Source organism: Indicator indicator, chromosome 3 (assembly GCF_027791375.1).
Source record: "Indicator indicator isolate 239-I01 chromosome 3, UM_Iind_1.1, whole genome shotgun sequence".
Classification (NCBI taxonomy): Eukaryota; Metazoa; Chordata; class Aves; order Piciformes; family Indicatoridae; genus Indicator; species Indicator indicator.
The window spans coordinates 37,562,624-37,706,802 of record NC_072012.1 but is presented as its reverse complement, the minus strand read 5'-3'; the positions used below and the strand labels follow the sequence as shown (position 1 = coordinate 37,706,802).

The following is a 144,179-nucleotide window of genomic DNA, read 5'->3' as shown; positions in this document are numbered from 1 at the left end:
AGTATACATACAAAGTCTGAATTACATGAAGCTGCAGTAACTTTGGATACAACACACTGAAGTGGAGTCAATCACTCTGACAAAAAAAAACCCCAAAGTCTTTGTATCTTTTGAATGCTTCAAATAAGATCGCATAGAAATGAGACAAACAGGTTTTATGGTTCAGACACATTTAAGACTGGGTCAGCTGGTCCATAGAGAACCCACAGAACATACTACAATAAAAGAATGTAAGCGGAAATGGGAACAGCTGTGCTTTATTACAAACCTGGAGCTGTTTTAGCTACAAAACTTTCTTTATGCCTTTAAGCTTTTGTAGGACTCTGCCACTCTGATTAGCAGATTCAAAATTCCCATTTCAATAATGGAAGACTTGGCTTAGTCAGACTTTTTTTCTTTCTGTATCACACCTATACAGATAAGTGCAAATTAAGCTTTCTTCTCAAGCGTAATACTTTTCCTCAAGCCCCACAATCACATTTTACAAACACATAGCCTAGTAGTAAATGAATTGGCAAATTGCTGCTCATAAAAACGCAACCAAGTATTTTTCATTCAAAACCCTTTAGTCATCTCAAATATTCATAGCCAATAAAACACAAATCACCATCACAATAAAGACAAAAGGCAATTTAATATTTTTAAAACAATTACCCACTCTACTATCCCAGAGGGAGAGCTTACACTGGTTTTACTCCTGATTCATATTCAGTATGACTTCTCCAAGAAGAAACTGGGAGAAATACTTCAGTTCAAGAAAATCCCTCAAGTAATGACTCATTTTTTATGCATATTGGCAGAAGAACAAAAAGCATCCATTACCAAGCATACTTTCTTTTTCTTGTTAATCTCAATAATACAATGTAAGTATATCCCATAATAACGTTTACATTTTAACATAACATTTTTTAATGTTGCATTTTTACACTGTTTTACATTTCAATAGTGCAAATGGTAACGTCTAAACTAATTTCTTAAAAATCATCCTGCTTATTTGCTTCTTTTTCATTATTTTTGAGACATTTATTAAAGAGAACTTTCTTCTTCAGTCTGTTATCTTCAGACAAATAGTGCATTGACAGAAAAAAAGAAAAAATACAACAAACAAACAAAAACACTTATAAACAAAACCCACAAAACCCATGCATATATATATGCCTGCCTATATATAAATATACATCAACATAATGGTGGCTGAATGAAGGCCAGATCAGCATATCAGATGAGACAGTTATGCATTTTTTCCATTATGCAATCTAAAAATACTACTAATCAGGTTTTGTCAATGATTTCCAGGTTCTTATTTTGTGAATATCCACTACTTAAAACAAAATTAATTATCTAAATTGATAACACTATACTTATATAAACAAACCATTTATAAAAACATGAGTATTTTAAAATAAATTGGTTGTGATAGAAGTTATCTACCATAGACTGTAATTTTTCAGTTTATGCATAAGCAAATGTTGCAAAAATCTACTTTTCAACAAGACAGATTAACACCAAGAAATAAAAAAGGTAATGAACTATGACGATGAGGCAAAGAACTTATTCAGCATTCTCTCAATGATTCTAACATAAGCCTTTTTTCACACAGACTTAAAAATCCCAACAAAGAAACCAAAACTACAACAAAAGCCAAAACTCAGTATGCATTTGACAAGACTTAATGCAAAACAGAAATGGAAGATGTTTAAACAAAATATAACTGACCTATCGCTCTCGTTTAGAAAAGCAGTCAGTACTAGCACTATTACATTAGTTATTCCTTAGTGCGTTTGTTTGGGGTTTTTTGCAGTAGCTGGCACAGTTCTTAAGTGTTACATAAAGAGTCAAGCAAGACATGAAAGCAATCAAAAAGAAATTTATACATATTTTTCTAAGCTAGGATAATGCTGAACTTTAACATTTAGCACCCTTTAGTTGAAAACAACATACTACAGTCCAGCTGTAGACTAATTTTGCCATTGTCATTGGCCTGATGATGCCTTTTCCAGGAATATCACTGCTACACCTAGTGAAAGTGACAGAACTGAATACTTTTTCAAAACATCAGCATGCTAGAATACTTTGAAAAATTACAGGGCCAGGAAAAGCAGGAGGAAAAAGCATAAGAAAAAAAATCAAAAGTAAAGAGAGTTCAGGAAGTGACAAGGGAGAAAAAGGAATATTTCAGAATGCCTGACTTTCCAAGAGATATTTCATCAGCCATCAACTCTAAGGTATCCCTTAGAGTTCCTTTATAATGAAAATCTAAGTGGAAACTGTTCGATATTCCAAAGTTCATTTTTATAAAAGAACTAAACTGTAGACAGCTGATTTAAGGGGAGCTGGGTTTCTGGCAATAGTACAAAAGAGTAATAGCCTTATTCTTTACAGGAAGAAATACTGAAAATTAAAAATGTGTATTTCTAGCTGCTCTTTTTCATTTATCTTAATCATTGTCATTTTCTTTTCTCTTTGCTCAAAAACGTTCATAGGTAAAAAATGCAGTATTTTATTTTAAAAGAGTACTACTAGCAGTGAGTCTTCTAAATTCTGTAAATGGCAAGCCTTATCAAAAGGTAAGTTATTCTACCAGACATTTTTAAAAGCTCACTAATAATACTGGCAAAGGAATATATAGGTTTGCTCCTCAAAATACTGAGACATTTAATTTCTTTTCAACTTTATTTTAGGTTTATCAGTGAGTATTTGACAAAACAACTGTCTATATCAAAGCAAAGTCAGCTTTATTGCAAGAGAAGCACCCTAGTTAGCAATTATCTAGAAGGAAGTCTTCATTAAGAAATATTTAGGGTGTAAGGCTGTATCTCTTTTCTCACACAGGAAACTAAAGAAATTATTTTGAAATTAGCTTGAATATGAAAAGCCTGAAGAACAGCCAAAATAAAAAACAAAATTCGACTTGAAAGGGGAATTTATGACAATAATAAAATCAAGATAGCTTTCCAAAAAACTTATGTATTCAATACAGTATCATGTATTAGTTGAATTATAAGCAGGCATTCAAAAATTTATCAGTTGAGTTTACAGAACTTTAAAATTACATAGCCTTCTTTCCAAGTTGTAGTAAATCTTTCTTTCATTACAGCTGATGCGTTAGAAACAGACACTCTCTCTGATTGTTCCATCCCCCTGGTTGAGGCAGAATACTAAGTTCTTGCCCTCATTCAGCAAGTACTGATCATTTCCAAAAAGATTAGCACATTAACTAGGTACATTATAACATCATTAACAGCCACTTATCAATATCTGGTCTTTGTTTTAAATAATTACATTCAAATTGTGTGAGATTTCCTTTCAAAAATAAAAGTTGTGTAATATAAACCAGCTGTATTAATAAAATGGATTCTTTCGTCCAATGAAACTTATGCAGTATCATTATTCATATACTACAACTCATTACAATAAATCACATTCTGTGACTCTGTGATCTTGTGCATGTTAAGACTGTCCTGAAGGGTCAAACCCCAAAACACGCCCTAGCCCTGACAATGGATTAAGTGAAGGTGCTTAACTGGACAGTTCCTGGCATCCAGATAAACATGTCCCACATGTAATTAACTTTGCAATACAGCTGCAAACTGTGTGCCCCTGGCCATGTTTGGCTATGCCCCATCCCACAGGTCCAGTTATCAGGGTTCTGTGTTACCAAAGGGCCTTAATTGTCTTGGGATAGTATTTAAACCAGCCAAGAAGTCAGGCAACTTGCCTTGTTCTCTCCCAGCAAGCAACAAGAGCCAAATGCTGCCAGAGTAGCAGCTGAAGAACCTGCTCTAGCAGACCAACAACTTCATCCAGGCCTCATCTGGATCAAGGCAGAAAGGGGAAAAGCTCCAAGAGAAATGAATCCCAGAAGAGGCCACAGCCCAGCAAAGGAGCACACAACAGAGAGGCTCCCTAGCCCTCTCTGAGCCAAGGACTGTTCGAATTATAGCCACAGCATCTGGGAAGATTACCCGGCTAATCTGCCACAGGATCCCAATGGTGGGAAAACAGCAGATCACAGAATTGGAAACACAGAACCTGTATTTCCAATTTGAATTACTGTATTGGAAATGTTAGATCTGTGCTTGAATCATTTGACACTCTATATGTGGAATGCAATACCCACAACGGAATAGAACCTGTAAATATACTTTGTGAATAACTTACAGCAGTGTTTGGAGATACCACTGCCCAAGATATTAAATTATAAAATATACAAAAATATACATTTTATTACACTGACCATGCTCCTGAATCCTGTTATCTCTGTATCTATTACCTCTAATATAACATCAAGCCTAATTACTGCACACAGCAAATCCAGCAGTGCATTTATATGCCATTACCAATTTAAAAATAAAGAATGGTATTCTATTTGTAACATTAAATTTTGGACGTTAACCATTTGCCTACTGGTTAACTCCCTCCCTTCCCCATCACAAAGTACTTCTCAGAAGATATATTGATGTTTCCCCCTCATAGAGACTGACTGTCATAGGATAACGCATGTTTTAAATGATGTCAGAAGGTTTCTAACCCAAACTCCTGATCAAAGCAGGATCAGCTAAGACATCAGATCAGACTGCTGGGGGATTTATCCAAATCTTGGAAACTTCAAAGGAGGGCAAATGCACAGCCTCTCCAAGTAATCTGTTCCAATGCTTGACGTAATATATCAACATCTTTCTTTGAATTTTGCAAATACAGTAAATTTAGCAGTTGTTAAGATGAAGCACATTACTCAGATTAATGAAGAAACTAACACAGCAATACATTCAAGTACATGCCTAACAACTTTGAGCACTGGCTAGACCAGCAATCAATAGCAAATTAGTCACATTTGTGTTCAAATAGTTTGCCAAACAAGAAAAAAGTGAACTATGATAACGTAGAAATTTTCAAAAAAAAATATAAAAAGAACACCCATCTCATGACTAAATCATGGCCTCTATGCTACAAGCTAACTCCTTTGCACGGGAACAACACATAATCTGACCACTGCATGTCAATTACAAAAGTATTACACAAAGGCAAGCAAAGAACCTGTCAAACGTGTATTTATGTCTTCAACACTGCACTGCTCATAGGAACTCCTAAGAAAATTCAACAGATATGAAAATGTCTCTATATATTGTTTTACATTAATTATAATACTCAGTCTGCGGTACAAACAATAACATACCCATGCCCCTCATTTCAGACATGAGAGCTGCTAAATTATTGCAAATAATATTCTTATCTCATCAAATGGACGACCTTATGTAAGCAAAATCTGTGGTGCAGTGGTAACGTCACCAGTTAGTTTTATTCAGATCTCGATTCAGTGTGACACTTAAATCTTCTTTTTGAAAATATTTCTCTGAAGTAGCTGTAAAATAAATCTTTAAGTGAAAAAAACAACCAACAACAATTATAGACAAACCAAAATCATTAGTTACTTCTGGGGCCCAGAAAGGGCCAGAACTTAGCAAGGTTAAGCAAAAATTACAGTATATGATCCAGTCAGAACAGCTGATTTCTTCTCGTAATTAAGACTAAGTTGTTCAGCATTTCTAATGTTTACTACTTCTTATAACTTTGGCAAAATATGTGTCCTGTCCATCTTTGCTTTCTGCCTAGGCATGTACAGAAACATGTGCTTCCATAACTCACTGAAATATTCATTCAAGAGTTCAATTTTTAAAAGGAACAATGGAGGAAATACAGATCATCACTTTTTTCTTTTTTCTTTCAGTAAGCGTCTTTTACTTCAACAAATGTTAATGACTATGTTTTGAAGCCATCAGCATAGGGAAGCTTTGAGTTAATTCTATGATATTTCCTGTATTTCAAAAAATGTACCAAAACATACAAGAAAGCACTGTGTTGTTTCACTGCAGAACAAAAGTCACCTTATGGTCTATGAAGAGGAATAAAAATTGAGACCAATGTTTAGTAAAAGCACAGAAAAAGTCACTGGAAACTGAGAAGAGAAGGACACTAGATTGGACTGCTGCAGAAGAAGCTCTGGGGAATAAAGAAAATTGAAAGAATACTAAAAGGGAAAAGACAAGAGAGACAGGAATGACTGCAAAAAACTGAAGACAAATTTTGAATTGTCAGGACAAGAAATGGCTGAAAAATGAAGACTGAGACTGGGTACAGTAGGATAACGAGACTGTCATTAGGACACATGTAAAAAGGACAAAGTGAAAAGGATTGTGCTTGCAGAAGACTGGCAAAAGAGCCCTAATTCACCATGATACATCTTCTCTAAAGCCTCGAACAGTAAGGACTTGAGTCTTTCACCACTTTCAAAATATGCCATCCTGCTTTACCACTGGGACAGCATTCCCATAATGCAATTCATAACACCAAAAGTTCAGCAGCTTTTTCAAAGGATTCAATCCGTGGACAATTGTGAGTCCAATGTAGTAACACAAGAAGAAATTTACTCTGAAAGACGAAAACTGCATTTTTTGCCTTTGTTTTTGATTTTTTAGGGTTTTCAGGCAGTTTATGGGATATTCTTGCACATTTTCCACAGAACAGCATGAAAGAATATTATAAAGGGTACTTGGTCAACCACTCAAAAGTTAGAAAATGAAGAACACTATTGTCTGTGCAACCATAATTCACTTCCTTTGAGTGTGTACATTTTTATACAGTATTTAAATAAACATTTACTTCTTCAAAGTTACCTTGCCTCATTCAGAACAAAAGATGAACATGCACCAAAGATGATACAGGACTCCTGTCTTACCTACTGAAGAACATGTATGGTGAATGAGGCAGGACTTGACTAAAGTAAAAGGAACAGGTGCTCTACACAAAGGCTTCACAGACTGAAATCCTGCCTTTTGCAGTTTCCTCCATTTCTCTTACTGTCATACACTCCATTTCACCCAATATTTCCATAGTTTGTAATTAATTGTGAATTCCTCATTTTTAATACACTTTGCAGATACATTCACAGAAGTGCTGTATCAGAAAGACATGCTCACAAACACATTTATAAGTTCTTTGTTCCATAACCTACAATGTGGGATTACACCTACATATGGTGTTTAAGATACTTAAGATTTTATGAAATCAATTAAGTTTTTGCCTTATCATGCAGCTGTGTTGAGGTTGCACTACTTTTTGGCATCTATCAGATGTAGAACTAGAAATCTCTTGTTCATTTAGAACAGCACTGTACATAACACAAACATGGACAAGGACATAAGTATTTTCTATTTTGTCAAGTTTAGGGATAGGAATATTTTTATGGAATGCAAACTATCACTAAACACAAATGCAAAACTAAGGAACTGATGCTGATAACAACATTCAGAGGTAAGTAAACAAACAAAAGATCCATATCAGCAACAGGCTCCTGCAACATTAAGGAAAGCTGTTGTTACAGAGATTTTGGTTTATTTTTATTGTTTTTACAGCATGTGACAAAGATCATCCTTTTACAGGGATCTGTACAGTATCTGCACTGCAAGAAAGACATTTAATAGTTGCAAATAGCAGAAGAGAAAATTTGAGAATTTTTATAACTCGAGTTCTATTCAGCTCAGTGTTCATTATGTTCACTGCTTTATAAGTAATTTTACTCATACATAGATATAAACTAAGTAAAGTGTTATCTGCAGAGCTGGCTGCATTTTTATGCAATTCTGCCTAAGTTGTACTCACCAGTAATTACATAACGGCTTATTTTTAAAGCCTTAAAGACCCTTTTTAATATTTTGTTATGGGCTTTAATTTAATAACCACTGAAAACATTCTTAACTCACAGGTCAAAGTTTACTTTCATTACTAAATGGAGCATAGTTGATTAACTGCATAGATAATCTCTGGTAGGTTTTACAAGCAGAATTAAATAGTGCTTCATAGAGCAGATGGAATTTCTAAAGAGCTCCTCAGTCTACAGCTCAGCCCCTCCAGGTGACTTAAAGCAGAGCTCAGCAATGGCAATGTCCGCAAGTGGTGTTTCCGTTCTCACCAGCAGGTGTTAGTACAGTCAATCTGAATTACGGCCATTTACGGAGAAAGTGACAGAAAAAGCAGCATCATTAGCATTTCACAAGGAAAAACCATGTGAAACACTATTATTTTTACCGCAAGAAGGTGCAATAAAAAAAAAAAAATAAAATCCCTTTTTCATGACCACTATTAAATACACCCAAAACGCAAACAAGCAAATGAGACGGAGCAAGGCTGCCTGTGGATGTGAGGACTGCTCTGGTAGACAGTCGGCGCAGCAGCACCGGTGCTGAAACGATACGCTGTGAGAACACAGCACGGATGCGTTTTGCCACACGCTGCCAAAATCCCTACGCGAGCCGGCAAAGCGCTAGAGACGACACCGGGAACTGGGTTTTCCCTGCGGCACCCTCCCCGAGCCTCTCCGGCGAGCTGCGCGGCACCCACACCACACACGGCAGCTCGCCTCTCCCCGCGCCAAACCCGCGAAGGAATAGCACTGGCGACAAGATTACGCAGAGAAGGCGTCCCACTTTCAGCAGCCCGGGGGTCCGAATAATCCCATCCCCATCTGCAATGCCCTGGGAGGGGGCGTCTCCGCCTGCCCACCCTTGCTTCCCGCGCTGCGTTACGGCTGCCGCCCCCAGCCGCCTCACGGGAGCGGGCCCCGCCGCCCAGGCCCGGGCTCCGGTACCTTCCGCAGACCCTGGGAGAGTTCGAGGCTCTCCCGCCGCACGGGCACGAGGCAAACGGCCGCGGCCGGCTGCTACCTCACATACACTCCAGCTCCTCCAGCCCCTCTGGCCACACCAGGAAAGTTGACACCCCGCCGCAGCAGAGCACCCACCCGTGCAACCGCACCCGTCGCAGCGCCCCACCCCGGGACCACCCGCTGCTGGGGCTGCCCTTTCTCTGCACAGGAGGGAGCGCTGCGGCGACGGCTCTTACTCGCGCCTCTACAGCGGGACACCGGTGCGCAAAGCAGGCGGTGGACACACCGCCGCACCCGTTCTAGAGCGAGCCGTGCCCTACCTGTACTGTGCAGTCGCGCAGCCGGGCTGTCACCCCGCGCCGTCCCGTCTCAGCTGCGCACACCTGGGACGCAATGGTTTGGCTAGGCTCGGCACGGCCCGCCGCCCGCGCGCCCGCCTGACAGCCGCCCACGCGCCCCCCCGCCGCCGCAATCGGGGCTGCCGGGGCCGAGCGGGGCGCGGGGAGCGGCGGCGGCTGATTGGACAAGGGTGATGTCACTCGTGCGCGCGCGCGAGCGAGCGCGGTGTTGAGGGGAGAACGAGGAGCTGAGGGGAAGAGGTGAGGGGCGAGCAAGGTGGGGAGCGTAGGGAGCGGCGAGGGAGGAAGAATGGGGAAGGGTGGGAGGATGGGGGGTGGAAATAGGTGAAGGCGGAGTGCTGCGGAGAGAGCGAGGAGAGCTTTGGGGAGTGGGGAAGGGAGGAGTGGAGTGTGGTGAAAGCAGAGTGAGGAGGCCTGTGGAGAGGAGGTGAGGCGGACGAAGGGCGTAGCAGCCCGCAGCCCCGGCTGCGATGGGTGCATGGCCTCGGAGGGTGGCGGAGCGGGGTGAGAGGGAGCGAGAAAGTCGCCCCGTCGGAGTAGGAGGGGCGAGGGTGAGCAGTGCCGGGAACGCGGAGTGTTGCCATCGTCCCTCTGTCCATCCCTATCCCGCTTGCTGTGACACAGGACTGCAGGTGAAGCAGCGTTCCGCGCTGTCCAGTGGGCATGTGCAGCACCCACTGTCTCACACACACATTCGCACCCACCCACAAGCATAGGCGTGCACTGTGCTCACGCCCGAAGGAAGGGTGAAGCCCACACGAAGCTGGTGCCACAGTCGGGCCGTATGCCTCATCTGCTCCCACATGACCTGAGGGCAGAAAAAGAGGCAATAGACGAGATAAGGAGCTGGAGGATGCAACTGGGCAAGAGGTGTGATGCTTGGAATTCTTGAGTATGTGCTAAACAAAATCAGGATCAAATTTTGTCTTAACATACTCCTCCCAAATCAGGAGAATAATTTTGGGATGGCAGGATTTTTCATAAGCCTCAATTTATTACCTGGAGTTTGCATTTTCTATGCCAGATCACATTTCTTAAATTATTAGTCGTTACCACAAAGGTGGGATAGTTATTTTTAAAGCATCAGCCTCTCCCATCAGCCCAAGTCTTGGGGTATTTTCCACTTTGTATTTACAAAGTTGATTTGCTGCAGAAGTCAACACTCCCAGAGGGAAAAAAAGACAAAAGGGCTGTATGATTGTTCAGGCAGGAAGGTGCACTCTCCTCACATAAAGGTGTGGGGCTTTCTGCATACTCTTTATCTGCTTGGAAGAGAGCAGAGAGTGGAGAAATGATCCACTGAGGAGTCAAAAGCTTTCGAATTTCTGATAGCTGCCTCAGGAAGAACTTGTGATGAACATGAAACCTGCAAAATTGTGAAACATTGCTTCTCACTGTATGTGAAACACACCCTTAGGGAGGAGCAGGGCCTACAACCATGGCACTTCATATTTACAGAGAGTGACAGATAACACACAGTCACTAGCTGGCAGAGCATAAGTTACACCTGACTAGGTTATGCTACGTACAAGGCAGTAAGGACCAGAGCAGAAAACTTCAGCTAGGTTAAAGCCCTCAGCCTCATGGCCTGTGCCCTCTCGTTGCTTTATAATGAAACCTTTCTGTTCAGACTAACACCAAAGTGCATGTGTTTCATCTTAGGAGAAACTAGGTCTTTGACATAGATATCTGGAGTACTTTTTCACAGTAACTTGAGGTTAGGAGAGGCAGGAAGAAATGTCAGGACTCCTTTGCTTGTGGCCATGCTGCTGGGTGGTTCTTGCACATCTGAAAGATTTTTACCTGCAGGATAAATACAGGATACCACTGACTTTCTGGCTTGGCAGTCTGCAGATTGCAGCAAATACCCTTATGTCAATTACAGTGAGATCATTCTTCTTCAGCCATATGGGCCAGAAGCTTGTTGTTCAAGGGTAAAAAAGATAGTTCATAAAAAAAACCAAACCAAAAAAAAAAAAACCAAAAAAAACTAACCTAGCAGATTCTCATTTAATCATTCCAGAGTTGGAGATTTAGGCTTGGGTCTAATTCCTGTGTCTTAATCCAATACTGAGCGTTGTGTGTGTACACAAACATGCGGAAGAGAAGAGCTGTCACTGTGGGTGTGCTTTCAAAGCAACAGGGAGAGAAGTTGCATGCCAGAGAGAAAACTGGGTGCAGAAGGGTGCAGAAAAAAAAAAGAAATAATGAGTGGATAGCAGAGGTTAGATTATACATACTGGCAAACAGCATATAGTAACAGAACAGAAGGCATTTAAAATATTAGTGAGGTCTGACAATCTGGCACAGATCTCATCTGAGCTGCAGGTTTTAGACAGCTATGTTCTTAGAATGAGGACCATAAAACCATTCCAGCTCCTGAGTGGTGTTTGATTTCAAAATTGCCTTAGGGTGCATTTTGCAGCTAGAAGCACTAAATCACAAAGGTCAGTTTTAGGATGATTTGCTGAAGCAAGTGGTAGGGTGCTTGGCATGTTCCCTCAAATGTACAGTACAGGCAGCTACATAGTGCCACAGCATATTTAATGTTCAGGATACTCTTTGAAGGATGGTAGTCTTTAATGTTCAGTAATTTCAGTTTCCAGTTTCATTGCCAGAAGTTAAGATGGCTGTCATACACATTTTGAGGCAGGGAAATTTTTTTCTTTAAATAAACCAGTGGGTGTCTCTGCACTGCACAGAACATCCATGTCTCTCCCTTTGGTTAATTCAAACATCTTTCACTGGATTCAGGGAGTTAGCAAAGCAAAACAGAGCAGAAAACGTGCAAAAAGCAGGAACAAAGTGCATTGAGCACCCATCGCATTTGTAATCATCAGTTGTTATACTGTAAAATTTGCACTCTCTATGTAGCTTATGCACCTACTTACATCCCTGAGTACTTGATTCCTGTGAGGATTTTGCTCCCTGTAAAGAAGCACAAATAATTTAGGATCCAGCCATAAGGATGGAAGAGGCATAGCTGCAGCCTGCAGCACTTGTGGAGGAACAGCAACCACTGAGCTCGCTTTGTATTTCCTACAACAAACACTAGTTGCATCCTCATGGGAAGAAGTGGGGGTAGGGGAATATGGCTCAGGGGCAACAGCTTTCTGTTATTATAATAAAATGGAGACACAGGCCAGCATGAGCTTTATATACCCCTACCCAGGCTCAGCAATCTTTTAGAGGATTAATAAGATTAGAAGCCCCTATTGTTTTGCTAATGGCTGTTTATTTGAAAAATGGTTTTTCTTGTAAGCATACAGAAACGACCATATGTTACTCCATGCTCCAAGTACTGCCTTGGAATAAAGCAAACAATAGAAATCACATTGCAACAGCAAATTTTACCAAAAAAGAAACAATTTCCCCTCCAGCTCTGCTGCTGTGGAAGCTTACCTGGTTGAGGGTGATGCATTAAAATAACTTAAGAGTACTCTTTCTTTGAAAAATCCTCCTGCAACTGTGCTGCTGTAAGAAGGCTAGCAGTGCTAACAATCTGTCTAAAAATCTATGATTATTTGAATTCTGCATGTGTATTTGCAGAGAGAATTTTAACTCTGGCTACATCCAAGCCTATCACCCATGAAGCTGATGCATGCAAAATCCTCTTCGTTACTCCCTAATGATGCAAATCATTTCCCATGATCTTGACATATTTTTAAATGAAAGTAAGAGTTTGAGAGTCATACACCATCAAGTTAAATGGTGCTTTTTTTGAATTCCAAACTCTCCACAGTTAACAAAACACATTGGAAAGGTAATTTTAATTACACTTAAAATAGAGCTTATGGCAAGACAAAGTAGAAATTAGTTTCTGTGTATTACAAGTCTATTTGCAATAGCTTGTAGTTTGATCATTGAGGCTATTATTTCCTATGCCTAATCTCTTACATAATTCCAGTGTTTTGGGAAAATTATTCAGAAGTTTTTGAAACTGCAAAAGTACAAATTTAGGTGGTTTTAATGAGCTCAGATGGATTTTTCCCTACCAAAAAAGATACTCATCTCTGACACATAACTGTAACAGGAGAGAAATCAAGAATATGCTTACAGTCTGTTGATCACTGACTGGTCCTGTGAGCATTGGATACCAGTCCTCAATTTGTAATTTTGTACATTAGATTACCCTAAATTACACTGGGATTCAATGATCTGCAGTCGCATCAGATCATGGATTGGGTGAACATAAAATTAGCTGTTCCTCTCAGGAAGCAGATGTCAAATGTCCTGTGAATCCCAAAATTAAAATGTTTAACTTTCCTATGAAGCTGTTTTCTCTATAAGCTGTTACCAGGATATCAGGTTTATACTACAAGACAGATGACGTGTCACTTCAAAGGAAGCAGAAGTTGCCCAGATTTCTCCAATTTCTGACCAGCCCAGTCCATATTCCATGGATGCATATAACCAAATCCATATAGTTACTTAAACTCATGATGTCACAGCCTTCTCATAATCAAATGAAGGAAAAACCCTAAATGCATAACATCTGTAAAAAGCAAGTTGTGTAGTCCTATATTGTCTCTCATACATCATAGTAGCTGTTGATTTCCGCAGTTACTCATTTTTTCCAGGTGAGAGATGATCATGTCATGAACACAAAATTCTTCAGTTGACTGACAGTTCCATTCATTGGGAAGATGTTTCAGTTTTCCTTAAGTATATATGAAAATCTGCATATATGCTATGCATCAAGAATACTAACACTTAACCACAGTTACAAGTCTTTCAGAATTATTGTTACCTTAGTTTTATTGCCCTGCTCAGGTATTATGTGAAACTTTACGTGAGCTCACTGAGGGTTTTGTGTGAATTCCTGTCTTATTCAGCATAAAAGGTGAATCTATCTGCTACAGCATCTCTGCTGTGTTTCTTTATATTCTTACTGATCCATCATCTTAGGTGTAATTTACAGCTAAGTGATATTAAATAAAAGCTCATGGTCTGTTTTCATTGTGCCAGTGAGCACAGTTCCTAAGGGTTCTCTAAGATTTCTGGCTTCGAAAACTTTTGTCAAAAAACACAAGTAGGAAAAGATAGTAGTCTTTTCAGTATATGCAGCTGAAATACAAAATGACATGGAAGTTCCTAAATAAACTGCAGTTATCTCAGCAACTAGATGTTCATCTTGAAATAGCCTGGTTTTGGGTTTTGTTTATTTGGTGGTTGTTTTTTTCCAGGAATACTAAATATTTTCCCTATTCTTTACAGGGAAATGTGAAGATAGAGTAAGATTCCCCAAAATCAGGCCTGAGGCTGACACTTCAAACTGATTGAATGGAGAATAAAGAACGTCTGCTGTCTTAGGGAAGGAAAAAAAAAAAGACTGAAGTGGCTTGCACAGTAACACATAATCTTTGAGAGGTATGGAGCTTAGTTCTATCTTGCTAACTTTCTGCTGTTTGAAATCATACAGCATAAGTGTTTCACAAGAAAATGCACAGATTTCAAAGAAAATCACTCCATTGAAACTTCAGTAATAATGCACACAATCTTTAGTTTGGCCTTTGGATTTTGCTGTATTGAAGGGAGCTGTATATAATGCATATGTGTATGTCACTTTTTGTTTGCATTTTAAAATAAAATGTTCATCATATATGAAAAGAAAGCATTAATTTACTTCAAAGGGAGAATTACTGTGCAATATGGTTCAGCATTTCTGTAGAAGCTATAATACGCTCCAGCTTTCTGGAGATTATTGAACTATTCTTTGATGATATTTTCAGAAGCTCTTTGAGAAGGAGCATTTCTGATTGAAGAGTCTCAGTCACAGCAGGTATTTAGGTACTAGGTACTTAGTATTAGCTATTGGACACTCTCCACTAAGGCGTGACAGATGTTTTGGGCTTTTTTTTTATTTTTACTCTTACTTGCCTGCTAGTCATCACATATTACATATTAGCAGTGTGGGATTTAACCTTCATCATTTCCTAAATCTTACCTGAAATCAGCCTGACAAGGTACAGAAACCCCTGATTGCAGAAGGAAATGGGAGGAAGAGATTAATGCTAAAAATTGTATGGCTATTGTTATCAGTGCTGTTAGTTGCCATCAAGGTCAGTAAGGGGTGGTTTCCTTGTTGACTGTTACTGTCTTCATCTGCGGAATATTGACAGATCTGCACAGAGGCAGGAGTTCTGCAGTGCTTGCAGAGCTGCTGTGAGAAGCTCTCACCATTCAAACTTCTTAAAGAAAACAAACACACTTACTAGCTCAGTGGCAAAAGTGAAGCCAAGCTTACTGTTTCCCAGCACAACTGTAACAGATTTGCCTGATAATCATTAGTACAAGAGATAAGGTATATCAGAAATAGGCACTGGTGGTAAGGAGTTCGGAATATCATCAAAATACATCCCCAAAGACTACCATTGTCATTACTTAGTTTTATTTGATGTTTCATAAGCAGAACAATCTAGCTTAAGCATCACATTCTGTGATGTTCTGTCTTAGATGGCCTAATCCCAGCTTTATCAGGTTCATCAATTGTACTACATGTTGTACAGATTCTTTCCTTCTGTCCTGGTAAGACTGTACGTTGTGTGAATGTATCAAGCTTTTATATGAGCAACGTATATTCTCCAAACCATGCTCATATCCTATAGATACAATGTAAGTGACAAGGGTAATTGTCATGTACTTACTAATGTTTATGTTAAGACTAACACTCTGAAACCTTCATCTCTGAAATGTTTGTTCACCTTGCCTTGACTGCGTGTGCATATAGGTAGATACAGATATAGATATAAATAGATATAGATACTTACATGTATGCATGCCCCTATGTACGAATGACTGTAGAACAGTTCTCATCAGGAAGAAAATCATGAAAATGACTATGTCCTAATTTTCATCCAGTCTTTTCTTTTAGAGCTCAGAAATGTTTTTAATCTCAGAAATATACTGCTAAACTTAATTTAAAGAATTCTCATGGGACTGATACAAATTGATTGCTCAGCAGTCAAGATCTTCTAATAAAAGGCTAATCTTTAAACTACAAAGACCAGGAACTTCAACTTCAAAAGATTATCCATTTTTCACTCATGCTTTTCAAGCAAGGTATTTTCCTTCTAAAAAGATACAAAAGTAAAGAAATAATGAAAGGAAGATGTAACAAAATGGATATTTTAAAATGTTTATCTGTTTTAAAGTTACATTTTTAATGCATTTTACAATTAATTTCACCAAATTTATTTTAATGAATGTTAGCTTTGGTTAGAGAAGATTACCAATGAGAAAGATACTGAAAAAATGCCCAACCGTTAAAACTTTGATTATGTGAAAGTTTAGTTTGCATTCACAAGGTTCTTTGGAAAACTAGTCATAACTATTGTAGTTTATTTTGCATAATGTATTCCAAATTTTCAAGTTCCAAATATTCTGATTTTAGGAAACGTGCTAATATTATCCCATTTCTAGCAGTAGAGGATGAAACTGTGAGGATTTTCACCAGGAAACCTGACACAACTGTCAGCAGCCATCAGTGCACCCTTGCATCAAAGGTGGCTAACAGCATCCAGGGCTCTGTTGGGAAAAGTATTGCCAGCAGGTTCAGAGAGGTGATCCATCCCTTCTCGTCAGCAGTGGTGAGATACAGCTGGAGTGCTGGGTCCAGTGAGGGGCTCTCTGGGACAAGAGAGATGTGGACACACCTAAGTAAGACTAGTGAAGGACCAAAAAGTTGACTTAGGGACCAAACCATCTGCCCTAAGAGAAGGCTTCTTCTCTCTGGCTCTGAGGACTAATATGTTTTATACTGGAGAAGAGAAATCTTAACATCTTATAAATCGATAAGATTATCTCATGGGGGCTGAGTAAGGAAGACAGAGCAAGGCTCATCTCCATTGCACACAGGAATAAGATGAGAAGCAATGAGCATATATTAAAATACAAGTAATTCATAGAATGGTTTGGGTTGGAAGGGACATCCGAAGGTCATCTAATCCAACCCTCATGAAGTCAGCAGGGACATCCTCAACTAGTCTTGCCAAGCCTGACCTTGAATATCTCCAGGGATGGGGACTCAACTACTTTCCTGAGCAAAACACCCTCATGGTGAAGAGCTTGTCCTTCACATCTGGTCAAAATCTACTCTTCTCTAATTTAAAACTACTGGCGCTCATCTTGTCACTACAGGCCTTTGTAAACAGTCCCTCTGCAGCCTTCTTGTAGGCCACTTCAGGTACTGGAAGGCTGCTATTAGGTCTCCCCAGAGCCTTCTCAAGGCTGAACAACCCCAGCTCTGTCACCCTGTCATCGTTGGAGAGGTGTTCTATCGCCCCTGATCATTTTCGTGGCCCTTCTCTGGACCCGTTCCATCAGGACTGTGTGCTTTCTGTATTGAGGGCTCCAGAGCTGGATGCAGTACTCCAGTTGAGGTCTTACCAGGGCAGAGTAACATTTAAACATTAGAAAACCATTTTTACTGTGAGGGTGGGCAACAGAGGCTGTGGAGGCTCCATTGTTGGAGATACTTTAAAAAAAAATGCCAAAACATGTCCCTCAGCAACCCTCCTTAGCTGACCCTGCTCGAGGAGGGAGTTTGGACCAGAAATCCTTTCCAGCCTCATGTACTGTGATCAGGACATGCTGTATGTGTTTTTATGTAGAAAATATAATTTCTAAAATATAATTAATACAGTTTTGCACTGTAATTATTCAGGACATGAATCTTTTCCATATAGTTTCAAGACATAGTTCATATAGTACATTTAATATAGATACACTTAAGTTTTTCTTAACACAGTGACATTTTAAAATAAATATAATATGTATACACATATTTGTATATATAATACAATAAAACATCAAAGACATTACTTTCCAGAAGGAACAAAGATTTGATATAAGTTAAATATGTCCATAAGCATTTCATAGAATACGGGGTTGAAAGGGATCCCAATGTGGCCCAACCTTTCTTGTCAAAAGCACAGTCTAGACAATCTATTCGCAGAACTGAGGAATTTGATTTCTTGTTAGGCATTATAATGCATTCATTACAGGTACTGTAGTATTTCTACACATTGCATTACTTTATCCTCTGGAGTACACCTTTTTCTGAGTGGAATATGTCATGACAAACAAGACTAAGCTACAAAAACTGTATTTCACTTCAAAAGCAAGCAGAAAAACAACACATGTATGCATGCAACCACACACAGTGTTTCAAATGACATTACTCATGTTCTTGATCTTCCTCTTTTTCCAGAGTACATGATGCTTGAAGATTTTCATTGTTCACCAAATTTATATTAGGAAGTGTTTTGTGGTTTGCTGCATATGGTAGTGCAATTGGATGCTGTATGGACCATTTCAAATTAGACATAAACTGTCTAGTTTTCTGCTATTCAGGAGGGGAGCTGATCCATGTGCTGTATTACAGTCTCATATTCCTTTTAGAAGTCTTTACTTTCTGCTAACATCATATTTACTAAATGTAAAAACTATGAGTCTCATCTTCTGAGTAAAAAGCTGTTAACATGGGTTCATGATCTCAAGTTAGGAAGCATGGATTGTAGGCACATCAGGTTTTCAGTGTGGTGGTTTCTTACCTTCAATCTTTTGGATTCTGAGTAAAAGTCAATATTATAATTTTAGACCTGCAGAATTTCTTTCCTCAAAGTAAATCCTTCCAGGGTTTGTAGGAATGACAGTGTCAGCCTTGTTTATATACCTTTCAACTCTTTTATTATTTGTGATACTTAGACTCTAGGTTTCTGTCACACTGTCCGTGTCACCATTGGAAGAGCTCTGAACCTGTTGGCTAGATTTGAAGTACTGGAAGAGTTAAATTCCTACACATTGAGTCAAGGCAGGGGAGTGTAGAAATACTTTGTAACTGGCTTTGTTTAAGGAAAAACTGTGTTCTATTACAAATCATAAAACCTGCGTGAGACAGGGCATGCCAGTAGAAGTCTCAAATTCAGCATGAACTGCTCTAAGACATTAAACTTACCCACAAGAGAGGAAGAAGAAAAAATTTCTATCTCCAGCACTGTAGGAGTGGTGCAGTACTAATTCAAAACTGGCCTTTTCATAGAGTAAGTCACAGGGAAACAGCCTAGTTTTAGATGGTCCAGTCTACTTTGTAGATATGAATTAGTGTCTGATATGTGCGCCACCACTACCTCATTTTGTGCTTAAACTTTGGTGCTTGCAAGCTTTTCGTCTTAGTTAACAGTTAACTGTGACAGATGAAAGCCTGTAAACACAACGGGAATAAAAATTCCAAGAGAAATGCAGTATTATGTACATAACATTTCATTTAATGCCAACAAGGCTATAAAAATAAGCTCCAGAAATTACAGCATCAGTGAGGTTAGCATTTGTTTCTTGGTGGTTTGGTGCTTTTTGTTTTTAGCAGATGCTATACCTCAAGGGGAAAAAAAACAAACACAACCAACCAAAATTACAATTTACGATTAATGCCTGTGTAGTTCCTAATGTTTTATTGACTAATCACAACAAGCTGCATCATTACACTGCTGTACTCTCAATTCCTTTCTTAAAAGGGTAGTTTAGAAAGAGGAATTTAAGTTCAGCCTGATATCCATCTGTTCTTTTCATCCAGTGACACTCTAACGGAAAATACAGACACTGAACAGCAACTAAAGCTTGAAGGTCTCTGTCCTGAATGAATGATACAATTTCTTGTCCTTCATATCTCTCCCATTAAATCTTATTTTTTGTGCAACTTCAGCTTGAGACTCTTAATCCTGCTGGAATTTAAGACTAAATGTTATTGGGATGCAGATGGCATTTGAGAAAATACACACTTCCTAGAAGAAACATAAAAGCCAGGGAACTTAGATTATTAGAAGCTATGAGTTTTGAAGATATGGGTCTTAGATATCTGAAATAGCAATTAGATGGCACTCAAGTCCTTTTGTTATACCTACTTGTTACTTTTCTATAGATGTGTCAAGACCAAGTTGTATCAGATCAGTCTAATCTCCTTGAACAGCAACCTAACCAATCTTGTGAACAGATAAAAGGTGATAGTTGTCAAATACTAGAAACTTTTTAAGGTTTCTCATAAAAGACTCTGAGCAAACTGGGGAAGATGGTTTAGATAAAAGTGCTATTGCCTGACTACAAAATCAGTTGGAAAAGCATATTCAGGGTAACTGGAACTCAGAGTCAAAATGGAGATGTGTACTGACAGATGTTTGTCAAGGGCCTGTCCTGGCATTGTATTATTTAATATTTGCATTGTTGAGAGGAGTAACAGAAGAGTCTACACCACTTAATAATTTCAAAGATGGTCTAGATGGAAGAGAGCTAGCTTGCCAGAAGACAAGTTTGAGTTCAAAGAAGAATCTTGAGAAGTGGAGATGCAACCTGAAAAAAGTAGTGCACTGTAAGAAAGGATCTAGGGGTTATTTGAGATAATTCCCAGCCATGGGCAAAAAGTGTCATATTGCTGCAGGAAAATCTAGCATCAGACTTGGACTTATAAACAGCAACATGAAGCTGCAGAACATGTGAGACAGCTTTTCCACCTCGCTCAGGTCTGGTGGTACAATGTCCAGTTTTGTATGCAACAGCAAGTGGATCTGGAGCAGCTGACAGAACTGAGACATCCTAAGAAGACTCACTGTGCTGTATAGAAAAATCAGAACAAGATTGTTTAGCCTAGAGAACAGGGAACTAGGTGATGCCATGACAGCAGTCTGTTAAGTAAAAGGTGGAGGAGAAGGAAGACCACCTGTTACTCAAGCCCATAATAAAGAGGACATAAACAGCTGTAAACTACAAGAAGGCAGCATTAGCTTTGGTACTTGTCTGCAACTTGGGAGCTTTCTAAAAGCAAGAATAATTGCACTAAAGATGATTTCGCTCAGAAATTTGGCTGTACTAGGGGATCTCTTTGAAGCTCTTCAACGCTGTGATTGTCTTATTGGTGTCTAAATCTCAACTAGACCATTTTGCTGTAGCAAAAACCTCAAAGCAGTAGCAAAACTGAGTCCTGGATATCTCTAGTACCTTTATGAGGTTACCCAGACCATAGCAATACTGTATTCTGAAGCTGTAGAAATTTCTTTTGCCTGCATTAACTGAATGCTAATGGAAACATCTGATGTTTTTTAAAAGAAGATATAATGCAGACAGTGGTCTTGATTCTATGATTCTATGATTCTATGATTTATTGCCCTGCCTAGGGCCTGCTTGGCCATAGGTTAACCTGACAATTACAGAGAATTGCTGAAAATGCCAAAGCATTGCCCAGATTAATCTCACCTTCCCATGTTTGCAGTATAAATGTCTACAACTGCACCACTTATGTTAATCTCCATTCTAGGGGACCAGAGAAAACTAGGCAATCTTAGGATGCAATTCATTTGACTTATTTTAGATGGCTATATTAAGGTGAGATGAACAGAAGTGCCTATTTTTCTCCATTGACTAAATACAACCTAGATGAACAGCTCAGATGGGGAATTCAGCATGGCAAATACCCACATTTTCTAAGATAAATTCCATCTGGTGTGTCAGTTTCAGAGTCCCAACTGCATCCACATAACCATATCAGATACACAGCAGTGCTGACTAGCAGCTGCTTGAAAGAGAAGGTAGTAGAGAGGACCTCACTCCATCTCTCAGTTAACTACAACTGTTAACAGCAGATAAAACTAGGAGGTAGATATTATAAATAAAGTTGAAACAATTGACTCTAAGAAAGAAGTACAATCATGCAAATTATGTTAAAACCAGAGAATTACTATGTAAAATATCTTTCAGCTTGAGAGTTAATTGATTAAAGCTGCTGTGTGCACGACTGTAGTGCCTCAGTGTTTATTTTTAATTGAAACTACCACTTATATTGAAATGCATAGTATTTCTTCCCTTAGGCCCTCGTGTCAAAATGCTAGGATCAGGTTCATGCTATGTCTGGAGTTACATATTCATTATAAGATTATCTTTTCAATCATTAAAAAAAAATTAAAAGGGAGGAGCACTTCACTTCCAACGTTAAGATTTTCCTGGAAAACAGCTGCCTTTCCTATTTCAGTATTTTCAGTAAAACACTATTTTACAATTGAAAAAAGAGCAGAGTACTGTTTAGCCTCAAGTTTTGAGTATTTAACCCTGCCTTTCTCTACAAGATCAGGTTTCTTTTCCTCTGGACTCAGCAAATGTGTCAAATCGAATTTTTACCCTTGAGGGGTGAGGCATCCTGACAGATTCCATAATTTCTGGCTCTTCCACCTCACCCCTCTTCAGCATTTGCCCCCACTGTATTTTGCTGCTTGTGACAGTCAGATCCCATACTAATGGCCACAGCTTATGTGCCCAGATAGGATGAGCATTCAATTGCCAAGTTCCATTTCATTATTGCTTTGCCCAGTGCTGAAGTCACTTTCAGGCAGTCACTTGCAGGAAAAAAAAAAACAGAAGAAAACTTAGCTCTGTGGCTACCAGAGACTAGATTTTCTCAAGTGCATAGAGAATTAATTGTTCAATTGCTTGAAGATCCAGAATACAGCAGTCAAACAAGATAGCCAAAGGTCATCCTCTAGACATTTACCCCACAGAACCTTGAAAATCTACACAGCATCTGGCTGTGTGTCTTTAAGCTTTAAAAAAAAAAAAAGATCCATCAAGCTTTGCAGGAAATACTTTGCATATAAAACAGAATTAATTGCTCTGATGGAATAACTAAGGATCACAAGATTTCCCGAGAATTCGATGAATATTACTCAGATAAATTGGAGCCCTGAAAAATCAGGCTGAAGAACCTTTTTCTGAACAACAGGGGTTATGCAGCACTCCCTAGAGTTTCATTACAAACATGTTTTTAGATAGCTCCTTGAGACTCATCTCAACATGACTGTGCGGGGAAAGTTATTAGTATTCATCTACTCCTTTTGTAACAGCTACAAAGCTTTTCTATTTTTGACCATGACATTTGAATCCTAAACAAGTGTCCATGGATCTTCTTCCCATTTGAAACCCCATAATCTTGCTCAAGAGGGAAAATAACACTACTAAACCTTGCAAAAAAATAGAAAACATTTTGATGCACTGTGGTGTGTAAACATGGCATGCAACACTGCTGCATTGTAACTCAACCATTACGTCTGTATTCAGTAAAAAAAAAAAAACGACTTAAATAGTAATGCAGCAAATGTGGCTAAAATGCATCACAAATAAAACCCTATTTCCCTAAAGTAAACTTCTAAGCACTGACATTCAGAGACTCCTAGAGAAATTTATTCATTTCTAAATCACTATCCCATCACTGTCATGCACAAAGATTGAAAAAACCCTGACAAAGGATCTGCCATTGGCTGAGTTCAACAAAACTACCTACATCATGAAGTTTGATGGCTCAAGCTGTTAATCTCCTGCTTAGCATTTTAAATACCATAGGAAAAGTGATTTATTAATTTTTCATGTGCATATTTATTTTTCAATGACCTCCAGATAACTGGTATGTTCCAGACTGTAGTCACTAAAATTGCATTATAAATAAACAATATAGACACAAAAAGCCAAATACACAAATGGGTAAATAAGCAGATTCTAAAATGCCACAAGGTTGTTGTTTTGGGTTAACACTGAAAAGAAGGATGATGATTTGAATTGTCTTCTAAAAAAAGAAGCAGATGCTCCAAGCTAGAGAACCCAAATACTGGTGAGATCTTTCATCGCATAGTAGATATACAAACTAAATAAAAGATCAGAGAACATACTGAGTGCAAAAAGCACTGCTTATCCACCCGGTGTCTGACACAGGTTAGAGCCACATGCAAATTTTGTGTGTGGGTAAGCAAGAACCCAGGAGCAGATGCTGAAGATCACTTCTGGCTGAGGCCAGGCTGCTCCTGGTCTGGGCTTTGGCAGGAGTACAGGTGGTAGAAAACCTTAACACCATGGAACTGGCCTGAAAGCAGCCACAGATCAGGGCCACAGCTGATAAGCAAGATCTCTTGTTATTTTCTCATCCAGTTTTTGTTTCCAAGCAGAATTTGAAAAATCAGCCGTTGAGGAAAGTCCAAACTGTATTTTAAACGCATGAGGATAGGTTTCCAGCATCAGCAGTGGTGCCATCATGCTGTTAAATGATACTTTCCAACAGATCAGTACTGTCTGCAAAATGCTGCAGCTACACACCATAAAGGCTCCTTCCATGAACAAACCTGACACCACTAAAGCACGAAGAAGGAATAGCCAGGAATGACTGCATGGCAGATGAGAATTTTAATGCCACATAAAAAGAAAACACAAAGTCAAGACCTCGGTAAAGCTACCACTAGTTAAAAAAAAAATATTGTAAGAAGTCCAACAAGCTAGCAATCTGGCAGCACTCTTGTTTGAGCTCTATACCAATTTTCAACTCATAGCTGCTAAACCCCAACTGTGCACCCCTTACGTGGCAACCCACATGCCATTTCTGCAGCTTTGCAGAGGCCACACTCAGTAAGCTGACCTTTAAGTGAGATACTGGGGAAGAAATGTGATTCTTCCTGCTTCACCAAGAGGAAGGTAAAACTACTGGAAATTTTTCAAGGCTTCAGTAGAAATTACTAGTTAGCAGTCTGCTGGAGGGAACAGACACTCTGATTGCACCACAGGTTAAACTTTGCTAAAGCTGATGAGCTCTCTACTGCTCTGATAGTAGAACTCTGAGAAGTAAATCTAATCTCTGCACTGTTACTGCTCTTTAGGCAGAGGAACCTTCTACAGATGTTGCTAATGGAGTGACTTTATTATCAGTGCCACCTTATACAGTGCATTAGGAAATCTTGATCATCTGGTATGTAGGTTTGTTAAACTAGCTTTTTTGCAGGCATGTGACTTCATATTTTCCATGCCCAAGTACACAGAACATAATCTTTTTTTTTAACAGGTTAAAGGTTTGATGAGTCAGGATGCAATAAGTATAATTCTCAAAGTACTTTCAGGTGTAAAAAAATAGAGGTACCTGATCTCTGGTACAGACACCAGCTGGCCTGGCATTGACCATGGCATCATTATATTATCTTTCTCCTTAGAACAGGCAGACCTCATTGCCCCCTGGGAAAGATTCCTGCTTGTGCTAATTTCCAAATGGTGCCAGTGAACTGTTTGTTGGAGTGCTTGCTGCCCTCAACTGTGCTAGCACTTAAGAGTGCAGGTAGGTGAGGGGCAGTGCCCTGGGGATGTTTAATTCACTCATACAGCTTTGACCTCAGAGCTGCTGGTCTTGTATGCTGCCTTCACACACAAACTTGCTTCTTGCTTTCCCTGTTCCTAAATAAGTTTGAGTTGCATGAGCAGCATGCAGAGCACCAATTTTGGCAAGGGATTACTGGACCAGACAGGGCAAAGTATGACATTAGAGAACTACCATTTACAACTGCTGGAAAGATGGGAGTGCCTGGGCCAGGGAAACAGCATCAGGTAGACAAAACTGGTTGAGGCCCTGCGGGCAGCATTCCTGTTAAATAGTGACAACCCATCCCCAGACCAACTCTGTGATGCGGTAGCATAAGCTTGCTACAACATTTTCTTGGAGAAAATAACGTGGTCATATTGTCAAAGATTATAATCCATGCATAAAAGATAAATTAGCCTCAAGCAGAAAAGTTTGATTTTACGACCTTGCAGCTTTTTCAGTGTTTCTTTCCAACATCAGGAATGAGCTTTAAAACCAGATTATCTGGTTTATTTGTCATTCCAGATGGAATTGTTTATCCTTTCTCTGTACAGGGATGCCACAAGCACGCTGGGTACTGCCACTAAGCCAAAACACTCTAAGAAATGCTGTTTAAAAATTAAAAAATTAGCTAATGATATTTGCAGTTAAATAATTTAAGCACTTTTGCATGTTTCAGTTAAAATTCCCAGAGACCATCCTTCAAGCAGAACTCTGGGAGGATGGCACATGTACTGCTGTATTGCTTTGTACCTGCAATTATTACTAATTTGTAGCTATGGAATGAGCTGCTGAACAACATACTGCTTTCATACTGGAAAAATGAGTTTAGAACAAAGGCAGGCTATAGTTAATTACAAACATACCCAATGCTCACACCTGAGAGATCTTCAGTAGGCATCAAAAAAGATATTCTACATTTGGTACCAGGCATAATGGAGGAAATCGTCAGATAAAATTAAGGACTCATGGATTCTAAGGCATGCTTAAAGTTGTAATGAATTGTTTTCAGATATATCACTTGAAGCATTGTGTGGGCTTATGTATCAGCATCCGTGCTCATTCAAACCTGAGAAAGTCACTGTTAGTTTTATTCACAAAGGAGATCATCTTCCAAAATTCTTTCATGCCCTTTTTTTGTAGGGAAGCTGTGCCAAGTCAGTTCAAATTTTCACAAAATTTTATATATGAAAATACAAGTGATGACCTCTAATGTGCTCAGAAAATACAAGTGAGATTTGGACCTCTTAAATATTAAATCAGATGTACTCTGAACTACTTAATACAGTCTAGCCTTTGCTTTGCAGTAGTAGCATATGAGATATTCACAGATAATAGGTCAGACAAGAAGAATTAAAAAGAGATAACCTTTTAATACAGAGCTTATGTTAAATTTTATTTATTCATCAGATCCCTTATTGCAGTGATGAGATTTGGAGACCCTATGTACTCATTCTGTCACGACAGGATAAAAGCCTCTGATTGTTTAGCATCAGTTGTAAGTGTATATTAAATACATGCTGACACAAGATTAAAAACGGGGTCAAAATCATCCTGATTACATTTTTTTTTCACATCTGGCATTCAGTAATTACTTCAGTGTCTTAAAATGAAAGTGACCAATTCCATAAGAAATGGATTATCCATGAAATGTATCACAAGGCAAATACAAACACTTCCCTCATAGTAAAATACATTTCCTTATCTCCCAAGAACACACTATAGATTCTCCATGACTCCACGTATTTGTTGATGTGTTTTTTAAAGAGTCAGATGCAGTGATGAAATCACAGCGCCACTGTGAGGCCACAGATATAGAGCACTAGCAGACATGACCATCCTCTCCTGACCTTTAGATTCTTGGAACCTTTTTGAACCCTTAGTCAGCATGCAATTGAAATACCAGGCTAATGTAAGGTGGGCTGGTAGTCACACAGCGTGATGCTTGGGTTCAACACTTAAGAACTAAGCTTGGGAGGTGTTTGATTGGAAAAAAGGGGGGGAAAAAATGGTCACAACTAAAATCACTAAAGAACTGTGACCATGTGCTTAAGGGAGCAATTAGACAAGCTGTCTGGTTTTGCATGACTGTTTACTTGTGAAAAATTCTCTAAATAAATATCAGAGAACAGCAATACAATTGATAACCAGTCAAACAAGTTATAGCTAATTTTTAAAAAATACCATTTTTCCCCCCAAAATGCATGTCCATTTACATTTAGCCTGTATATGGAACTAAATTCTACCAGTTAGTCTATAACCAGCGACCCCTCCTCTGCAGAGGAGGGGAATCAGGAAAAGGGAAGAAGACCCACAGGTCAAAATGAAAATCAACTTAATGAGACAGCCAAATTAATACCATTCTCAAGACAAGATATACTCAGCCCAGCAAAATTACAGCAGTCACAATACCCAGGAAGGCAGTCCTCAGGAGGAGGAGAGGGAAGACAGAGTAATGCTGAACTCAAACAGCAGGCTGTAGCAAAAGACTCTCCTCTCCTTGGCAGCCTTTAGACTGTGGTGCTGATTGCATGGAGTACACCTGTGAGCCAGCTCAAGTCATCTGTCCTGGCTGAGTCAAAACTACTAATGGCCTGCAGCCCAGTGGCTGGCCTCTGATTCTGTCCCAGCAAAACCAGAACACTGTCCAGCTCTCCATGCCCTCTTTGATGTGGCCTGGGTCATGTACAACTGTTTGTGTGCATTATTAAGCAATTCAGTGCCTCTTAAAATCTGGGCCCTAAACTCTATTTCCATGTGTGTATTCTTTTTACCAAAATTAGCCTGGGCAGTCTCTGCAGGTGCAGAGTGATGGGAAATCAGATGGTTAATACTGCACTTTCTTGCTTTTTCAAGGATGGGGAGAAACTGGATCTCTGCTTTCAGGTTGCCTACAAGGACAAGCTGAGTGTGCATGATGGCATCTTGGAGACAGTCCAAACTCCAAGCTCTGCTGAGTCCAGATGAGCTAAACATAGAAAGGATGATGAGGTCACAGTGAATTCACATCTTTTAGGACATGGAACAGATATTCTCAGCAACAGGGCCTGTCTCTCACCATCTTCACCATTGCACAACACTACAATATTTTAAAGTCCAAAAAGAGAGTAATCTTAGGCTCTAGTTTTCTTTGTTTCCAGACAGGGAGACAAAACCAAATAAATATCTGGAAATCAAGTGGTTCTAAACATTGTCTTTGGTTATTTTCGAAGTTGTGTAGGAAGGTCAGTAGCCATCAAGTATTTCTTAATAGCTCTGCAGGTCAGTAAAAGGAAGACAAAACTGGCACAAAAACAGGTCAAGAAAGGTGATTGCACACAGAACTGTATCCCTTGTAATTAGGGGATCTGATGAGTGTTTTTCCATATTTTCCTATGAGAGAAGTCTTCTATTAGAGTAATATTTTGTCCTGCTCAGCACATTCACTTTATCTAGGGAGCTGGCAGGGGGAGAGGGCAGAAGCTCTTCAGGCTGTGGAAGTTGAATTTAATAGGATTCACAGGAGAGATTTAAGGAGCTAATCATACTTATTGCTACTCAAGTCCAATTTTTATCCCCTAAAGCTACTGCATTTTTAAGCATGTATTTTTGGGAGCACTCTTCAGCAAATACCTCCTCTCCGATCACATTGAATTGTGTAGGATCTATGACATAAATGAGATTCTTTACCATGTGTCTGACCCCTAAATACCAGTTAGATGTGTAACTAGGTATTCTCTTATCTCACCAGACTGACTGAGTCTTAGCTCTCCACTTAATAAACCCAGAAGAGCATATACATTCAGCATAGGGCTTGGGATATGGTGGCTATCATGCTATCATGCTTAGATGCCAGGATTCAGAATCAGAACTAACACTATTGAGTGCCCAAAAAGTCCTATCCAAAAATGGGGAAAGCTCAGGTGCTTACAACAGGATTCAAAGCAATTAGCACTTTCACCCTCTGACAGCTAAAGGAAATAGTATGTATTTGATATTCCATACATATATGTCTATATACATAGGTGTTTCTATCAGAGAAGAAAGGATAGGGAAATGTAAACCAAGTCAATGATTCATTTGCATTATGTTTATTCCTGTCTGGGTTGCCCCTATGATGAGTGTCCGTATTTCAGAAGAACATGTTTAGGCACCACTTGGGTACCCTTATGTCCCATAGACTCTTCATTGTCTTTGGCACAATGCTTGTCAAGAGGGCTGCCAAGTGCTTTTAATGGGCACTAAACAGGTATGAAAGTGAAATAACTGAGGGGTTTGAGTGTTTTATCAGCTTGCTTTAGATGAGAGAGAGAGGCTGTTCTGCTTTCCTTGAGCTCCCCAAATTCCTCTCTTCGTTAAAGAAATACTCATCTCACACAAATCTCCTATCTCCGAAACACATCCTTCTTAAAACATGAGGGCATTGTCTTAGCTTACCAAATGCAAGGACACCTGGTTTGATTACTGTTCTTTCTGAGAAACAGTGAGTGTCTCACTTCACAGCAGTGTCTTGTGCCTATATGGCAGAAGAGGTTCATTCATCAGTGGCTGGGCTCACAGCCCTGTACTGGGAGATGGCCAAGACTTGCTGCTTGGGGAAGGCAGGCTCACTGAGATTTTCTCATCATTTGATATTTACTGTGGTGCACTAGAAAAAGACTATGCCAGAAATTAAGCAAGTCTAGAAGGGTTGAGCTGCAATCACAGCTTTCATCAACTCCAGCAAAGCTGAAGGCAGCCCACACAGATGTTATATTCCTTCCCTCTGCTCTGCTTCTGTCTCCAGGGGTCCCAGAGGCAAAGCTCCCTAGTGGCCACTGAGCATAGAAGCCACTGAAAACACTTGAAAGACAATGAAGTCCTTCTCCTGACCTCAAGTTCCAGACTTAGGCAGCTGCATAGAAAACTAAATAGCACAGGTTTGACTACTTCATTTTTCAGAATTAGCACACAATGCATGCAACAGGCACCCTAAAACAAGTAGTACATTCTTCAACCTTCCTATGGGTATTTACAAATTTTCAGCTTGGCAACACTGTCAATTTCTCCATTCGCTGGCTGGAAGCAGTTTGAGTCTTATAGGATAAGTACTGGGTCAAGGCTGTCAAAATTGATAAGGATTATGAAGACACATGAAAAAGACCTGGAAGGTTTTGAGATGCAATACAAGAATTTGAGTGATTTTGGAAAGGCAAACATTAAAGAGATATTTGGAAGAAGAGAAGTGTTAATGAAGACAAAGAACATCTATGTGAGTTTTCCACCTATCCAACATCCTCTGTATAACAACTGTGGCTGTGTTGAGTCAGGCAGCAAGAGCCAAAAATCTCATTAGATGAATAAAGATTGTGAATCTTTACTGCAGAGAGTGCCTGGATCTTCTTTGGAAGTACTTTATTCGTCTAATTAGTCCCAACACTGAAAAGTGCACAAGCATACTTCAATTACTATCTATTTTCTGCCTCAGTAGAGAGGTCACCCCTTCACCTCAAGAGAAGTTCACTGCCAGTGTAGATCACTCACTCTATCTGAAAATAACAGATATCTTGTTTCTGGGGAATCTTTCATCCTGAAACCCTTATCCTTACACTGGAAGAGAAAGATGTTTAAACTGAGATTGCCAAGGTTGTCTATGGACTTGGATGATAAAGTTATGCCTATTCCTATAGAACTGAGGAACTGAGATATTTCATAGCAATTTAGAATTAGATTCTTTTAAAAGAGTTTGATGTTTTTTCTTTGAAGTGCCATGAAAGATATCACATACAATAACAACAGAAAAAATAATTACACTGGTAGACTAATGAAGGCTAATTCATCACATTTTTATAACACTAACATGCTAGACTGGAATATCTCATGGTTTGCCAGATAAATGCTGAAACCCAAATCACACAGTCACTGGAGCTAGTTTTGCACTCCCACAAAAGCTGCACTCATTTACTTGCAAACTTGTGGCTATGAGCCAGTGTAAATGGGCAGCTTAAAATTATTAAACAAGGAACTGCTTCTTCAGTTGTGAGAATCTCTCTGGCTACAAACCTTCAGTTGCTCCTGGTGCCATTCAGTCAAAAGCCTGATCCAATTCCTAGCTTTGTGTGGGAACTTGCTCAGACTTGCTTAATTTCTCACTTCGCCAAGGCTGAGCTTTTAAACCTCCACGACTTCTACAGTATTTGTAAACTGATGATGGTAGAGAACTGCGTTCCTCAAATATAGTTTTACATTCTGATGAGAAAAATAATTAGCATAAGCATATTGCTATAATTGCAGTAAAAATCTTTGCTTTCTCATGGTGCTAAAACACCCTGGAATCACAAACTGAATTAATTTTATATAATTGCTTTGGATTATGTAGTTCAGCTGTTAAAAATCTTTACCCTGGCTGGCCCCTAGCAGTCTTCCCCCTACATCTGACCAACCAGTCCTGAACATAGACACATGTGAAAGGCTGCCTCATGCTCCAGGGGATGATGGAAGTATGGGAAGCTATCAATAGCCAGCTCAGGCTAATGAAAGCTCATCTCTGCAGGGGCTGAGCACACTGATGATTGGCTGTTAATTATATGGGGCAAGTTCAATTGTATTTCCCTGTAACAAGATGATGTCTGTTTGAACATGATATCTACTCAGTTTATATACCCATTTAATTACATTGCAGCCTTCATACCTGCAAAATGTAGAAACTCTTTAGTGAAAACGTGAGAAATGTATTGATAATCTCATTTTATAATGTTTTTTGATAGTCCTATCATACAGACCCATAAAGAATTTTCATAAATGAAGGTAATACAGATACCAAGGTATAGGTATCCTCCATTCCAAAAGAGCAGTTCTCAGCCTGTGCCATGTTGCTCCTCTTTTCACCCTTACCTTTATATTTCTAACAAATGAGCCATCTGTGGCCCTTGTGTAGAGTCCCTCTGCCTAGCTCTTTCCTTGCTTCCACTGAGATTGATTCAGCCTCCCTTTGGAAATGTCTCTGCACAGAGCTTTTACAGCATTTTTGGAGGAAGAAAAAATGTGCTGTCCAACTCAGTTCTCTCTTCTGCTTTCAGCAAAGCAGCCAACATAGTATCACTTAGTAACCCATCCTATGTGAATTCTTGTCGGACCTCTCTTTAAGATCTTCTTCTCCATTGTGACTCATCCACCCTTCTCATACACTTCACCTCTGTTTTCCTCCTGTGCCTAACTCAATTTGCCTAGCTAGCTGTAGTCAGCTTCCAGCCTGACACCTTCCTGATCTGATCCTTTGCTTGTTGCTTCTCTTTGTTTAGACTTGTGTCTCACTCAGTCTCTCTCCCTTGTCTGGGACAGTTCCAGCTGTAGACCTTCCAGCATCTATGTCATACTTCTATCTCCTTTTCTTGGCACAACTTAAAACTTTTTTCTATTTTCCATATCTTTTCCATTATTTGACTGTCACATTTAATTTTCCTTCATGTTTTTGTCTTTGTCCACATACTAGTAATTCTTCTCTCAATCTTCTGTCAAATCTCTCTGTCCATTTGTGTCTGTCTCTTGGGAAAGGAAAGCTATCTTTGTTATAGTAACTGGAATTTTTGAGGTGTTTTCCTCATATATTTTACACACTTGGTAATGCAGAGCCCATGAAACTGGAAAGGGACTGTTTTGGACCAGTAAGGACATTAAGGGATCCTTTGCCACTGCAGAGTCCAGATTTATTTAGTTTCCAAAGCAAAGGAAAATAGTGTCATTCATGAAGTGAAGGATGACTCCATGCTTTGAAGTTACACTCATGGGAAGTACCTGTGCCCATGAGACATGGGCTGAACCCCGCTAATCCATAAACAGTGATAAATGGTTCAGCAGAAGGTCCATCTTCCTAGACATTATTTTATATATTGCTGTGAAAACAGCCATGTTATCATAGCACCAAGCTCTGACCCTTAGGGTTATGTAGGATCTGCTCAGAACTAGGCGCTGAACAACTTTTTTTTTTTCCCCCCCTGTTCTTCTCAGACTTTTATACAGCTTCCAAATCTGAATCACAGTAGCTGTATTCAGTGCCTGGAAGAACAGTTCCTATTCATTATCATCCCTCGGTCTCTCCAGTACTCCTTAGGTTGCCAAATTGCCATCAGTGCTTTTATTCTTAGTTTGCGTTTATCTTTGTGTCCCACTGGCTCAGTTTCTTTTTGTGTTCATATTTTGTTGTTGTTTTAGGAACGATAATTTAAAAATGTGTCATGCATTTGTTTGACAGAATACCTTTTTCAGTGGCACAGGCTAGGGTGCTTGCTTACTCATGTTCTATGGTCATTGATCAATGTTACAAAATCCTTGTGACTAATAGCTGTAGTCCCAGTGTGGGAGAGGGCTATGGGACCACACCTCTTAGAGACACCAATACACAACAGAACTCATCTCTGAAGGAACCAAAGGATCAGAATTCAGCTTTTTGTTCTGCAGTTCTGTGGGCAAAACTGTATGTTATTTGTTGTCCAATTTGGGATGGGACCTACAGGTTCACACTTTGTAACTAAGCTACTAGGTGGTGGAATATCACTATCAATAGAATCTTTAAAATGTTTGTATTATACTCAGGTGTGTTTGTAGCCATTTTATATTCTTTGATGTACTTTCAGCCTATTTTTCAGGTATGTAAGATTTATGCCCTTTCTCTAAGAGTGAAACTTATTTCACTGGAGTAATCGTGGTTTCCAGTCTTTTATCAATGACATCAACTCACTGGTCTAATGCTCCATTATCCCAGGAACATCACATTGTTGTGGTATTACCTTTCCCTGGAGGAGGCTGAATTGCTTTTATTGCTTCCTGCTTGAACAACCACTAATCACTTTTCTGGAGTTCTTCCAACAGGATGACTGCACCTCTGACATGACTGATTCCAACCGCCCTTGCCAGGATTTAACTGAAATACCTGTCTCACTTTCTTCAAGGACAAAGATTTGATTTCCTATAGAATCTGTGATTTAAAAAGCAAGTGTCAGGTTTTGTACTGTTTCCCATTTATCCTCCTGTTTTGACAAAGTTGCCCACATTCTGAGTTTCCTGATGCCAAATTGCTAATTATTGATACCTAGAGCCAGGCTTCATGAGGGTTTACAACTTGTAAATCCATTGATTTCTGTTCCTATTCAGAAACTAAACTACCCAGAATTTGTTTAAATTCTTGTTTTCCTGCATTAATTTTCTGGAGTGTGACTACTTACTTTGCTAACCTAAGCTGCTAAATCATCTACTTACTTTTAAATCTAATGTTATGTGGAGAATAAGTTTTGTTAAACCAACTTTGTTGATAAACAAAGAAGTTAGGTCTTCTACAGCGGTCCTGGGACAACTATACACTATACCAAACCTTCATCAAGTGAATACTGTGACTGTTAAGTTCCAAATACACTGAAGGGACACTTCCACTTCTTAACTAACAAACTAAAGTCCCCTAAGATTAATAAAATTGCAACAATGGACTAATATTCAAAAAACTTTCAAATTTACCATTGAATATGATGCCTACAACAGGGCAAGGACTTCCTAGGGTTGGGCAAGGAGAAGAGGTTTCAGAATGGTGGCAGAAGAAAATAAGAGCCTTTCCCATGGCATCCCCAAAAGCATCCTCTTCCAAAAGCATCCCCTTCTCCACCACCCTGCCACAGCCCCACAGATGTATCCTGCAGGTGGTGACTTTACCGTGATGTCAGCTTGCTCAGGGGTCTATAACAGTATTACTATGGCAACATCCTTTCAGTTCTTGGGGCAGTGTAGAAAAGAGTAAAGCTGGTTCCTTTTGTTGACAGGGGCAGATCAGAATCAACATCTCAAACAACTAAGTGGGTAGTTGCAAGTCACACAGGTCCTACTATCTCTCCGTTTCTTCTCCTGGCCTGTAATACGTCATTCTACTTTTGGCAGAAGGATTTAAGAGATGGGTCTGAGTCTAATGGTTGTCTGCCACTCAAGAGAATTTTCAAAAATAAGGGGAATGGTTCATCAGTTTGTCTTGTGAGAGGATAAAGATGAATTTAAAGACAATATCCAAGCTGTTTTTTTAAAGCTATTTAAATTAGATGGGATGTACCTGATGTAATTTTTGGTGCCACTTAACATGTTAAGATCTCCAAAAGCCTCCTTGTGCTGTTGAAACATAAATAACCACCACCAGAACTGATTCCTTCTGGTGATGGATCTGATCTCATGGAATAAAATCACAGAGGTAAAAGAGTAGGAAAAAGAGACAGAATTAATTATCTTGAGACCTCTTTTCCAAGTTATCTTTAGTTTTTAGTTTTAACAAAGTGTTTAGATTTGGCTATTTCAAACCAGTTTAGTCTGACTCAGCTCAGTGGGAGCAGATCAATATGAACTAGATGCAGATAAACTCCATTCTCTTTCACTACTGGAAGGGTACAGACACCACAATAGAAAAATGAACCCACTGAAAAAAAATAATAACTAGTGAAGTATATGGGAAGAACAGAGAATTTTTGATCTTATTTCAGTTTATATAATTGCTACATGAATTTCAATTTACTGTTAAGATTACGAATCGCAGGAAGTTAATAATTTTGAAGCTGACAGCATACATGTCTGTAGTCTACCACCTGTACTTTGATTATCCAAAACATAAGCACAATTTTCTCAGTTTCTTTGGTGGTCAGAGTTGTTTTCAGAGTGGTGTGGGTCCTCAAGGGACTGTGTTTTTAACTTGCACCCATGTCTGGATTCAGTGACAAAACTGTGCACTGATGCTAGGTCCATTAACAATACCCACAGTTTTAAATGGAGAGTGTGACTGACTTGATTATCCATTATCCGTGTTTAGTCAGAACAAGATTTTTGAATACTGTTTAGAATAAAGTATTTAAATCAACCCAATTCTCCCCGGATGTCTTATTAACTGCTATTGAATAAAAGAGTAGCAATTAATTTGCTCTATTTTTTTCCCCTTCCAACAAAAACATCTTAAGGCATCACACAAGTGTACATGAGGCAGTGGGTAGGAAGTCTCCTTTTAGGTTTGGGCAATCAGCCATTCATCTCTGCTTTTTGTTTCCTCAAGATTTATCCTTCTCTTGTGATGTTTTAGTGACAATAAAGTTTTTCAGATGGATTTATTCTTGCTTATTCATTGAAACTCAATGTGAAGATCATACAGATTGATTTCTTTCAAAGCTTTAGAGGCAAATACATATGTGGTATAAAAGTCTTGTCTCAGCCACACTTTTTAACCTCTGCCCTTTTTGTCCAATCTCTTTCCTAACTACTCACTCACTGTTCTTGTTCATAGAATCAAAGAATTGTTTCAGTTGGAAAAGACCTTTAAGATCGTCAAGTCCAACCAGTATCTAACTCCACCACATCTGGTTCTAAACCATATCCCTTAGTACCACATCTCTCTGTGTTTTAAACACCTCCAGCGATGGGGATCCTATTCTACCATTTGATAACACTTTCAGTGAAGAAATTTCTTCTGATACCCAATCTAAATCTTCCCTGGTGCAACTTGAGGCCATTTCCTCTCGTCCTGTCGCTTGTTACTAGGGACAAGAGACCAACACCCATCTTGTTACAATCTCCTTTCAGGTAACTGCAGAGAACAATATGGTCTCCCCTCAGTCTCCTCTTTTCCAAACTAATCAGTCCCAGTTCTCTCAGCCACTCCTCATAAGACCTGTTCTCCAGACTCTTCTCCAGCTTTGCTGCCCCTCTCTGGACATGCTCCAGCACCTCAATGTCTTTCTTGTCACGAGGGCCTCAAAACTGAACACAGTACTCAAGTCGTGGCCTCACCAGTGCCGAGTACAGGAGGAGCATAATCACTTTCCTTGTCCTCTTTGTCACCCTGTTCCCAACACAGACCAGGATGCTGCTGGCCTTCTTGGCCACCTGGGCACACTGCTAGCTCATACTCAGCTGGCTGCCAATCAACACCCTTGTGTGCCCTCTTGTTTGGCACTTACTCCTGAATTCTGCTTAGATGTCAGTGCTTGAATAACTGTGTACATGAAACACACCTTCCATCTGCTACACCTATACCATGTATGTCAACCACTGTATATATGTCCCATACATTTGTGTCCTCTGATCTGTGCACTTTTCCCATTCATTGCTGCTGTTAGTCATTGTCTTTGCAATTAAAATATTTTGTTTACCTGGAATATTCATTCTCAGCATCATTGCACAGATGTTCGTGATTGTTTTGAAAAACACATTTTAAATGTACACATTTAATAGTGTCCATTTCTTGTGTCTCAGTCAAGTAAAGGAATTTAATTGCATATTACCTTGAATAGATCATGCCATGCAAGAGGGAGCAGTCTCTGGAAAGCTAATCTGAAGTAAAATTCATTTGTGAGCACAAAGAGAGCAAAAGATGAGCACAATGCAACACACCAGTCCCATGAGATCAATTAATGTGGCTAGGACCTTCTCATGTCCTGTCTTTAGCTAGGGAGAGTCTCCAATACCTCAGAGAACAGTGGAATATTCACCACTTTTAATTTTGTCTCACACTGGGCTCAACTGTGGGAACCCCGCCTTGCTTTCCAGTGGGCGTAATCACCACCTTGCTTGCAGAAAGAAACATTCAGAAATGGGTTTTCTACACCAACTGTTTTCTCAACTTGACCAGAAAATATGATTGGGTCAGCTTGGGCTATTTTACTTAAAGTAATTATTGTTTCAGGGGTTCTTCCTCTTCCCCTCTCCCTGTTCAGGGTAGCAACAGCTCTCATGGACTGTCAACGAATGGGATCACAGCAGTGCAGCTGTATGCATACCCTTAAACAAGAGAGTATAGGATGAGTTGGTGGTCTTGGGGAGCACAGACCTGTTTGTGACCTCTGTACATAGACCCCACTCTGCAGATGATGAGCTGCACCCACTGAGGCCTCACCTCACCCTTTTCCCTCCCCAGGTGTAAAGCTACTGCAGTGGAATGGGAGCCTGCTCTCCCTGTGGCATGGCAGAGGTGTGTCCTGGCTGTTTGGCATACAGCATGTGCTGAGATGGTGCTGAAGGGAGCCAGAGCAGACACAGTTCTGTCCTCACTGCCTGTTGGGAGCAGGTACCTCCAAAGCTTTACAGAACCCTGCAAAATAGAGCCCAGTAATGAGCTAACTGTGATGCTGTAGGACTGGTCAGGTCTCCAGTGGTGAGCCTGGCCTGAGGAGGCCTCTAAGTAACAGCAGAGGCAAATCTGCTGAGACCAGAATCAACAATGCTCCAAACTCATGTTTAGACTCAGCTTCAAATGCGAAGTTACACCGAGCCTTTGACAGGAGCCATGGAAAGGTTTCATTACTTGCTTGATCTTTCTGAGAAACTGTAACTGAAAATACCTGGGTATATGCACATTTCAGCAGAACTGTGGACATTCTGGATGTTAGCTGAGCACCCCTGCTGAAAAGGTAGAGGTGCAATAGGTAATTACAATATCACATTACTATCACTTGGTCACATACAGCAAGGCTACGTGCTGTTTATTTTAATCAGTTTATATTTCAATTTTATTTGTGGTTTTGTTCCAGAACACAATTCCTCAAATGTGATTTGAGCTATCACTTCAAGGTCAGGCATGTGTGCAGCTTATTAGGATCTCAGAAGGTGAAAAAATCAGTAGTGTACAGATTAATGAAGTTGATTAATGAATCTTCCTGCAGGTATGATGCATGGACTTGCAGCAAGACTGAAGCAGCATGCCTGGGGCTGTTCAGTCTGGACAATAAACTTTCAATGTACTTTATTTATTAAGCCAAACTGTATGAAAATCATCTCAGTTTTCAAAGAGTTGAACCAATGCATTTTCAGTTTGTTGCCTGTTGCTATTAGGAGTGATGAAACACAGAGAGAGATTTACAGATCGCTCCTGACCTGCACCGTGTGCTTCACAGCAGGTGGCTGTGGCCAGCCTGCAGTATCTCGGGGATAAGACTTGTGTGATATGAAATAAGTTTTCTCAGGATTTAGCTCTATGAGCATTGTATGCAGCAAGAACAAAATTATCACACATGCTTTTTTTGTGTTTCATGGAACATAATGGTCTACTCATTTCTGAAGGGTGTTTTGCAGACAAAGATGCACTGTAATGTTAACTTCACAAAATCACACAGAAGGGACCTCCAAAAATCATCTAGTCCAAGCTGCTGCCAGAGCAGGATCCTTAAGAAATTTGTGCTGATATCTAAATTCCTGCTGCCTTACATATGTCTCAACTGTCCCTGTCAGAACTGAAAAAGTGTAAAGTCAACAGACCAGTTCCCAGTGTTCTGTTGACCAGCACAATGTATCCAGGCTGTAAAGTCATCTGTTTATCTCAAGGTCAGTAATGAGTACCAATGGATGGTGGCATTCAGGGGTTCATTTTCAGTGCTTTGTCTCATTGTCTGTCCTACCAACAGCTACCATATCAAGCATTTATTACACATAACAATGTGAATGAATTAAAAAACCCACAGCATCTAATAATTTTACTTTTACATAACTCAGAGCTTTTCTGAAGGGTCAACTACTATGGCAATGCAGAAGAGATCCTGAAGATAACACATGGCTCTACCCACCAGATCATGTCATTCCTAGGCAGCCATAGGGCCATGGCTGTCCCTGTCACCCTCTTTTGACTTTAGCACAGTTCACTTGTGATTGACCGTTCCAGAGAGAATAACTCAGTAGCAGTTATTTGGCTTTAGGTAAATCCTGCTTTGGCCATCATCTTTTAATCTGAATGAAAGTAACTGCACCCTCGCTGTAGCGAAAGCACCAGCATTGTGCCACCCTACAAGGACCTGGGGACTGGGTTCCTCTGTTTTCCTGGGTTTTTTTCTGATCAGGCAGTCTCTTCCATGCTGGCAAAGGAAACCTATCAACTAATTAATTGGATAACAAATGTAGCACCACTCCTGAGAGTGCGAAAGTGGCTGAATATTTACCTTGGTAAATTCACCCCTCCCTGATGCACATTGCTGTCCTTTGTAGAGAAAGGGCATGATCCTGCCCACTCAGGTGAGTGTCTTCATGTGTCTTTTCACCCAATTTCGAGCTACCCTGAGTAAAAGGCATGTGGAGCCTTGGTTTACTCTCTGCTTCTTCACTCATTTGTAGAAATAACTCCAGCTGAATCAGTTCTTTTTAAAAACAGGCACTTACTTAAAATGTGTAATGAAACATTTGTTAAGGGAAAATTAAATTAAGTGGCCACAGCAACACAGTTTATAGGAACTGTTTCCAGTGCATGCCTGTAGGGTGCAAGAGGTTCACCTAACACTTTGAAGGGGTGGAAAACCATATATCCTCTAAGCATTAATCTTCCTTTAGTGACTTTCTCTACTGTAACTCTTTTTCTCTGGAGTGGTGGTGCGATTTGGCTCTAGGTGGAAGCCTCAGAGGCTCCTTATGGTTATGCACAAGGAAGCAGAAACAACTCTTAATGTGAAGCTAAAACATAAATTAATGACAAAATGTGTAGCAAGGCTGTCATTTCTGTTCCTATGGGCTTCCCTTTACATTATTTTCAACAGAAACAACACCTTCCCCACCCCCCAATTTACTTTTCATTTGTCTCAAACCAGAGCAGTTCATGTTTCATTCACTAGCTTTTACTTTGTCAGCCAAAGTAGTTGAACTTTTCAGATTCAGTATCTCTGTGGTTTTATATCAATTCAAGTCTCACATGGAAAGCTTATTTGAAATGAAAGTCTAAGTTACAGGGAAAGACTATTGCTAAATGCAGGACTAAGCTGCACTGATTCTCACATCTCATTTTTAACAGACTAGTTTTATGGTATATAGCAATTTTTTTCTGAATATCTTACTGAAAATGTCACCATCCAGTGATGAAAGGATGTAAATCACTCTTGAAACCTATTTTACTAAATGCATTTAAAAAAAAAAAAAAAAGATGAAGCCTGTCAGGCAACAAAAAGCAGAACCAAACGTTCAGAAAAACCTTGAGATGGCTGACAGAAATTCATGTTCTTTCTTCTGTTATCTTTTACATGATTAAAACCAGAAAATGTTACCTGCAGTGAAGAACAATATTGCAATGAGTGTCTCCAAGCTTTTGTATGTAGTTAGAATGTATAGTCTGAGAGGGAGCCTCCTAGAAACATGGACTTTGCAGTGATCCTGTAACATTATTACTATCTAGTGAACCACTGATGAGAAATAGTCTCACCAAAACTAGCTATATAATTGTTTTTTTCCCTTCCCTTCTTTCTTTTTTCTTTTCTTTTCTTCTTTTTTCTTTCCTTTTATTTCTTTTCCTTTCTTTTTTTCCTCTCTTTTCTTTTTTCTTTTCTTTTTTCTTTTCTCTTTTCTTTTCTCTTTTCTTTTCTCTTTTCTTTTCTCTTTTCTTTTCTTTTATTTTCTTTTCTTTTCTTTTCTTTTCACTAGTTGCAATCTGAAATAGATGATTTAGCAGAGAAAGATTGTGGATCTGCTGTGCAGCTGTCTCCAGCATGTGAACTGGCTGTGGCTGCAACGTCCCTGCTGGAGGCTGCTGTCATTTACAGAGGAACCTTAACACTCTATTAGACAGTTATTCACTGAAAAAATATTCATTATGCAAACCTCTGTCCAAAGACCTGCCTAAAATGCCACAAGCAGAAATCTCAGCTGGTGTAAACAAAGATTCAATGGCTTTGCCAAGGTGGTGGCTGCCTGTCTGAATCATCTGTCCTGGGTTCCAGTTCTCAGCATCTGTGCTCTCGCCACCAGCAAAAAGAAGAAAATTTGCCCGTTTTTCTCTGTTGTTAATCATTAACCTGTGGCTGCTTTCTCATCTTTAACCTCAAACAGCTTGCACCCATGTGTATTGTGTGGTGCTGATGTGTGACAGTTTATCTATAGCAGTGTTTTGAAAACTTTCGTTATTGCCTTAATGCTTTAGGCTCTCTTATTTTATTCTACTGCTTCAGCCCATGCAACAAGTCTCCTGCTACAAACCCGTGCACACCCTGTAAATATCTTTCTCTTCCACCCCTTGTTGCTGCTGGAGAGATGATGTGATGTCAGTCCCGAAGGGCAGAGCCTCTGTCTTCCTCACATGAATGTGCTCTGACATGCTGAGATGGTTCCTGCGGGCAGTGCCCCTCTGAAGATGATGCTGTCTGACAATGTGAACAATTCAGTGTTTCTTCATCTCATTGCAGACCAGCAGGGCTTCTGGTGGTGTGATACCGAAAATGTGTTTTGTGTTGCCTGTCCCGATCAAAAGGGTTAATAGTGGTCACCATCCTAGACACACTTTAAAATGAGTCACTTACAGAGTGTCAGAGCAAAGGGGAAGGCACAGCAGGCACAGTGCTGAGCTTTGCTCCCACTGCTACTACCCCCACCCTGCCTGAGAGCAATCTGCTGTGTGACAGCTATTCCCATCTTCATACGTCAAGACTATAAGCCTTTCTTCTTTGACACAGAGATTAAGGGCAGTCCTCACAAATTGAAAACCAGATCAAGTACAGTACTTCAGCAAGATGAACCACTGGCCTACAAATTACTGGTGCAGGCTGGACTTCTGGGCTTCTCATGGAAACCGTGGGCAGCACGTTGCCCTTCTGTACCCATCCTGAGCCTTTATGTGAATCACAAAATCTGAGATTATTGGCTGCAAACCAAATGAATCCACTCTTCTTTTTAGCTTTTTTTTTTTTTTTTTTTTTTTTTTTTTTTTTTTTTTTCTTTTCAATATAGCTGCCAAGTATGGGAACCTACAAATACTAATTTGGGGCTAATAACCCAGCAAAGCATTTGGGCTTCTGGGTTCCAATTCTGTCTCCAAAGAGGACCATTTCCTTGCACCGTTATCATAGAATGGTCTTGGTTGGAAGGGATCTCCAAAAGTCATCTAGTTGAACTAGAGGGAGCCCTGCAGTCAGCAGGGACATCACAGTATCACAGTGTATCAGAGTTTGGAAGGGACCTCAAGAGATCACCATGTCCAACCCCCCTGCCAAAGCAGGATCACCTAGGATAGTCCACACAGGAATGCATCCAGGTAGGTTTTGAAAGTCTCTAGAGAAGGAGACTCCACAACACCCCTGGGCAGCCTGTTCCAGTGCTCCATCACCCTCACCGTAAAGAAATCTCTCCTCATGTTGAGGTGAAATCTTCTATGTTCTAATTTGAACTCATTGTTCCTTGTCCTATCACTGTGAACCACCAAAAAGAGCCAACATCCTCAACTAGATCAGGTTGCCCAGAGACCTGTTAAGCCTCACCCTGAATATCTCCAGGGATGGGGCCCCAACCACTTCGCCGGGCAACCTATTCCACCACCCTCACAGTAAAGAACCTGTTCCTAACATCCAATCTAAACCTGCTCTTCTCTAGTTTGAAGCCATTGCCGCTCATCCTATCACCACAGGCCTTTGTAAACAGTCTCTCTCTGTTCTTGTAGGCCCCCTTCAGGTACTGGGGGCCTACAAGGCCCCTTTAGGACAGGGCTAGCTGCTGATTTTCAGACCTTGCATCCCTGTCCCATAGTTCTTAACTATATACTCTTCAGGCAGCAATTCTGCCCAAAATGTCTCTGTAATTTATGATCACAATAATAGGTCAGTTAGGAAAAGGACATTAATGTTATTGCTTACACACACAGCATGACTGCTTTTGCAAAACAAGCAAATCCTCATGAACTTGTGCCTTATGAATCATGATTTTATAATATCTTCATATACATTTGTGTTCACATGGGACATGAACTCTGATGCATTGCTTTGGGTAGCACTATTCCCTAGGTTTTTGTTAACCAACAACTGTGACTTCCCTCTAGTGGTCAGTTGTTATTTTTAAACGCTAATGATTGAAGATTGATTTTTGTGAATGTAAGGAGCCCAGTTTGTTTTAGAAAAATACGTACAAGCTTCCCTGCTGATAAAGCTTATTGTCATTGCTAATTTTAATAGAACAGAAGGGCTGTTTTCTTACTGAAGCAAAAATTTAGAACCAAGCATCTGTTGGGAATGTGTAAAAAAAAAAATCTCAGCTAAATAAAAGTTCCTGCTAGCTAATTAGCTCATTAATTCTTCAAGTTACATAATTACACCTAAAGCCTGTGGCTTCTGGGCCATGACAAAATTAAAGCTATAATACTCACTTATGGGCAGTGTAAGCTGTTTTGCAGTGCTTCCTCAGGTGGTGTTTGTGTCTAGAGACCATCAGAAGGCCTAACAAGAGACACTTTTCCTCTCCTTACTGGAAATGAAACTATTCCAGTCCAGGCCAGCTCTTTTCCGTTCATCTGTCCACTTGGTCAGAAACTGTTTCGATTAGCAGCCTCTTTTCTTTACTCTCTTCATTTTTTTTTCCCCTGAAGGAGCTCTTTAAAAACATTGATTTTGGTAGTTCAGGTTTGGAGTTCCCATCACACAGGTTTTTCATTTACCAAAGACTCCGAATGGCTCCTTTGTATCTTCCTTATCTCAACAGTTTGGAAAATGCCTGTTTTCCTCAAATTACTGGAACCACATTAGTCAAATTCCCAAGCAAAGTGAAAAGGGTCTCTTCATCTGGCCTTACTTTGTGCTTCCAGAAAGCAGTTGCTTCCCAGGAGATAGCTTTAGCTTGCTTCAAAAAGCAAGGAAATTAAAGCAACTGCTTTGTGTTTGTCCCTCCTTCTGAGTATTTCCTCTATCCCAAACTTTCTGCCAGTTTTCAATTAAGCTTGACAGAAGTTTCTAAGATTAGCAAGTCCTTACAAGTCTCTTGAAACTACAGCTGAATACATAGAAAATCCTTTCGAAGGACAATGACAAACTATTAATATATTATGTGCCACACCTAGCAGGTTGTGCTACTCCTGTGAAAAGGAGAAAAGCAGGGAAAGGCTACTGTACCTCCAGGGGAGAGGCATTAGGAGCTTTTCTCCTTTTCCCCTTCAGACCTTACTGTCTTACTGTCTGTTTCTTCAACCTTTACAAGAAACCTCAAATTTACCTTTGTTCTTTCATTTTCTCTGTCCCAACAGTTTAATTTTCACCTCTTCTTATTACCATGCAGGACAAGATAACTTTTCATGGCAGCGTGCCCTCAAGGCCTCTCTTGCTATGGCATATACATTGCAGACCATCCACTTCGAATATATCTTGAAGACAACCATTTAGGACACTTAATTTGTCCCTTTTGTCCCATGAAGTCTGGAAGCCCTCCACCTCTTTGCAAACACAAGACAGAGCAATGCATGGAGTGGGCTGCTAGCTTCTGCCAGATAAGATGCTGGGTTTCAAGACTGAGCCATCCCTCTTCTGAGGCCTTGGAATTGGAAAATAGGGCAGCACTCTCTGGAAGATACATATCAAGCACAGCTAGTTATCAGAGGTAAATGTAGTTCATTCCTTAATGCAGCAATTTTTAAGAAGTTAGGCACTAAAATTAAGACTAAGCTTTTTCCATTTAAAGGGAACATGGCAGGCTGGGGAACAGGTATTTTTTCTTCCTCTTACAATCCAGTTACAATCCAGTGTCTGAGAACCCTTTCTGGGAAGAAGTTTCTTCTAATATCCAATCTAAAGCTCCCCTAGTGCAACTTGAGGCCATTTCCTCTTGTCCAGTCTCGTTACTAGGGAGAAGAGACCAACAAAGCCAGTGCTACCAAATTCACAGCAGGTCAACCTTCTCCAACCACAAATGAAAGATCCATCTCTCTGACATCAAACATGACCTGATTTTTTTTTTTTTTAATCAGCTCATCTACATATGAACACAGCAGGAAACTTTGTATATATTTTTATTTCATGACTTTGAAATCACAAGGATCATCATTTTCCTCCCTGCTTACAGTCATGATGGATCACACCTATTGTCTGTCAAAGTCCTGTTGACATGTATTTATCTAGACAGTTTCATCTGAAGTTTCCTCTTCATATGTACAAAGAGCAGCAAGAGATCAGACATTAAAACATTATGGCCAGTTGGATTTATTTGCACCCCTGATGGCATCATCTAGGGGAACATTCCTACAAGTAGCACATTCAGTTATTTCCATCTTCCCATGATATCAGTTGCCGCTTCTGCCAGCTCCCTGAAATATTCTTTCCTGAGATAGTAGGAGAGGGAAGAATGAGAGAGGGAGAGGGAACAGAAACACAAGGACAATTAATTTTCAGAAATTACTGAAATCTCATCCTCATCCTGCTTTCCTCCCTCATTCTACTTTCAGAGGAGACACTTCCATCCTGTAGAGTTTTTTCTTTATATATTATTTCTATAGGTTCAGCCTTTCAAATGGACCAGACAGCATAATGAAGAGAATTTAGTTCCCAAATCTTTTGTCTCTGCTATGTGGAGCTACAAGGAAACTATTATCCTAGAAACCAAGTGAGAATAGAAGATTACAAGAAAAATTACTGTTGGGGTATCCTCTTTAATTCCCTCGATTTATACAACCACTTCAGTGAGAATAAAACCAAAAGCAAATGTGTATCACTGAAAGGAAAATACGTGTTAGCGCACTGCGGGGAACATGCACGCAGAACGTACAGCTGTCTCCAGAAATGCTTATCAAATGAAATCCTTTGTCCCAGCAAAGCCCAGGGAACTTGGACTCCTTTTGAGGAATTATTTAAAAATGAAAACAAAACAGTTGTACTTCACACCTCCCAGTCAATGCACACTGCTGGAAAAATAAAGAGACCTGTGCAGAAAAATAGGCGGCCCAGTATCTGAGGGTGCCAGAACTGAGGCTGTGATGCAGACGACAGCAGCTGCAATAGCCAGAGGTTTTCAATTACATGTAGGAGGGTTGGCAGAATGGTGTCTGATTCAGTGATAAAATCTCTCTTTCAAGCATCATGGCCAAACATCAGCTTTCTGACGTATCTCCTGAAGCATCTGTGACTCTTGGAATCCATGGCTCTCCTGCAGTCTTGTCTGCAGAGCAGCTGCCCTTTTGCCCAGCTTGTTTCCATTCATACACAGAATAGATAAGATACGAAAAGAGCATTGCAATGGATTTTTTGTATTGTAAAAGATGTGATTTAAAATTTCCTAACCTCATCTACTGTTTAACAACAGACATCTGGAATTGTGTATGTCAGACAATTCTTCTAAGGTACAAAATGCTGATCTGAAGTCCTCTCTGAGGGCTCTTAATTTTGAATAAACATTGCTTATTTTCTCTTACTCACTCTTGCAGGTATAGAACATGACTGGCTTGATTTTTTTCTTTGCAGAAATAGGACTAAATAAAGCATCCATGGAATGTAAATAGCAGGAGATTTCAATGGGAAATGGTCAGACTAATTCACCTGTAACGCTTTCCATAAGTATCTGGACTGCAGTACATAAAGCCCCATAACATCATAGGAAGGACTTCTGCCAGAGTTGTTCCATCTTTTTTTTTTGTGCCACTTGGAATTCTTAATGACACAGTGAATCAGATGTGATTTCTACTAGTGTAAACAGAACAAACAGTGAAATTTTAAAACCACATTTATTTTCAATAGAAAATCTGTTGCACTATTACAGAAGTGAGCCTGTATGTTTACCCCCACATGCACAGATAATTCAGCATCTACAATTAAATAAGAGCAAAATTATATTTCTCTTTGACCAAAACCATTGGCAAGTTTTAAATGTTCTCTTTGTGCTTTGTAATCAGTGTTTGTATAACTCATTTCTTTTTTTTAATTCCCATTAAGAAAACTGATCAGTGGAAAGCTCAAAGGTGCAAAAGAAGCTTCTCACAGGTAGCATAAATCGTGATTTCCTCCCGTTGTGCCTTACCTACGTATATACATGAAAGCTGTGTGGTGTGCTGTGGTCTAATGTGTGATGCACTGGCAAAAGCTCTGGATGGTTCAATTAGGAATCTGCAGTAAATAAGCAGAACAGGTCACTATTTTGTTTTCACAGCAAAAAATAATAATTATAATAATAAAACTTCAGTAGATGCTTTAAAATACCATGCACACCGTTGGCCATTGTACTTCTCACACAGTACAACATGAGCTTCCTTGTTTCATTTATCTGTAACACCTAGAAGCATATAGCATCTACCCTTTAAATGTATTTACAAATTCAACACAATATCTACATATAAAAAGCTTACTTAAAATTAAACTTGATGCAAGTTATGAAAAACCAATTTATTGGCAAATGAAACTGAGCATTTCTTCAACCATAGGTTGTTATAAAAATTTATATTTGGAGGTAAACACTTGATTGATATAGTATGCAAGAAAGTAATTTTGTCACCGATAAGGGTAATCCTTTACACTAAGCCATATAAGTGAGCACTCGTCAGATTGATTTCTAGGGTTCCAAGGGGTAACCCCCACACTGCTCCAGGCTGTTGATAATGACAAACCTGCCACACTAATCAGGCCAGGACATGGAGGGAAATGCACTCTCGCTGGTGCAGTCGGCTGGTTTGGCTTTTTAATAGTTTATTTTACAAGAGTTTATACCTTGTTGGGTTAGTAAGTAATTTAATTTTGGTTGGGTTTGGGGTTTTTTGTTCGTTTTGTTAATCTTCTAAGGCCATGTAAATATGTTGTGCTGTAACTGTCTAGAAAGCATTTTTTTTAGGGGAGAAAAAACAAGCAGACTCTTCCTTGTGTCATTTATAATATTTTAAAGCCTCCCAATTTTAGCACAACAGTTTCATAACACTTTGTAGGTTTTTTTTTCACATTTTTACTTTATTTGGCAATAATAGTAGTCCACTAATCACAGTTTACTGCACCAAGTGAATTGAGTAGTACAGAGCATTATGGAATGCATATTGTATAAAGGCACTGAATGTATTTTGCCCTGTGTTTTCTGGAACATTTTTCTCTCATTTTTAAAGTTTTTTTTCTTTCAGTGACTGTACAAATGCCAAAATGCATCACAATGCGTTATCTTTTATGCCCTAAAATCAATTCAATGTGTTTTGATGTAAAAATAGAACACTGTGCTGCTGTAATACTTGATAGATTAAAAAGGCTATAAAGTAATAGGAGCAAAGAGCAGATAATAGGGTCTTCATTAAGCATCAGCAAATGCAAGTGTCATATCGTTTAGCAATTATATACTGTACATACTGTTCCTAACTGTCTTGCAAAAAGACATATGATAGCTAGACATTAAGTCACCAATTTCACAACAATGTCCACAAAGACATTGAAGTTCTATATAATACTACTATAACACTCTGACAATGAAAACGGAATTCAGATCCAGGGATTCAGCTGAAGACTGCATAACAAATTGTCAAACCATGTTTTTTATAAGTGTACATGAAATGATCTGTGAATTGTGTAGCTTTTTTATCCCCCCATGCATTATACTGTATTTTCAACAGGAAATAAAATTACAAATTGATGTTACTGTTTGTGTCAGTTCCTTAAAAGAACCAAAAAACAACAAAAAACCCACAAGTCTGGAAGAAAACTTGAATTTTGTATTTTGATCCATACTAACATACCACTTACTGAGTCATTAGGCTGTAGGACTGTACTGACCTGCATATTCTCATAGCATTAACATCTCGTGGTGAGGAGCTCCATTACCTGCATGTTCTTAGTATCAGAAGGAGGACGTACAAGTGCTTTAAACAAACTGAAGATACAAGGGGACCAAGTTCTGTGGTTACACAAATGAATTCATGGCATTTACAGGAGAAGGAGCTTCAGAGCTTTCATTTCCTTCTGCAGGTTCTTTCTCTTTTTTACCACTATATTGTCCAATAAAGGAGCCATCCTCATTGAACTGACCATTTACACCTTCTCCATAGTCAACTAAACTATCATCACTGTCTTCTTTTTTCACAGTTCTGTCTGAAGGTGTCCGGCTTCCTTTTTTTAGAGGTTTATGGTCCTCTGCATCACTGGAGACACAAACAAACAACAAAAGGAATTAATTAATGTGTCATGTATTAAGAGAAAAATCAGCCATGCATGCAGAGTTGATAAAAAGCATGTGTGCAGCCCTATACTCCTTTAGTAAAACCACATCACATTGTAAAGATTGGTCAATATGATGCAGCTGACATGAATACATGATGTAGGGATGGTTTAAACTGAGAATGCCTCAGTGGAGGGAGGGGGGTTTGTGATTTCCTTTTTTTTCTTTCCCCATCGTGCATGACTTTTCAATGATAAGACTTGAGTCGTTGGCTTGGAAGCAATTTAGATGCAACTGCAAGCATTAAAAAGTGGGTTGTATAGTTACAAAAAAATAGATTTCTTTTGTTCTCCAAAGTAACAAGCTTATGATGTGCTGTGAAGTTAGTCTGTTAAACTTCTTAATTTCTTTGACTCCTTGAACATGAATGAAGAATGAATTTGGTTAAATGAAATATACTGATTTTCTTTACTAGTATAAAGAAAATAAAAGTGCTGCATTTCAAATAATTTGTTACATAATGCAGGCCAGACTTAAGACTTTTGACCTTACCTTTCAAGAGACCTACATATTCCATTAAAAGGGTGCAGAAGAAACAAATGAAAATAGCCTAAGAAGAAAAGCAAAGTCCATATCCTGATAGTGATCAGTATTTTATCAATAATAATTTGAGCTTAATATTGCTAAGACATTTACTATACACAGGTAAAGCAACAATTTAGCTTACAGTAGATACAGATGAACAGTTAAGAACATGCTTAGTTTTATTGCTTATCAAGGAGGCTGATAAGTATCAATTTACCAACCTCCTTATCCTAATCCATAAGCGCTGTCCATGGTGTGACAATGATGATGGTGACTTGGAGGATAACAGGAAAAGGAAAGGAAAAGGGAGAAGAGATCCCTCTGACAAAATACTGTGGTCTTTCCCTTGTCAGTGGAAAAGCTACAGTACTATCAACATCCTCAAATAAATCTGCAGCTGTCTAAGTCTGTGTTTCATGAAACAGATGTAGTTAGGCTCTTTTCTGCACTTCAGTTTAAAGATAAAGATTTTAGCAGCTCTAAAGCACTTCCCATTAAAAAACACTATCAACAGATGCATTTTTTGGTGCAATTATTTGTGGCACTGTGTTACAGGCTCAAAAGTTATTAGCTCTTTTTCTTCAATCCCCACATCTATTTACCTTGTCTTAAACAGAGCGTGATTTCATTTGCATATAGGGTAAAAAAGAGTGATATTTGGTTGTGTGTGTGTGGTTTTGTTTGGTTTGGGTTTTTGTGGTTTTTTTCTTTTATTTTTTTTTATTTAAAGACTCCCAGCTTATGAAAAAAAAATACGTAGAATATCAAGGAAATAAAAATACAATATCCACGATATTAGGCTGAATATATATTCAGTACATTATTTTAACTGTAATTCCTAACCCCAAATACCTTAGCTTTTCCAATATTTTCTTTTTTTTTCCTAATGAGTATTTCTGAAAAGCAGAGAAACCATAAATATATATATAACATATAAAGTGATACAGATTATATTATAAACTTAAATACTCTGTTGAGAAACATTTCCCTATGAATAGAAAACCATCACACCAATTTTCCACCAAGTTGTGTCTCCTCATTTAATTACCCTTTTTGGTAGACTCCCAAGTGGTCACATGCTAAAATCACAGAGTGCCAGATTGGAAGGGGTCCCAAGGATCACCCGGTTCAACCTTTCTAGGTGATAGCGTAGCTTAAATGAGATGGCCCAGCACCCTGTCGAGCTGTCTTAAAACGGCCCAACGTAGGGGAATCCACTGCTTCTCTTGGGAGATTATTCCAATGTCTCACTGTTCTCATGGTGAAACATTTTCTTCTGGATTCCAGAATCTCCCCAGCAGTAACTTGTACCCATTGCCCCTTGTCTTTTCCTTGTAAAAAGGGAGTCTCTGTTGTCCTGGTAGCCAGGAGTGGTATGTGGTAACTAGGTCTCCTCTATGACTTCTCAAGGCTGAACAAACCCAGTTCTCTCAGCCTTCCTTTCTCAGCACACCTCCTTACACTTCTAACATGCTTAAAGAAAAAGCATACCAGGGATTTTACCCTTCCACGCATACACAAGAAGCAAGTGTAGGAATGTGTCTTATTAACATGTAAGAAAACACATTTCAAATGCACAAAGGCAAAAAGTCTAACCCCAACTCTGTCACTTGACTTTGTTTTTAGTCATTGCTCTATACATGGCGTGAGGATAAAGTTGCATTGTTGATCTTCTGTGCTCACTGATATTGCAAAGATAGAGGCTAGTAACATTTAAAAGAGTGCTACTCCAAAACGTCAAGCATCCAGTAGCAAAGTGCAAATGTTTGTCCCACTGCAGAGACAAGCAGATTACAGAGACAGTACTGAAGAGAGCTCGTCCTGGAAGGACCCTATAGTTAAAAAGCTGAAGACAGAACTACTCTGAGTATTTAAAAATCATAGGTGGTGCAGTTTCTCAGTTACCTTCACCAGAAGGCATTAGAGTAATTTTAATAGATTATACTAATCAAATGGAGACCAGACCCTCATTCTGAAGTAGTACCAAGGTCCTGCTCCCAAAGAACAATGACCTGCAGTGTTCAGTGCTTTCTGGGTAAGAGCATTCAGTACAGAACACTGCACATACGCTTCGCTGTTTAATTTTAGACAAGCACTTTCATAACTGCTTAAAATGCAGTATGTAGGAATGAACATAAATTAAAATAGCACTTATGTCACACTCCAACTGGTCAAGAAAATCTGCAAATATCCTAAAGTGTGATCTTGTCCAGTGCAATTTTCTAGGCTGGAAATACACTAAAGAAATAATACCCCATCACTGTATTAAAAAAATCCACCTTTTTGTGTTTAATCCAATATAAAGCTTGATTTTTTTATTTAAACAAGTAAGTCTGGGTATGGCAACTTCTGCTCTTAGGGTTTTTGTGTTTGCAGTTTTGAAACAAAATTTATTTATAAGCCAGATGAAAAAGAAATACTCACAGGGCTGCATTGTCTGTGATTTTTCTACATTTTGGTGAGGATGCAGATTCTACTGTCTGTATAATTAAAAACAAACAGAACTGCAGGTTTACCAGGACTGTACCTGCACAGAGGTGGGCACTAGGCTAAGAACACGGTTACAGCAAATGTGAAAATAAAATCTGGATCTCAGGATTCCCTCCCTTTTTGCACTGTTCAAGTCCAGAAAGAAGTTCTTCCAAGACTCTGGCAGTGGAAAAAGATGTGGGATTAGCCAGGGTGCTTTCCATACCTTGTTCAGGAAAAGGAACATGCCATGGTACCACTTTATCAAACTGGATTATGACTCTTGTATTAAATGAAGACAACTTTTGGGGTGGAAGGGAAAGAAGCTGAGGCATAAAAAGCAAAACAAGAAGTAGGAGAGGGAGAAGAAGAGTGAAGGCATCAATGTTTTGGATAGCACTTTTGTAACCCTGGGGTGACAAACAAGAGAAGGGCCCCTCGTGCACTGGGGAAACAGATGTATTTTCTGTTTGCCACCAAGAAGCAAACTGCAAAAGCTGCTGAACTGAATATGGATGCCCAAAGATCTATAGAACACTTTAGACTGTAGAATATATATACAGAGAATATACCCCAAAACATGCTAAAGCCATACGTTTGGATACTGTGTCTGCAAGACTTGCTAATCCTGCTTACAAGCGTTCATAAAACTCTTCCAATATGCAGCTGAGTCAGAGCATAGTTTCTTTTTTGGTTTTGTTTGGCTACTGACTTTTATACTTACCTAGTGCAGTATCATGAAATAAAAAATAAAGTGCAAATTTGATCGATTAAATAGACAACTTTTTGAAAAGTTCATGTATGCAGTGGGTACAATTAGTAGAGAGAAAACAAGTACTGAGAAGGAACAAAACAAGAGGTGAGAATGAGTATGAATTCTGTATTTAGATCAGTCAGCTATGACAGTTAAGTGTTAATATACTTTCACCATTTGTTGCCTTATGGATAAATACCATACCAGCAACTTTTTAAGGATGGAAGTTTCTCACTGAAGACTGATAGGTACCAGTCATTTTGGTAAGTACTGATATGTACCACACATATTTCTTGCCCTTTTAGTAAGAACAGTATTTAATATTAAAGCATGGTTTAAAGTATTTTTCATGAGTGCCTGCTAGTGTACGAATACGCGTTTGTTCTTCTTTGCTTAATGAAACACACATCAAACTTGCAGATTAAGAGATGTGAGAAGTATGGAGATGATGATAACGTGTAAGTGCAAAGGAAAAACTTTTTTTTAAAAGCACTTCCATTTCACAAGCTATTCAGTTATTGAAAGAAATATGTACCTTGAAATCTCCTTTCTTCTTTCAACTTTTCAATTTTTCTTCCTTAGATATGGGTACATGCAGCAACCAGTCAGAATGGGGGAGACAGTTTTACGATGCCTCTGCAGTCCAGCAGGCAACTAGTTCCCACTAAACTTTGCCACATTCATGGACATGCAAAAAGACTCAATATATGGTTAGCAATATACTACTTTTCCTTGTAACACAACTGTCAGATGAAAGGCAACATAAAACAAACAAAATGGGAAAAGCATGCTGGGCTATTGGACTCAGAAAGAGGATGCAGATGATGAAAACTGTTGGCAGTAAATTCCTTTTTCTGTGCCCTCAGGGTGACAGCCCAGAAGTGTTTAAGGATAAGCAATCACATAAAGCCACAGAAGTACCTTGCACTGTGGCATTCCTCCATGCTGCAGGAGAACACCTGTCCCACTTATGCCGCTAAACTGATGGGACTGTGCTGACGAAAAATGCTTTCCCTATATACTTATGCACCTGCATCAATCCAGATTTCAAAATATTTTACTATTTCTAATCCAGCTAAGACATGGGCACATCTATATTAGTTTTCAGAGTAGTCTTAGCTTTAACATCCTTGTAATACTCAATCTACAATCCTAGCAGAAGGTGGAAAACCTGGGAGATAAAGCTCTGCCTTTAAATGGCAGTGGTTTGAAAGAACTGCTTTTATTCAAGGAACCTGACTCAATCCTTGTGAAAATCTTAAAAAAAAAAATCTCCTCGAGAGAAATTCAACCAACTTTCCACTTTTGCTATTTCTGTTGAAAAATTATAAAAAGGGAAATCAAAGCTTTGATTTAAAAAGTGTTGACACAGATGTTCAAGAATTCAAATAAGAACCATCACTGAAAGCACGTGTGCATAAATGAGGACACAGTAATACCACTGCCAAATCCAACAGGACTATTCAGAGACAAGAATTTTTCAGGCAGTCCAGTGACGTTGTCTCTTGCACTAGAAGGAACCAAGCTTGGAACTATGGTGCTGAGGCATAGAACATTGCTAGGTTCCCCTGGAAACAACCCTAAGCTACAGTAAAACTTGAAAAACTACAAAAGAAAAAAAAAAACAACCAAACTATTATGTTATAAATTATATTCTTACTGTTAATCAATCCAGCACAAGAAGGAAGATTAATACCTAGCAATCTCAGCACTCTCCAGCAATTTCCAGAAAGTCTCTCATAGCATATGTAAGAATTTCTCGTCAAAAAGCTGAAGAGGCAAAATAATTCATCAAAATGTGCAAACATCCTGCAGTACCAGACTAGCAGCTCTAGTTGCCTGCCCTGTGGGATCTTCTTACAAACACTTTGCAGACTGCAATGGGATGCTAGACTTTCATTCTTTCTGTGAAGATAACTAAGAAATGCATGCTTGCAGTCTCTCCCTATCCATGAATCCACAGCTCTACAGATGCCATAATTTCTTTATTTCTTGGGTTAGGGCTCATGATGGAAATTTAGGCTGATTTATAAACCTACACTGACCTGGAGTTCTAGATAGTCTCTGATTTTATTTTAAATAAACATACATTTGTGGTACTTCCTGTATTTCCTGCAGTTTCTTGGTACACGCATTCCACACTGCCCACAATTTACTACCTTGGTCTTCTACTACTAAGGAAAACATTGAGGTTGTGGTGCAGTTTGCTACAGCAGCACTGTTTTCCTGCACGATGTGGAAGTGCAGGCATTCCTGCCACAGGAACACAGTGTACCAGGTCATTCTGTGGCTCCTGAAACACCTGTACTTACTAAAGCATTACTGCCTTTGTTAGACTGACACGGCAGGAAAATCCAGTGTTGACTGGTTCCGCACCATGTATGCTCCTGGATGAAGCTGAAAAGCACAGAACTTCAAACCAGTTCAAGCCATCCCAAGAGTACTGGGAAGCCTAGAAATTGAATGCAACAAAAATCTCCCCTAAAACTGAGAGCTATGACTTCTCTAGAATATCTTAATTAGTCATTAAGATTTAAGGAATTCAATTATTTAAATCTTATTTTGAAACAACTCATTTTCTAAGCCAGGGGCTTAGTTGTCCAGAAATATTGAAGACTATTTAGTATAAATTCCCAAGTCTTTCACTCTTGGCAGTTCCTGAGAAAGGAGAAAGCAAGCTTGTGTTCTTAGAAAGTTCCTCTTGATGGTCTGGTGTCTCTCTGAAAGTGAGATGTCCTTTCGTACTTGGCATGAAAGGACTGTGAGACCTTATACTTTCCCTTCCCTCCTTTAAACTTTGGAGGAGAACGAAATGAGCTGAGGCACTTGTGGGGATAAGAAAATGAAGAGCTTCCAGCAGAGCGCATTTTTTTTAGCCGACGTAAGGAGTGTTTGTGTTCTGAGAAATCCTTCATGATCTGGACCAAGGGTTCACCAAACAGCTTGCCACCCGTGTATGGCAAAGACAGCAGTTTACGTTTTAAATCTAGTGGTGAGGTCCAAGGACGTAGCCATACAGCTCTCCAGGCTACAGTGAGGCATGCTATGCTTTTAACAGCGAGTCTAAGAGAATCCTCAGCTGCATCATGGATAAAATTAGCTGCAATTTTACATAGCCTGCGCTTCCTCTGCATGGCAGCAGATGGGACCCATTTCTTTTTGAATCTGGCTTGTTCCTCCTTCAACCATATTAGTAACGCTCTAGAAGCGTAACTGCAGTAGATAGATACTCCAAGCTGGGCTGCAACTAGCTTGAAACATCTTTTAATTGCTTCCTCAACCTTTCTATCGGTAGGATCTTTAAGGAGAGCATCCATATTAGCAGACACTGATAGAACAGAATCTCCAGTAACCAATGCTCTGTCTACCTGAGGCAAGGTTCCCCACAAAGCAGCTTTATCCACTGGAAAAGGATAAAGCTTACGCAGGACTGCTGGAGCTTCATGCTTTGCCTCCGGATTATCCCAAATCCTGCACACAAGATCTTCCACTGCTGAATCAACAGGAAGTGCGTTATCTACCATGCCTTCTTCGGAGGGGAGAAGCAATTCGTCTGAAGCACGTTCCAGTTTGGAAGATTTCAGCATTAACACTCTCTTTATGTGCTTGAACAGATAATTCTGATTCTCAATGTCAAATTTACGCAGAGGATCTGGTCCTTCTTGGTCTTCTGTAGGGCACTCAGATGACACCTCCCAATCTTCAGGGGATGACTTAACATCCAAGACCCTATAAGCCTTAGATTTCTCCTTCCTAGAGGCTGTTTGATCTTTTAAACTGTTCGTATGGTCAGACTCAAAAGTTGGGGAACTGCTCACAGTTGCTTCCAGAGGAACCACTGGTACTTCTGTAATTGGTACCCTGGGACACTTTATTGAATGGGACCTAGCCTGTGCCACAGAGGTTATACTTTGCCTGGCTGCTGTCAAAGCATCCTTTAGGACAGTAGCTAGCTCAGGCAAAATTACAGATTTCATTAATGAATTCTTTTCGGATTCAGAGAAGTGAGTAGTAGTAGAAGGTCTTACCTTCCGGTGGTAGGAGTTCTGAGTGTCTTCTGAATCTGAGCTGTAGTCTGGGGTCTGGACGAACCAGTGCTGTAGAGAGGAATGCTGCCTTGCCAGTGAGCCATGAATTGAGTTGGAGGTGAGGGGTTGCTGGAAAGGGGATGGCTGTCCTGCCTGAGAATCTGAGCCCTCCTCCAACCCCATTAGCTGTTGCTCAGAAGCGTGATGTCTACAGCCATGCCTGTACTTCCATGCGTCTGACCTCTTTTCCTCTTGGCAGAGGGAAGCAGAGACAGAACTAACCCTTGCAAGCTCTGGTGACTGCCTAGCTCTCCTCCTGCTGTAGGAGGTCTCTGATCTGGTGCTGGAGTATTGATCCCCTGACCTTCTGAAGAAGTTCGATCTGTCAGATCTCAAAGACTTTGCTTTGGTAAAGACAGGGTCTGCTTCAGGAGAATTGGCACAGCTACCTTTTGTTTTCTTTTCCTTGTCCAGTTTCTTTCCTGTCCAAGCAGACATGGACCTGAAGTGATGAAAAAAGTTCAAAATACGCAAATTCCTACATTTTTCCATTGTTATTTTTTTTTTCCCCAATGGAAACCCTACACCCTTTTTCCTTAAAGAAGCACTGCATCATAACAGGGCCATGTGGGACAGACAAACTGGGAACTGAGTGACTGCAGTGATGCTGGGCTGCAGAGGGTGCCAAGATATCTTCTGTAATCTGACTGGTTGCTGCTGCTGCCCTGTCTCTAAGGAAAAAAGAGGAAAGCCCAATAGAGACTAATTACACAGAAATACATTTTAGAAAGGAGTTTTTGCATGGTGAATAGGATGAGTTCTTTCCTGTGAACAAGTATGAAAGTGTGGCATGCATCTGGCTGTATTTGCCTGACATTGAGGTGGATAAATGCATAATGAAAAGATTTAATCAAGTACTATAGGTTAATTCAAGCCACTTAAATATAGAGACAAATTCAAATCTTGCTACAGGTCACACATGAAAAGCAGACTTGAATAGTCTTATTCTAAGCATGAGAAAACATCTATTGAGGCTATGTAATTTGTACTATTCTGTACAAAAGTCAATTTCTACTACTGGAAGTTCCAAGTGCCAAAAAAAGAGGAACAAAAAGGAGAATGCAAACTGGACCACATGTGAGAACTTCTATAAGATGTTTTTACCTCTGTTTCAAACATTGCTTCACACTCCCCTTTCTATAAGCTGAATGTAATTACTCCATACACACTTACTGCTCCATAAAATACTGTTCTGAACTAATTAACCTGAGAACAGAGTACCACATTTCTCTAAAATCAAGGAAGAATAAACAGAAACTGCTCTTTGGCATTCAGAACTGTAAAGCTCTTCCAGTCAGATCAAGATGCACATTTCCTCTGTATGAAGAAGCTATGGCAACACAGTAGATCCCTATAGAAAAAAATGGGGTTTCTATGCACATCTATAAATGCTATAGACACAGGAATGCCCTCACAGGAAGGACACTGTATCTAGTATTTAATTCTCTAAAAGATGGGTTTGTAAATCAAGATTCCTCGCTTTGAGACAATTGTGTTTGAACCCAGATTTGACCTCGAATAAGTGAATGGCATATTTTACACTTGGATGTTTAATTATTTTTCTCTAACGGTGTAGTTGCAAAGCTGTCTGTAGTTCTATACAACACTGCATACAGATTCTTTGGCAACATGGCAAAAAAGTTAGCTTTGAATTATTGTGATACCATATACAGTGCACGTGTGATATAAACCACATGAAACCACATCAGTTGCTCACCTGTATTCACCAAATGTTCCATCATCTTCCTTCATGGGTTGTATTTCTGGATCAGCATGTGCATCCTCCTTTTCTTTCACTAAAATATTTGAAATAGGAATTTTTACCATGAAACTGCAAGATGAGAAACCTTAAGTTCTCAAACTTATTATATTTGGCAGGAATGTGGTTTGAATCAAATAATTTTCTGAACTGGGATCTCAGGCTGTTTGGTTTGTGAAGGAAAAGATTTGTTAATTAGTTATAGAGAGAGACCTATAGGTTAAGACTGTTGAGAGAATAAACTAATATACAGACTTGCAGAACTAGGTTTACGAGCCTTCTCTTTGCCTTTTAATTTCTGTTTTTATGGCTACTACTAAAATCTTTCCCTTGCTTAGCAGATAATTATATAATCCAACATACAACCTCTTACCTTTTCTGTGGTAATTGCCACACTTAATTTGTGAATCATTAGTGTATATACTGTTATTTAAGATGATATGGATCACTCCTAACAGTATTTTCTATGTTTGTAATTACAATAATGCACCTTGAAATGTATCTGGCTGCTGCATTTCATACTGAAATGACTTACTACTTTTTCCAAACAGTAGGCAATCTCAAGATTTTACATGAAACTTAGCAATTGTACTTTTTGTTGTAGCTGGGAGAGGAAAAAGAAAAATCAAATTACCCTTTGATGCCCACTTAAAGTTCATTCATATCCACTCACACCTCAACAGCTGCTGTGAGATCCTATCAGGCAATACTATGCAAACTGATTGTCACTATCCTTTTCAAGAGTCCTTTAGTCTATGAATCTACTACCTAAACAGAAATGTAGGACTGGGAAAAGAGATATATAGATGTAAGACACATACATGCACATGTTTGTGACTTTTATAATATGCACTCCCAGAAGAATGAGTTTTGATAGAAGACATATGTTGTATTATATAAATTTTTAATTTCAATATGATAAAATATACTTGGCCATTCCTATCCCAAATGAAAACAAACAAACAAACAAACAAACCCAAAAAACTCTAAAAATAAAAACTCTTACAAAGAAAAAGCTTAAAGGAAAACCAGCCTAACTAAAGGATGGTCACTTCAAATTTAGCTGCAAAAGCAGAGGCTGAAGATGATGCACATTCTAAGAAGGGTAATGTATTTGAGACAAAATAACATATGAAGGGGTTTGTCCTATGACATTCATTCCCAGTACTTTAAGTAACGTGGTGGCTAAGATCTGATATGTTTCTAGACTTTCTAACCACATAAATTCAATCTCAGCTCATTTTAGCAGGTTAAACTCATCTGCATTACACTTCAGTGTAAAGTACTGGTTGTAAGTTAAGGGAAATCAAGAATAAATTGGTATAACCATACAGAAAAGTACTCTAGAGGCTAGAGATTCCCAGGGGGACGGACACTTTGTCCCAGGATATTGTAATCTGTTATTCTATTCCATTTTCCTGTATATCTCTATTTAAGACAACATACAGACAATTTTGTCTCTCTTCTCTCCGGTCATGGATGCACACACTCTTATGGTTTGTGGGGGAGAGGTTTCTCTCTTGGCCTTGGCTGGCAGCGAATTTCCAGCTATGCAGCTGGGCCTGTTGAAGCCTGCGATAGGCCTGGGTCTAGTCGGGGGGCAGGAGGGCAGTCTTGGGCCTGCTGAGGCTGAGTTGGGTGGAAGTTTTTAGAAGGCTCTGGAAGGTTTTTCCTGGTAGGCCCAGGTGTAGAACTGAGCCTAATTTGTGAATGTCTTCCATTTACCTGAATACCTTTTGTATATATTTGTAAATAGAATTTCTATTTAAAATTCCAATCCAGTGTGGAGCATTTCCGTTTTACTCCTTGGGAACAAGTAAAATATAATTTCTGCCCTTTTGTCCTGGGCAGCTCATGGCTCAAAACTAGGGTAGAAGAACAAGTATCTCAAAGTTCAAACAGGCAGATTGGTCCTGACAAGGATACCAAATGATAAGACTGATTTACCGTACACACAAAGCAGTAAGCCCAAGATCTGTCTTAATTAATTTTTTTACTTTCATTGTTATACATCATACCTGGATATTTGCCACCTTTATTCCTCCTTATGAAGCAAACAATCAGTAAAATCAAGATGAGAAGAGCAACAGCACACATAAGACCAATGAACCATCCTTGAGTAGCGATGTCTACCTGCCGACTTGCCATTGCTGGAGAAAAAGAAAGAAGAAAAATGAGATGTTTTGCTGCATTTAAATGCTGCTCTAGTTCAGAAAAATAGTAGCTGGTATACAATGTTCATTAATTAAGGAATAGCATTCACTGTGACAATCAGTATTAAGCAGAACAGTGGTGCTGTGTTTTATTTACATTTTCATTGTTCAAAAGGTTTCCAAGTACAAGTGCACAGAACTTACTTGGGAGCTCATTTGAGCTTAGCAACTACTTTGTGAAATCTGTGCACATACTACATTGCTTTCCACAAACCTCAGAACTGTTCTCAAACATTTTACATTAATTAAACTACTGAAATGAAATTGCAAATTATGATTCAAACAAAGATGTTGACTGCATTCTCAAAATGAATTAAAAGCCAATACTCATTAGCTAATGCACTTCCATCACTCTGAAATAGGGAAACAGATGGGTCATTCAAAGCCCTAACGTTCAGTTTCAACGAAAAAATCAACAATGAAGCATCCTTTAAAGCCTTATGAAGCATCATGTTTTCTTCCTCCCCTCAAACCTGAAACTCATCCTACAATGTCTCATGATTGCCGTGATTTAACATTACTGAGGACTTAACCCATGCAGCTAGGAAGCCTTTCCTTGGCACCGTTTCTCTCCAAATTCTTACTCTAGTTGGAAGATAAGAAGCAAATGACACAGGAAACACTGCAGTCACTAATAAGGACAGGAATTATCTGTGCAGCCTGGGGGCTAGATCCCTCCTACTGGTGTCCAACAGAGTAAGAGGATTTTTCTGGTGAAGCTATTTTCTGCTCCCCAGTTGGAAACACGCTACAGGCAACTGGCCTTAGGATTTGCTGTTGGGAGAAAGTAGGACGGGTGAGATGAGTTCAGGATGTGTGCTACAGACAGGAGACATGAAGTGGAGGAAGATGGACATCCATCCAAATCTATCTGGTTCATTCTTCACCTTTTTCTCCAGCCCCCAAACCAAAAAGTCTGAAACTCCATGAAGAGTTGCCCAAAATGTCTCTTGTGCTAAGCAAAGTACCTGCTTCAGACAGAGACATTGACTCTTGGTGACCTGCTAGTGCAGGAATCAATGCCCTATGCTGCACTGGTATGCTCCAAAGGTTAAACCTGCATGCTATGGAGATGTTCTATAGCAATGCTTGTCAAACAAAAATACATGGCAAAAGCCTCACATATGAAATACTGCAGTTTAATTAAGGACATATTCCAAGACTCCAGTATTTTCCACTTTGCCCACTTTTTTTCAGCATAGATCTGATCTATGTTGAAGACAGTGTGACACAACATTTTTCTGTAAGAAATATGCTCTGTATATAATTTAATGATGGACACTGAACCTTTTCATTATTAAGAAGCAGAAAAGAGCATCTTTAAACTTCCTTCTTCCTTAACTACTCAAGAACATGAGCCAACGTGACTGGGTACATACAGGACTCCTTATGTACTGGCTCAGTATTTTTTCGTGCAGAAAGATGCTTTTGGGAAGGTTTTCATTCAGCTTGTTTTGATTTATACCATAATCTTGATCCTCGCTCTACTGTTGCTTTAGGCTTTGGGTGTGTATTTGCATAAGATTTGACAAATCTGGTTCTGTACCACTAGTGGTCTCTGGCATAAATAACCTCTGTTTAGCCCATACATGTTTGCTTGGCACTGTTATTCAGCACTGTCATTATGAAGCTTTCCAGCAACACACTAAACTGTGAACAGAAATTGAACAAAACAAAGCAAAAAAAAAAAATTAGAAAGTGTCTCCTTTCTAATTGATCTAGTTGTTACTTTGTTGACTTAGAATTATTACATATTTTTCAGGCATATATTCATATTTAACCTACTTGCTTAAATCATAACATTCTGAAGTTGGTGAAGCTATTAATCAACCGCTATACACTGACTAAAATGCTTGGAATGTGCAGAAATGGCTTACAAATACAGAACAAATAGTATCAGCTGATCAAGAGCATGCTGTGATGGGCATGACACATTCAGCATAACATCAAAGAACTAACAATAAATTCCTTTCTCTGAGTTAAATGAACAAGAGTTAGTGATTTGCTTATGAAGACATATGACTTAAAATGTATGTAAGGAACTTGAACAACCTTACTGACTCGCAGGATATAGTTGTGGTATCAAAATCCATGTAAAACCAGTATATGACAGCAAAAGAAACATTTACAAGCAGGAATCTCTTAACTGTGGCATAAATACATTACATGAGACAACAAATTGAATCTGCACTTATGATTATGCAAACAGTTTAGCTCAGATTCTTTGTAGTAAAACTGAACATACAGAGACTGTTAACTTTAAAAAGAAATACCTGGCCCTACTAAACTACCTATTATGTAAATACAGCCGCCTAATTATATTAATTACAAATAAATCAAATAGGTCATCTTCAGTGCACAGTACACAGAGGGAGTGTGAGCAGTGACTATGTTGCCCCTAATGTAAATATCAAACAAGTAGAGTGGATGGAAAGAATTAAAACATTCATCATCTCCATAATAAATGTGCTGGTATTATTCAAGAGTTTATAAAGTAATTCAACATTGCTCTATAAAAAGAACATGCAAAGACACTAGCTACAACATCTCGTAGAAGCAGTTCAATGTTTCAGCACTTGGTCCACCACAATGCTGACTGTGATACAGAACTGGTATGGTGTGCCTCACCTGGACCTGTCTCAAACACATCCTCTGAACTCCTAAAACCAGACAGGCCCTCAGCACCAACCCGGACTTTATATGCTGTTCCTGGTGTTAAACCCTTTAACACAAAGAAGCTTCGAGAACCATTTACAATTTCTTTTTTCCAATCTTCTTTGCCTACAAAAATTTTAGGAAAACAACATATTGGAATTTTAATTTTCTCTGTATTACTGAAAGTTTATAGACAGAATGCTATAAACAGTTAGTTGACTAAACGATTGGCTAAAAAAAATGACTATTCTTTCAAAAAAATCATAAAATAATAGAAAATTGTGACTTCAAATAATATATTGCATGCAATATCTTGAAGACGACGTGTATGAAGTATGAAATGTTTTTAACATTTGTTAAACATTTGTTCCATTGTAGTAAAGAAATACTATTTTAATTTCTTTTTAAAAGCCTTATTGAACTTGCAATTATAAAATACATTAACACATTTTAATTTGTTTATTCAATTACATTTCTGTAGTTTAAGTTAACAGTTAATTTAGTTGAGGGGTTCTACTTTGAAATCTTAATCTCCCTCTCATATTTTTTTTTCTAGTCCAGTCCCAGCCACAGTTTTGATTGATATCCAGAAAAATACATTTATATTCCAATTTTCAGATTGGTCATCTTTAGTCATAACTTTAGAAGGATTCAGTATTTGAGGGGAAGTGCCTTGGTTTTATTAGCTATGTTTTAATTATTACTGGTATTATCAAAGATTAAAACATGGATTTATGCCAATAAAAGTATGGAAGTTGGTTGACTTAATTTAATAAATAATATTGGTTTGATTTGCTTTCTTATTCACACTCCCCCGCCCCCCCGAATTGTGAATAATTTAGGAGAACTGTTCTCTCCTATTTTAATGCAAATAATCATATTTTTAAACATATAATCACTGCATAATAAACAATTTTTAAAAACTCACATTCAGAAGAATACAAAGGAACAAAGGCATCAAATACCTGCTACAACACTGATGTTTATTAAAAAGAAAATTATTTGATCTTACTGATCAAATTTAAAAAAAATAATTCTTCTAGACATTTAAGACCTATCATTAATACTGTGTCAATTTAGGACCACATTTACTAAAAAGAAAAATTTAAAAAAAATATATATCTGAATGCTTTAGTAAAATTTAACAAAATGACTTCTTACTGCCTGCTACACCATATTCAACATAAAAGTTCGCATGATCTGGTCCCTCATACTCCCAACTGATATTGGCATAGGTCTCAGCGGCAGCTGTGGTAACATTTCTGATCCTTGGATAAAGTGGTTGCACTGAATACGCAATAGAAAAACAAAGCAGAATACAAAGTTGTGACTTCATACATTAATAAATAAATAACAAAATAAATATAAAATTTAAGAAATTACTATGTTAGTTTAGACCATATACAGGGAAAATATAGCATATTTGTCATTGTTTCCATTACTGGAAATTGGTGACTACTGCAGTGTGTTTGGTAATTGAATCCTAGGCGACTACTACATTAAGAAATTACAAAGTGAAAGCTATGTGCTCTACTGAGCATGCCCTGTATCAGGCCAAATACATTTAAAAAAATCTAATTGCCAACATTCTGGAAAACATTGTTTTCTTTCATCTAGAAGTAAACTGCAAACAGCTGGAAAGTGAGAACATTGTCAGGGTAATGGGAAATTTTAGGAGAGAATGGAGTTACAAAGGTGGCACACACCTCCCTGTAAGCCACGTGTCACTGAATGGACTGCAAATGCTTCAACTGCAAACCCTTAATGGGATTTTGTCTCTATTGCAATGATAATGGTAAAAAACAGAAGACAATACCCTTATAGAATGTTGGACGGACAGTGTGCATGACTGGGGAGGTTGCAAAAAGGATTTCAGAATATCCTTCACCACCAGAGATAGTAGGAAAGAAAAAATAAAGAGTAAAACCACTTTGCATCAAAGAGTAACATTAAAATCACACAGTAAAACCTTACCTGTTAAATAAATAACGCATGCACGCTCTAAGTTCATGCAGGATTCAATTAGTTTTACTAAACATGTGATAAACATGTATTTGAAAGCAAACTGAAGCAAGTGTGTAGTAGCACCTTTACTTTCAAAGAACATTTCTGAAATCAGCTTCATTAGCATTATGGCTTTGTGGCACCTTTAGACATTGGAACACCAAACGCCAGATACTGGAAAACCAGTATGAAAATGCTCTGGTGTGAAGGACACAAATCACTGGAAAGCAAGAAGCTGCTCATTTTAGGTACTGTGTCTTACTGCTGATATACTCATCAGACTTCAATGCCCGCATCTATCAAAAGAAGTGCTTCTCCTATCAGCATCCTGTAATCAGCCACTTCTTTTCTCATACCTTAATTCTTTGTTCTCCAATAATATTACAAATGGACATATATTTCAGTATTTTTGTTTGCAAAATTATTTTGTTTCCAAAATACTAATGAAAAATAGTTTTCAATAGTTCTAGTAGTGTAATAGTGCAGATACAAAGAGGATGCTCCTCAAAAGCATGAAATTTTTAATGGAAATGCCTCACTTGGTTTGTCACTGACTTTTTTATCCTGATAAAAACATATTTTGTTATAAACAGCATCAAAAATACTTCCCACAGGACATGAAGCATCAGAGGTAAAGACCTAGTCTCGGTACAGACAAAATTCCAGTGGTTTCATCTACACCAGAAAATAAAATGGGTAAAAGTGTATTCTCACGTCAAGAGGTGCTGCACAGATTTTATGTCTCCCTAAAACAGGGTGGCTTTGCTCATAAGGCTAATTGGAAAAAGTTCCAAATTAGACTCAAAGAGAAAATGGCTTACTTTGGCATAGCAAAATAAATAAATCTGCATGTGAGCCCCTAGCACAGACTAATTAATACTAGTACTATGTATAGAAAAAACATAGTGTGATGGTTTTAAATCTATGCCTTTAATTTCTTTTCACAGAGTTTGAGCAGAAAAGTGAAAGAATGTAAATAAATCATAATTGGGTGTAAGAAAGCAAAACAATGATTATTCTAAACACTTCCATTGGCGAGAGAGAAATGTTTAAGAGTCAGTACTCAAAACAAAGTCTCAGTCTCTCTGTCAGTCTGATGTTTCTCTGTTGGGCAGTCTGCGTTTCTCTTCTGCACTTAGCTTCACAGATAACATACTAGCATACTGACCTTGAAAAGCTAAGTTTAACAACCTCTCTGCTTCTTGTCTTTCTTCCTTCTGCAAGGGGGGGTCTGGGGAAGGCAGGGAATGGGGAGGTAGGGGGGCACAGCTTTCCTGGCCTTGGCCAGGAGTGTTTTGTGCTGTTTCTGTTAATTGTCCATATTTGTATATACTGTAAATACTGTATAGTTGTACGTATTCATTGCATTCCATTGTAGACTGTAGTTCTTGCTTGCAAAATACAGCCTCATTTGCTTTCAAACTGAGTTAGCCTGGTTATTGTCAGTGTGGGAGGGATTTTTCTTAACCCATCACACATAGTTTCTGAGTATTTTTTTAAAAATTCTTAAATTATGCAAATTCCACCAATTTTTCTGAAAATGTATTCTCATTAGTATATATTTCACAACAACCGACTTTTTATCCCCATACCTGCATCACATTTTTCTTCTTAACTGTACTCCAGTAGCACTCATTCAACTGTTCAATCTGTATTTAACTAATTACTCCCACATCTGATGTCTTTGTAGGTAAGTTCTGCTTACATATTTTATATGTAATTTCCTTCACCAACCAAAAATAACATGGAAAATAGTATTTAAATAGTAAAGAATGTCTTTAGTGTTTGGCTAAAACAACTTGAACAAAACCAAACAGAAAATACTAGATTTAAAAACAGGCATTTAGGTTACTAAGCCAACAACAAAGACCTTAAGAAATACTAAAGTCAGAGCTGTCTATGGGACATCTAAGGATGTAACCATATACACTATGGTAATGCAAGGGGATTAGATTTTGCTTCTCTGTGTCACTTGAAGGTAGCAAAAGGAAAGAATAGCAGGCTCTAAATTTAGAAAGGTGCAGAGTCTGAGATTGCAGACAGGATATATAAACTTCCTTCCCCATTTGTACATAGGAACAGGTGTTTGTTACAATCAACATCTAACCACTTGTTCTGTCCCAGGAATAAAATAGTTTGTATTCCAAATATGACTCTGTTGTTGTATTAAATTGTATTTTCTCAAACTCATATTTTCCTGCATTTTGCCCTTCGATGAGAGATGTCTAGTTAGAGCAAAACGGTATGACTAATACTGGCCACCAAAGTTAAAGACAGAAGAAACTATGAACAATAAACTCTTCCAAGCAGATGCCACAGATTTACACCTAACTTCTTTCTCCTCATGCCTGAGCACTTGGAGATTAAAGGTCCTGTCTCACCTTGTGTGAAAGACAGACAGACAGACAGCTGCTGCAACACTAAGCAAATTTGACCATCACCTTTCATGCAAAAACTCTGCCTTTTTTGTGTTTGGGGATTTTTTTTTTCCACCTCCAATTTCCAGTTTCTGGTCTGATTAAACAGTTGCCTGCTAGATTAAAGACTTGGTATCTGAGAAATGTCTTTCTGTTCATATGAATGTATATCACAATTAAGTTGGCTTTGAAAATTACTTCCATTTCCTTGGTGTCTTAGTTTCTAAATCCTTCAAGTGACTGATTTATCAGAAGCACTCTTATCTGACTCTTACCAGCAGCTGTTTGTATAAATTTAACCACATGCACCCTTTGGTCAGACCTAAGTGCCTTTTTTTTTTTCCTACTGAATACAGTGCACCAAGACATTGGTTCAGTAATACATTTATTTTCAAAATAATTATTTTTGTAATTCTTCCTCTTTTTCACTACTACTTGATGTTAAATCTGTTAAATGTGCCATATTATCAACACGAATATAGACATAGGAAATAAAAAAGGGCTGCTGGATCCTGAGGTGATGAAAGCCTAGAGTTGAGGTGGTTGCAACATTTAAAGCTCATCTCCACTCTACCCAGACTCTTGTCTTCTTAATCAGCATACCTCTTGTTATAATTAACCTCTTAGTTCTTCAATATGTTTCCCAGCACTGCTCATAAATGCAAAATGTGTAATTGTCAGTTGGCAGAAACCCTCAGTGTGTGCAAGCACCAGTTGGTAAAAGGGAGGGGTAGAAAGCTTTGTCTCAGGGAGAAGGAGTTTTCAGCAGCGGAGCACTGTGCTCTCTTGATCTGTAACCATGCATGATGCTGTGCAGGGGCACTAACAAAAGCATCTCTCTAAAACTGATGGGAATGGATTGTTTATAAGTTCCAAATTTTATACAGACTGATTCTTATTCAGCTACTTCCAATAAATTAAGCTCTTCTATTCCTGCTATGATGCAATGCAAAGTTTAGCTGGCACTTCTAAGTGTGGTTTCATTCCTGCAGTGAGATATGGCATGAAAGCATTTGCCAATTGTTGAGAAAGAGGCCTAGGCTCAAAGTAAAATTTTTTTTCAAATTAATTTCCATGCTTTTTTACAGAAGGGTTTTGTAGAGTTGTATCTAGTCTTCCAGCCTTTCAGGAAACACTTCCTCCAAATAACACTTGGAGTGCAGATTCAATAGAATTTAGTAAGACATAACATGAGATATGAATGGTTTGTAATAAAAGAATAGGTACTCTCTCTCTCAAGACTCATTTCAGCAGATCAGTAAATTAAATAATCCCCTATGTGATTAAACTTTAGCTATTTTTATGGGATTCACATAATCACCAAGAATAAATAGCATGTAAGTGACAAGCACACATTTAAAAATTGGGGTCAAATGGAAGAAAAATACTAATTGGATAACAATATATCATAGACAACTAGCTGAAATGCATATGTAAAGTGAAAAATAAATTCAAAGGAAAGAATCCCACACACAAAAAAAATATGTCAGAAAAAAAGTAATAGAATCTGACAGAGCTGTAAGGTTCACAGAAAGGTTTTACTTTTGTTTGCTTTTTAACCTAAAACTTTTAGAGCATGAAATTCAAGCCTTAATGTAACAGTAGGAGTGAATTCCATTTCTGGCAGTGAGAGAGGGGCAGTGGTCACTTCTAAGATTTAGGCTATTGAAAGAGCAGTCCTGTAGTGCAAGAAATACAGAAGACAAAGAAATGCAAGAAATCCTTCCACTATGAAGTAAAAGGTATTTGCAGGCACGTTTCATTGCAATAATCATATTTTTCTCTAGTCTAGCATGCAAAGCAGTGTCATTGTTCCCAGCAGACTTAAGAGAGGACAAAACACTGGTTCTGTGTAGCAGGTTGCACTGAAAGAATCACATAGATATATCATGAGGAAGTCTACAGGGAGAGAGTGGCTAAAGGAGCAGTACAAAAATATCAATTTGAAACAAAAATAATAAATTTTAAAAGTAAAAGCAACTTAAAAAGTAAAAGCAGCTTGAACTTGTTAGCAAAAAATATGCAGACATTATGTGAAATGATTCGAAGAGGGAGGGAAAACAGATGGTGGTCAGGGAAAATGATTTAAAGAACAGCATTTTGTATGGAACAAAGAAAATTGAGATGATTCTATCTTCTGTGAAAGATGAAAGACATGAACTCGGATGAGAATGACTTCAAGCCTACAGTGAAGAGCTACAGATCAGACACTCCATCAGAAAAAAGAGAATAATTATTCCAAACCAGGCGGCTTAGACTATTTGTGTTACTCTCTTGCAAAAAATCTATTCCTGTCAATAATACCTGAGATGTGAAGTCCACATAAAGGCAGAGCAGACTGGATACTGGATTGACAGGAAACGTTAGCTTCACTAAAAGGTAACTGTGATCTCACAACCTTATTTTAATTGCACTTCAGGACTGCCAGTTACCAGTGTCGGCTACATGCTGACTACAAAAACCTCACTTTGAAATAAATATGTTGACTAAATTAAAAAAAAATAAAAGTGAAACAAGACTGCTTGTGAAATGCGACTGACTTACCATGCCATGACTCCCAACACTTCACTTTCCAATAAACACAATAATGACCCCCTGTGACTGTTTAATTTAATAAAAAACTTACATTCTTTTCCTTCCTCTACAGACCAGTTATTTAAAAAGGAAATGGAAAAGGGTAGAAAAGACTGGACTCCAGTGATGACCTAAGTCACTTTCCAGCTGCTACTATAATAATTTAGTATGTAATCAGATTCATATTCTTCAGTTTTTCTCAAACCTCTGTTATGTCTGTCATCAGTTGTCAATGCATAAATGGCAGTATCAATGCATACTGCTTATCTAGTACAGGGCACAATACATTATGTTTTACATATACAGTTTTCAGACATGTTTAGAATATAAGTTGCTAAGAACAAAAAGAATTATTTTTAGTTTTAAGTGCCAGAATTTGATCAAACTTAAGTCCTTCATCAGAAAGGGGGGGCAAAAAAAGCTAGTGCAAGTCAAATAGGAGCATCAAGAATAACAGGATAGCTTGCCCATCTAGTAAAATGAAGTGCCTCATTTACTTATATGGACTTAAGAGAATGACATGGACCTTCCCTGTTCAGTTTCTTAGAGAAGGAAAAAAAAAAATCAAATCTTGTAATTTGCAGTTTTGCTATTTGATGCAATGGCACTGTTTGTCTAAAGAGCATTTTTTAGCCTGGTGTCCATATTACAGGTAGAAGCTAGACTGGCTGCCACCTGAACAGAGAGTCTAAGTTCTACTCAAATCATGGAAAAAAATTATTCCTTTATCTATGGGTTTTCTCTTAGCCTTAACACCACATTTTGTATTTTCAACTAAAATAGTTATTTTACCTTACAGGAAAAAAAAATCCACAAATCTTGCTTCTCTAATTACTGGTGAAGAACATACTGGATGACTTTACGTCAGTTCAGTTTTTATAATTAGACAATCGCAGTTGGGACAACTATAAAAGTATCAAGTGCAGCAGTATACAGACTGTGATTACTTCCACTCTTTCTGAAGTAATAAAAAGACAATGAAGGGCTCACATCTGCCTAAAAAGGTGGCAAAAGACCCATGGTGCCAAGAGACAGGCAACGTATTTCAGAACTATAATAACAATATTGAAACATTCTAAGATCCTTAGATTTACTATATCAATATTTCCTTCTGCACTTTAATATATAGTTTTACTCTGAGAACTGAAATACGTCCCAAGTTACAAAGCTTGGCTAGGTTTAGATGATTTGAATTACTGCAGAACTTTGTGTCTATGTTCCTGTCTGGCCAGGCTGCACATGTTCAGGCTCAGGTAATCAGGACAAGATACCAAATACAGGAATTACAGTGCAGTTTAGACTGGCTCAGTCTGGGACCTACTGTCTTAACTTCCAAGAAGAATGCTTTCAAATTGAAAATGAAAGGATAATTATGTATTTCTGGTAACTTCTGCCCTTCAGAACAAAACAAAAAACCAAGATGTTTTTGATAGACCACAATGAAGTTGAGGATCTCTAAATTTCACCTTCTCATTGGCTTGGCTTTAGGTCCACATCAGAAAGAACTGTACTGACATGTAGGCCCTCCTGGACTGAACAGAGTAGTAAAAACTGACTGCTGAGTATCACTTCTTCTTGAGTGGGCAGAATATTTCTGTTTTCCAAATCTGCCCACTCCTGAGACCAAATAATCTGGCACTTGATCTTGGGAATACAATCTTCATTTTCCTTTTTCATAGTTCCTGAACAGTAGTGAAACAGTTAATCCCAATAATGTAAGTAACCATTGAGAACATTCATCTGCAGCAACTCAGATGCCCTAACAGATGTCAGGGCTTTAGTTCCACCCTGTTTGCAGTTCCAAAGCTTTCTTTGCCATTGTAAGAGCTAGATGCTACAAGTATATGTGTAACTTTGAAACCATAAACGGCATGGAATCAAACGAAGACATCTGCTTAGTTTTCAGAGAATATGAGATGACAGCTCTGAAATGTGAGCTGCTCCAGTTGATCTTACAAATAAGATGCTTTCTGCTAGCCACAGACTGTGATACAGCTATAATTAGATCTCAGTTTCACACAGTGAATCTGTTTTTTCTTGCATGAGTTTTCATAGCCAGCTATAAATAATGAGAACTTCATTTACATTTCTGCTGTTAATGTCCAGGACCACAAGCTAATCTGATTGTTTCAGTCTGTGCTAACTTCTTTAGATTGGACATTAGGATAAATTTCTTTACTGAAAGAGTGGTAAGGCATTGTGATAGGCTGCCCAGGGAGCTGGTAGTGTTACCATCCTTGGAGGTGTGCAAAAAATGTGCAAACATGTGACACTGAGACATGGTTTAATGGCCATGGTGGTGTTGGGTTGATAGTTGAACTTGATGATCTTAGAGGTCTTTTCCAAACCAAACAATTCTATGATTCTGTAATTCTCAGTTACAATTAGACTGAAAAACAGTATGGAAGACTTGTCATTAAAATAAGTCCACAACTCCATGCAATTACTAGAAATGCATCTGATACTACCATAAACTTTATATATATATGAATTATATGCACAAATGAATGCATACATAAATATATATAGTTTGATTTATACCAACGTGCATGAATAATGTTCTTTTTTAATGCCTATTATTATTCAAAACACTTGTACATTGAGTAGAAAGAAAATATATGTGAACCAGTTTATGCTGTCTTCCCTAAGTCAAAATGTAAAAAAAAGTTAGGTATTTCATGTACAGATTTTGATTTGGGATGCCTATGGTCTGAGATTCTGAAGCACAGATGTTCACTATTGTTAATGACACATGTATACAGACACCTTTCTGACCTATAGCTACCTAAATGACCCCAGGACAATCTTTGGTTCTGACAGTGCAGGTATCAAAATTAACAAGAGCTGTGTCCAAACATGTGAAGAACACTTTGTTTGATGGAAGAACTGCATCATAAAGAACTAAATATTACTGCATTCAAAAATAAGGATGATAATAGGTTCCACTCACTGAAATATCCTCAAGTACTCACTCAAAAGATCTGTGAACCTAAGACAGGAAGCCATTTGCCTGTATATTCAATCTGATACTTAAACTGAGAAGTACACAAGGGTATTGGCAGTCATCTGTCTCCTATGCACAGTTGGCTTGAAAATGAAATAAATATGATCAAATGGGTAGCACTAAGAAGCAATGAGATAAAAAAACATCTACTTTTTAAAAATAAAAAATGCATATAGCACAGGCAGTAAAAAAATCTCCTTTGCTGGTTTTAATAGTCCAGCTAATCAATGCTAGTGCACCTGGATCCTGAATATTTATGACAGTGACATACATCTGTTAAATGCTCAGAAATAATTAGACTTTGCTGAAGCAAAGCTAATGAATTCCCCTGGAACTCTGTGGCAAAGTAAACAGATGAAACGTATTATTAAGCATCCTGGATTCCTTTTCAAAAACACAAAATAAACCCACCAAAAAATCAAAACAAAATAAACCAAACCAGCAAAACAAAAAAAAAAAATGTTTTCTTCTAGCACTGATTAATACTTTGTATTAATGTGTAGTCCAAGATCTTCTGTCCTTACCACTGCAATTTCCCCATTTGCAACACTGCAAAATCCACACATTAACAAATCATGCAGTTTTACCTTTGCCTGCACCTACAGCAGGATGGAGAATACCAGCTTTAATGGAGGAAAACAAGAATAGGAACACTAGATAATTAGATACAACACCAAAGGGAACATACATATGTAATTGCATTATAAACAAGAAAAGCATGCAGACTAGATAAAACGTATTAATCCAAAGAAATTACAAACAATCCACATGTGCTGAACGCTGACGGACTAGTACAAGACAGAAATTAATATGCATGCATTTACAGATCTTTACTGTTCATGCTTTTGAAGATTCAGGATTTAAAATAAATGTAGTTCATATGCAACCTTAATATACAGAAATTGCATAGTAGACCAACTCATGTACGTCAATTCCAATGAACTATAAATTTACTAAGTAAAAAAATATATTAGAAGATGGTATCAAGACAGACTTTTAATATTAAGATACGCAAAATCATAAAATGCTTTCCCTCTCAAATTTGCCTTTTGCTTTAAATTACTCTTATTTTATTAAGTGTTTATATTTAAATAAATATAATTTTCAACCAAAGACTTGCTATAATCAGATATGTAGAATAGCTATAAATATTAAAATCAATAGTGACACGATTGAACAATATACTTAAAAGTTTCTAAGTATTATACAATGTCACCAGTTACTTGGGGCCATAGATTATGATAAATTTATTTCTGCAGTTTTACTCCAAGTTACAGTTTTTGACAGCAATGTGAAAAAACAGTTTAGACCACACACAGAAGCTCTGTTGCATACTTCATATTTCCTCTAGCCATAAAGCTGCCTCATTTCACCATTGTTCTCTGAGACCAGTGCAGCTCAATAAAGCAGAAGAGGTGAACAGAGGAAAATCATTTAAAATGCAAAGTTATACAAAACTCTGAAGTCCAGAAAAGCCAAAGTCTTAGAACTTGTAGGCTTATATCAAAAAGAGGGGCTTTACTTTTCCACTACAAGAGAAAACCTTCATGCACATTTGGGGGGCTATTTCCTTAATGGAAGGCAGTAGTAGTAACATTTTAAATAAAATTTGTAGTGGTTTTTAAACTCAATGGGTTTTCTTTATACATACCCATCTTACCTTCATCCATAATTGTTATTGCTTCCTCAGTAATCTGACTTCCTGATCCAACTGAGGTTTGTGCGTTAAAGTAAAACTTATACCGAGTGCTGTAATTTAAATTTTTTAATATCAAGCTGCTCTCGTTGGCAGGAATTCTTATCTCGACCAAGGGACCCAATTCATGTGTGTTGTTAACTGTTGTTACAAAAGGAAAAAAAAAAAAAAAGAAAGTTAGGAAAATTGCCTACATTCTCATGGTGCTAAAACAGGCTTTTCAGTTTGTATTTCTTTGGTTTGCCTGCTGTGTTGTTCATTCCAGGTTCTGTGAATGATAATCTACTGTTTCAAAAGAAAGTCACCTTTGTGTAAAAAGGATCTATGCAAGGGGCGAAAATTCAGCAGGGAAACAGGTGTAGGTGCTTTTAATTTCAAGTTCCATTCCTGCAAATATCTGAATCCAAGGCAACCGAGTGCACATCAAATCATCTGAATTTACACACATTTGAAATACTGAGCATTAAAAAAATCTGAAACTCTCAACTAATTCCCTCATAATAAATTCACTACGCTCAGGGGGAACAGGCTGCCCAGGGGGGCTGTGGAGTCTCCCCTCTCTGGAGATATTCAAAACCCGCCTGGATGCTTTCCTGTGTGGTCTGGTATAGGTGATCCTGCTCTGGCAGGGAGGGTTAGCCTAGATGATCTTTTGAGGTCCCTTCCAGCCCTTAACATTCTGTGATTCTGTGAAAAAATACTTAAGTGCCTTGTATCTAATACCAAGACACAGTGGAAGTTGGTAGGTGAAAGAAAACAAACTTTCTTAATCTGTTCTAAGCACATGAAAGCCTTAAATTTCCAGTGCCATTGCTGACAAATTTTTGGGTGAGTAAGCAGTAGCATGGGGATTCTAAGGAAGTGATTTATAGCTCTGAGGAAATGGCACGTTTATGAATTTTAATACCATGAAAATGGGAGAAGCAGACAACAATATATTCTGATGTATTTTGATCTACTTCTAATGATACTTCCTCTTCAGTTAGAATATAGGATTTTTAAGTGGTAGCATCTAACTTGGCTGCCAGTTATACGAAGGACTTCACCTCCATTTCTTTACTTCCCCCTTACTCTGCTCTTGTGAGACCCCACATTGAATACTGCGTCCAGTTCTGGTGTATGCATCATAAGAAGGACACAGAGCTGTTGGAGCGAGTCCAGAGGAGGGCCACAAGGAAGATCCAAGGGATGGAACACTTCTGTTGTGAGGATAGGCTGAGGCAGCTGGGTTTGTTCAGCTTAGAAAAGACTCCAGGGGGACCTTGTAGCTGTCTTCCAGTATCTGAAGAGGTCCTACAGGAAGGCTGGAAATGGACTTTTCATAAGGGTGTCTAGCAATAGGACAAAGGGGAATGGTCTTAAGCTGAGGAAGAGAAGGTTTAGATTGGATCTTAGGAAGAGGTTCTTCAGTATGAGGGTGGTGAAACTCTAAAATAGGCTGCCCAGGGACATTGTGGGTGCCTCCTCCCTGGGGGCTAGATGAGGCCTGGGGCAGCCAAGTCTAGTTGACATGGCAGAGAGGTTGGAGTAGATGATCTCTAAGGGCCCTTCCAACCTAGGCCATTCTATGATTCTGAGAGGCATGGTTTGAATAAAAAAAGAAGGGGGAAACGAGCAAGTGAAGTTTTCCAAATAGTCATCTATATTGTCAAAAGACATTACTGTTTTTCAAACTTAACATCTATGATGCAATCATATCTTTCAGGCATTACGAATTTAACATATTTTTTTCTTAATAAACGGATTGCTATATTGTAAACATGCAGTATAAATTAGAGTTATATATTCACAATTAACTTACTTGGCTGAAACTTCAATATATATGATGTCAAAACACCATTTGGATGGGTAGGTGAACCCCACTCCAGAGTCAGAGAGTCCAACGTTGGGTTTGTAATTCTCAAAAATGAGGGTGAGCTAGGAACTTTTAAGAATATAAATACAAAGTAAATTAACTTAAAACAGCTCATGAATTATCAATTCTTAAAAATTTTACTGTATTGAGACATATTATTATTTTATGATGTCCAAGATGCAAATTCAGCAACTCGACACTTAATGTTCTATTTCTGAATATACCACATTTAAATTTATTCTCTAGCTTTCTCACTTCATACCTCCTTCAGGGGTCTTAAATACTTTGTCTGGGCTCGCTGGTCCTTCTCCTTTACCATTTACAACTCTAACATTCAGCTTGTAAGAACTATAGGGTTCCAGCCCTGGCAACATTCCAAATGTCTTGTTTCCCCTGAAAGTCAAGATCTTTTTTTCTACATGCCGCCTGCTCCTTATGGACAGACTCTGTACTTTCCAGTAGTAAACCTAAAGACAAAAGAAAATCTGCAGTGAGTATTTAGGTGTTCTGATTTGACAATCTCTAAGCTTTTTTGTGAGTATCCATGAATCATAGGTAGCAGTAACAACAATTTTAATCAGCTCAGGTGAGACACTGCATAGAGCTTTCCTGCTTCAGAAACAGTAATGCCTACACAACTGGGTGAAGACAAATAGAAGCCAAATAGATATTTTTAAACAGTAAAGAAACCAAAAGACAGGAAATCTATTCCTCCATTTATGTGACAATTAGATCAGACCACAAAACTGATTCTGGTGTCCATTCTGCTGATTGTGTTTCTGCGAAACTACAGATGAGTGTTGGAGCCTTGACTGCGCTCTCTTTACTACACAGTCACTACCATTGCATCTGGAAAATCATTAACAGTTGGCTCTACAAAGAATTGTATTATTTCTAGGATTGTTACCTTCAAATACGCATACTTTTTTTGTTCACAGCATAATTTTCAAGGATGTATGATCACACACTAAAACTGATAAAGCAAGGTAAATGGGTAAAATTCTGCTTCCATTAGGCCAACTGCAAACCACTTTTTCAATTAAGGAGGATGGGATTTCACATATGAATGCAAAAAAGGGAACAGTTAAGACTACTCAGTGCTGGTGAGACTGCACCTTGAATACCATGTTCAATTTTTGTCCCCTTAACAAAAGAAAGACATTAAGGTCTAGTTCTCATCCTACCAACTGCTGTAGAAAGACATTTACAAGGTAACAAAAGCTTGAGATTTTAGTACTACTAGTATTGAATCTCATAAGGTATAGTTCATTATATTTCAAGAACTGATAGCCAGTAATGTTTCACAAAGCCCATTATAGTTGGGTCATTACTTGTCACTAGCCGGGCTGAAATTAAAAGAGAGCTTTAATAAGGTGGGTTTGACAAGCAGTGATTCAGAAAAGAGACTGTATCACATTTTCAACATATGTATGAAAAAAACCACTGAATCCCTAAGAGTACAAGGAAGAAACGGCAGCAGTAATAGCAAAAAGAATTATTTTTAATTTTTTTCCCTTAGGTTTGAAATGCTTTATAGTACCCCAGTATATCAAGTAATAGCTGGATTAATACAAAAGCAAAATATGAGTGATGTGCGGTAGTCTGCTGGTAGTTAGATGTCTTCCTGCTTTGTACACATTTATCTTCATGACAGGAGTCTTTAGAGAAATACCCCTCTCTTTATTAAGAAATGTGCTTCTAATGCAACACTGCATATTGAGCTACTGTCTGAAGCTATTTTATTCATTAGCAAAGCCTGAGTTCGCTAGTAGGGTTTTGCTGATGTGTTTCAAAATGACAGTAATGTGCTTTACAAGCTGTATCAGTAACTAAGACACTTAAACCATACTCAGCTTGTATTCAGAGAAATATTTACAATAATAACTATCTTGGGACTTCTTATGCCTTGTCTAGCTTTTAACCTATTTCAGCTTGATTTACCTGTATCAAAAAAACCCCAAACCAAACCACTTAAGAAACTTTTGCTGCATCTGTGCTTTATTCAGAGATATAGCAGTATCACATTTGTCCTAGCCATAACAGCAGAACCAGTCAGTGGTCAGGTCTGCTGTCAGTCCTGTGATCTTGAGCTTGTTTACTTATGATTATTGACTAACTTATTATAATTCCAGTTTTCTTTAGCTTTATGTAACTGTGTAGTTCTATTCCCCACAGAAGAAAAAAAAAAGTCAGACTCCATACACAGACTAACACACTAAAAGAGAAGTAACCATTGCATGACTAACACCTTAGACCAACTGGAAAGTATGCAACCCAAGGAAAAAGAAATCTTCATTGAAACAAGCAGGAATGCCTTTGAAGGGTAAGAACTTAGCACCTGATATATGGGCAGACATTTGTGACCATGTATTTTCATATTAATGATCTTTAACATAAATTTTGTGATATGAATTCTGACCATTAGTGCTGCTGTAATTCAATTAATAGTAAGCACTAACTTCACTAAATTCTACCTCTTTAATCCTCACATAATGTTATTTTTTGGTTGTCCATTTGTGTATGAAATACCAGGCTGATATGAGACTGTCATCTAACAGATAAACATTTAACAGACTACTAAATTCTGTTTCTCAGTTGAGTTTATTTTCTAGAACAAAGCACCACACTAATTACAAATACTTTTGTTAGATCATACGGAACTAGCTTAAGTCTCTCTGGATGGTGGTGTTTTGTGCCAAGTAAGTATAGTCACATACCAGAAACTCACATTCACATGGTAACCAGCTGTAATGCACTGATGTACATTTATGCTCCTCCAAATATTCCATACTCTATTTTTCTAAATGTTTCTTTTTCCTTCTTTTATTTAAACAGAAGGAGTTTAAATCAATCTCTCTTATGAAGTAACCCAGTTTTGGGCTGTGTAACTAGTCTGTTCTGTTAGAACATATTTATCAATATACTTTCAGGGGAACAAAGAAGTAATTTTTTATTTTCTTCTGTTGTTGCATAGGAATTCAGTATATCCTCTAAATCTACTCTTCCCTCTACAACCAACCCACCATGCTTCTGCAGTTTTCATTCGAGTTTCTTCTAGTGGGTTTCTGGTGCAACCTCTGAAGCAATTTTTGTCATCAGATTTTCCCTGTCCTCCAGGGACATTAGTTCTCCCAGTTTCAAACCATGAAGTCCCATTATCTCTTAATTGCAATCTTTTGTCTCCAAAACAGCCTTCTCAGTTATCAACAAAGCCCACTTCCTTCAAATATACGAAGACTCCAAATCTTCTGCCATTTCCTATCTCTTTAAATTGAGTTTTTAAACCCATCTTTCTTCCTGGTATCCAAGAAGACACATCACCTAGCACAAGCTAGCAAGTGGCCAGTTACTCAATTAAAGATGTGATTAATCATATTATATCAGAAGATGAGCAATCTTAGCATTAGACCTAGAAGAGACTCCTACAGAAACTATTTCTCCTCGTCTTCTTAATATCCTTTTGGAATGAGATCTGTAAAACTTTTTTTTTTTTTTTTTTTAATTCGTGCAATGTGTGCAAACTGAATTGCAAAGGCATCCATTTTTTTTTCAAGGACAATGTCAGAGGAGACTAGTGCTACAGGGCTGGAACTTTGCTGAACATTAACTGAACTGTATGAATGATGTTGCTCATCAGGAAAACTTCTGCGCTCACTGAAAAGCAAGAGCCCTTTTATATGTCAGTTATTTCAATCCAGATACAATCTCACATAGGAAGAGTGATCTGTTTTAATAAAGGAGAAACAGAATGCTTTTGACTGTACTTACTTTGTACCCTTGAAGGTGTCCTCGGACAGTCTTTAGTGGAACTGTGTCCCAGTGCACCTTTGCTAACGTGCTGTTAATAACATGAACTTGCACATTGCCTGGAGCAACCATTGGCACTGTGTGGAAAGGATGCAACAAGCACCTGGTTAGAATCAGCAATCACATAAGCATACCTTTTCAGAACGAGTCTTTGCATTGCACTCATGAAATAAGTCAAAACGTTCCCAAAACTGACCTCAGCTGAAAAGCTGACCACAAGATTAATACTACAGAGTATTATGAAACCTTATCTCCAAATTGCTTCATTTTAATAAAATAAATACCCTACTGCCCCCCTTATTCAATATTTTAGTATTTTAAATACCCATCGTGTTTACACATTTAGTTGCTTTTAATTAGGATGATTGAGTCAAATTACAAAACTTACAGTCTTCCCCTGAATGTCCAATCACCTCTGATGGCTCTGGTGCATATCCAAGGTCATTTAAAGCTTGCACTTTTATTTCATAGGGAACAAAAGTTGGTGTACCAGACACAATATATTTAGATACATTTGCAACTATAACAGATGTCCACTCATCATCAACATCTTTCTGACGCCAGCTGACTTTGTACTGAAGCCCTGGTCCATTAGACTGAAAACCTTTCAAAGACTGAAAAGAAAATAAAAAAGTATGTTTTACAACATTATTAAACATCTGAAAAAATCCAAAGTCTCAAAACAAATATATTGATTCTTCTTTAGAATTTAACTAAAAATGTACCACTGCGTTCTGTGGCAGAGAAGCACTGCTTGTATTTCCAACCTATGAAATTTAGCTTTTATGTGAGGGCAGTTCAGTTGCTTTTCATTCATTATGAAAAATCACATTGAATGGTGATCCTGGCTAATGCTTATGCAACCATACACTCTGATTTCTGTTTTCAAAGATTTCTTAAGAACTAGAAGAGGAAAAACCAGACTTACACCAACCCCACAGACACAGTGTTCCCTAGACAATGTTTCTTATCTGCGATGGGAGCTCTCCTTGAGCTCCTATCATGCTGGTAAGGGTGTGACAGAACAAACTTTTCCACAAAAGTTTTCTATTAAAGAGTGCAAAATGATCTCTTTTCACAAAAGTTGAGGGTAGAATAATGAGTAACATTAGAATTCAATCTAAAAATAAGAGTCTACTTGAGATAAACCTCAATTTACATATTTAAGTTTTCCTAGATTGGCAGCAAAACATCCTGTATGAACAGCTTATCTCAAGAAATCACTCAAGGGAAATTCAGCATTATAAAATACTAATTTCCCTGAAAATGAAGATGGGAGAAATGTCTTGATTCTCCTTTCTTAAGACTGTTTTAAGCAAGCAATGCATTGTGTTCATAGCATGTTCAGTTAGAACATTACTATTCCTCATTAAAAATGCTAATCACAGACTTGAAATCAAATAAATTGAACCTTGGAAAAAACAAACTTACCTCCCATGTTATTACCAAATTATCAGGTTCTGAGCCTATCCCTTGTACATTAGAAGGATTTTCATCAGGGTCTAAAAATAAAATATTTACACATGAACAAGAATGGCTGCTGTTTGTATTCCAGGCAAATTCAATGCCATTCACAGTATACATAAATCACTGGTGAGCAGGAATAGTTATTTACTTGCAGATTTTGTCAGGTACTGCTCAGATGGTTCACTGGGCTGACTTCTGCCAATCTCATTGACAGCTATCACACGGAATGAGTAGTTGACATACGGAGACAACTTCAATTGTACTGTTGTCTGAGTTCCAGGAACTTCCGTCTGGTAATGCCATACCCCTGGTTCATGCAGCCCATCTTCATATTCAATCACAAAGTCTGTAAACAGAAATTGAATCCAACTTTATGTCAAAACTTGTGACACCTTCTTAGATCGGTATAGGCATTTCTGAATCACAGACTGTTAGGCGCTGGACGGGACCTCAAAAGATCACCTAGTCCGGCCCCCCTGCCAGAGCAGGATCACCTATACCAGATCACACTGGAATGCATCCAGGCAGGTCTTGAATATCTCCAGAGAGGGAGACTCCACAACCTCACTGGGCAGCCTGTCCCAGTGTTCCATCACCCTCACAGTGAAAAAATTTTTCCTCATGTTTCCATGGAACTTCCTATGCCTCAGCTTCCACCCGTTGCCCCTTGTCCTGTCATTGGGCACCACTGAGCAGAGCCTGGCTCCATCCACTTGTCATATTTATAAACATTAATGAGGTCACCCCTCAGTCTCCTCTTCTCCAAACTAAAGAGCCCCATCTCCCTCAGTCTCTCCTCATAAGGAAGATGTTCCACTCCCTTCATCATTTTTGTGGCTCTACACTGGACTCTTTCAAGCTGTTCCCTATCTTTCTTGAACTGAGGGGCCCAGAACTGGACACAATATGGAATGAGCTAATCAGAAGGGACTGATCCAATCAACATCTGTAAAAATAATGCAAACTGAAATAGAAGTATATAAACTTGAACATAGATCTATAATATAGATCTCAAAAATAATGCCTAGGTAGCAATATAATAGAAACACTCTTACATTATTTGGTAGTCTCAGTAATGGAGCTACTTGTCAGGTAACGTGTTATTATAAGAGCTCTCTCTCAGGTACCAGATTTTTATGTAACAGGAACCCTTGAACTATCACAGCCATAAAGTGAGACAAGATTAGACTTTTGAAGTAAGAAATTATATTTGGCTGACAAATTTAAAGGTTTTAGTTGTGTCAAGATGACAGTAAGTAGTACATGCACAATATTAAAAGTTTCTGAGTATCCCATTTTCCCCAGTGAGAATGGCTTAGAGAACTATTCAAAATCAAGAACTAATACTTGAGGAAGTTTTTTAAGAGCACTTTTCACTATCTTCAAAAAAATCAAGGCATGTATGTTCAGAAGTTAATTTACTTGAGAGTTCTCTGTGTGAACATTACAATGATTACTGTTAACATCCTATAGAGTGTATAACTACAGGAATAAATAGGTTTGTAGAAGTAAAAAATAATACTCATTATCAAAGACAAAAGAGCAGTTTTTTTAACAGCTGTGAAACAGCCAAACAAATTTCCTGCTCTTAGGTACAAGATATAAATTGTGAAAGGTGTAAGAAGAATTGTTAGGAGGAGAAGTGAAGAAGAATGTGAGTATGTTCCACAGAACCTTAAGTTTAGATACATGAAATTCACATAAGAATGAAACATTTGTGTGTTGTGTAACAAAAATTTCCCCTATCTCATGTGTAGGTAGGGACAGGATGTCAAAATCTAACTCAAAATGCATCCTGTTTGCATTTCGCAACTCGTGTTTGCATTATGCAACTAGTAAAGAAATTCTGAAGGGTATCTAGAAATTGCTTTTAGAAGAATAGTTACAGTATCACATAGAAGTAATGCACAATAGTTTGAGAAAACAAGATGTCCAAGTACTAATCTTATGATATTACTTGTATAAAGGGATCACTCATAATGAAGTGATATCCTTGAGTCCTGATCTGCACTTTGAAATAATAGCAGCAGCAGGACCAATAACAGGATCACTTATGAAGCAAATGCCTTATATTGCAGGATCTCAGGGGATAAAGCAGCAATACAAATTGTATCCTAATTAAACCAGCATCATCTAACCAGAAGAGTTCAGCTTCCAACATGTAATACTACATGTAATATCTTCCTTCTAGAAAAACTCTGGCACGAGCCAATACCACCAAGCATCATCTCTTTTGAAACCTTGTGATCTTGATCCTATAGAAGGGCAAGACTCATGTCTGGAAAAAAAATAAAATACTGAAACAAGAGTATTTGAATAAGCGATAACTTAAATACAACTGAATTATTTACATTAGGCTTATATATAGAATATATTTTTCAAGTGCATTACTAGTCCATATACGTTAGACAAGTTGTAAAGTGTAAAATGTCAGTGAAACCCCTTGGTGTTTTGAAAAGTGTGAAATTCTATTAAAAAAAATCCTTCCCAGATGCCTGATTCTTATGGCTTGTGTTCAGTGTTGATACTGACCAGCATCAGACCTTGGAAAGCAGTGCTCACAAGCCTGCCTACCTCTTGTTCCAAATACACTGTGTACACTGGCCATGGTAACTTGTGGCAGTTATTAACTAAAAATACACTACATAAATAATTAAATTCCTATATTAAGTGGCTCATATCTTCCTGATCCTCTTAACTTTTGGACAACAAACAGTAACATCATTCTATCTCCCTCCTAAATTGCCCCTCCATCCTCTCTGTTCAATATAAACAAATATCTTTCATCATGCTCTACTGGGCATAGCATTTAAGACAAATTTTGTTTCTCAGAAGTTTATAAATATTTATTTTCTGTCTTATGGACATGCTTCATACTCTCTGGGACAGGAAAAACCCAGAAAACCTATCTGCCTTATATTTTTATGAAGAATAAGCTTCTGTATTACTAGTGATGGATAATCTCTACTGATATTAGCACTCACGCTATTTCAAATTAATGAGAAAAGAGTTAATATAAGATGTTAGTAGGTCTCTCCTTCAGAAGCACACAACTGATGAGGTCTACACTTTTGTAATGCTGGACCTTGTCAGATAGCTCACATCAGTATCAACTTCTGTGTTAACTACTTCAGACCTCTGGATCAACAGCTCAGGCCAGTAAGTCTTTCTGCTTGCTGTACAGTTGAGGACATTCAGTGAATTTTTATGGCAGCTGTAGCAAATTAGTTTACCATGTTTCCATGCTGAACTCAACTCATTTATTTCAGAATGGTGGAATCTCAGAAAAGTTAAGGTAATACTGTTAACAATGCAATAGAGACAAACAAACATACTTGTAATGGGACTGTTATTTTCATCTCCTGGTATCCATGAGAGTTCAACGCTTCTTTCTAGCTGACCTGTCAATTCCAAATCAAAGGGTGGATTTGGTCGAGCTGTAAATCAAATGAACACAAAGTAAATAATCATATTAAAATACATTGTTTCATCTTTGAAAAAATCCTATGTTACAACCAGAATGATTCCATAAATATAGCAGGGCAGATCTACTCACATAAGGGTGACATAACGACCATTAGCATGCAGTTGTTACAAAACAGAGATAAAACGGAGAACTGATATATCTGAAAACTTCTACACACTAACAAAAATCTAGATGGGATTTTAGCTGCATCTGATCACACTGTGATATAATGTGATGTAATGAGATGCAAAGCATTAGGAAATACACATTTTGCTGAACTTTGAATGATTAAGGTTGATTATCTATTGTAAGTAGAAATATTTACATGAAAAATAAAGAAACATTCACCACAAAGAAGCATTTTAGAATCACTACAAATATTTTGCATGTGAATTTAGAACAAATATAGTTCCAATTCAAACTTATTTAGGTTACTAAGTCATTTACTTTTTGCCGTACTTCAAAAACTCCTGAAATACCATGCAAGCTGTTAACATACATCCTTTATAATCCATAAAGATGTAATTGTCCATTCCAAATTGCTGAAAATAATTAATTATATAATTGGTTACACACACAAAAAAAATAATCAAAACTAATGAGTAGGTTCATTTAAGAATAGAGAAGCATTTTCACTGAATGTAATAGGATTTACAGAAAAGTGCTTATGACTGTCACATTTAGAAATGGTGTAGGCATATTATTTTGTTTTTTAAAACCAAAATTCAGAAAGCATGTTAAAGGCTGTATACTGTCAAATTTAAGTCCACCTGACTAACAGATTTTTGGAGCAATTTCAGCTTTACTTTTAAATTCCTTATTATCGATTTCACCAATCATAAACCAAACGGTCAATATGGTATTATGCATCTTATGAGTGAAGCAAAATGAAGACAAAACATGAAAAAGTACACCAAGCTCACAAAGCTGTCATCAAAAACTATGCAAAAATATAACATAATTTTGTTGGTGCATGTTCTTTGATAGCTTTCAATGAACAGGTGGATTTACTTTTTTAGATATTTATTTTATAGTTATATAACTAATTTTCATTACAGTGAGAAAAACATCACACTGTAATCAACCTTAGCTAAAATAATTTAACTCTGAAAATCATTTCTTGGTTAAAATACAGAGCACTCAGCACTGTAAAATTCCAAAGTCCAGTACACCAATAATGAAGTAGCTGATAAAATTGGATGAAACCACACACACCGGACAAACACAGGAAAAAGGGAAATAAAAGAAAGCATGTTGCACTTTTGTGATAGGCAAATGAAAAATAGATCTGTCAGATGATGTAGAAAGAGAACTTCATATTAGTTTACCGTAAATGATAGCTGGAGTTGGGGGAGCAGCTGAAAAGAACATTAATATAGAGGATTTAATCAGTTAGTAGCCAAAGAAACAGAATACTGTAGGTCGTTTAAGACTATAATTATTAGAGACAAGGAAGAATTAACTATTTTAGAGTAAATGGTTGATTTTAAATAATACAGTGACAATTTTTCACTGAAAAGTTATAAAACTATTCTTGAATATTGTATCCATTTTTAAAATGAGGATAGATCAAGAAAATATTTTAAATAAAGTAAGCAATCTGATAAAAACTTTTAAATAAGTACTAGATGCTTGGCATATGTGATTCTTGGATAGGCATAAGATGACAACAGTTTTAAAATCTGAATCTCAAGTAAGAATCATTCAGGACATCTACTTAAAATTCTCTTACAAACCAGAAGAAGGGACAATAATATATTTTGTGGCAGCAATATATTTTACAATGATTTGCAATCATGGAAACTTAATAGAGAAACTTAACTAATTTAAAAAGAAAATCCTTGAAAAATCAGACAACTAGCCATGCCAAGTTTTCTGAAGCATAATTTAGCTGCAGATGAGATTCCCAAGATAGCATGTTACACTTAAATATTCTGCAATATGTAATTACTCTGTTAGGTCAGTTGTGATCCAAATAAAAATCTGTACAGCATGAAATTGAATGTGTGCTGTAGCTGCTGAACCCTTTTGTAAGTAGCTGCCTTTAAGACTGTAAGACTGTATTTTAAAAAAACTGAAACACATTTACAAACAGGTGACATTTCCTCTGTCCTGTCCGAGAAACCAACATTTGTGCTTTTCATTTTAAATGTAATGCTTTTTCATAATTAACAGTAACTTAACACAGTTCTGCTATCATAAATTTTGAGAGTATTCTTACCCACAACAGTAAGCACAGCACTTGCTGAAACACTGTCCAGAGTAGTATTAACTATGCAAGTGTATGTTCCATCATCTTTATCAGTTACATTCATAATGGTCAAGTTGTCTTTACCAACTAGAAACCTGTAAATACAATAGATTTAGCCACTGGTTTTTCCATAACTGGTAGTTACAATAAACTTGTGTAAGAAATTACCAAATCCCATATGCTTGTCTATTTCAGGAAATACCTAGACAGCAATGTAAGCTATGGGATTGCATGCCTACATTGCTCTTGACCATGCTCCCTCAGTAACTGTCTATCCTCATGTGCTTTTATCTCCAAATATCCTCAAACAACTTTTAATTATCTGTGATCCAGTGCAAAATAGTCTTCCATTATCTGTTTGGTTTCTTATGACAATTATCTTCTCCCAACAGCTGATATACATGGTCAATGAGAACAAGTAAAAATATTTGCATCTTTTTTTTTTTTTTTGATTCTATCTTAATATTTCATCACTCTAGGTAAGTCTTTCAGTCACCAAATATGAAATAGTGATGACATTCATGAGTATTCTTTGGAAAATGTCAATAGGTCAATACATTCCTTTCAAAAATCAGGAAAAGGAACAGACAAAACAAACTAAAAAACTATAAATAAAGGAAAACTATTTTGTCCATACCTTTCATCATCTGGCAGCTCATCATTGTCCTTCAACCATATTATTGTTGGTAATAAGGTAGAATCATGTTTTATTACACACTCAAAAGAAACTTGGCCATAGCGCTGAATCACTTTGTATTCTGGCTGTTTAATTATCATTGTTGGATCTGAAATTTAAAATTACTATTAGATATTTAGAAAATCTGAAATTCCATACTAACCTATGATGAAAGAATTACTATTTTCTTACCTTTAACTTCCAGATGTACCTCATTTTGTATCTTTCCTAATTCATTCCTTGCTACACATGTGTATGTACCAGTACTATCCTTTTGAGCCACTGGAATCTCCAAGGTTCCATTATCATGGAAAACATATTCATTTCCACGCAAGATGCTGCCTTTCACTCCTTTAAACCTTTATATAAAAAGCAATATAATTATCCAACTTCACAGTTAAATTCTGTTGTATTTTATTATCAGAAAATACAAGCTTGGGATTGCCATAGAAACTACAGATAGAATCATATAATGAAATTTAAACCTGAATATGTAGGGATAACCTAATTGTGGTTATGTTAAGGATATGTGATACGGTATTAGCATATTGCAAGTAACACATTTAAAAATATGCTATTTAAGCATTGTACCTAGAGTAAAAATAGTTTTAAAATTTTGAATATAACTATGTCTTCTAACATAAGCACAACAACTATGGCTTACCATTCAATTTCAGGTTTAGGTGAACCGAAATAAGCACAGTCGAGCAAGGCAGGACTATCTGCGATGACTTGATACAGTTTATTAGCAGGAGTTAGAATTCGTGGTGGCTCAGCTGAAAAGAAAAAGACACCTGAATATTGACACAAAGATGGAAATACAAAATACTAAGACATCAAAAATGGCCTAAAGAACTATACGTCAACATCCTTCTCTGGAGTGATTTCTTGTCTCAACCTAGGTCCAAATACATTCTACTGCCAATAGCCCAAGGAAACAAAAGTATAGGAGCATTATCTTGTGAAAAACAAATGTTTCTCCCTTGTTTACAAGTTACAGGGCTGGGCACCAAAGGCAATGATTTTAATTGGAAAATTTGAATCAGAACGTGCTTCAAGAAGAGAAACTCCTGGGAACAGACTGAACTACGTAATTCTGAACGCATCCGCATGCAGAAAGAAACTAAGATGTATTACTGGTGAAACACCTATATATTCCTTCATTTAAAAGACAGTGTCTCTCAATCAAAAGATGTGCCAGTTCCTGCAGGAGTCTTTAGAGGCCATTTTGTCTAGGATTTTGCTACTGGAGTTCATCAGTTCAGTGAGAAGAATTGAGAGGCCACAATATTGTGTAGTTAAAAAAGACATTCCTGGGAGGCCTTCAAGACAAATGCATAATTGCATCCCCTTGCAACAGCAATTAAGAGAGCATCTATTTAACTAATCCAAAACATCCATAATCAATGACGGTTTACTGAAACATACTAATTTAAGGAATATAATTCCTGCCTTATTTCTTATACTTCCATCTGCTTGAAACAAGCTGCCCAAGGAAGTGGTGATGTCACCATCCCCGGAGGTGTTCGAAAAACCCTGTAGTGTTGGCGCTTCAGCACATGGTTTAGTGTTCATAGTAGTGTTGGGATGACAGTTGGACTTCATGATCTCAGAGGTATTTTCTGACCTTAATGGTTCTATGATTTACATGAACAAACAAAAGAAATAAAATTTCTTCCAAGTTTTCTCCAGATTTCACAAGTATCCTTACTTAGGAATAGTGAAAGTGAAATTCAGGAATATTCTACACAAGGCAGGGGGTATGTTTTGTGCCTTTTTGCCTTGCCTTTTACAGGGCTCAGGAAATATATCCACTGAAGACCTTCAGCAAGGCTTGAGCATGCAAGTGTAGTAGCAGGAGATAACCGAAGAAAATGTAAAAATACAAAATCTGTTTCTTACCTAGAACATTCACAAATGCATTTGCTAGCAGGTATCCATATTCATTAGAAGCATTGCATTGATATACAGAACTTGACCTTTCTTGCACATGTGAGAAGATAATGGTATCACCATCTACCTTTCTGCTAGGATCTTCTGGAGCAACTGTGAAAACAAAAACAAAACCAGAAAACCATATAAACCCCCCAAACTTTTTCTAAACTGATTTTGGATGATATGCTTCATACTTCTATGAAGCATACCACTACATTCCACTATGTCCTTGAGTCTAGTTTCTTGGGTGGGTGTTCACTGGTTCAGATGCATTCCAATATGATTGAGGAAGTTCTTCCAATTCTACGAATATTTAACTCAGGATGGTAGAGTTCTCATTTTTTGAAATGAGCTTTGTTTTGTTTTAAAAAAAGTGAAGCTGAGATCATATTTTGCATGCAATAGGGAGGAAAGCTACTTATATGACAAGATGCAGCAGAATAAGAAAAATAAGGAAATATTTCTGAATATCAGAAGAAAATGCTGTTCAAAATCATACAGCATACTGCAACTTAAAGGCTTCAGCTTTTCAAATCAATTGTTATCCTCCAAACACAGAAACAGCCTTACTCAGTAAAGCATAAGCAATTCTTTTTAATACAAAATCAAGAGTCCTCACAAGAGCAGTGTAAGTAATTCAGTAGGTGGCACTCTTTCCCTTACCTAAGAATTATACAATGCCTTTTCCTCAACTGTTCTGTAGTAGCCCGAGCTGTCAAACAGCTTGTGCATCCCAGAATAATCAAGAAACAAAATTCTAAGATATTACTGAACAATGGTAGCTGTTGGCTATGATACAATTGGATGGTGTTAGAAGGTACAATAGACAAAAAACTTTGCTTGTAACAGTGCTCTGCATAAAATGCATAAATCATATTTTAATATTTTAAGAAAATAGTAAATAAAACCAGATAAATATATTACTATTAAAGAAACTTCATGGCAAAATTATTGCTATACTAATATGACTGGCACCCTGACCTTTTATTGGGGCATAAATAAAATGCTTGTGGAAGCCACTTTCATATCAAACAATTTCTTTTTTATTTGGATTCATAGAAAAGACCAATTAACTAAATTAACATCAATTTTCTGTAATTGACAAAACCTCAGTACTCATCTGTAAAGGAAAGTGAGACATTTCTCCTACGTTTTCTCAAATATGCTGAAATAAGCATGAATGACAATGAATGAAGACAAGAAACCAGATGAAGGAGACCACAGATCTGTGCTCCTGTGTAAGGGTATTTCCATCCTGGGTAAACTCTAGAGCAATTCTGCATATAAAGTAATTATATCAATTTCCAAACAGATACCTCAAGAACAGTTTTCAACTTAATTTTTAATGCTTATTTTCGATCACCCTGAATTGAAATCAGTATCACAAATTCAAAAATGTGGAAAAAGAAGAAGGTACTACTAGAATTTAAAAAATTATTCTGTGGATTGCTGGCACTTTTTTATCTTCTTTTGCTTACATCCTATTGTGTTCCATATTTCACACAATTTTCTATTCTATTTAAATGCCTTTTTCATTAAAAGATGCATGGGCTGAAAATAGATAGAGCAGGTGAGTAGCCCAGCAGGCAGGCCAGCCAGCTGTGAGAAGCAGTCTGTTTCTCCATGCAAATCATCGTTAAATGGAAAATATGGACAATCACCATCCCAGGAGGTAGGAGATCTGCCCACAGCCATTCCAATTATGGCTGTTTCCTGCCCATGCTCTGGGCTTCACTCCTATGCCCCCTGACTCATGCAGCAGACAGATCTTTAATGGGTGAACACACTCCACCATTCACATACACAACTGGATGTTAGAGAATGACCTATTAACTTATCATGTAAAATCAAGGCTAGCATCTTCCCTTCCCACTGCTGTATTTAAGGAAAAAAAAAAGAGATAGCCCTATTCAGTTATTTGGAAGAAAGGAGGCGGATGCCTGTTCTCCCAAGAGGAAACAAAACCAAAACCAACCAACCAAAGAACCCGAGGAAAATGTCCAGTTAGTGTTTTCATTTGACTGGTGTAGCCACTTGCATGCTGAAGGGCACCGATTTTAGAAAGTTCCCTGTTGACACTGGCATCTATTCAACAGTCTGTCTTCTGACATGCCTCATCCTCCCACACAACACCAACTGCTGCCCAGAGAGATTGTGGAGTCTCCTTCTCCGGCAATATTGAAAACCCACCTGGGACATGTTCCTGTGTGACCTACTCTAGGTGATTCTGCTCTGGCAGAGGAGTTAGACTGGATGATCTTTCAAGGTCCCTCCCAACCCCTAACATTCTATGGCTCTGTGAAAACCAACACATCCTTACCCATGTATCATGTGTTTTGCAGGGGCTGGCTCTAAAAGTTAGATGCTGTATCATCCAGCTCCTTTAATTATCTTTAGCATGCACTGATGCACTCACACACAGTATTGTTGAGGCTGGAAGAGATCTCTGGAGATCATCTAGTCCAACTTCCTACGTAAGTAGGGTGCATGGGGCTGCTCCTCCTCATATGCAGGATTCTGCACTTCTTACTAAACTCTGCAAGGCTCTTGTCAGCCCATTTTTCTAGCTGTGGAGATCCTTCTAGATAGTAGTGTGATCCTCTGCTATATCAGCCACTGCTTCTAGTTTTGTGCCATCAGCAACCTTGCTCAGGATACACTGTGCCTCATCATCCAGATCATTGATGAAGATGTTAAACAGGACTGACCCCAGGGGTACACTGCTTGTTACTGGTCTCCACCAGGCTTCATGCCACTGATCACCACTCTCTGGGCCTGGCTGTTCATCCATTTTTCTATCCATTTCACTTATCAAATCCATACATAATTCATCTTCTTGCTCTTGAAAATAGGAGTGACATTTGCTTTCCTCTAGTCTTTGAGCACTTCTCCCAGTTAACATGATTAAAGATTATCAAGAGTAGCCTTGAAATGACATCTGCCAGCTCCCTCAGCACTTGAGTAGAACTCATCAGGGCTCATGGACTTACATACATCTAGTTGCTAAAGTATTCTCTGACCTGATCCTTTTCCACCAAGGGTACATCACATTCTGGACATTTCCCCTGGTCTCTGGGATGAGGAATTGCTGAAGGTAAGTCTTGGTAGCAAAGACTGATGCAAAGAAGGCATGCAGTACTTCAATCCCTCTCTTTTCCTGGATGAAAAGAACAATGGCAGGGCCATTCAAGCACTGCCTGTTTGTCTTTACAAGGATTCCAGTTACATTACAGGATAGTGGCACAAGAAGGAAAAAATGCTTTCAACACATGTGCCAAATCTTAATTTGCACTGACAAAACAGCAAAGGATGACATAATATTTAAAATTAGTTTGTACAATCAAGATAATAAATGATGAGGTTTTGTTATACAATTTCTGTTGCTGAAGCAGACAGTCAAACAGGTACCCTGTAAAAGCCAGAATTTACTCGAAAAACACTGAGACTCAGTTTATGAACATGCTTAAGTCCTTTCTAGACACAGACCTGATTGCCTATTTTCATGTCATTACTTTGTATAATAAAACAGCTTCTTGACTACATTGCTCTACACCGCTCTCATGAGACCCCACCTGGAGTACGGTGTCCAGTTCTGGAACCCTTACTACATCCCTGCTGGAATGTGTCAAAAGAAGGGTCACGAGGATGATCAGAGGACTGGAGCTCCTCTCCTATGAGGACAGGCTGAGAGAGTTGGGGTTGTTCAGTTTGGAGAAGGCTCCAAGGAGACCTTATTGTGGCCTTCCAGTATCTGAAGGGGGCCTACAAGAAAGCTGGTGAGGGACTTTCGAGGGTGTCGGGTAGTGACAGAACTAGGGGGAGATTTAGACGTTAGGAAATTCTTCACCATAAGGATTGTAAAATACTGGAACAGGTTGCCTAAGGAGGTGGTGGAAGCCCCATGCCTGGATGTTTTTAAGGCCAGGCTGGATGTGGTTCTGGGCAATCCGATCTAGTGGAGGGTGTCCTTGCACTACCTGCACTAGTAATGACTGTCCTTAACTATCTTGTGCAGAACAAAAGAATCTGATTATCAAAGACCTGTTGCATTTCCTAGACCTGATGCACAGTTACAACTGTCCAATGGCAGCAGAAGCAGTGGATAGATGTCTGCCCTAACAATCCTCTCCTCTCTGAGGCTAAACTCCTTGAGACATCAGAGTCCAACACATTTCTGGCTGTGGTGAACAGCTTGTGTGTGTACTAACAGAGAACATGATGGATGACAAATCTTCGACCCAGGGATTATCAAGACCTTTCATGAACAAAATCTAAGGGCTGATGTTTCTCCCTTAAATTCTATGTGATTACTAATGGAGACTAACTAAAACCTAGGATTCAATGTGAACTGTGATATAAACAAGCGAAGAACGTGTTGAAAGAAGACAAATAGTGCCTTTCAGTGCCCTAGTTTGTATAAATCTAAGTGTGTGTAATATTTAATAGCTCATCATGGACTATAAGCCACTGAACCAATAAATTAGTCTTTCGTGCACTATTTGCAATGCCTTTTTGAAGTCCAATTATGAAAGTGTTTCCCCTTCCTGGGTTGTTACTTTCTTAAAAGTTGAGATACTTTATGCATGGCTTCCCTTTTGTAAAACCATGCTGAATACCTAAGCAGCAGAACACAACGGATTATGCAGCAGTATAAATAATGCAGATCTTGAGTGTTAACTGAAGTACAAGGCAAGGCAGAGTCACAGCCTGAACCTTCAATTGCTACTTGCCAAAGTAATTCTAACTGACCTCTACAGGACTGTGTATGTGAGTTCAAATTACTCCTGTGAGTAAACATGAGGAGGCTAGGTCGTTATCAGTCTAGCATGTCTTTAGCAGCCTTCTTTTCACACATGCTGGAGGTTTTCTTTTAAGCATCATTGTTTAAGGAAATTAATTACAATATTTCAAAGAAACCTAAAAACTTCCTTTAAAAATATCTTTTTACTCTGATTAATATAATCTGGAACAAAATTTACACCAGTAGTTTTTTGTTGTTGTTCCCCCCCCCCCCCCCCCCAGGAGCTTAAGACACACTACATTTTTCTTCATTATTCCATTTTCCCTATTGGCATTTAAGCCTCACCCTTTGACTGAGATATGGACGAATGGTTCTTTCTTCAACATTCCCCATTCCTTGTCTGACTCTATTCTTGAAAAACAAAACCGGAAGAATTAAGCATCTCCCAGTTGTGCTTTCCAATAGAAAATTAAAGTATTGCAAACAGATTACTGGGCCACAGGAGGCACATTGTGGGATATAGGATGACAGCAGGGCTTTGAAATTCAAATGTAGCTCTTTTTCTTTGAAATCCTGCCATGGGTGTATCTCTCTCAGCACTGCCCTGAAGCTGAAACAGCTGCTTTAGTTTCCTTTTACAGTGATTTACTAATCACTGAAGCAGAGGGGCTCAGTTCTGTAATTTAGTAACAAGTAAACAAAAAGGCCCACTGTACTTGGTAGTTTCCAGACCAGCTTTTGATAACTCAGCATTATACCAAATCACAAGAATCCAAAGAACTGCATTTCCTGTGACTGCAGTGCTGCTTTTTTTTTTAGATGCCCTGACAGATTCAATGTACTGGAGCATCCAATTAAGTTTTTTTTCCTACTGAGGTTGAGTGGGTAATTAAAGTCAACATATGCTGTCCTTGTATTTAGGAAACTCAGTGGCATCTTGCAGCTGCTTCTGAAAACTCTCTGTTTCTTAGTGTTTTACTCCTGTCCTGCAAGAATGCAGCATACATTGCTCTTCTGGAAAATTTGCTTGCCATTTAAACAGCATGTCCTACAACTCTGGCAAGGAAGCTCCAAAAGAATGCATTAAACCATCAGCACAGTAGAATAAAAATCTCCTCAAAACAAGCAAAAAAGACTTAATGATAACAGTACAGAAAATAGTAAGGAAGACAAGAATGCTGAAAATCCAGAAAGGAAAGAGCAGGACAAGCACCAGACTTTGATTATAAGGTGTGTGCTGATGTATTTACATACAATACAAAATTTCATTGATGTTTTCCTGTCATACCATTATTTGATGAGGTGGTTTAATGCTACCTTACATTACTTATTTAACCAATGGAAATTCTCATTTTAAATATCAGGCTAGATCTGGAAAAATGATGGAGCAGCTCATTCTGCAGGTCATCTCTAGGCTCTTGGAAGAGAAGATGATCAGGAACAGTCAGTATGGATTTACCGAGGGGAAATCATGCTTGACTAATCTGATAGCCTTCTATGATGTCATAACTGAATGGGTAGATGCAGGGAGATGAGTGCACGTAGTCTACCTTGACTTTAGTAAGGCTTTTGACACTGTCTCCCATAACATCCTTGCGAGCAAGCTCAGGAGGTGTGGGATAGAAGAACAGAGAGTGAGATGGATTAGGAACTGGTTACAAAATAGAGTCCAAAGAGTGGTGGTCAATGGTGCCAAGTCCAGCTGGAGAGCTGTGACTAGTGGAGTTCTCCAGGGATCAGTGCTGGGTCTGGTCCTCTTCAACATCTTTATCAATGACATTGATGAGAGAACTGAGTGTCTGCTCAGCAAGTTTGCTGACAATACCAAGCTGGGAGGCTTGGCTGATAGGCCTGAAGGCTGTGCAGCCATTCAGCGAGAATTGGACAGCCTGGAGAGCTGGGCAAAGAGGAACCTAATGAAGTTCAACAAGGATAAGTGCAGAGTCCTGCATCTGGGAAGGAATAATAAACTGCACTAATACAGGTTAGGAGGTGATCTGCTAGAAAGCAGCCATGTGGAGAAGGACCTGGGAAGTCCTAGTGGATAACAAGTTACCCGTGGGACAGCAGTGTGCCCTTGTGGCCAAGAGGGCCAATGGTATCCTAGGGTGCATTAAGAGGAGTGTGTCCAGCAGATCGAGGGACATTCGCCTCCCCCTCTACTCTGCCCTGTTAAGACTTTACCTGGAATATTGTGTCCAGTTTTGGGCTCTCCAGTTCAAGATGGACAGGGATGTACTCGAGAGAGTCCAATGGAGAGCTAACAGGATGATTAAGGGATGGGAACATGTGCCCTATGAGGAGAGGCTGAGAGTCCTGGGGCTTTTTAGTCTGGAGAAGACTGAGAGGGGATTTAATCGATGTTTATAAATATCTGAGGGCTGGGTGTTAAGAGGGAGGGGACAGGCTTTTCTCAGTTGCACCCTGTGATAGGACAAGGGGCAATGGATATAAACTCCAGCACAGGAGGTTCCACTTCAACATGAGGAGGAACTTCTTCACTGTGAGGATCACAGAGCACTGGAATGGGCTCCCCAGAGAGGCTGCTGAGTCTCCGTCTCTGGAAACCTTCAAGACCCATCTGGATGCATTCTTGTGCGACCTGCACTAGATTCTATGGTCCTGCTCTGGCAGGGGGCTTGGACTCAATCTCTGGAGGTCCCTTCCAAGCTCTAACATCCTGTGATCCTGTGATCTCAATTTGCATTTAAACTAATATTCCTGAAACAGGTTCTTTCTAACATTTCTGTTTCAATATATACCCTTGCTTTTCCCCTCAAAGTCGCCTATTTTTCTCTCCAGTTCAATGTCCAAACATTCCAAACATTTTAATGTATCTAATGAGGGTTCTCATTTGCCTGTTGCTATTTCCTATCCTCCTCCACGTCCTGAACTCCATGACATTTACTTCATCAAGAGACTTAAACACCTGAAGCTCCTGAAAGTCACACTGTCACACTTTCAATAGGTCAGCACAGAAAATGTTTTAGAACACATTATTTCTCATGAGTAAACAGGGTAGATTGTCTGTTTTTATAACAGCACTTTATGAAAGACAGAATAAAGACCCAAGAACCAAGTGTAATTTTATGATATGGGCTATGCCAAGTGCAAACCCAGCTGACATCACGCTGCACTGTCCCCCAGCAAGACCCTCCCCAGTACAGTTGTGTTATACATAGCATCTATCTTGTGCCTCATTCAGCATTGCCAGTTGTAATACTGCAACAACTAAGTGACTCAGTCACTAATTCAGGGTTTCTTACCCATACACACATAAACAGATGTTTTACTGCCTTAGGGGTTCCTTTTCTTTGACACTTATGCGGCACAAGCTGTTTGCCAGGTATTTGCTGATGCATTCAATCAGTTTTGCTGCTGCTGCTTTGTAGTGCTGCTGTCTGGAAGGCTAAAACATACTCTAAGCTGCAGATACTGTAAAAGTGCTTTGATCAGCCACAGACATGAGTGCTTGTCTTTTTATATCACCTTTAAGGTTCCTAGACAAAACTAGCACTGCAATGGGGCAGCAAAGGAGAGATCTAGGAAACATGACTGCCGTAGTAAAGCAATGGTAAAAATTACACCCCAGCAGTATCTCTGTAAAATAGGGATGGGATAGCTTTGTTGCTAAAGTCTCAGTTTCAGAAGAATTCTGCCAGAAGAACACCAGACAGAATAATCAGTAGTATAGTCACAGATTTTAGTGTTTTCAAGCACAAGAGGCACATTTTGTTCTGCTTTTGTAAACTGCAGTATTTTTATCATCTCATTCAGAATTTATTATTACCTGTCAGGCAAAAACTACTCAGATATATGCTGGACTTCTATATTAAAAAAAAACAAAACAAAACCAAACAACAAACCAAAACAAACAACCCCACAAAACAACAACCCATCCTGATATTCCTCATATTCTCTTACTTATCCTGCTGTAAGGTAATTAAAAATCTTACTTGCTATGGGGACACCATTTGCTAACCAGCTTATATTAGGCTTTGGGTTGCCATTAGCTCTGCAGATCAATGTCCCATCTTCTCCAGGAGACAAGACCAAGTTTCTAGGTGCTGTTATCCAGTATGGGGCAGCTGAGGTTAGAAAGAGAAACACACCAATTGTTTTCAAGAATTATGTACAGAAAATCATAAGGCACAGTCATGGTTACCAGAAAGTAATTCAAACAAGGTATGTATAGGCATAGTTACACTGTTAATTAAACAAACAAAATCTCTATGTGTGATACTCAAATGATTAACTGGTAGGTTAATACTTTGGTTAAACTGAGCTACTAGCTACTCACTGCATTAAAACACTGAGATAAGCAACCAGAGGTTCTTTGTTTCATTTAGGGTTGCCTGCTTTGAATTTAACTTGCAAAATTTATCCGAGGATGGCATCTGCAGAGACTACAATTGTGTGTTGATTAATTTCAGATATCTATGCTCAAAGTAGTTAGGCTGTTAGGAATGAATTTAGGTTTGATTACATGAAAAGGATGAAATTTACAAATGGCAAAATGCTTGGTCTCCCTGTGTTCAATTGATGATTGCAGTGGGGCCAGATGTTTACCTGAGACAGCTGAAAATAGAGCAATCAAAAGAGATGGAACACTGTCCTTAGCAAAAGATATTAATTTATGTCTCCACCTCTTTTACAGTGAATAACAAGAAACAGCATATGTTATTATAAATTGCAATTAAATTTAGTATTTTGGATTGATGGACAGATGCAAACAGAAAATTTAACTGCTGCTGTTAAAAGGACATTGGATGCGATCACAAAATGGTGCTGGTCTACAAGAAAATAAATGGCTATTTAGCATGTAAAATAAGCACTACAGTTGATTATTCCAATGACTAATTAGCTGTTATTCCAGGGTTTTTTTGTATTGTATGGTATTCAAAACATACTTACAATTCTTATTTGGGCAGAAACCCAGAAATGCAAATTAAGAGGGAAAAAGGGAGAAGAATATATGACCATAAGACAATAGTAAGAGAAGGGGAAGAATTTGGGCTATGTGAATGGAAGCAAAAAAGATGGAAAAAATAGAGATTTAGAAGAGAAATGGTGAGAAAGATAGAAACACAAGGGAAAGAGGCAGTCTAATGATAGATAATCAAAGGATCTAAATTAAGTGTAGCACTGGCACAAGCTAAGAAATCATTTTACTACTGTTACAGTACAATCCCAAATTGGCCTGATACTTTACAAAGGAACATATTAAAAAAAAAAAAGAAGAAGAGGAAAAGAAAAGAGATTAGAGATACTAAAGTCCTTCCAATGGTAGAATTCAGATAGTTTCATGATCATTTCCTCAGGGAAATTTTACCATTATCATTCTTCCTTTCAGCTATATCTTATCCAAGAAATCTTAGTTCATTGTTGCATTCTGCACACTGACAATATTACTTTAAAGATTATTTTAGCATTACCTTTCACAGTCACTGAAATGACATGATGAGCAGAACCTAATCTATTTCTTGCTATACATTTATAGTTCCCAGAGTCAGCTTCAGAAACATCTATAATCTTGAGAGTTTTCTTAAAGTTTTCAAAAAACGTTCTGTTGGCTGGCAGTTCCCCACCTTCTTTAATCCATCGAATTACTGGTGTGGGTCTGGAGAAGCAAAAGCATAAACTGAATTTAGGAACTACAGAAAAGGAAGATGGGAGTTTATTAAACTACTTTTTTTTTAATGTATATGTTACAAATAATTATTTCAAGAGTCCTTACCCAGATTCTGGGGCTTGGCCAGCAAACGTGCAAAATATGCCAGCATTTGTTTCTAGGAAGTGACAAGCCTCACTAACACTGTCAATGGCCATCTGTTTGTAGGCTTAATAATTACAGAATGCATTTATCTGCTGATGAATCTAAAAACTCTGATACTTCATAAATGAATGCAAGTGTATTTCAAATCTTGTTGCACTTAGACAAACTGATGCTCATGGTGCCTTAAAAAGGTAGTTTCTAGATATTGACAAGTGTACTATTGTCCTTTGTGCAAGCAATATCCTAAGACTTCATGAATGTCATAAATTTTACAGCAAATATGCTAAGGAGGAGAAATATTTTCTATGAGAAAACAAGAAAAAAGTCAGTGCTGAGTCACTGCACCATGTCTAAATCTTGGCTATGCCCCATATTGTTCACTGAAGCTGAAAGCTGTCCACAACGCATGAAGATACACTATTTAAATTAAGAGAAATTATAAGGTGTTTTTTATTGAGTAGAATGTCCTCTTTCAAATAGCATTGACTCAAGGCAAATAGTCCCTTAGCAGTCTAACATGACGTATTTTATAGCAGAGACACCTAGCAAAGTTGAATTTTAATTAAGGTATCAGTAGTTAGAAAAAGTTGTTTTTAAAAAAATCTGAATCTGGCCATTTGTGGACCACTATGTAACCTTCCCTCATTGAATTATTTTGTTAAAAAAATACATTATGGCTAAAGACACAAAGCCATATAACATATATTTCATTTTTCCCCTGTTTTTATCCAGCAATTTTAAAGTATTGGTCAATGCTTTTGTTGCAGCATTCTGAAAACCCACGCAAACATATTACAGATGAAGAATACTTGAGCTGATGTTATTCCCACTCACAGGTGTGGTTTTGCTAGTGGTGCTGATGCAGATAGGTGATCAAACCACAGCCTAGACAGAAGCACTGCACTGATGCTTGAATGAAGTTTGTGTAAAGCTGTGCATGAGCATGGCCTATGGAGCTCATGCAAGTGAACTCATACGCGTGATGCTGCGCTGCATCATTTGGCTATCCTCACCGCTACCTCAGAACAGTCTGCATTATATGCTTTTTAACATTGTAAACATATTTATAGTTCCTGAAATAGGTCCTAATGATTTTCCACTAAACAACCTATTCTCACATTTCTTCCTGAGAATGAAACCGATTAAAGATCAAACTAATTCATGAAGCTAAACTGCTGTTTAGTGATTTTCTACTAGAACAATAACCAGCAAAGGCAAACTTGCATTACACTGAAGAAGCTGAAGGTATGCTCTAACAACTCCCACCTAGCTGATCTATGACATTACTATCAGCATATGTAAACAGCCTTTTCAGATTAGACCAGCAAATTTGTATCTATTTTTTAGATAATTTGAGAGCCTAATGATGGTAAATTCAGGAAACAATCAGAGGCTTGATTCCTTAGTCTAATTTTGCAGCTGTGTGTCTGAGGTTACCCCTTGGCATTTCTGGTTGTGTCCTTTAACACAGCAATGGTTACAACCTGAACCCTGTGTATACGGTTAGAGGACATGAGAAGGCAGACCCCTATGCTCATGTTCATAATCAGTTTTAATATCTGCTGATGCCCAAGCAAATGGTGGATTTCTGTAGAAGAGCTCTTTTTGTTTTACATTTCTCTTTCTTTGAAATACCTAAGCTTATACAGTGGTAACACTTCAAGCATCTCTGAATCGTTTCCTTCTCTTTCTGTATTTTTATCTAGAAAAACACTGCCTAAAGAGTAACTCACAATCCTGCTGCAATGCACTCCAACAAAAGCACATTTCCTCTGAGTTCCACTTTGGTACTTGTGCTACCTGTTGGTGTTAGAAGAACTGGCTGTCTCTCTGTCACTGGCTTTGCTGGAACAAGAGAAAAATAAAATAATTAATTAGGAAATTTTATTTTAATACTGATCAAATGCATACATCTATTCTCACATTATGGACAGAGATGTGGCTCCACGCTGGCCATTTAATTAAAAATCATTGCATTACACCATTACGCAGATCAATGAATTAGGTTTTAGATAGACAAAACACATCTCAACCTGTTAAACACTATAATTTTGAACGCATACATGAAAAATGTTATTATTAAAGATGGGAGTAATTGATTCATAGTTTTTACATAGGCAACTATGCAGCCTGATGGATGGACGTTGAGCCTTAATCCTAAGCAGCCTCTATTCACTTCAGCAGAACTATTACAGGCAGTAAGAAGTCACTAATATGAGTCAGAATGCAAGACTGAAAGTTAGTAAAAGTTTTTGGGCTTCTATCAAACACAAATAAAGCAAAGTTATTGCATTCAGAAATATAAATCAAGAGGATAAAAAGTACTCTCCACTTTGCTTCATTAATTATTGTCTAGACAATGTGAGGCATCTTTTCAGAAGTTAAGCCTTGTATTCTCCTCTTACTATGTATTTAAGTTTAATACAAGGTGTTTCCAAGTCTGGCAATAAAGAACCATTGATTAACCTGCAAGAAATAACCACAGTAAACAGACAGCTATAAATATAAGACCCTCTTTTGACATTATAATTTGCTGGCTTTTGAAGTATTATGGCATTTCATGTGCCTTCATTGAAAGTCAGAATGGAGTGCTTTCTGTAATAACATAGCACATTCTGTAAATACTCTACTGTTCTTTTATAGCAATTTTAAAATATAGGATGAGATTGCTCTAAAGTGCAGTAGCAGTTTGAATCACTACAGTAAATAATTGTATTTTTGTTAAGGTAAGCAGAAACATAATACACCCTTGTTTATTAGGGCACAGGATTTATTGATACATTAACATAAATAGAACACAATTCAAATACTGTTTGTGCTACAAATTCCATAAAAACTAGTACAGAAACAACTTAAGTTGGTTGAAAAGGGCAGTCTAGAGTCAAGAGGACAGCTGATAGTCACGGGCAATAACTAACCTATCTAATCTATCCAGTTCCTGCATTGCTAAGGAGTGCTGACTCATGAGGCTGGAGCACCTCTCCTATAGAGAGAGACTGAGAAGAGTTGAGGCTATTCAGTCAGGAGTGGAGAAGGCTCCAAGGAGACCTTATTGTGGCCTTGCAGTATCTTAAAGGGGGGCTACAAGAAAGCTGGTGAGGGACTTTTTAGAGTGTCAGGGAGTGACAGGTCTAGGGGGAATGGAGCAAAACTAGAAGTGGGTAGATTCAGATTGGATGTTAAGAAGAAGTTTTACACCATGACGGTGGTGAGACACTGGAAGAGGTTCCCCAGGGAGGTGGTAGAAGCCCTGTTCCTGGAAGTTTTTAAGGCCTGGTTGGCTGGAGCTCTGAGTAACCTGATCTGGTGGGAGGTGTCCCCAGCCATGGCAGGGAGGTTGGAACTAGATGATCCTTGAGGTCCCTTCCAACCCTGACAATTCTATGATTCAATGTTTTGCAAGACTGCAAATTCAGGAGAATTAGTTCTAATATTTCTGAGTCATGAGCCAGTCACATGGTGTTTTCCTAGCTAATGTTAGCTAATAAATCATTCTGTGCTCAGGTACATATTTTGTGTTTGTTCTTGAATGACATCTTAGTTTTATGCTGAGATTAGTTTTATGCTGAGAATGCAAACTTTCTGTACCCCTGTTTTATTTTATATTCCCATATATTACGGTTTAATATGTATAAAACATAATTTGACAAAGAAAAAGATGACAATAGAATAAACATATTATATTTTACATGTATCTTCCACAATGTCAAGTGGAGACTGTAGAACCTCAAGTGATACAGTATCAGTGTTGCTCCAAAATCGGTCTTGCTAAACACAAATACACCTATTCAAGAGGATTTAATTCACAAGGTACAAAAGACTATTCAACACAGATTAATGTGAAGATCAGCTTAAACACCAGACAAACACAACTCATCTTTCCCCTAAAAAGATATTTATACAGATAGTATTAAAACGTTTAGATTTTAATTAATTCCAGTTTTACAATTAGGAAGCATGTTAAAAATTCAGTAAGTTATTAAATGTGAAGGGCACCTGTTAAATGCTTAATTGTTGTTATTTATTATGCAGCTTGTGATACTAAATAGTCCTAGTGATAATGAACATATCAAACTACTAAGTAAATTGGAGCAAAAATATTTTTAAAGCAGCACAGTTTAGAAGTAACCAAACAAACATTTTTTACATCTCTCCAGTGTGAAAAAATGATTCACTATAAAAGTTTCTATTTTTATGAGCCATGTGCTACAATAACATTGAAACATTAAATATTTGAAAGGATCACACTGTTCAGTCCCTTTCTAAAATATGGATTATCACCAGCACTAATAGATACCTTTATCAGAAACTGAAAAGGGAGCAAAGTTTAGTAGCCACGAAGGTGAAGTTAGTTAACTAAATGCTACTGTGAAACAAGGAGTATCAGTGGGGACCAGTGTAACTCACCACCAAAAATATCAGTGTCACTCAAATTAGCAGCTATAGTGTCATTCAATGAATCCACTGAAATAAACAGAATATCATGAAGAATGCATACAGGAGGGATAAATCAAAGTACTGGGAATCAAAAAGGTGATGATATGGCCACAGCACGTTAATTACATGATTGATTAATTTGTTTCAATAGTTACAATAATCATAATAACTTGGGTTTTTTGGAGATGAAAAATATCTAAAAAATATCATTTCTTTACACTACATTTTTTCAACATTTCAAGTCTTCCAAAACAGTTTTTCAAAAGACTAAAAAAGACAGCTTTTAAAGTTAATTATGTGTCAAAGAATCTGGAGATTACATATTAAGTTTATAAAGTAATATAATTTCTTATTCAGAATTAAGATGACAAAATTCCCTAGTGTAACAATACTTAGCTTTGGCAAATAACTTGAGAATTCTGGATAAATACTATGTAAATATATAACTAGGCAATGCAATACCTACTTGAAAAGACTTTTACAGAAATGGGCTGTTTCTGCTGTATAGTTTGTGTATGATTAAATCTTGCATAGCAGATGTAGTCCTCCCGGGTGTCTTCTGGTTGCACATTAGAAAAATAAAGGTCTCCATTTAGACCTTGGGAAACTCTTTCACTTTGAGGCAGCCTTTGGAAAGCTACGGGAAAACAAAAACATTTATCTCAGTTAGAATACATAGTCCATTATTATGAACTGCAGACTCCACATTTTCTCAATTACACTATTTCTAAATTTGTAATTGTATAGACCTTTCTAAAGTTTCCTCTCAAACTCCTTTGTCTTTCTAGTCTTCCCCAGTGGTTTATTCTACAACTTACATTAAGATCTCCAGCTGCTTTTGGCTTCATGCTTTTGGGCTGCATGTCTGCTTGTTTCTTCATTTCTACAGAAATGAAAATTCTTTGAATTTTAACTTAGAGGGGAAATTCCACCACCTGTGATTTTGGTAAGCAATCAGCAGCTATGTAGAAAAACTGCAAAAATTAAACTAATTCTGCATAAAAAAACCAAACTCACCATTGTCCATCCAAAATATTATAGGTGGTGGTAAGCCAACAGGAGGTCTACAGTGTAATACTAGTGAATCACCTTCTCGAACATGGTTAGGCTCTAGTTTTTCTTTTGTCCACAATGGGGATCCTATAGGAAATAATGTTAACACACAAGCAAACTATGGATTGACAAGAATTCCAGAATTTAAGGAAGAAATGCACATAATATTTCAGAAAAACAAAAAAAAACAAAACCATGCATCAGAATGTAAAGTCCTCTCATGTCTACTAAAGATTTAGTTTTTATTCTTTTTTATGTTTTCTTAGGATAATAGAAGTTATGTTGGAAAGTTTTAACTACAATAATGTAAAAACCCCACTCCAAAAGCATGCACTAAATAAAAATAAAAGGTAGACATTCCTAGAACAGTACTACATACACACAGTTTTATTAAAGCATTAGAATAGCACATTTTAAACTAGAAGCTTAAACAAATTATCTAAGAAAAATTACATTAAAAGCTACAGAAATAGTCTACCATTAACCAAAATTTTTCAGCTATATCTTATTTCTCAAAGGTATTATAAAAACTATGGAACGCATGCATCAGAAAGAGAATAAAAACTGCACTCAGACATACTGTACATTAAGGATTCAAACAATTTATTCTGATTGTAGTGTCATACATACAAATCAATCTTAAACATGAGAGGTCATCTAGATGTACCCCCAAAAAATCATGGAAGTACTTTGATTATAATTTTCCTATACTAGAGAGAATATGAAATATGTTGCTACATCTGAATATCAGAAACTCTACATTACCTTCTAATATCATCACTTAGATGATTACATTTTTAAGACAGGAAAAAAAAAGTGTGAAGCCTTCAGAAGAAAGTAAGTAAACCAAAGAGTTTCACATTTTATAAACAGTAAGATTTTCACTTACTAGAAGGCCTTATAACGATATTGTTGGAAATGGCTGCTCCTCGTTCATTCCTTGCTGTACACTGGTATACTCCCTCATATGCTTCTGCCTTCCCACCATTCATAATATTTATGACAAGAGTGCCTGAATTTGGTTTCATTGTTACCTGTGCATCTTTATCTATATCAAAATGAGTTCCGTTGCGTGTCCAGGAGAAGCTAAAATGATAAAAAGAAAAAGAAGAATTTCTTATTCATTATCCTTTTGTAGACTGCATGAAGAAGAAAAACATAATTTTCAATAATACATGGTATCTTTTCTTTATTAGTTAAGTAAGACTTGTTCCCAAACTAAATTAACTACTATAATAATCAAGCACTTTTTAATATAAAAACTCTGGGGATACTTTAACATAAAAAGCCTGGCTGAATTTGTTAACAGGAGCCATTTCAAAGTCAGTATTTTAATTTTCCTTTAAAATTACATTAAAAGATTCTGAAGTTAATCATATATGGAACTGATTTTCTTTCTACTAAATATGACACGGCAGCATCTGTGAGAATCGATATTGCTAAAGCTGCATTAGCATTTCCATTATAAAACCTATTGTTGAAAGGGTTTATAAACCTGCCTATAAAAACATGCTGAAATGTATCATCTCAGGTCCCGGCAGGAGACCATCTCTTTTTAATTAGTTTGGCCACTTTTAAGTTTTTCAAGGGAATTAAAGACTGTGTGGCCAGTTTCATTTCACTATGCAAACAACCACGATTCTTTGAATTGTATTTTGCAATCTGATAGCCCATAATTATTCTAGACTATTTATACCAGTGTTACAGTAAAGGAAAACATGTTTTAAAAAGTAGTTACTAAAAATGAAAACTATTAGAACTCTTTTAAAAGTATGTAAAAATGCAGAGATTCATAGTCTGCAACCTATAGTACCATAAACACCAATTTCTTTCTTACGCTTTGTCAATAGTCAAATGTATTGGTACAGAGAACTAGACCAATGCCTCTGAAGTACTGAGCAGTCATGGGTTCAAATGCTGTGAACAGCAGTTTTCATCCTTTTTACAGTTCAGCTTCATAACCTTAAACACAAACGCTATATAGGCTTACTGGTTAGAATGGTTCCTGAAAATATAAACTCCCATGGTATTGAAAAAGCTCAAATTCTAAGTGATTCAAACTGTCCGTTGACATCTGCAGTAGGAGGACAGGAGTGGACATACTATTTGCACTTTGTGGTAGGCAAGAACAGAAGGAATGGGCCTGACTAGCAGCACTGCATCACACTGCAGTGTTTCTGGGAGGATTAGTATGCACAGTGAACCAACAGTGAATATGCTTCTTATGTCCTTGCAGGTAAAGCTGTAGAATGAGGAGTTTCTGCTCAGAGATGTTGTGGACAGCTCATTTCTGGAAGTGTTTAAGATCTGGCTAGATGAGGCTTTGAGCAACCTGATCTAAGCGGGAGGTGTCCCTGGCCATGGCAGGGGGATTGGAACCAGGTGATTTTTAAGATGCTCAAGCCATTCTAGGATTCTATGGTTCTGTAATCCTCTGCTATGTGAACGATACAGGGAACTGTAGTGTTGCTTCAAATGAGAGGAGTGGTACAAACCCTGAGTTTGAGATATGTGAAAGCCAGAGGCTTTGCTGCTCAAGCTATAGGTAGCAGCACATCCATAAAGCTTTATGCCAGCTGCTCTCAACAATCAGTTGTCCTGTTTTAACAAATCATTCATACTCTGGGCTGAGAAAATTAAGCTTCAGAGCTTTGAGGCAGCTCAAGTTCCTGCATTTGCAGGTTATCAAAGCTGGTGGACCAAACTATTGAAATAAGTTATTTGGGTGCCATATCTTTAATAATAAGCAAAACTAAGCACAAGCTTACGAAAGTCATTAGAAAATTCTGCACTTAAACACTGTCACTTCTTCTGTAGCAGGACAACAAAGTAACACAGAGGTTTGATGGGGAAGATGAGACAGCACAGCAGACAGCCCTGTCCCATGACTCAGATATGCCAGTTCCATGGATAGTGCTCTCTCATTGTCTCAGGTAAATCCAATCCAAAAAAAAAAGATGTTCAAGAGAAACATTTTCAGAAACAGTATAGTTGTCCCAAAGTGCAGAATAACCATCTGAATCTTCAGGTAACCCCCAGATTCTTGAGAACGGCACTGCACGTGCTGAATCAAAATGCTAGCAAACACTGTGGTTTTATGGCATTCCTACCATTAACAGGACACTAGAAAGGCTGACAGTATCACTGATAATCTCCATCTTCTCCATTCTGTTGCCCAGCATGACAATGACAATAATCCCAAGGCAACCAGAAGGCATAATGTAGAAAAAGGCTTGGTTATTCAGCAGAAGCACATTTAATGAGCACTCTGTGTGTCTGAATAGACAATTATAAACTAACACTAGTAAGAGCATGCAGTTAACTGGCAATGCCAGAATGCATTATGGATGCTGCTGTTTCCACTGCAGGTACTCAACATCTTGATTGAGTAGTCTTCAAATATTTCAAGATACTGAAACAAGGTCTTAAAACAGAAGATGATCAAGACTCTGATCTATACACAGGGTTACTATTCTGCAACACCCCAAATTAAAGCATTTAAATATACTTGGTAAAGTAAGACTACAGATCATTCAAATGGACACATACTACAGAACTCCCAGCAAAATTCCATTATCTAGTAGCTGTTTAAATTTCAGTGGTAGAAGTGAGTGTGTCCTTCTGTATGTGCATATGCACATATTACTTAGTTTACAAAAGTTGCATTATTTTCTCCCAGTTTTCCTACACTATTAGGCCAACAAAAGCAAAACAAAATGATACTAACCTAGGAGGTGGCTTTCCTTTTGCTTCACACTGTATTACAATATTCTCTCGGGGGTCAACAATGTAATCTTTTGGAGATTGCTGAGTTATCGTAGGAGGTTGTGACACTTCATTATGGAATATAAGAAACAGAGAATTTAACAATATTTTCAAACTATCAGTGAGACAGTTTTGTAAGCAGAGAAAGCAGAACTGTAATTAGCAAGCAGATAATTGACAGAAGAGTGGGATTAAAGCATCATTTGTATTAGAAGGATGAAGCCCTTTATTCTTGTCAATCACTGTAGCCATACTAACTGCCAGCTGAGCTATGCTCACACACAGAAGATGATCATCTTGGCCAAAAAGCTTCATAATGTTTCTACATGTCGAATTTCAACAGGTTTTGGCAAAACCAATGCGTCCTGAATGAAAAGTTGTGATACGCAAACCCACACAAAATGGTTTCTACCACATGGAAGCAAAAAAAGTACAAAGCTCTGTAATATCTAAATATTTTATGTATTTTCAAATTCTCTGTGGGTGTAAACTTTTCACAAATCTATTGTGTTCAACATTTTCAACTAACCTACAAAGCATGCTTTAGGAACTACTTTTCAGGAGTAAAAAATACGTGATAAATAAAAGACCACCAAAAAAATTACCAAAATAGTCACTAGTTTCCAAATAGATTAAACATATAGGAAAAGTCCAATACTCATTTTCCTTAAAATAAACAAGGAAAATAGTCAGTCTTGTGAATTTCCCCTGTGTCATGGATTGAATTGAACTTGGCTGCTGTTATTCATACTATTATGCAGTCACACCAGCTTTAAAAATGAAAGTGCTAACTGGAGCAAAGTATCCTGGGGCTTGAAGTTCAGATTGCAACATGGGAGGCTTCCTGTTCTGGTTTCTGCTTCTGGGTTCTTCAGTGTTGGCTCTTTTCTGCAGGGATGATGGTGAGGCAAGTAGGAGTGGGGTAGAGCTGCTGGCTTTGGCTTTGTGTTTTATGCTGTTTTTTTGTCCCCCTGTATTTCACCGTGCTTCTTCTACAAATAGGCTCAGCTAAGGTAATCATGCATTGTATTATTAGATCAATTAGATTATTAGCTAAGGTAATTATGCATTGTGATTATGGTATCTCATGTTGTATTAAACTCTCATCTCTTATCTCAGCCCGCACTTTTTTTTGGGGGAGTGGGCAGGTTAGCCCTTGAATTAAATCATTATACCCAGGAGAAACAAATATTTAGCATTCATGACAAGTGCTATAGAATGAGTGTGTAAAACCAAATTTATTCACCTGAAAAAATACATTTTGGGTGCCTACCTATTTAATAATTTGTAATCTGCTACCATTACCTATGCTCATTTTTGCATTAACAAAAATCAATGAATCTGTTTATGATATTAACTAGTGAGAAAAGCGTGTTCCTCAACATTATTAATCTATTTAAAATTTAGTGTAATCTAAAGGAGCCAATTTAGTAATATCCCTGCCCAAATGTTGTCTGTCCAGCAATACACTTTGCACGTATTTTGAGGTAATTTCTAGCCATTTTAGCAAAATTATTTCAATCATTAGTTAGCTGTGTTCTCATACCTCACTCTAGCTAGTTAAAATTGTAAACCCGAGATTTTAAGTCTTTCCTCCTTTTACACATTAAGTACTCTGTTGCACAGAAAAAGTAGCCATCTGATTCCATCATCTGATTTTATTTCATGAGATATAGCAGCTAAGCAGAAGAGAACAGGCCATCCCTATCTGGGTTTTGCTGCTCTTCCCCAGTGGAGAGAGGAAAATGCTTAAAAGAGGAAAGCAACATTTTTATATAATGATTACTTCTTGAGTATTTCTTTTGAGAGACTTGTCAAAGACAGTCCTTTTCACCCCTCTCAGAGGCAGTTCTCAAAGGAAGCACATCAGATACTCACTTGGGAAAGGCAAGCACGTTCTGAAACGGGACGTGACATGAACGCTGCCCAGCATTCAGGATATTCCACCTGATGGACATCAAAGACCTGAAGTCTCTACTCCTGTGCTATCCTGAGAGTGGAGCTGAGTTAGGAGATAGCGTAAATGACGAGGGCTAGTTAAAAAATGTATCCACTGTTTTTCAAGGATATAAAAGTATCTCCAACTCAGACATTTAAAATAGTATATAAGTGCATATATTGCAAATTAATTTACATTGTATCCAATATGTTTACTCCTGAAAGTAGTAATAAAACATTGCTTGTGCTGATATTGAGTAAAGATTTTAATGTTCAGGTAGCACACAATCGAAGCTCACACCACTAATTTGTGATTTGTGTACAGTAGTATTTTGTGAACACTGCATGCACAAAACATCCAGCTACAGCAAACCAAGTAATCAACAAAATGTCAGAACCACACATTTTTGGACTGCAAATTCAGTTTGCAACACGATTGCTATTAATTTTCAGCAGCACACAGCCTAGATTTTGTGGACAGGAACTTACATTCTTCTAGAAGTTTTGCTTTTATTCCCCCATCAGAATCAGCAGTTGAATGGACAAATGGAGATTAAAGAGAAACATTTGTTAGTTAAAAGAAAATCAGCATTTTTGAGAGGGAAGATAAGCATCTCTGACAAGTACATTGGTCACCATTAAAAAGAAAATATTTTAAACATGTAGTGCAGTAACTCATGCAGTGATGCCTGAAATTCCAGCCACAATTTCCATTGTGTCAAGGATTACTACATTTATCCAGAGTTCATGTTATAAGAAATTTTTCTGAAGTGTTGACTTTTTAAGGGCAACCATGGTATGTGATTTCGGTCTTTCAAGGACACAAACCACTGATACTGAGGAGACAGCAAATCAGAATTAAATGGAGTGCACTGCCCTTGTGCTGCAGTCAAAATCAATCCACCCATACAATCATATAGAAGAACAAGGAGAATGCTTCAGGCTAGAATTACTTTTACAAAGCTGAAAGCACCTAATTCTACTCAACAAATGTGCAAACTCTTGTGGTTTGAAAAATAAGCAAACAACAAAAAATCATTTTGGTTGAAACATCTTTATTGCTTACTTCAAATATTTTGCATACATGTCTCCTCATCAATAATGTTTTAGAGCCAGTCAAAATGCTTTTGGTTAGCTACATTGTCAGTCATCTCTTACCTACTCTGAGACACTGACGAGTAGAGGAACTGCTAACCATAATAAAAACTAAAGGTTCAACTAATCAAGTACGTTCTCTCCACCACGTGACTGTGGTGATTATATGGAGAAGATCCACAGAAAATACAAGTCCTTCCCTTGTGCTGCTCTCCCAGAGTCCATTGTAATAGTTATTGATGAAAGCGCTAACGTGTTATTATGTTTTTGCCTAAAAAGTCATGTATGTGACTTTATCAGACCTAGCAAAGTTTAGTAACATTATGTAGTAGGGAACAAGTTAATTGAGAGTCAACATGATACATCTATAAACAAGCTACCTGTTTTTGTCTATTGATGTATTTCTGGTTAATTTAACCTGAAGTGTTGCTCTATACAAAAAATATTAGAACGGTGCACAATTTTTATAGTTCCTAAACTACAAGATAACTTTAAAACGTAACTTTTAGTGTTAAAAATATATAGGGAGGAAAAAAAACAAGTGTAGGAAATAAGACACTCATTCCTCAAATCTTTAAAACCCTCTTTAAGCCACAGTTTATTGCTCTAAATGCATTCACAGAACAAGTCTGATGTGATTCAGATATATTGATCTTGTTACAGAAATACGGGTCATTGGTTTGCAAATACGTATGGGGGAAAAAACACCAAAGCACTTGCAATTTATGTCAATGATTAATAAAGAAAAACATGCATTTATGGAAGGTAAGAAGGTATATAAAAACACAGGGGTAAAGAAAGCCAGGCAGATTAGAATTAGAAGCAATTTTACTGATGTATTAATCCATTAATTTAGCACCTTCCCTAACGTTCTCTTTTCTGGTAATTAGTTTAACAAATGAATAGTCACTGTGAGGTGAAACACGGTTCAGTGAATTCTGGAAATGTGATCATACTTATCTTAAGAAGAAAATAACAACCTGAAGCATGAATAATTTCATTAAATTAGCTATTAGGGCTATAAAAGCAGCAGCTACCATTGCTTCCTTTACAGCATGGAGTGCTACCTTCAAGGCTCCCCACTAACATAATTCTATCTTAGACAAAAATTTCAGATCTTGTGATTTTTTTCCCTTTTCTACAAGTTTTATCAGTAGTTAATGACAGAGCACAGCATATATGCTTTAACTTCAAGACAGGTACTTAAATATCTTCAGGTAGTGCTTTGGAAATCTAAGACTCTAACTTACTCTTCTAAATCAGAAAGTAAAATGCTTCCAAGTGTCTGAAGTTCAGATATTGGAGTATCTTATTAGATCTCATATCAGCTCCTGGAAACTTCTTAAATGAAGATAAGGGTGACTGTTTATAACAACCAGGAATTACCCTTGGGTTTTTAGCAAATTTTCAATATGATCTTAATTTCACAATTAACATTTAACTGGGTTTCTCTTCCATTCTTTATTATCACAAAGTGTTCAATAAAAACACTTCCAAGTGTGAGTATTTATGTTAACCCTTCTAAAATAAGCAATGTAACTAACCTTATATGCACATTTTCTGAAGATCTTCATATTCATAATGTCCTGGCTGAAGCGAGCAAACACACTCTATAGTTAGCTCCCTGTTGGAGTTATCTTGATCTTCCTATACAGAAATTATTTAACTAATCTTCCATTATACCACACTTACTTAGCAAGTTAATACTTACAGTCAAGAGGTACATCCAATGCAGAAATCATTTGGCACAAAAAGAGGACCAAGGAAGCTTTTCTTGCAGATACGCTCTTCTTTTTCATCATGATTTCAGGCTGTATTGAGTGAATCACACTTGAAGAATGAAGCCCAACTTCATCGGACTAGGTAGCCTAGAGTAGTGCTGCAAATATAAACAATAAATCTAGTAAATAAAATTTTAAAAAATAATAATATGAACATACTATGGGAGTTGAATGATCACATCTTAATAATATTCTGAAATACTAACAATCTACATGCAATTATTATACAGAGATAATATTCACGCTACATACTCCAATGAAATCCAAGCAGAGATCCAGAAGTTCTTAGGATAACTAGATTAACACTTGTCTAGAAATCCAGTGAACAGCTCCTATAACCTTGTTGAATGGAAATACAGATGTCTTTCCTACACAAGATAAAGCATTAGCTAGGTAAAAAACAGTATATACTAAAGATCATAGACCTCTGAAGTAGATTTAGAAAATTAAAGCTCTCAATATCCACCTAGTCTTTGTTTGAAGCATCCTGCATACTTCTAACCACAAATTTGCTAAGTACCGTGGGATCTTCCTGCAGCTTTGACCTAGGTATCTTAGTTTCTCCCAGCTCTGCCATGCTGCAGTGTTCATTCATGTACTGTGTATAGGAACCTATCCTCCTATTCCTGGATTTTTTTTATTTCACTCTAAAGTTGAAATATTTTGCCATTTCTAGCCTTAAATCAAAATCTAATTAACTGGTAGCACACTATCAAATTCTCTTCACCTTCTTTCCTGTGTGAAGAGGGGGCAAAAAGAAACTTCAGGAAAACTTATTCTGTGAAATGTGCTCGATTTTCTCCCCTCCACCAAGCAAGAGAGGTCATATTGGCCACAGCAGAGTGACTCTGTCATTCTCCTTATTTCTATGGCATTCAGGATCCAATTCTAACTCAGAAGAATGTTGAAGGAGTAAAAACTAGCTGCCTGTAAGTCCCAGCATCATAACTAATGACCTATAAAGAGCTTTAAGAATGCAGATTAGAAATCCAAAGGGTGATTACACAACACTTTCTCAGTAAACGGACATTAGCTGAGAAGGTATTTCCCAGATGCCAAACTGATAAGAAAGTTCAGAACAGTAAGCATTAATTTACCTTGAAAAGAGCACTTGCTTAGCTATGCCTGCAAATGTGAATCACAATGCTATTAAGTCCACGAGGAGTTAAAGTTGCAGTGAAGCAGTTGCCTTACAAATGTTACAGTTCCTTGTGCTTCCTTAACTTACTTCAAGCAGCCTATGCTAAGAATTTCCCTCAATCTTTAGGTCACACAAGAAATGATGTCTCTTAATTGCTGCTGTAGATGGTATTTGTCTGTGTAGAAGACTTCTGAGAAGGCTTCCGATTTGAAACCAGAACTGCAGCATAGAACTTAGGCTGCCATCCTAATTCAGCACATCACACTCCTTGATTCTTACTGTCACTTTCTATAACAAACGTTTGTTTCAAATTCAAAACATCCCAGCAGATTAAATTAGAGATGTAGTGCTCCTTAGAGCTCTTGGCTACTGCTCACTGGGGCACAACACAAGAGGGCAAATTGCATATTCACATTCAAAGCTATCTACAGTACTGAAGAACAGAATGAAACACCTGAGTATTTGTCACAGCAGATTAGAAATACCAAATACATCAGAAGAGAGAATACCTGAGTTGTAGCTTTTTCCTACTCATTTATACAAACTGAAAATGCAGAAGCAGATGATGTGGTAAGCTTAACTCCAATATACCCAGAAATTGGTTAACGTGCGCTGCAGAGAAGCATAGCAAGTACTCAAGACTTTCCTAGAAAAATAAACTGAAATTTCCTGTATTTTAAATGGTCACCCTAAAGCACTGGGGGTTTAGCTGGGGAAGAGAAATGTTTCTTCCATCCCACTTTTGGCACGTATAGTTTCCTGTGCTCCTGCAGTTAGTAGGGGGGAGAAGAAAGGTTTCTCTTTAGAGTGCAGGAGAGCACTCCAGCATGTTTCCTGAGACAGTGCTTTCCAGAAAAGCTGATTTTGTTCCATCCACTACAGTTGTTGGCTCTTCTCCAGTTAAACTATATTCTCGCTCATTGTTTTCTTGATCTTTATGCCATCTCCTCATTTACAGCATCACTGTACTAGGTGCTGTCTGTGCAATGTATTTGACCCAGAATTTACAGGATACTCTTTGGAGTAATCTGCAAGTGAACCTTGACTTGTTTCTTCTATTGTTTCTTCTCCAGCAGATTTTCAGCTCTCCTTACGAAACTCTGAGAACCTGAGTATCCACTTTATTGTCTTGTGCTTTCACTGTGTAAAATGAGTATTGCTGGGATCTGAGAGTATTTTAAAATTAAATTGCATTCCCTTTGAACAAGTACAAATGAATATGCAGGCATAGTGAATCAGCTAGGTGTGATTAAAATGACTGTGAAAGTAATACCCTTGAGAAAATGCCCCACATTGCCCACCTCTGCTACTAAAATGCTCAGGTAGGATACCTACTGAGTCTACTGCTGGGGTGTTTGTATGCAATACAGAGTTCAACAGGCAGTGGGAAATATAGCACTGAGTTTGCACACTGATTTTTGTCATTCTTCAGAGAGGCACTGTGCCCAAACACTTTGTGATAGAACATATTTAATTGAAATGATTTTAGGTTTGTCAGCACAACTGGGTGCTCATGTTGAATGTAATCAAGATTAAATCGGACATAATTTAGTACGAATACAACAGCTGCTGAGTAGAACTAAACATTGCTTTGACATAATATCTGCTACAAAATAAGGCCAGGCCTCTAAGTGCAGATCAGTGCAAAGGCTTCAATTTCAAAACCTGAAATATTTATACAGTGGATTGCCTTTTCCTCCAGATAATTTATTAAAGCTCTATTGTAACACTGACATTTTGTTCCACCGTTTTTATAGGAAAACATATATTTTGACAATTTATTTGGGAGTCTATTCACTGATTTCTACAAAATAAGATTCTCTATACTTTCACACCTCTTACACACAACAAAATACCACCTACATCTTCTGTGCTTCTGGCTGAGATGCTTATTGTGAGTAAAAACAGGGACAAAAGGTTGAAACTATGGTGTATTAAACAGGAGTTAATGAAAACATGAATGCATTAAACAAAGTATAATAATATTTTATATATTATCTATAAACAAGTTTTAAAGGGAAGACTTTATGACAAAAGAACAAGGATCGTGTGAAAGAAATCCACTTTCCCTGGTGCAATTTAAGGCTGTTTCCTCTTTTCCTATAACCCATTGCTTTGGTTTTGGCTCATCTTATGGGCTTTAGGGACACCCACATAAAAAAAAAAAAGATTGGATCAAGAATAAACTATGCAGAGACAACTCATGAATTCAACAAACTTCCTAAGCACTAATTCAGATGCTGCAGGTCTTACTACTGTTAGATGCTTACATGTCCTTTAGCCATTTTTAAGTTTTTTTGACAAAGGCAGATGGCAAAGCTGTGTGCTGCACTCTAAATGTTCTTGGCAGTTCTATATAGAGCAAAAAAATCATCAGCCTGGTCACGCTCCTGAACTCCCCCTACACTGAGAATTAGTCTTTTGGCTCCAAGGCTGTATTTCAGCATTCACACTGGTCTCCTTCCTTCCCACCACCCAGACACAATTTTCAGTCTCTCTACTTTCATTTGCTATTTTCCACTATAGGAAAACCAATTAGTCCTTGAACCTGCTTTATTGACAATCCTGTATTAAGAGCTGTTAGCTGGTTCGTTACTCCTTAAAATCTAGTCTGTTTCATTATATAGTTCGATTTGTTTTTATTAATTAGTATCATGTGGCTATAAATCAACTGGTTTTCAAGTCTATTACATTGACAGCACCATCTAATCAAATTTGGAGTTTTATCACATATTAAAAAATATTTTAAAATATTTAAAAATATGTTTAATTTTTTTTTGTCAATGATTTGTTTTACAAGCCCTACTTTCCATGAAACTGTGTTGAGTAGAATTAATTTTGCTCACGGCCTTTAATTCCCTACCAGCTGAATCCCCAATCAGCTTTTTCCATATGTTCACTGTGATTTATATCAGGCTATATTTACCCTGCTCAATCTGCTTGTCTGCTCTGAAACTGGGCAGAATACCAGGTTTCTTCCAGTCTTAAGGAACTTATTAAAAATGAAAGCACGTGAGCCAGAAATCTTCCCCACTGGTTCCTCTAGAACTCACAGTTGGACCCATTGCACCTAGACCTGCTAGCTGAAAACATGCATCTTCCACACATATTATTTACTATCCATTAATCTATTATTAAAAAAGCTCTCTATCCTAAGATGATGCTTCTTACTTTTTCTTTCAATTCATGTTTCTTGCATGATTGCAAACCCCCGTAAAATATTGTGAAGTAGCTTACAAGACAGGGCTAATCCTATTTCTGTTCTTAAAAATTAGTTCTATAAAAATAAATCAAATATTTGTCTGCTCATCTCCTCCATGGCAATAGCCAACACATCTGCCTTGAGAACAGAAGCTCTTTCACACAGATCATAGTACTGATCACATCTGCACAGCCCCAGCACAATGAGATCCAATTGCTTCTAGTGTAACTTGAGCGTCCGCTACAGAGCTAGCAATGTGAAACAGCTTCATCATCCATGAATTCTGTGCTGCTATTGAACTGCTCTTGTACCAGGTCATCTGACACCCACCCAGCTGATGCAGCCTTGCACGAGTTTGACTCCTCAGCCAGGACTGAGGAGGGTCCTACACAGGCATGAATATCCCATGTCTACCTAAGCACAGTCAACACCAAATCAGTCCTTTAACCGCGTTTTATTAGGTGTTGTGGTTTAACCTGGCAGGCAGCTAAACACCATACAGCCATTTGCTCACTCCCCACCACCCAGTGGGATGGAGGAAATAACTGGAAACAAAGTAAAATTTGTGGGTTGAGAGAGAGACAGTTTAGTAGCACGGAAAAGAAAGCAGCAGGGTATGGGTGGCTGAGTGGGCATACTAATAAAACAATTAGAATATACATAAGCAAAACAAGTGATGCACAATGCAGTTGCTCACCACCTGCTGACCGTTGCCCAGAGAGTTCCAAAGCAGTGGCCTCTGATCAGCTTTTCTGCTAGTTTATATACTAGGCATGATGTCATATGGTATGGAATATCCCTTTGGCCAAGTTGGGTCATCTATTCTGGCTGTGTCTCCTCCCAGCTTCTTGTGACCTCCAGCCTCCTCACTGGCAGGGCAGTATGAGAAGCTGAAGAGTCCTTGACCACTGCTTAGAAACAACTAAAACATCAGTGTATTATCAACATTATTCTCATCCTAAACTCAAACCACAGCACTGTACCACCTACTGGGAAGAACATTAACTCTATTTCAGCCAAACACAGGACATTAGGACAGGGGTATAAATGAAGATACATCTGTTCAGGTAATTAATTTCATAAGACATCATTCCAGCAGTGAGTTGTTCCCACTGAATGGGAGACAGAAGGAAACCCCTGGGTTCCAGGTCAGCTATGATATGTTCCACACTGGATAAGTCATAGGCAACCTGGATCTTGTCTTGTTGTTTCTGGGGTTTTGTTTCTGTTTTGGGGTTTTTTTGGTGGTGTTTTGTTTTTAATTTCTTCTCTCTGTATATTTCTCTCTTTTGTGAGTCTTCCCTTTTGTGAGTTCCTCCCTGCTGCTAACTGCAGCTCTTTGGTAAATCACTACAAACACTGAGATACAGCCAAAATAGGAAAGATATAGGTCCTTAAAAACCTTATTTCATCTTTCTGCACTAGAACTACAAGTGCCACATCCTAGGACTGCCCAAAATTGCAGAGTAACAGAAATAACTAAGGACAGAGTTCAAATGCCTAAATAATGGCTGCAGATGAGCCTGTACATTCAGTCATGATTCACAGACTTGAATAGTCTTGTGAGAGAAGCCACCTTAGTGTTCATTTTTGGAAGATCTGTCCTTTTACAGTTCTCGAATATATTCCCTAAGGACCTATACTGGATTTGGCCCTTCTAAGGATTTAAACAGAGGAGCACTTATTTTCTAGATCCTGCAGAGATTAAATGATAAGCGGCTTTGGCTGGGACGATTACATACATGGCAGAGCAAAGCTTTGGATAGCCCTCAAACAGGGAGGTAAGCCTGGTAAGTTCAGATGCCTTCAGAGTGAAATCAGTAGCTGAACTGCTTTTTTGGATTGCAAATTTAAACTCAGATGTCTCATCTTGCTCAAGTGCTATCTGGTGTCCTAAATTCTTGACTGGATTCAGTCTTTTCCTCCTTTTTTTTTTTTACCTCCCCATTTACAACAGATGGAATGGAGCATAAAAATAATGTTTTCACACCATTTATTTCAGTAGCCCAAATTAGAGTCACTACAGCCTGAACAAATGTGTGTCATCTTTTATGCATACTTTGTTGTCTTTCAAAGGCTTGGTTGAAGTGCTTGAATTGAGCACACTTCAAATTTGCTAAAGTCTTTGGGTTTACACAGGCGAGAGTAGAAACACAGCTTGCATAGGCTTAGGCAGATACAGTTTGGCTTGAAGTTTTGCTAAATATGCTTATTATGCAGAGTAAAGAATTAAGTTTGATTATTAAATTTCTCAGCGGGGAATGAGAAAAAAACAAATTAAGAAAACACATTTTTACAGCACTGGGATGTTAAAAACAGGTACCCACATGCATTCAGTGAGGAACCATTCCAGTGGGCTGTGGAGTTTCTGACTTGTGGCCTCTGAAATTATTGCTTCTGCTAAATGCAAGCCAACCCATTCAGCTTCCCCTTCTGGGCTGGCAAACTTCTGGTATTTATTGCAGATGGCCTCTCTCCTGGACAGTTAATCGGGATTCAGAGAGGGATCCCAGTATGCCAGCCGCAACAGCATGGTTCGCTTCAAATCCATCCCCAGCTTTGAGCACACATTGGCCTTTGGACTTTTGAGGATGCAGAAGTCAAAGCCTGGGTATCACTAGGACAGCTCTTCAGGTTCTGACATTTTTAGATGTAAATGATCTAGTTGCTCATAAAGTCCACTTTCAGAAGACCTAATTCAGACTGAACTTCAACAAGACAAAGGTTTTCAAGTAGCCCAGCTTTTTCTCTCTAAAAGGTTTTGCAACAGAGCAAAAGAGTGCTTATGGGAAAAATATCTCTGAATCATCAGACTGTTATGACAGCTATACTGTACTGTGCAAACAGACCCAGAAGGAAAACTGCAGAGTGGGCAGAAGGAAAATGCACTATCATCCTGAGTGAAGACTCCCAATTCAATGACTACAGTTAGTTCCTTATAAATATGCGAAAAGAATGCTCAGCTGAATTACTCCCTGAAATGTTAATTTGTTAATTTATTTACCCAGGAGATATGATGAAAGGGTGCTTTTTTTTTTTTCCTTCTGTATCTTAACCCACCAGAATTCAGGGCAGGGGCTTCTAGAGCTCACTTAGGAGAAGGTAATACATTCTGTATTACTCAGGTTAATTACTTTCTTTGCTTCCCAAAGCTAACCCCCAAAGCACTATCTGTCCAGAAGTATTCCTGCAATCCTGGAGATATTCTTGTGAAAGGCAGACTGTGCAAAAGAGCAGAATCTGATTCAAAGACAGGGAAACTCCTCCCTGTGGGAAGTAGAGCAGAAACCACTAATATTAGCATGAAATGCCAGGATAGTTATGCTAAGGAGGAGGTCGCTCAGAACAGGGACAGTGCCAGAAGCTGAGGACTAAGACATTCTGTCAGATATAAAACCCTAACAAGTACATGAACAAAGGAGGCTAAACAGCACTGAGGGAACAAACTGTACAAACTCCAGCTAGCTGCCTTGAGTAGATTTTTTGGAGATGGGGGTTGGGGACCATCCATGTATGTGCAACATCTATTTAACAGGCAAAAGTTAGCATGTTTGCTGGTTTAATTTTAATTAATTCTGTTAGAAAAGTTACAATTACATCTGTTAGCTTGCAATCTCTGCCCACCATGAAAAACTGAAATGAACTCAGAGCTCAGATACAAACTCATCTACACTTCAGAAATATCCCTCCTTTCTTTTAAAGTGCTGATAATGGTCATGATTATTATACCTGTGCAAATCAGGACTGGCCAGCTTTAAACAACCCTAACTCATGCTGCCGCTGTTCCAAACAGAATGCTGTGAGACTTCAATAAATGAATCAACTCCTTAAAATTTGTTTGCAGATATCGCTGATGTTGTGCTGCATTTCATAACCAGGTCACCATGCTCAGGTATGCAATTGAGGACTATACTTGCAGGGATGACTTGTGCCTTAACAATGGTTAGAAAGGACTTGCCAATTTTAAGATTATCTGACTTTATCATTTTTCTGTATCACAGAAACATTCAGGCTGGAAAAGACCTTTGGGATCACCAAGTCCAAACGATAACCCTACTCTACAAAGTTCACCCCTAAACCATATTCCCAAGTACCACATCCAAATGACCTTTAAACACATCTGGGGTTGGTGACTCAACCACCTCCCTGGGCAGCACATTCCAATGTCTGACCACTCTTTCTGTGAAAATTTTTTTTCGCAATGTCCAGTCTTAACCTACCCAGTCATAGCTTTAGGCCATTTCCTCTTGTTCTATCACTAATTACCTGTGAGAAGAAAGCAGCACCAGCCTCTCCACAATGTCCTTTCAGGTAGTTGTAGAGAGCAATGAGGTCTCCCCTCAGCTTCCTCTTTTCCAAACTAAACAGCCTCAGCTCCTTCAGTCGCTCCTCATAAGACTTATTTTCCAGGCCCTGTCATAGAAGGAGATCAGGTTGGTCAGGCAGGATCTCTAGTCCCCCCTCACCTCAAATAACTCCTAACTACACATGCAGTGCTTTGTCACTTTCATAACATCTGTCTGCTGCAGCTGGCCACCTTAATTCTATAGACAAAGTAATGTAGGGAAGGTGGGCATTCGAGTTTCTTTTTTTCCTGCTGCCTTCTTTCTTTTCTTTTTTTTAAATATTTACTTGTAGAGCATACAACAGGACAAGGCCTGACAGGGCACACACCATGTCTGTGTAATACAGTGCTGTGAACAATGGCACAACCTCACTGCCATTGCCATCATTAAGAGCTGACTTACTCACCTAGCAGTTCAGAAGGCAAAGGAGATTTAGCGTTTACCCTCAGGATCTCATTCAGGGAGCTCAACACCACGCTACAGGTAAATTCTGACAGGGTTCCTCACACTGTCCATGAGTGGGGCAAAGACTGGTCTGGATCTCCTGGGTTTTTTGCCCACAAATATGAACAATAATGTCAGTCCTCCATTAGGTAGCACACTGATCCACAGATAGGTCAGGGCAGGTGCTTTTCTGAGCTTGGAGTTGAGGGAAGGGGAAAGATTGGGGCAGCCAATTGTAGAACCAAATCACTGTGATGGGATCGAAAAGATATCAAATAAATAATACCTTTTGGATTTTGCTAGATGGAGGGGAAAGGCAAGAAGTAAAGAAAGTGTGCATATATTTAAAGGCATTAAGGTTGGAATTATGTTAAAATTCTACATACATAAAATCAGATGTAGAGAAATTGAAAGTATTCACCACAATATTATGATGATTCCAGCAGCACTGACAGCCACTGTCTGGAAGATCATGGGGGGGAAAAAAATCCTGTAAAAGCCTAGCAATTTGCACATGAATATTTGCTGCAGTTCTGCCCCCCTCTACAGTGGATTCCCAGTGATGGATTATTTCAGCATAGATTTCACCTTTACACAAGGGCTATAAGAGCATTATAAATATTTCACTGAAAGAAATAATGGAACGGTGAAAAAAAACAATGTTGTAGTAGTTATGGAATATTTAAAAACACTAAGGTCTGAAGGCTTCAGACACTCTTTGGATCCACTGTGGATCCATTGTAAGGCAAACTCCAGAAAATCTGTAACATACACAGAGATTTCAGTAGACTCTTGTGCCTCTGTCACTACCCTGCCCTTTCAGTCTGAAGCACAAATCATGGGCTTGTACTCCTCACAAAGCTTTTCCTTTAGTCAGTCGGGATTTTTTTGCCAGCCAGACATTAAAGTAAACATTTTTAGTTCAGAGTAGGAAAAGCACCTTGGATGAAACCATCAGAAGCAAAAATTGTATTTTGGATGAACCAGCATTTCACCTGTTATTACCTCCCCCAGAGTGTACTGTTATCCAAAACTACCATGTTCATTCCATCTATTACTATGTTTTCTTTCATATTTATACAGCTTTTAGCCAGTTTTACTGCTATTGACTGATAAGCTTCATCTGTCTAAATAGACATATGTATAGACCCAGTGCTGTTATGTTACATTAGTGGGCCAACTTCAAACGAGAGATACAATACACTAAACCTCGTATTTTTAGGATTACTCCCTTACTATGCTGGTGTTATTCAGCCCAACCTGCCATTGGCTTCAGATGAACTTGACTTGATTAAAATTCTTAAGAGTTTTCTATAATCTTTATTGCAGTTGATTCTGTTAAATCTCTTCTCCCCAGCCATTTCCTTGTACCTGCCTTACCAAAGACCTCCAAAAAGCAGTAATTCAAAAATAAAAATGAAGGGCTTATTTTTATATGTTTCACATTTATATAAATGTGAAAATTTTCCCTGCCTTTATGATGTCAAAAGATTAATGTCTTTTTAATTGAATGCATTTTTATTTTAATGTATCAAAAATAAACCCCTGCAATTTAACTCTCACAATAAATCCTGCACTTCTAATAGTCTTAAAATACCGTTACCAAATTGAAACCTTCTAAATGAGATGCTCTAACCTACATTCCCATATTATTGTCCTTTCATTCAAAATGTATTTTATGTTAAGAATATTTTCAATTTTCCATTTGAAAGATCCAGAGAAGGCACTTAACACCCTTAACATAATTTTAGGTGCAATTTAAGAAAGCAGCAATAGGACAAAGCCAGTAACTGGAGCCTGAATGAGCTTTTTCATACAAATCATTAATTCAAACCTTTAGGGTAAAAAAAAGCTCATTTATTCTTCAAGAAGTTAATCCAGTTTGTTCCCTAACTGGGAAATAGCTTTCCCTGAAGTTTTGATCTATGTTTGCTATTCATTAATGAAACAAAAAAAAAAAAAATCTTACTCAGGACTTCATATCTACTACGTAAATAAACATTACACTTTGATGTAAAAACCTACATTGTTCACACATTCATTTTGAATTTTACATTCACATTACCATTGAGGAAATAGAAGAAATTTCTTTCATATTGCCATATTAAAGTATCACAGAACATACGGAACAGGTCATACTGAGTACAATCACACAGAACCTACAAGATAGTCAGGGGATCAGGCCCAGCCAGCATGGATTCAGGAGGGGCAGGTCCTGCCTGACCAACCTGATCTGCTTTTATGATCAGGTTCCCTGTCTGGTGAATGTGGGGAAGGCTGTGGATGTAGTCTAGCTGGACTTCAGCAAAGCCTTTGACACTGTCTGCCACAAGAAGCTCCTGGCAAAGCTGGCAGCTCATGGTTTGGACAGATTCACTCTGAAATGGGTCAAGAACTGGCTGGAGGGCCGGGCCCAGAGAGTGGTGGTGAATTGTGCCACATCCAGTTGGCAGCCAGTCACTGGTGGTGTCCCCCAGGGATCAGTGCTGGGCCCCATCCAGTTAAGTATCTTTATTGATGCTGTAGATGAAGGAACTGAGTCCATCATCAGTAAGTTTGCAGATGACACCAAGTTAGGAGCAGGTGTTGATCTGTTGGAGGGTAGAAGGGCCCTGCAGAGGGACCTGGACAGGCTGGATGGGTGGGCAGAGGCCAATGGGATGAAATTTAACAAGGCTAAGTGCAAGGTTCTACACTTTGGCCACAACAACCCCAAGCAGTGCTACAGGCTGGGAACAGAGTGGCTGGAGAGCAGCCAGACAGAAAGGGACCTGGGGGTGCTGGTTGATAGTAGGCTGAACATGAGCCAGCAGTGTGCCCGGGTGGCCAGGAAGGCCAATGGCATCCTGGCCTGTATCAGGAATAGTGCAGCCAGCAGGACAAGGGAGGTTATTCTTTCCCTGTATTCAGCCCTGGTCAGCCACACCTTGAGTATTGTGTGCAGTTCTGGGCTCCTCAATTCAAGAGAGATGTTGAGGTACTAGAATGAGTCCAGAGAAGGGCAATGAGGCTGGTGAGGGGTCTGGAACACAAACTCTATGAGGAGAGGCTGAGGGAGCTGGGGTTGTTTAGCCTGGAGAAGAGGAGGCTCAGAGGTGACCTCATTGCTGTCTACAACTACCTGAGGGGAGGTTGTAGGCAGGTGGGGGTTGGTCTCTTCTCCCAGGCAACCAGCAGCAGAACAAGAGGACACAGTCTCAAGTTGTGCCAGGGGAGGTCTAGGCTGGATGTTAGGAGGAAGTTCTTCACAGAGAGGGTGATTGCCCATTGGAATGGGCTGCCCAGGGAGGTGGTGGAGTCGCCATCACTGGAGACATTCAAGAGGAGACTGGATGAGGCACTTAGTGCCATGGTCTAGTTGATTGCTTAGGCCTGGGTGATAGGTTGGACTGGATGATCTTGGAGGTCTCTTCCAACCTGGTTGATTCTATGATTTTATGATATCTGGTTGGAAGAGACCTCCAAGATCATCCAGCCCAACTCTCAACCCACCACTGAAGGGTCAACACTAAACCATGTCCCTAAGAGCCAGGTCCACACACCATGTTTACTACTGTTTTCTTTGGCTTGTTACAGATAATTTATCCTTTAACTCAAGATTGCATAAGCAAACAGCCCTCATTGCAAAAACACTTTGGTTTTTTGGGTTTTTTTTTTTTGCTGTTTAAACTAAGTTCTGTGTACTTCTGCACATTTGCATCACTAGATGAGGAAAAGACTTTTTCCCATTCAATGTACTGTTTAAAGTTTGTTTTGTCATCATATGACAAGCACATACAACATCCTCCCACAAAAGTAATGGAAAACATTGAATTAAAGCTTTTTCACGGTAAATGAAAAAATAGCAATGCAACAGGAAAATATATTACAAAATACCCCCCAAAACCTAAAAAAAAAAACTTCCTGAAATTCTGCTGTCAGTACCACAAAAGCACTTTATTACACAACTTGCAATCCAGACTGCATATTGGTCCTAGCAGAGTGATAAGCATATTACTTTATCCACACTATAGAATGACTACATTTAATCCTTCAAAATGAAAACCAGATTATTAACACATACACATCTATAATAGTTGTACCCCACAAAAGGGCATCCAAAGAAAAGTCTACTTTTTATGATAATATATCTTGGCATAGAAACAAGGCAGCATGATTTCACCCCACAATTGAATTTATTTGAAAAGACACTGGGTTTATAATTATGCAACCATAACTGTAGTTTTTTGTTTTCTTAAGCAGAGTTATTTGTTAAATTTTTAGACATGCACAAAAAATGAAAACCAAATTTATCTTCAATAGTATGGGTACACTAAACAGTAATTCTCACAGTACAATTATTGAAAATTATTTCAGAACATTCTGCCAGTTGTAATTTTTGCATAGTTGTAATATCTAATGTGTGTTTTTCATGCAAATGAAGTACAGAAAAAAATGCATATTTCTGCACATTTCAGAAGGAAGAGCTTCAAGAAACTATAAAACTGAAGGCAAGACATTTAAAAAGTAAAACCAAGTAACATTCCTAATTAGCTTTGATTATTTCAAACACTTGGCTATGTTTTATAGTTTTTATAATTTATCTTACTCTTTGAGGCAATGTTCAGTCAATCCAGTCATAGTTAGAATAACAGTGTATCAAGGCAGCTTGTCAGTCAGACCCCTCTCCTTTGCTCCTTGAAATATTGATCCTTCAATGAAAATACAAAGGACTGCTCACTCGACTCTCAAGCAACACCTGCAGGTGATACAGCCATATTAGCATAATAATGTTCTGTTTTGCAACATGGAAAGAATGTAAAATTGCTATAAATCAACATTAAAGGCTAAAATTATTTTCTCAGCCATGTTAATTTGAATTTAGAGAAATGCTGTTGTCCAAAGATTTTTTTTTACATTAAATTGCTTTACTGCTTATACACTAGAGAAACCATAATATAACTAAGGCCAGAAAGTATTCTTTAATCTTTAATCTAAAATTAAATTTTGCTGGTTTTTCAATTTATCCAGAGATTTAATACCACTTAAAACTGTGCTTTGGTTCTATTAATTTTAATCAAATGTTATTTTAATTGGGCCTGCAAGGACACATAGAAATTACTGCACCACTTGGAAGAAACTAATTTTTTATCTCCTGTTCTTACATCTCTGAAACCGGCCTGGTTGTCAGTTTTGCCTTCAGGCATTATTCCCAAGGGCTCGACAGCTTCAATTCGTAACTCAGATTTGCTCAAAAGAATAATGTATCTCAAAGCAGTACTTCTGGAAAGCAAGACACCAAACTTTCCATAAAGTCTGTGGGAAAAAGTTAAAGCCTAAAGCAGGGCTTCACCAGGCACATGATGTGGCAAAAGGACAAGGCAATGCTACCCAGCATGTAGTTTCCTGCTGTTTACAAGGGTTGACACCGTGTGTGTAGACTAAAGAATTACAGTGCCTCCTCACAAAATCCAAGGTAGAACCTTAGAAAATCAGCTGTGAATGTTGTAAGTTCTCTCCATCCCCCATCCTCATCTCTCCCAAGCATGCTTCCTTTTCACAGACAGACAGATGCTGCCTTTTCTTTCTTCCTAATACCTGTAAGCTAGCCAGGCACCACTAGACTGGTAGAAGAACTGCTATCCATACTGCTGAGACTTGCTGTCCATAAAAATGGAGAGTGACAGGAAATAAAACTCTCTCAGACTTAAAATAAGAAAAATCTACTTCATACAGAAGTAGTAGCTTTTCTTATTTTCAAAACAATAAACCACTAAATAATATCCTCTCACAGAGAGCTGTTACAATAGCTGAGGCTGATATTACCAGTCAAAATGAGGGCAGCCCTCTCCACCTTGATTCCTTCCTTCCTTAGCAGAAGCCTGATTCATGCTATTTCACTTAAAGGATTTGGAATTATTTCCCTATTCTCTAACCTAAACTACAAAATAAATTATTAAGTATGTTCCACAATTAAGTTAGGTTCAGTTTGTCCAGACAACATTTAAACTAAAACAAACAGTTTCACTCCCCATCAGAATAAATTTCAAAGTAGCAAATCAGGTTTCATCTCTAAGTGCAGGAAAATAATGTTTTTCATATCAAGACAGATATTAGAAGCCTCAAGTATGGGTTGGGGTTTTTTTTGTGGCTGTTTGTTTGTTTGGGGGTTTTAATAATTTTTCATGGGTTTCTGCATTCAGGCTGCTGTATCTTTTCTAACTTCAGAACTCATTCTGTAACAGAACCTGATTGCTTTAAAAAGGAGTTGTCTGGAAGCATCTTTCACCGAACCATGGAAGAGGCAAAAATGAAGGAAGATCTTTTCTCACTCTTCTCTAATCTTGCTAGTAGGTTCCCAGCACTAGGCTGAGTCCAACAAATTATATGCATTTTGACATATAATGCTTGTTGCTGGGCAGTTGCCAGGTAAGATAGTAAAATTTCTGCTTAATTAAAGTACATTCCTTTTTTCCACAGCAGCCAACGATCTTGGGTATTTTTAACATCACAAGATGTATTCACATCAGTATATACCAGGCAAAGCATGATATACCTTTTGTTTAATATTGAAAACCAGAATTTCCAGACATAAAGCCAACAGACAGCATGACTAAGACGCTCTGAACTTCACACGTAAGTTTTCTCACATGTTTAATCTGAGAAAGTTTACCTAAGCCACTGAAGTGGTTTAGCAGAGACATTGAATGTCAGTGGGAAAACAGAAAGAGGAAGGAAAGATTCAAAGGAGATAAATATAGTTAAAATACTGTTTTAAACAAATTGAACCACCTCTAGTGTATTTGGGTCACGGCACTTGCACCAAAAAAAAATGTACCCAGTGAAATTCGAGTTGAGAAAACAAATACAATTAAACCTAAACTGACTTGACAGCTGAGTAGAAACGAAGCTAGCTATACATTTCCCTTTGCTACTATAGTTTTCTCCTTTTTGCCATCAATCACTCTGGTCCTTTGATCAAAGTACTTTATTAGAAAGTAGATTTCAGTGCTTAATATTCCCCAACTGCAGGTGTGAAAAAGGTTCGTAGAGAATAGGACAACCACTTTTCTTCTTTGTTTTTGTGGGAAGTCACAGAATTATATAGGTAAATAATTTCCACAAATTAAAATAGAATCTGGCTGAAGGGGGAATATGAAGCAGTGGAATTGACTTGCTATACTCTCTCTTTTGCAAGACTGGTCCTTATACTTCTCTTTAACATTACCTTTCATTTGAGTGAAAAAGTTGGTTCTTTATTTAGGGGTGATTTTCACACCAGGCTTTCTCAGATTTAATGACAAGTAGCTATTAAGAAGATAAGGAGAGGCCCTGAGTTGTTCTTCTGCTCCTCACTGAAAGTTCCTGTCCTCTCTTCTTGCATTAAAGAATTGCAGCTACATTCGTAGTTCGTTGATTCAAGAGAAAAGAAACCTACAGAAGAGAAGATTAGGTTCTCACATGACAATTTTCCCCAAATGAACTCCCTCTTTCATACAACAGCCTGAAATTAAACAAGTAAGGAATCCTGTGAAACTGTACCCCCAGCCTACATCTTCATGGGTCTGAGCTGGGTGAATGTCATACTCAAGTATTTCCATACAACAAGTTGACTCTCTTCCTCCCTACTGCACCACTGGAAAGGAATACTCTGCAAAGCAAAGGAAAACTACTTCAGTGTGAAATCAAGCATCTGAAAATAGGAACTGATACACAATTGCCTTTCTTAAAAACGTTTTAAAAATCCAAGAGATCCTAATATCTCTGAGTTACTCCATTTAACTCAATGAATAGAAAGTCAACAACATCCATTGTGAATGTTCAAATTTCTACAAAATCCATAAAAAGTTAAAATAAGTTATTCAAAGACAGTCTCCCAAACAGGCTTTCTTTTCAGAACTGCAAACTTACTCAATTTCCCAAGGAATTCTGTCATACTGCTGTCACAGTTTTCAAATTTCATTTTCACTTGGCTTTTTCATTCAGATTATCCAGTTGCTCAATATAAGCATTCTTTCACGAGGCCTTCAGCAGGGACCCTGTTTCTTCATGCCCCTGTGACTCGCAGCCATACCTTCTTTTTAAACAACTTTTCACTTTAGCATCCCATTTGCTGACTTTAATAGAATCTTATACCATTTCATCATTTACTGCCTATAATTATGGAAATAACAAGATGCACTTTACTTCAAATTAACTTGTTCAAATCCTTGTCTCATATTCAGCAACTTCAAAACCCACACAGTCTTTAACACTTTTTCACATGTTCAGGACAAGATGTTGGATAAAACATGACATAAGGTTAGACTGTAAGCATCAGGCTACCAATAAATTAACCTATTCCAACGCCTGACCACTCCACAAAGAATTTTTTTCCACTATCCAACCTAAACCTCCCATGGCATAGTTTCAGGCCATTTCCTCTAGTCATATCACCTCATTACAACCTCCTTTAGGGTAGTTATTGAGAGTAATGAGGTCTCTGCGGCTGCACAGGGTAAACATTCCCAGTTTCCTCCACTGCACCTCGTAAGACTTGTTCTCCAGACCCTTCACAAGCTTTTCTTACCCTTCTCTGGACGCACTCCAGCAACTCGACATCTTTCTTGTATTGAGGGGCCCAAAGAAGTCCAGAATAGGGATTGATAGCTTCAGGTCATGTAAGAAAGAAACTTTACTCTTCTACTTCATCTTAAACCTCATCTTGTCTTTGAACTCCTCTTTTTTCATGAATAGCAATGGAGACACAGCCTTAACATTCAAAGGTTTGGGGACTTTTCTCCATGTTCCTTCCTATATGGAAGCTTTTTGAATCTCTCTATGTTCCTTCCTATATGGAAGCTTTTTGAATCTATTTCCCTCCAGACTGTAGAGCTTTCAAGTCTTGTCCTAGTTTTGAGCCACGAGCTGCCCAGGGCAAAAGGACAGAAAAGATATTTTACCCCTTTTCCAAGGAGTAAAATAAAAATGCTCCACACTGGATTGGAAGTTTAAATGGAAATTCCATTTACAAATATACACAGGTACATTCAGGTAAAAGGAATACATTTGAGCCTACCACGCCAAAATCTTCCAGAAACCTCCACCCCGCTCAGCCTCAGCAGGCCCAAGAGCAGCCAAACTGCTTCCCCTCCCCCCAACTAGACTCAGGCCTACCACAGGCTTCCACAAGTCCAATTGCATAGCTCGAAATTCACTGCCAGCCAAGGCCAAGAGAAAAAGCCCTCCCCCACAAACCATATGATAAAAGCACATGCATCCCAACCAGAGAGGAGAGAGAGCTTTGGCTGTACGCTTCCTTAAATAGAGAAATACAGGAAAATGGAATAGAATAACAGATTACAATATCCTGGGATGAACTGTCCATCCCCAGGGGATTCTCCACCCTCTGGAAGACTTTTCTTTATCGTTATATCAATTAACTCTTGATTTCCCTTAATCTACAACAGCTCTAAATACTGCAAGAAAAATCCTATAGTCCTCTTATTAAAAATCCTGCACTATAAGTTCTACCTCACAGAAAACTTCAGATATAATGATCTATCTAACAAGAAGTAACTAACAAGACCACCATGTTGGAGGAGACTCACTAACCTCAGTGGAATTACTCCTAATTCACATAAGGAGGAAAATAAAAAAAAAGCATCTCCTGCTCTGATATGCTTCCCTGTGACAAGCCTGTATCACGACAACACAGAAGCCTGTAAAGCCCACACTGACTCTTCTTTTACCATGTCTGAGACACATTTCACAAGTTGACAGATGAATTCATAAATTTCACTGCATATTTCATTAAAAAAAATGGCATTGCCATTCCATTTTTACTACTTTTATGATTCAAACCACGTCCCTGCATTTCTTCTTGATGAGTTGCAGTACTATTCCTAGTGTAGTTGGTTCGATGTGCGAATTTGTAGTTCTGAAGTGCTATATTCTGCAAACTCCTTAAGTCATGAAAAAGGAATGCAAACCTTCATTAGATTTCCTCTTATACCCACCAGCCTTTTACATTAATTTATTCAGATAAGGCTTGTTTGGTTTAGTGGGAATAAAAAAGTTCAAAAAGGTGTAGGCAACTATCACATGTCAATGTTTGCAGTCCTCTGCAAAATAATTCCAGCATAGTACAATCCTCCACATATATTTAATAGAATGTATTTTATAAATAGCATAAACTATATATCTGAAGATTTTTCCTGAGATAGGAAAATCATGTTAGTTATGTAATTACTTTAATCATAGTGATATAGCTATATACACACAAATATTTTGCTGACTATATATATATAGACATGCACATATAAAAACAATATTTAGTCTGCTCTGTGAAAAGTCAGAATGTGTTGCTTTGATGAGCCTTCTCCTTTGAAAAAAAGCACCTCAACTGTGTAGTTTCTGTGCTCACTTGCATCTCAAATGCAAGTTTGGCACAACAGATGTTTTTCATTAGCACACCAGTTTGCAAATGATGCAGAATTCATGAAGTTATCTACAAGTCAAAGCAGCTTTTAAAAAGGAAACTGAAAAGCCATATTTAAGATGTTTATGGAAAAGGGGTGCAGAAAAAGACAGGTGGGTAACAGAACAATTGTTAGGTTAATGTGATACTGTGGAATGTTACACATAGGGAGAATTAACCCAAGATCCATCAGAGCTCACCAATTTGTATCAAAGAATCACAGAACTACAGAATGGTAGGGGTTGGAAGGGACCTCTGGAAATCAAGTGCAGCCCCTCTGCCAAGGCAGGTTCACCTAAAGGAGGTCACACAGGAACATATCCAGGCAAGTTTCAAATGCCTCCAGAGATGGAGACTCCACTACCTCTCCAGGAAGCCTGTTTCAGTGCTCCATCACCCTTAAACTCTTCCTCACATTTAGATGGAAACTTTTTATGTTCAAGTTTGTGACCATTTATCCCTTGTCCTGTCACTGGGTGCCACTGAAAAAAGACTGGTCCCATCCTCCTGACATTCCCCCTTTAAGTATTTATAAGCATTTATAAAATCCTCCCCTCAGTCTTCTCTTTTCCAGACTAAGAAGACCCAATTCTCTCAGTTTTTCCTCATAAGGAACACGTTCTAGTCAACTAATCATCTCTATAGCCCTTTTCTGTACCCACTCCAGCAAGTTCCTGTCCTTCCTGAACTGGGGAGCCTAGAACTGGACACAGTATTCCAGATATGGCCTCACTAGGGCAGAGTAGAGGGGGACGAGATTCTCCCTTGACCTGCTTGCCACTCTTTTCTAGATGCATCCCATGATGTCATTTGCCTTCTTGGCCACAAGGGCACATTGCTGTCCCATGGTCATTCTGTTGCCCACCACAACTCCCAGGTCCTCTTCCCCAGAGCTGCTCTCCAACAGATCAGCCTCCAATCCATACTGATACATGGGGTTGCTCTTTACACTCGTCCTTATTGAATTTCATTAGATTCCTCCACGCTCAGCTCTCCAGCCTGTCTCAGTCATGCTGGATGGCAGCACAGCCTTCTGGCATGTCAGCCACTGCTCCCAGTTTTGTACCATCAAGCAAGCTTGCTGAGGGTTCACCCTATCCTTCATCCAGACCATCGATGAATATATCGAATAGGGCTAGACCCAGTACCAACCCCTGAGTGACACCACAAGCTACAACCCTCAACTAGATTCTGCCCCAGTGACCACAAATCTTGAGCTGTGTCCTTCAACAAGGTCCCAATCCATCTCAACTTCCACCATCCAATTCACACTTCTTAAGCTTGGCTGTGAGGATGCCAGAACTCTAAATCTATCTTTGCTCATTTTTGTTTAAATTGTGTGTCATGTTAAGGAAAAGCTCATAGGAGAATAAAGAACTGTGAGAAGTTCTGGCTACAAATTTCATCTCAACTGTTGGTATACTTTCAGGGAAAAAACAAGAAGAAATTCTCAAAGCTCTGTCAATAAAACAGAGTAAGAGGAAAAATGCTTTCAACATGAATGTGGCCAAGAGGCATCTCAGGGTGAGATTTTGAAAATGCACTTCATTCATCCATGAGTCCAACATGGCATTCTTTCAAAAAGAAATTGAATGCTGGTTTTGCAGTCATAACTTCAGAGCCTTTTCAGGAAGTGTCCTGACCACACAGCTCACTGCCTCCGTTTTGGCCCTGGCCAAGAAGTGACACTTCATGGCTGTCAAAGCTTCTCCCTTGTCTTCAGCATGCTGTTGCCTTCAGCAGATTTCACTCTTACCTGTGTGAGGGAGCACACACATGCAAACTTTCCATTTTACAAATCTGTAGAACACCCCAAACAAAAGATTCCCAAGTAGAAAGATGTTTTTGAGCAGAAAGGCATTTAGTTAATTTAGCTTTCTCAGAACAAACAGTGGTAACTAGGCTTATCAGCAAAAAGATGCTTTATCTAATGGCAACAAAACCCTACTCTAAAGGTAGTCAGGTATTTTATTTTAAATACAAAAGAAGTACCAACTGTATTACTAACAATTGTAGGGGGATGTTGATTGGCACAAGAACTTTTGCAGGAAGTTTTACGCTAAACTAGTTCTACTTCTAAAGATGCTGTACTCAGAAATCCATAATTAACTTACACATCAAATCACAGAAATGTTTTAGTTGGAAAAGACCTTTATGATCAAGTCCAACCATTACATAACTCTGTCAAGTCTAGTGCTAAACTATGTCCCTTGTCACGACATCTATGCGCCTTTTAAACACCTCCAGGATTGGGGATTGAACCACCTCCCCCTGGGGAGCCTACTCCCTTGAGAACTCTTTCAGTGGAGAATTTTCTTCTAATATCCAATCTAAACCTTCCCTTGATTCAACTTGCGGCCATTTTCTCTTTTCCTATTACTTGTTACTGAAGGGAAGAGACCAGCGTCGATCTTGCCACAACCTCCTTTCAGGTAGTTGCAGAGAGTGAGAAGTCTCCCGTCAGGCTCTTTTTTTCCAGACTAAACAATCCCAGAATGACCTCATGGAGTACAGAATGCAATGAAAAGAACATTAACCTTTCTCCATAAAAGAAAGCATAATTTTTGAACAGAGGTGCATGTATTCCTTTGGTAGTGAGAGTAGGTAAAACCTTCCTTTTTCCACTTGACTGAGATTGAGTAGACAGACACAAAAGGTACTACTTTCTACTGTTCCCACAGAACCTGTCCATGCCTCTTCCAGGCTGTCATGACTTGTTTTAAATTAATTACAGAACAAGACAGGGATAAAAGCCTTTTGTGAATAATCCACAGATCCAATTCTTATTGTATTTTGCCAGGCAGAATATTTAATTTCTCTGTCATTTTGTCACTAGATTAGGTTAGTTATTTACTTACAAAACCCTAGTATAAATTTTAACGTGAGAAGGATATATCCTCTTTCAAAACAACCTTTCCCTTTTAAATTCATGGCTGCTTCAGTGGCATTTCAAAAACTAATGAATATACTGACAGATGACTGGATGACATGTTTCAAATAAATGTTTTTGCTTTCTATGGCTAAACATTTGACAGAAACGTGTTTTCTGAATAACACTTTATAGAAATTCAACAAAAAGGATTTATACTCCTAACTTGTAAAAGCCAAAACCACATGTACTGTAATTATTTTTAAAACTAAGTGGCCATCAACATGTGTATATCCAGTCTTTGTTATTTTGTTCTAGCACTCCACACTGTCATTATCTGTTCTTTCAGCAGTATTAAAAGGCTTTACAAACTGCTGATACTCAGTCATTTACTCTTCAGTGAAGCCAGGGAGCTTTACAACATTACCAGACCACATCAACTATCAAAAGATACTTAGCTACTGCAAAAGAGAGTTCCTGATGCCAGACAGATGACATTATTGAGCTATTACAGCACTCACATCTGCTAATTTTTAAAAGACCCACGAGTGCTCATGAATCCCAAAACAAAACCAAAAACCCCTGTGGAATAAATAAGAGATTATGTATTCTTCAGCATGCATTATTTAACAATGTTTTTGCTTTGGATTCCGCTAATCTTATATAGATTAATCATTTAAAGCTTGCAAATGTTGATGCTCCATAGATGTTTTTACAAATGTAATTCCTTTGTGAAACAGAAAAAGTCTTACAAGGGTTGCAAAAAAATCATAACTGGAGAGTTTTTGTATCACAAAATTTAGATTTCCCCTTTTGCAACAGAGAGAATGCAATCCTTGGTGTTTAATTAGAAGTCTGAAATCATGTGCTACATTTTACTATTATAATACTGATCCTAACTGAATGCAAAGTGATATTGTAAGATTTTTCACTTCTGATGGTACTGTCCACATTGCCCCATCTAGTATTTTATTTGATCACATTACAGAGTCACTTTTGGCTCAGCTCTTTGCAAAACTGAGGTTATTCTTCCTGCCTCTGCCTAATGAGTTTCAGGCAAAAATTTTTAGCTCTCTATCCTTAGACTTATGCAATCTAGGCTAGGTTCCACAAAGCCACCTGACGAAACTAGAACCACAGTCTGTAACTCTTCATTAAATTAAACAGGCTTTTGGTCTACCACTATAGGTCTGCATCCAATTAATTTCTTCACTAGAGTACTACAGGTTCTGTAAGGTTATGGAAAAACGTCCTTTTTCAGCTGGCTTGATTAACAATGGAATTAACAAGATTTCAACAATTAAAATAGCTGACACTCATAGGAGGGCAATAGCCATCAGCAGGGAGAAAGTCAGGCAGGCTGATAGGCTGTAGAATATTTTGCTGGCTCAGTTTTTTGAAGAATAACCATCTGTCTACACACCAAGTTGAGAAGTCACCACATTATAAAGCAAGTCACATCAACACAGGATGACAGTGCTCCTTCAGCCATTTTCTACTGTGAATGAATGGTGAAGAATTATGGTATCATAAAAAGCAACGGCTTCATAATTGCTGTTTTGGTAATAATGTCCAAATAAGGACCAAGCATATTTGTGGTATGTGGTGTCACATACTGTGTCATGTAAAGGTTTTCATATCCTATCATAGCCATTCTCAACTTAAGTACAACAAAGCATAGATGTTTCTGTATGTGTTTTCCTACCTGTGTAGACTAGCACGGATCAAAAACTTTGCAAAAATCAAATTCAATAATTTGAACCTTATTCCATCAGTTTTCAATCACTGACACACAAAGATAACCAATTATATCCTTACTTAGCACTATCAATGGGAATTCTGCTGCTAAGTTCAGTTAGACATGGTCCTTGAATCAAGAAAGATTATTCTCTGGCTGAAAACAAGTAACAAAGGAGCTACACATCCTAGTACAAAGTAGGTGCCTCCTGGAAACAAAATGGAGGTTACACTGAACTAATATGCTTTAAATTGGAAACTGGGGAGAGAAGTACAGGTCAAATAATCTGCTTCCCTGAGGCTTATGAGAACAGGTTGCAACAGAGTGCCTGAGAGCAAAGGTGCTTTGCAAACCACATCCCACAGCCTCCACAGAGAAGCTACTGTCAGACAACATGTCACTGACAGTTACTGTACTAAACAGACAAGGAAGGTAACTGCATGTATAACAGAGATAAGTGCTGACATCTGTCAAGGTATAAATGCACATGCCACATATTTCCCTTATAGTCTATTTGTCTCCCAAGCCTGTGCTCTCTGTTACCTTTCTCTGACATGCTCACTTCTGTGCAACATCTCTTCTTGAAGGTTGTTTGCAACCCTGAAGGCAAGATCTATGCGTCACAGCAGAGACCTCCACTGAACAACAGGTGTAGGAAAAGAGATGAAGCTCTGGGAGAAGAGGAGATGTTGTGCTGCGGCTGCAAGAAAAATCATGGGTCCAGGAAACATTTGCTGTCACAATCTGCAACTCCGTGTTTGGAGTATTTGGGGTTTTTCTAGAGAAGAAAACTTTGCTGTGGACCAGTTCAGTGATTTACTGCTGAACACTATGCAACTCAGGGATATTCAACAGCTTGACAAAGAAACATGAGAACATCAAATACTGTATGCACAAGCCAAAGGATCCTACTTGAGCACATTGGACTAAACCGAGAAAAAAAAAAAAACAGATATAGATTTCCCAGTACTGAACACCACTGAACACCATAGTGTTCCAGTCTGGAATGCTAAGCACCTAGTTCCAGAAAAGTATTCACATTGTTGCTTTGGGCATCTACACTCCCTATTACATCAAACACAAAAAGAGACACGCCTACCACCACCAGCCAATAGAACCAACTGGAAAACTTCAAATTCTGTCTTTCTCCTGAGAGTTCACAGTACTGTTAAATCAGCATGAAACCAGAAATTAGAGCCTGTTCAAGATATGGTTCTGTCTCATGAGTTTTACAACTGCTTATACATCATGGGCAGGTAGAAGCATACTATACTTCTGCAGTTTGCTGTTCTAGATGTGAAGGAGCTTCAAGACCTTCAAAACTTGTGTGGTGTGAGAGCTCCAGAGGACTGGAGAAACATGTCTGAGCGATCTTAAACTAGGAGGAAGATAACACAGTTGATAGCAGGTTATTATAAAAATGCCTACAGGGTTTAAATCTTCCTTGCAAGATTTTTCTCTTTTCTCTGGCTGGAAAACATCTATTCCTGCCAGCCAAACATCCATTTTCCTTTGAAGTACTCCCTGAGAATTTAATTGCCCAGTAAATTGCCCAGTAAATTGCCAACAAAACTTTCAAGCTGTAGACTAGCCCTGAGAGACCCCAGAGGGAACAGTCCGTATACTTAATTTGTCTTTCCACAGTCAGTAAGGAGTGCAGAGTTGCTATTCAGACCTCCAGCCATTAAAACTGGACCAAGTTGACTGAGCTAAATACAGTCATATGCAGGAGGTAGCAGTTCTTAAAAAACATAACTTGAAGTTCTCCTGGAACAACGCTTTTTAGAACTGGGATAGTTATTCAAGTAATTAGTGGCATAAGCACTAGAACTAAAATCTATTTCAAATCAGTTTGAAAACGTGTTTCTTAGACAATTGAAATTTCTACTTATTCTTCCATTCTTGGCAGGTCCTCCAAATTGACTGTGTTCCATATATTTCAAGTTTGATGAGGTTCAAATGATGACGCAACATAAGAAACACAGCAAAGAACATGAAGTTACTAAATTTTTTTTTTAATATCTGAAACAATTTTAGATTCTCAGTTTCAAATCTCAGAATAAATAATTTTCCATAGTAAGGCAAAATTCTTGCATGACAGGAAATACAAACCTTAAAATAGAAGAAATTCTTTTTAAAGAAAATGCTAAATAACTATAAGAGAATTGCTGACATTTCACAACATTGCAAACTATGTACCTCGTGCAGTTCTGCAAACTCTGTTATCTGTCAGAAAAACATAAATTGAGCTAACACTGAATCACACTAATGTGTAGCACGGTATGAATAATCCATTTTTTGTTGTTTGGAAACCACTGTTTTAATAAAAACCAACTGTTGGTGATAGAATACAGGCTGTTAATCACTCATGACACATTTTATTATGAATATTTTAGTGAATACTGTTAAAATAGTCAATCAAGCACAAACAAGATTTGTAAACACTAGATACTCAGGCCTGTTAAGGGTGTTGGAATACATTATCACAAAGGTCTAACCTTAACTGTATTATTTAATTTTTAATTAAAGATAGGCTTTTTTGCATACAAATTCACACTGAGGACATGTAGAGGATATTCCCTCCACACTGCTCTCATAAGACCCCCACCTGGAGTACTGTGTCCAGTTCTGGAGCCCCTATTACAAGAAAGATCTGGACCTGCTGGAACGTGTCGAGAGAAGGGCCACAAGGATGATCAGAAGGCTGGAGCTCCTCTCCTATGAGCACAGGCTGAGAGAGTTGGGGTTGTTCAGTTTGGAGAAGAGAAGGCTCCAAGGAGACCTTATTGTGGCCTTTCAGTATCTGAAAGGGCCTACAGGAAAGCTGGGGAGGGACTTTTTAAAGTGTCAGGTACTGATAGGACTAGGGGAATGGATCCAAGCTAGAGGAAGAAAGTTTTAGATTAGACGTCAGGAAGAACATCTTCACCATAACAGTGGTGAGACACTGGAACAGGTTGCCCAAAGAGACAGGGGAAGCCTCATCCCTATAAGTTTTAAGGCCAGGATGGATGTGGCTCTGAGCAACCTGATCTAGTGGAAAGTGTCCCTGCCCACGGCAGGAGAGTTGGAACTAGATGGTCTTTGAGGTCCCTTCCAACCCTGACAATTTTATGATTGCTTCAATAGACCAACTATTATTTCTTATATTTTTATCGCAGGATCTTCATTAAATTTATTTTCTACTGCTTTTCTTGTTAATTGCAGTGTATTGGTTTTCATGCATGGTTTCAATATTTTAACCTCAGTTAATACCTCTGAAAAAAAGGAAACCCCTTATTTGTATCATCATTGGTCTTCCCTGTGTTGTCTACATTTATCTCTTTACCTTTCATGATAATTTCCTGACATAACATGTATTTTTTTGGCTTTTTTTAAGGCAACACTGTGTGAAATTAAGGAGATTTTGAAATATATATCCAACATCAAATAGGATTTAAAAAGAGTCTCAGTAATGGCCTCAGTTTGGGAGTTTGGGACTGACATCCACTGAGAGTATCAAACATGTGCAGCACCTGTTAATCCACAGGGCACTCTTCAGGAGTACAAAAGTAAGAAGCACCTCTTATGCCAGGAAAGACAGACACAGGAGGAAAAGCACAGAACCGTTAGGAAGTCTGCAGTCACCACCAAGCTCAATGAAAGTGTTGATCTGCTTGAGGGTAGGGAGGCTCTGCAGAGGGATCTAGACAAACTAGATTGATGTGCCAAAGCCAATTGTATGTGCTTCAGTGAGGACAAATGCCAGGTACTGCACTTAGGCTACAACTACCCCCAGCAGCACTA

The 144,179-nt window shown here is 38.2% G+C and overlaps 1 protein-coding gene across 32 annotated transcripts; it reads right to left on the bottom strand.

The window, feature by feature from the left end:
* Nucleotides 1–49,699: 49,699 nt before the first annotated feature.
* NRCAM (neuronal cell adhesion molecule) lies at nt 49,700–116,245 on the bottom strand. 32 transcript variants are annotated; one of them, XM_054399341.1, is made up of 30 exons: nt 116,146–116,245; nt 113,829–113,846; nt 111,364–111,469; nt 108,526–108,722; nt 107,601–107,723; nt 107,050–107,220; nt 106,554–106,610; nt 103,880–103,991; nt 101,806–101,990; nt 100,327–100,458; nt 91,597–91,740; nt 90,359–90,470; nt 89,887–90,053; nt 89,656–89,803; nt 88,989–89,113; nt 88,096–88,125; nt 86,637–86,738; nt 83,450–83,647; nt 83,266–83,336; nt 82,223–82,448; nt 81,796–81,911; nt 78,290–78,494; nt 77,974–78,096; nt 76,128–76,313; nt 75,064–75,099; nt 65,639–65,764; nt 64,451–64,603; nt 61,628–61,759; nt 59,568–59,646; nt 49,700–49,937 (listed from the first exon to the last, which is right to left on the bottom strand). In XM_054399341.1, the coding sequence occupies exons 1-30, from the start codon at nt 116,234–116,236 to the stop codon at nt 49,700–49,702; spliced, it is 3,909 nt and encodes a 1,302-aa protein (XP_054255316.1). In that variant the 5' UTR covers nt 116,237–116,245. The 32 variants fall into 32 exon arrangements, with proteins under 32 accessions (XP_054255316.1, XP_054255317.1, XP_054255318.1 ...); XM_054399342.1 differs by having other exon boundaries at nt 76,137–76,313; XM_054399343.1 differs by lacking the exon at nt 75,064–75,099 and having other exon boundaries at nt 76,137–76,313.
* Nucleotides 116,246–144,179: the final 27,934 nt, after the last annotated feature.

What these genes read in the sequence shown, in the direction of transcription:
- NRCAM (XM_054399341.1), bottom strand. Translation starts at nt 116,236, where the DNA reads ATGATGAAAAAGAAGAGCGTATCTGCAAGAAAAGCTTCCTTGGTCCTC. An exon ending in TGACACTGATATTTTTGGTG is followed by an intron (nt 103,992 to 106,553) that starts GTGAGTTACACT and finishes CTCTTGTTCCAG; the next exon opens with CAAAGCCAGTGACAGAGAGA. An exon ending in CCTAAACCTGAAATTGAATG is followed by an intron (nt 90,054 to 90,358) that starts GTAAGCCATAGT and finishes TTTTATATAAAG; the next exon opens with GTTTAAAGGAGTGAAAGGCA.